The sequence below is a fragment of the Oryza brachyantha genome, chromosome 6 (assembly GCF_000231095.2).
Source record: "Oryza brachyantha chromosome 6, ObraRS2, whole genome shotgun sequence".
NCBI classification, from domain to species: Eukaryota; Viridiplantae; Streptophyta; class Magnoliopsida; order Poales; family Poaceae; genus Oryza; species Oryza brachyantha.
Genome location: NC_023168.2, coordinates 3,007,622 through 3,127,707, shown reverse-complemented (window position 1 = coordinate 3,127,707; position 120,086 = coordinate 3,007,622). Strand labels below are relative to the sequence as shown.

Genomic DNA, 120,086 nt, shown 5'->3' with positions numbered 1-120,086 from the left:
CCCCTTAGCGCCTTATTGCTGGGCGTTTTATCCCTAGGAGGGGGCCACCTGCAAATGTAGCAAGTTGGGTAGGGGGTCAAGGGACTGGTTATTTTGCAAATGGACCTTTTGCCATCCAATAGGAGGGTTTTGGGCCTGAACACGGGCCGCCTGCAAAATTACCTAGGAGAGACTTAAAAAACCATGATTATATGAACTCGGAATCGGGTGAAATTTATATCCATGAACATCTACAGAAAAAATTACACCCATTTCTCCTTGACCTTTTCTTTGTGAAATTAGAATCTTGAAATTAGAGCTCAGATTCCACTTACAAAATTTGAGCTCAACTTTGAAAACCCATTGGATAGAAACATGGTTCGTCTGTTTGAGCTCAAATTTGCTGTGGTTGGTTCTTGTGTGCTTCTAGATGAATAGAAAATATCAAAAAATTAAATTAAATTAGAAAATGTTTTCTCTACACTCTCTACTAGATACAAAGCCCTCCAACCCTCTCTTTATCTGTTCTGCAAGCAACCCTTTGGTTGGCCTTAAAATGTGTATTTGTTTTTAAATGTACAACCGTGTTGATTTTCGTGCATAAAATTTGAAGAAGTTGTATCTAAAAGCCAACTGCGTTGTGTTAAAAAGGGAGATTGTAATCGTTTTTTTTTGGAAGAGTGCAAGGTTACAAAATTGCTCCGAGACTTTCTAGAAAAGTTTTTTGAACCACTTTCCACTTCTTTTTCCAGACAAGCTCCTCACAGCTTACTTTTTAAATGGTGATCTTTAGGCATAGTTTGATGGAGAGAGACGGAAAAAGATCACACAAAACGAGGTATATCATTAATAAATGATAAATTAAATATTAGCTATTGTAAACTTTAAAAATTAATTCATATGAATTTTTAAAGTAACTTATATATACTTTTAAAAATACACTGTTTAGCAATTTATGATGTGTGTTAAGAGGAAAACAAGGTTTTTTTTTTATCCAATCCATTCCTAACCAGCTCAGCCTTAAACACCGAATATGAGTAATATAGAGAAAAGAAGTCTACAAAACCGAATATAAGTAATATAGAGAAAAGAAGTCTACAAAACCGAATCCCATCTTAGATAGATACTCGATGACACCCTCGTCGCATCCTACTTCTCTCTCATTTATTTATCTTCCAACTCTCTCGTTCAACCTCTTCGTGGATGAGGAATGACGAGCTCGGTAGGATAGATCGAGCTGGTGATGGCAGTGGATCCAACAAGCTCCTCAGCAGTGTTGTCAATGCTCCCTTTCTCGCCCTCTCCTCGAAGTAGTTGATATTGTTCCTCCTATTCTAAGTCTTGAGTGTAGCGCTTGTAGAGGTTCAACATCGACACCAGATCTAAAGATCTAGGCCCTTTCCATTGTTATATCTAGCTCGAGCTCACATGGGCAACTAGGGCAATTCTTTTAGATAATTAAAGCTTTATTGATCTCAGTCAATTACATCGAGACGATACAACCAACCTGAGAGTTCTCCTGAACTCTACATAACTAAAATACACACAACCATACAACAAGGACAATGGTAGGGAGCGGGGAAGCCAATGAATCTACTAGATCTAGAGTTTTGATTGGCAGTTGTCTTGCTCCTCGCCAACTTGACATATTGTTGCGACTAGTATCGTCACCTCCTGGCATCCCAATCACTAGCACCAGTGTTGACGCTGCCACATTTTTATGGGTGTTATCATCATACACACGGGGAGACAGCCCAAGGGAACCCTACTAGTTCACTTGTTTTTGCGAGTTTGGTCAGGCAGAAGAGAAGAAAGGAGGAGAGTGGGGTCATTAAAGTATCCCACTCTAGTAACTTGATTATGCTCTCTAGTCTCCCTCTTCAAATATTGCAGGTTCAGCTGTGGAAATCACGCGGAGCAAATGTTAACGTTGTTGATCACAATATCTCAAATCTTAGTAACAGTGTAACACATACAGAAGGAATTTGAATTTCTTGAGGAGAACCATGCTCCTTTGCTTATTTATGCCGTCTTTTCTTTCTTCTGTTGTGCAGCTTGCTATACTGAACTTTGAATAAGATGCAGAGAGCTTACCAAATCAAATCCCTAATTCGTACGGATACACATTGCTTCCAAGTATACTGTACTGATAAACCCAACGTAATCTTTAAGAACAAAACACCAGTAGTCCGGACTCCGAACAGATGATCCATTGACCAAAAAGTCACACTTCTCTTGATTTTGATTAGCTTCGTACGGTCTTTCTCAAGTATCAACGTCTGCCATGTCCAGTACCTCCTTGAATAATCATTTATTTGTGAAGTGTTTCAAAAAGAAAATGCAAATGAAGTACTCCATTCGTCCTAAAATAAGGCAACCTTTCGGTTTTCGCGTCTCCATCCGTCTTATGTGAATTTTCAAAAAATTAAAAAAATAATCACACGAAAATTGAAAAAATTCAAAAAATTGAAAAATTCACGATTTATTATCTAATAAAAATAAAAATATTAATCATAAAATTATTTTGAATAAGACGATGAGTCAAACATTATAGATAAAAAATAAAATATTAATTTATTTTGGGACAGAGTGAGTAACAAATTGTAGCATCGAATATAAACAATTAGATTCGAAAAAATAAACCAATTGGATAAGTGGGGAGCTACTTTGTTATTGGTTACATTTGGTCTAGAATAATCTGAATGCATTGACTTTTAGTTCTACAACCATATAAAATTTTTATATGGTTAAAATACCTTTGATAATAAAACATATAATTCGTATGCAAACATATAACTTATTTTTAAAATATATTTATGATAAAACAAATTACAAAAATACTTAATAACTACGTAGATTTTAAATAAAATGGATGGTCAGCCTAGATCTGAAAATCAATCGCGTTAAATTGTGTTGGGGTGGGGGATATAGTTTTTGGTGGCATCAAATAAAATTGAAGTTGATGTATTCGGCTCGATGTTTAAAGTGGTGTATGTGAAATGGATACGTAGATATTATCAGTTTTTTTAAGGTTGTAGTTTTTATACGAGTGTTCTGAAGCATTTTTTAAAATTAGTAGCAATTCAAATTGACCTGAAATATATATTTTTAGGAAGGCAATCCTGATTCACCACCGCTAAAATCTGTGGACGCGCTTTCAATCAAATTTAGGATATTTTTGAGAGGAATATGCACCAAGAGCTTGTTTGCTTCAGTGTTCCACAAAATATTTGGTGGTATCAAATAAACTTGAAATTGGCTGGCATATTTGATTCGACTAACATGGTGCATGTGATATGGATTTAATCTATTACTACCACGTCCCGTAATACTCCGTATATGAATTCACACGATATATGTTTGTAGCTTAGCAATTAAAAAAAAAAGCACCCCACACATATTTTTTTTATTCAATACACATGTTCAATATTTATTTTTTTAAAAATGAATCATCCCAACTCTCATTTATAAAATTCTTATCATGCCGATGACCCCGACTCGAAAATAAGTTTTGGAAACAGTTTTTAAAAAAACACTCCATCTCCAATCATTTGGAAGAGTTTTTTTTGAATATAAAGTATAAAAATGTGTATTTAATAAAAAATTCCACGCACCACAGCCAATCGCCGTCTCCATCTCCATCTCCGATGATGTCCCCCAAGATTCCTCCTTTACTTCCGCCGGCGACCAACGATGCGCTGCGCCGCACACCACGCAACCGCAACCACCGATCAGCTCGTCCCTGAGCCCCCACCACCACCAGTACACGAGGCCCACCAAACTACTGCTGCTGCTGCTGCTGCTACTACTACTACTCCACCCCACTAGCTCGCGGGCACGCCACTGTCTCCGTGGTTTCTGGAGATCGCAAGCCGCGATGGCGACGACGACGACGACGAGGAGGAGCGCCGTGGTGCCCCTCGTGCTCCTGCTGCTCGTGGCGGTGGGCGCTGCCGAGGGCGGCCGGGAAGGGGACGGGGAGGCGGCGGCGACGTGGCGGGCGGAGCAGGAGTGGGACCGGGTGGCGCGGGTGCCCGGCCAGGACTTCGACGTCGGGTTCGCGCAGTACGCCGGGTACGTCACCGTCAGCGAGGAGCGCGGCGCCGCGCTCTTCTACTGGTTCTTCGAGGCCGCCGAGGACCCGGCGTCCAAGCCGCTCGTGCTCTGGCTCAACGGAGGTGAGGTGACCCCTCTCCCCCGATTTGGTTTCTGCTGACTTCTACTGTTGAGTGGTTCTTCTTCTTCTTCATCTGAGACGAATTGCTGTTGCGTTCGTGGTGGGGGAAAGCTGCTACCTTTTCTGACGCCTTATCTGAAAAAGAAAAACACCAGCTTTCCTGGAGCTCTAGTCCTCGATCAGCGTGGTTCATCCATCTTGATCTACTTGCACAATTTGGGGGAGTGGGGATTATCCTAAAGAGTAGAGACTAGTGTATGGGGATTAATCGATTTGATATCTGGAGAGGTTTAGTAACTGTAGTGGTAGAAATGGAGAAGTAACTGTAGTTTGTGCCTCTGCAAATTTTCGATTCAAACTCATTTTCATTTCTTACTAAACAAGTCAATTTTTTTTTGGAGATATGAAAGGGCAATGCCTTTTGGTATGTTCTTCGGGTGCGATTTCTTCTGTTATGGTTATCTTCATGTTTTTATCACCGTTTTGTAGTTTACATGGCATTCAGGTTTATTCTAAATTTGTTAGAATTTTTCTTTTTTATTGATTTCTACTATCATATTTCACATTTGGGCACCACAAATCACTTACCACTTATTTAGAACTGTTACAGTTTAATTTTGAGTTTTTCCTTTTTGTTTTCGCAAGTAAGCCTTACTGAACTAACAGTTCTAATCCACTGTAGTTAAATGTTTCAAGCCTTCAAGGTGACCAGAACAGCTTTCCTATTCTTACGTGACTACGTGAGGCAATTTGTTCTCAGTGAATCTGCAAAGATTTTTTTCTTGTAGTATTGATAAATGATAAATAGGGATCTTAACTGGAGCATTATGCATTAATTTCTCCATGAAGTTCATTTGGTTACAATACTATGATCCCTGCGATCTGAGAGAATACTACTGACTTCACTGCATTTAACTTCCAGGGCCAGGTTGCTCATCAATTGCGTATGGCGTTGCGGAAGAAGTAGGACCTTTTCATGTTAATGCAGACGGACAGGGCGTACATCTGAATCCCTATTCTTGGAACCAAGGTAAAATTCAACAGAAACCAAATTGATTTATGCTGATCTTTACATCTAAGAAAACAGAACTGTTCTTTTTTTGTCCCCTCTTCTGTTGGGCACAACAGAAACAACCATATTAAGGCGCTCTTTGTTTGGTCTTAGGATTACTGGCTTAAGTTTTTAAGCTTACTTTTCGGCTTATATGGTTTATAAGCCGGTGGCTTTAAAATTTCAACATTAACAATGGGGTGTTACCTCTATACCAAATAAGCCAAAAAGTTACTCGAATCCAGCTTTTGGCTTAACTGTGCAAGAGTGGCTTATGACTTAAAAAAAGTCCATTGAAAAAGCTGCTTGTTTGTGTAGGCTTAAGCTTTTTGGCTTAAAAGTCGGCTTATAAGCCCAAACAAAAAGGGCCTAACTATTTTACCTATGTTGTTCAGTTTTTACAATATCTTAGGATTGTTAGAAGAGTCCTGACACTGGTAACAGGATTCCAGCATTGTGATAGATGAACTTATTTGCTGATATGTTACCTTAGGAAAGAATTTTCCTTTCTTTCAAAGGACATGGGCCCCCCATTGTTTCTTTCATTTAAAGAAGGAAGGGCAGGACATATTATATTCACCCGTAAACTTTTGTCCGAAACAAGAGCTGAAAGGTACTAGCACTAAGCTGTAGCAGCACATCCCAACAGCTTCAGATATATTCAGAACATTGGTGTATCAATTAATCAATCTCTACGCTGTTGGCACCCATCTGAGATTTTTTGAACTCATTCCTCTACACAACATATCGCAATTTTCATCTTTTTTTCTTTCTGCAAATCTGTCCAATTATTGAGCTATGTTCATAAGGAATATGTTACAGTTGTTGGATCACAAGTTATATGTGACATGATCCTTGCTTTCCATATCACCGACAACACCAGTGCCCTGCAATTGATCACAAACTGCACGGTGATACAGAGAATTTACAGTTGTTGGATCACAAGTTATATGTGGCATGATCCTTGGTTTCCATATCACCGAGCATGCCAGTGGCCTGCAATTGGTCAGTAACTGCATGGTGATACAGGAAATCTGTAGCACATGCAGCAACTTACCACAATATTTAGCCAAAGGGCAGGATAAAACAAGTGATCATTGGTTTCATTATCCCCTTAGTATTTGTAAAGGTAAAGGTGAACCATTCTCTTATATCAATTAAATGAAGTCAGCTCTCCCAACTTTCGTTTTTAAGAAAAGGGTTGCACAGTCTATCTTTGCAAAAAATATTATAAGCTAGGATGATGAGGGTAAGGAGAAGGGAACCTCCAGTGGACTGGCGGCAGGGAACCACACATCAGAGAGAAGTCATATATGCAATGCACTGGAGGGGGTGGGATTGTGGAATTGCTTAACTTCTCCATAGAGGGCGACCTCTAACAAGATCATCTTGGTGGGAAAGAAATAACTAATTGAAAGGATATCTCTAATTTAAATGAAAGCACTAACAATTGACTGTTCTGCTAATTTGCTGCGCTTCCTTTTTGTGGCAGACCTCCTGCCAGGTCTGCTGAGCTGGTACGAGCCTGGATGTGGTCTCCGTACTGTGAACAGTGCATATACTGAATGCTGCCATAACAGAAAAGTGACTGTTCAGTATGTCAGTATAGAAATATACTACTCCACTTCCTTTCCTTTTACCTATCTGGGTAAAGTGACCTTGTGAGGGTTTAGGATTTACAATAAATTACTTTCATAAGTTTGGTATATTGCCTTTATATGGTAACCCGAAGGTTAAACAAAAGTAAAGAAGAATTGCAACTTGGAATGAGATTTGAAAGTGCTCTGCTGGGTTTTCTGCATTAAATTGAGTTTGTTATCTTAAGTTAGGTTCCAATTGTTAACTAAAATGCTTTCTAAAAGAATTGACCAATATTATGGAACCTAATGTTAAACCTGTCCATGTGGAGACTGCCAGATCTGGTTATTGAAATCATGAATTTATTCTGTTTATACAAAAAACAACATTGCTGTACAGTTTAGATGGTTACCTTCACTGTGGAGTACATAAACTCAACTCCTTGCATTTGAACAATGTTTTTATACTTAATGTCTGGAATCTGGATGTCCATGGATGACATTCATAAACATATCATAATGTAGCTCTAGTTTCATTGTTTTAAAACCTTTTTGCTTTTTATTTGTAGTAACTATCTTTTGCTAAATTGTCAGTCTTATAACTTATTGGACTCCTAGATTGGTTCTTGGTATGATATACTCGTTAACAATTCCTGAAAATTTGCAGTGGCAAATATCTTGTTCCTTGATTCACCAGTTGGTGTTGGTTATTCGTACTCAAACGTCTCTGACGATATATTAAATAATGGGGATGCCAGGACTGGTATTTTCACTTTGCTTTTCATGTGGCTCAAATAAAATTTATGTTCTCCGGATGTAACGATATTTGCTCACTGATATTATTGTTGTTTCACAGCCAATGATTCATTGACGTTCTTAACAAAGTGGATTGAACGATTTCCTCAGTACAAGGGGCGTGAGTTCTACGTGACAGGAGAGAGTTATGCTGGTTAGCGACTATTTTGTGAGCTTCTATTTCTTCTATATCATCCATTATTTCTTTGAATCTAAATTAAGGCCAGTTAAATCTTAATTGGTTAGGCCACTATGTTCCTCAATTAGCACAAGCTATAAAGAGGCACCATGAAGCCACCGGAGACAAATCGATCAATCTAAAGGGCTATATGGTATGATTTTGATGGCTTTGCTTCTAGTTCTGTTATTTTGCAATACAAATTGATTGCTTAGTATGAAGTTACTAGAATGTATGTTTTGGTTAAGGCATCAATTACATAGCTACACACATTTTGGTGTTATGATGCTAGTGATTTCCTTTGTGTTTGACTTCCCTTAAGGTGTATCTTTTTTTAACAATAATTTTGAACTTATTAGCTGATAAAATGCAATGCATCTGCACATAATTTCTCATTTTGAACATGCCATTTTAACTCCCCAGGAGCAACAATATTTAATTTATTTTCTTTGTATGTAATGGCATGTTTTTGCAGGTAGGAAATGCTCTGTTTGATGATTTCCACGATCACCTTGGCGTGTTTCAATTCATGTGGACCAATGGCTTGATTTCCGATCAAACATATAGGCTACTGAATGTTTTCTGTGACTACGAGTCCTTTGTACATACATCATCACAGTGTAATAAGATTCTTGACATTGCTAGTACCGAAGCTGGGAACATCGATTCGTACAGCATCTTCACACCTACTTGCCATTCATCTTTTGCCGCCTCAAGGAACAAAGTCATGAAAAGGCTGCATGTAAGTTTTCAACATAAGTTGAGTTTTAATATCGTACATGATATTATTAAATTAAATTAAATGGACTTAAATACTCAACCATGCATACATTGATGTGGTGCTAAGCGTGTGTTTGGTTTGGGGGATGAGGTAGGATGGGTTAGGTCCATTCCTATTTTTTGGAATGGGATGGTCTCAGTTTCTGTTTGATTCGAGAAATGGGATGAATCCCTTTTTTTTTGTTTTTTCTTTTGTTGTTGTTGTTGGAGGGATAGAACGGAATGGAATGGTTCTATCAGCTGTCTGGATGGAGGGATGGAGATGGGACAGCTGGATAGATATACCTCCTCACATAGAGTTGGTGAGGTTACCAACACAGGCTCATAATTAAATCCGTGTTCACAAAATTAATATGCATGTGCCAATTCACCAAGAATTAGAGCTATTTTAAAAAGATGACCAAACCTTAGCATGCATCCATCCTTACAGATAATAGGAAGTTCAAGCTACACAATAGGAAGTCACTCTATTGGGTTCAAGAAAATCGTAATGCTATTCTCCAGAAAAAAAAAACACTCAAAAGCACTATATGTTATCTACTTAAAGACGTCCAAAAGAGTTCTGCACGTGGGAACAGAAACTAATTCTATGCAAGTGGGCGAAACTTTCTTGATCTGACCATATACGTTTATATTGCATGCAATTGGCCGCGTACTGCTCATAACGTATGTGTTTCTATCATCTGATTCACTGATGATTTCTTTTCAGTCTGTTGGAAAAATGGGAGAGCGGTATGATCCATGCACTGAAAAGCATTCAACTGTATACTTCAATCTGGCTGAGGTGCAAAAGGCACTTCATGCTAGTCCGATCATTAACAAATCTAAATGGGAAACCTGCAGGTAAATCTTATCATTTTTGGAAACACCTTTGATATTACCGTTTCTGTGGCGTACTTACCAATGATGATTAATTAGCAATATGGTAGTCTAGTTCTTCATCCTTTTGAAGAGAATTATTTATCACATCTCTGTCACTAACTTTGTTCAAGGCTCCTTTCCTTTTCATAGCTGTAATTATTTCCCCATATAATCAGGATTAAAATTTGATCCCACCTCCACAGCTCCACCCAACCCATCAATTTATGTTTTCCCAGTGGTGTGAAAAATGTGGCATTGGGATAATGCTATTTGAATTTGAGTTTGAGTATTCTAAGCGTCCTAGTCTCCTAGATTTAATATATTATTGTTCAGAACAACAAGGCACACTTCAGTATGTTATTGAGATTGGAAAGCATGTTTGTTGATTTCACTTGTTGATAAGAAGGTCGGCAAACCAGTTTTTTTTTTCCTGTCTACTCTATTAACATGTTGATACTTGCATTCTTTGCAGTGATATTGTTAACACTAACTGGAAGGACTGCGAAAGATCTGTGCTGCATATCTATCATGAACTTATACAGTATGGTCTTCGTATATGGGTGTTCAGGTGATTCCTGGCTGCGTGTACTTAATAGGTCTTTGTTCACTCAGGCACCCAAAGTTAGATCAACTTGATTTGCTCTGTACCTAGCTTGTTTGTTCAATTGGTTGTATGGTTCAAAAAACAGTTAAGAGATAAAAAGATGGGTATAAACCTGTCATGTCAAGTTACAACTGATATTCTACTTTCATTATTTTTTTCCCCTTGTCATTCTGCAACCTGTTTCGTCTTAATTCTGCATTATAGCATGTTTTGATTTAGTTCGATCTTCCTTTTATTTTGACCAGTGGAGATACAGATGCGGTGCTTCCAGTAACATCAACTAGATACAGTATCGATGCCCTCAAACTTCTGACAGTAACCCCTTGGAGTGCTTGGTATGACGAGGATGGTGAGGTAAAGGTCCTTTCTTGACTGAAAAACCTATGGATGTTCAAAGGCTTGATAGTTTCTGGTTTGTTTTGTGCATAATTCTTCTGTTCCTAGACCACTCATATTTTATCTTCGGTATTTGGTTATGTGGAACATATGTCCTCGACTTCTAATGGTCTAGTCACCAATCACTGCAAGTTGAGATTATCTGGGAGTTAAGAATTGCCGGGAGCCAGGGAATACTCATAAAACCCTTGCTCCTAAGGAGAGAAATCTCACAGATCTGTTTCAGGCTATACCATTCTTTGTGTCTAACCTTTTGCTGCGATCACTGTGCCCAACTCCATTGACCATATTACTTGTAAAACATGCACCTTACTAATGCAACATCTAGTATTATTATTACTTTGCTACTAGATCAATTGTTTTATTTTGTTTGGGGAATCCATCCTCCAGTTTTAGTTTCTGAATTCATTTGCGTTTCAACAGGTTGGTGGCTGGACTCAAGGGTACAAGGGACTAAACTTTGTGTCTGTCAGGGGCGCGGGTCATGAGGTTCCTCTTCATAGGCCCAAACAGGCTCTTATTCTCATCAAATCATTCTTGGCTGGGAGAGCAATGCCCATTGTTTCAGATTCTCACAGTGACATGTAACATATTTGACAACAATTAGATATTACTAGGATCACAAAAGGCAGCTCATACAGAGCTATTAGTATTTCAAGATCGCATGGAACTCATACTATATATGAGCATAGCTGTTGTCACTTCTCACTACTATTGCCAGCTGCCACCAAGTGTTCCCTAAATGAAACTGGAAACAAAATCGTGGAATAGTTTTCATGCCACGAATTGACACTGCCTGTTGATGTTGATATGAACCTGAGACAAAAATATTATTCGATGGTGAATGTTCACATCATTATCTTACATGATGTATATGATAGCATACAGTCTTCATTTCATTTTTCGCAAGATGTGGCTGAAATGCTGAATGCTAATGCTATGTCTTCCAGTCCAGATTAGAAAAATGAGAATTCCTCAATATAATCTGGGTTTTATCTTATCTTTAGACCTTAAGATTAAATCTTAAGCTCTTGTTACCTCTGTCTGTACTAGTCTAGAAGTTCTCTATGTGCACAGATAATTTTTCTAGTGTTCTGTTCATGTGACAAATTGTATTCATATTTACAAAGCATACAGCTGCTGCCATCTTCAAAATCTGCATCCTTGCTAATCCTGCTGCAGATGAACACCTCTTAAGGTTTTTGCAGCCTTTTCCAGAAAACTTATAAGAGTCTCGAGGTTTGCATGTCTTATCCTTGTATATGTGCTTGTACATATCATTCTTGCAGGTTTCTGTGTTACCACTTAATGAAACATGCATCATCCTCCACCAAAAAAGAAAGCCAAGCCACAATCTTTCCCTTTTATCTTTCAAGAAGCCTCTTTTTGTTCTTTTACATCTCTTTTGCTATTAATTGTGCCTTTTTTTCAACTTTTTTGAAAGATTTGAAAGGCTGTTTCAATTTGGTGATGTCTTTCCAACCAAGATTGCCACTTTGAAGAACGGAGTTATTGTAGCACCAAGCATTAGTTTTGTGCACTATGTTTCAGAGTTTCAGATATCCATCCTACTAAACTTTTTTTTCCAATAATTAATTCCATGGTGTATGATAAGCCATGAGCGCATGAAGAATATTCTTTTAACTCCAGCATTATAGTTTAGAACGGCCCTTTTCCTTTTCATGTCTGAAAGTGGTATGACAATTTGAATATGTGCAAGCTGCATTTACTGTCAACAACATAACTGAAGCATGCTTGAACCACAATTAGCTATGTCGATTGTGCATCAAGGTGATAATCTACTACACTGTAAAAAACTTATGGTTGCCCTTCTCTACTAGCTTAGATATTTCCCAATGCCTGTTGCTATCAAGTATTTGGCATGTAAGTTTTGACCTTCACATCTCCATGATCAATTCACCTTCCACTCAAATAACCTTTTCAAAGTCGTTTTCTGGCTTCTGTAAAAATATAAATATCATTTCAATTTGCCTGAGTCAATGCCCTCTCCTTAACTTTCATCCAGTGTGGATGTGTGGTCACACCTATGTTGTTCAATACTCGATACCCCTTTGACATTCGGTAAAACCTTAGCCCTTTTAAGAATTTTCACAAAGTGTGGACACACCTATGTTGCACAAGTCTCCTAGGAACTTCTATTCCGTGTGAAATTTGTCAATTAAGTCGATGCTAATCACACGAACTTTCATCAGTGTGGGTGTGTGGGAACATCTATACATCTCATACAACACTGCCATGTGTTGACATTCCATTAAATTTTAATCTTGTATGAATTTTTTTAACATGATATAAACAAAAATCCTCATATACATATGCGCACAATTCTTATAACTCGCGCACACACATTTTATCCATACGAGTATTTCCGAAAGATTGCACCAACATATCATGAATTTTTTTTATTTTCTAAACCTTTTTAATAAATAATTTTATTACTAAACCTTCGGGAAAAATATTTCACTGTATGAACCTTTTGGCTATGTCATCAACATTAGCGCGACAAAACAATTTGTCGGTGGCATAATAGCATTGTCTTACCACGCCACTGACATCCACGCCACGCCATGCCACGACGACCAGGCTGTGTGGCAGCGTTGTCTTGCCATGTCATCAACACTGCGTAGCCAAAAGGTTTAGTTTTGAAAAAATTTTGCCCGATAATTTAGTAATAAAATTACTTGCTAAAAAGGTTTATTTAATAAAATAATTTTCATATCATGAGACTAAGAAGCCATCACATACGAATCGTGATTAATAGATATACCACGTAGCATCGAAAGAACAATTAGCTAAAGACGGACACCCATATCAAGATCTAAAACTTAAACCCCGATAATAGGTTTTAGTTTCACCACAAGTAACCTCACCTTGCCCAAACATGACATGACACGGCTAGCTAGTCACCTCACCATGTGATCACGTCAAGCCACTTACTTAAGCTGCTCCCACCGTACCATCGTACATGTGTGACCTGTAAAACCTTTCGGCTTCTCTGAAGAAGATATGGTTAAGTAATGTAACCAAAGCAAGCAAAGCAATAAGCATGCAGTGCAGGTTCTCTTCCTGTGCCTGTGTGGCGTCGCCATCGACAAGCCTCCCCAACCCCACCAACCAACCAACCAACCAACGGGTCGGCACATCACACCGCAACACACACACGTAGCAATATAATAGGAGATGCACATGGATTCGCCTTGTACGAAGAGAGTATAATCTGATTGATTGCGTGCGTGCGTGTTAGGGTTTAATCACACATCAGCTGGTCAACGATCACGCGTGCTTGCAAGCTTTTACTTAGAACAGGGTGTGTGCCTTTGGTCAACAGCTGTTTTGCGAAAATACTGTACAATCTTTCCTACGTCAAAAGGTGAAAAAAAGAGAGCTTTGACTTCTTAGTCTATATTCTTTCTTCGTAATTTTCTCGGCCTTTTTCTTAGATTTTGCGTGCACGTTTCACGGATGGCTGAACAGTGTTTCTTCTTTGCAAAAAGTTTTCTATATAGAAGTTTATCATCTTAATTACTTTTCTAAAATTGATCTTAAACTTTGTACTAGTTAATTCTATCATTTATAATATTAAATAACTATCATAAAAATAAAAAGAAAAATCATCTTTATCTACTCAAAAGAATGCTCGCATAGTGTCCTAGTAAGAAAGAGAATTTGCGGTCACTTCAGGATAGTGGAGTAATAGGTTAGACGACAATATAGAACAAGGATGGCCAGTGATGGCTGTTCTAATAGATGACATTGCTAGATAAAGATGTTGTAGGGGCATACTTTACTTACTTCAATAATGTGTGTATTTGTTGATATCCCTAGATCGACTGCTAGTTTGTGAAAATAATATATGGTGTTTCACATTTCAAAGATAGGACCTCTGACTATTTAGTGCCAAGGTGAGAAAGATGCTTTACCACCATTTTCAGGTTTAGGGAGAGATCAAACAGTGGAGTCCATGGTTTGATATCATCACAGAACAAGGACGATGGACAATGGTCTATTCAATAGACGGCATTCTCGAGGCAAGGTATAGAGGTGTTAGTCTTATGGATAAGGGGGAGAAGTTTTTTAGCATATGAGTGTATATACACCCGTTGCTTGTATGTCATTTAAATAGTCATAAAAAATATGAAAAAATTGACAAGATAGTTTGATATAAGTTATATTACTCCACCAACATGCAAGTTTAAATTTAACTTCTACAAGTTAAAGCAAAAAACAAACAACTCATATTAATCTATCTTATCAAATTTTTTCATATTTTTTGATGAGAACGCACGCACGCAAACCCTACCCCTATGAGCACCTCCGAAGCCTGGTCGGTATATCCTAGAGAGATTGACGAAGTCACCACAGGCGCCTCGCTGTCGACGGGTACGTCGCTTACCACTGAAAGCACAAAGCCGTTAGAATCCTGGAAAATTCGTTTCAAACCCAGGACCTCAAGTGCTACTGAGACCTTTGTAACCACTAAGCTACAGACCCTTTCGCTAGTTTGATATGAGTTATATTACTATACCAACATATAAGTTTAGCTTATATAAGTTGTAGCAAAAATAACAAAAATAATTATGAATATGCGTATTGGTGGTGACACTAGAGGAAATGTGGTTGAATCGGCCGAGAGAAGAGAATAAGACATTAAAGCAATCACATGAATCTAAAAACAATTTGTACAAAAATCCAAATATGGATAAGAATTAGCCTAAATTCGAATTACTATCACAGAGAATATTTTATTTGAGAAACTCATTGGTACAAGGGATATGCGTACCATATACATAATAAACAATAATGCACTTGCACATTTTTTTTCTCTAACAAGAAACAAGGTGGTGGTGGTGATTGTTTGGCCTTTTGAGGAAAAAACAGAACAACATGTTTGAAAAAAATTGTAAATTAAATTAAGCTCAATACAATTTGGATCATAGTTTCAAGTTAAATAAAAGTAACCTAGGTTTGACCAACATAAAGGGAAGCTGCATATGACATGAATCACCCCAAACACTATATAAAACCCCTTATCCAGATTGCAAAGTCAAACATTTGGCGCCAAATCGAGAGCCCTTTCAACAGCAGTTAGGCAGCCACCCTTTCCCGCCCTTTTTTTTTTCTCGCTTCCTCGTCTCATCTCATCTCCAGCTACTACTCCTCTCCTCGTCTTCTTCCTTCGCCGTCTCTTCCTCTTCCTCCGCCCCCATAAAACCATGGCATTGTAGCAGACGTAGCTATCAAATGATCGCCTCGCCCACCTCGACGCCACCGCGCTTTCGGCCGCGATGGCCAACTTGCTCGTCCCAATCATCATCATCATCACCACCATTCTCGTGCCGGTGCCGATCGCTGTCGTCGCCGCATCACCACCAGTGGTGGTGGTGGCGGCCGACGACCGGTCCGCGCTGCTCGCTTTCCTGTCCAACGTCTCGGCCGATGGCTCCGGCGGCGGACCCCTCGCCGACTGGGGCCGCTCGCCGGAGTTCTGTAACTGGACGGGCGTCGCGTGTGGCCGGCCGGCTGAGGCCGGCGGCGAGCGGCGCGTCACGCAGCTGGTGCTCGCTGGCCGGGGGCTCCGCGGCGTGGTTTCGCCGGTGCTGGCGCGGCTGGAGTTCGTGACGGTTCTTGATCTTTCGAGCAATGGTTTCGCCGGCGAGATCCCCGCGGAGCTCGCCGCGCTGTCGAGGCTGACGCAGCTGAGCCTGGCGAACAACCTCCTCGAGGGCGTCATCCCCGCCGGGATCGGGCTTCTTCAGAGGCTCTACTTCCTCGACCTCAGTGGTAACCGCCTCGCCGGAGACATCCCGGAGACGCTTTTCTGCAACTGCACCGCCTTGCAGTATATGGACCTCGCGAACAACTCGCTCGCCGGCGATATCCCCTACTCCGGCAAGTGCCGCCTCCCCAGCCTCCGCTACCTCCTCCTCTGGTCGAACGACCTGTCCGGCTCGATCCCGCCGGCGCTGTCCAACTCCTCCATGCTCGAGTGGATCGACTTCGAGTCCAACTACCTCGCCGGCGAGCTGCCGTCGCAGGTGTTCGACAGGTTGCCGCGACTTCAGTACCTCTACCTCTCGTACAACAACCTGTCCAGCCATGGCGGCAACAACGACCTGAACCCCTTCTTCCGCTCCCTGAGGAACTGCACGCGCCTGCAGGAGCTCGAGCTCGCCGGAAACAACCTCGGCGGGGAGCTCCCGGCGTTCGTCGGCGAGCTCTCGCGCGGATTCCGGCAAATCCACCTCGAGGACAACGCCATCACGGGCTCCATCCCGCCGAGCATCGCCGGCCTCGTCAACCTCACCTACCTCAACCTCTCCAACAACCTGCTCAACGGCTCGATCCCGCCGGAGATTTCGCGGATGCGGCGGCTCGAGCGGCTGTACCTCTCCAACAACCTCCTCACCCGCGAGATCCCCGGGTCGATCGGCGAGATGCCGCACCTCGGGCTCGTCGACCTCTCCGGCAACCGGCTCGCCGGTACCATCCCAGACACGTTCTCCAACCTGACCCAGCTGAGGCGGCTAATGCTGCACCACAACCAACTCTCCGGCGCCATTCCGGCGAGCCTCGGTGACTGCCTGAACCTGGAGATCTTGGACCTCTCCTACAATGGCTTGCAGGGAAGGATCCCTCCGTACGTCGCCGCCATGAGCAGCCTCAAGCTGTACCTGAACCTGTCGAACAACCACCTCGAGGGGCCTCTCCCTCTCGAGCTCAGCAAGATGGACATGATCCTGGCGCTCGACCTGTCGGAGAACGCGCTCGCCGGCGCGATCCCGGCGCAGCTCGGCGGCTGTGTCGCGCTCGAGTACCTCAACCTCTCCGGCAACACGCTGAGCGGCGCGCTCCCGGCGCCCGTCGCGGCGCTACCGTTCCTGCAGGTGCTCGACGTGTCGCGCAACCAGCTCGCCGGGGATCTGCCTGCGTCCCTGCAGGTGTCCACGTCGCTCCGGGACGCGAACTTCTCGTACAACAACTTCTCCGGCGTGGTGCCTCACGCCGGCGTTCTCGCGAACCTCTCGGCGGCGGCGTTCCGAGGAAACCCCGCACTCTGCGGGTACGTTCCCGGCATTGCAGTGTGCGCGTCGGCGAGGCGTGCGCGACACCGGCGCGTGGTGCTCCCCGCCGTCGTTGGCATCGTCGCCGCGGTGTGCCTCATGCTATGCGCGGTCGGGTGCCGGTCGATGGCGGCGGAGAGAGCCAGGCGGTCGGGGCGGCAGTCGATCCGGCTCGTCGACGTCGAGGAGCAGGCGGAGAGGGAGCACCCGAGGATATCGTACCGGGAGCTCTCCGAGGCCACCGGCGGCTTCGTCCAGTCGAGCCTGATCGGCGCCGGCAGGTTCGGGCGCGTCTACGAGGGGACGCTCCGCGACGGCACGCGCGTCGCCGTGAAGGTGCTCGACCCGAAGGGCGGCGGCGAGGTCTCCGGCAGCTTCAAGCGGGAGTGCGAGGTGCTCCGGCGGACGCGCCACAAGAACCTCGTGAGGGTGATCACCACCTGCAGCACGGCCACCTTCCACGCGCTCGTGCTGCCGCTCATGCCGCACGGCAGCCTCGAGGGCCACCTCTACCCTCCTCGCGGCGGAGACGACAACCCCGCCGGCGGCGGGCTGGACCTCGGCCGGCTCATGAGCATCGTGAGCGACGTCGCGGAGGGGCTCGCCTACCTGCACCACTACGCGCCGGTCAGGGTGGTGCACTGCGACCTAAAGCCGAGCAACGTCCTCCTCGACGACGACATGCGCGCCGTGATCTCCGACTTCGGCATCGCCAAGATCATCTCCGGCGCCGGCGCCGGCGCCGCCGCCGGAGACGGCGCCAGCAGCACGAGCGACGAGTCCGCGCCCTGCAACTCCATCACCGGACTCTTGCAAGGCTCCGTTGGATACATCGCACCTGGTACGTACGTGACGTCGCATGCATTGCATCCATGCATCCATTCACACAACTTTTCGCAATTAATCGACACTAATCTCATCATCTTGTGCTAATTACGTGATTAATTTTGTGATTAGAGTATGGATTAGGAGGGCATCCATCTCCGCAGGGCGACGTGTACAGCTTCGGCGTGATGACCCTCGAGCTGATCACCGGCAAGAGGCCGACGGACGTCATTTTCCACGAGGGCCTCACGCTGCACGACTGGGTCAGGCGCCACTACCCGCACGACGTCGCCGCCGTCGTCGCGCACGCGCCGTGGCGGGCGGCGGCGGCCGACGACGACGGCGACGTGGCGGTCGTCGAGCTCATCGAGCTCGGGCTCGTGTGCACGCAGCACTCGCCGGCGCTGCGGCCGGACATGGTGGACGTCTGCCACGAGATCACATTGCTCATGGAAGATCGCAACAGGCACGCCGCCGCCGCCGCCGCCGCTGACGAAGACGACGACGGCCGGTCGTTGTCCACGACCAAGGACTCGCTGTTCTCCAATTAACTAACACCTAATTAACCCACGAGAAACTTCTCGTCGCACCGTCGTCTCGCCATTGATAATTGTTTGAGAAGGACTAGTGCATCCTTCTCGTGGCGCATTTCTGCCCTAGCTGGTAGCGATTAGTATATTGGTTAATTGGATGGTTAGGGGATCGCCTACTAACTAGTGCTGCTAATTCTTTGTGTTGTTAATTCATCAATGGAAGATGCACTCGATTAATCTTCTCGTGTTGCAAACATGTCGGACTCCATTAGCATGCAGCCTGCACAGCTGGAAGAGCTGAACAAGGAAGAGAAAATGATCTTGATCAGTTAGGTCATTATTCAGGTGCTGACGATCAATCATAAACAAATGCAAATGCTGCAAAAGTCGGCACTGTAATTCGATGCATCTGATGATATCATGCTGTCCTCCAATTCACCACCCAGCAATGTAGTTTAGTGTTGTTCTGGATTTGACAAGAACTTCCATGCTAATCCCCTCTGATTTCTTTAGGCTTTTCAATTAGCACGCCTGCTGGCTTACAGTCAGATTCAGGATTAGCAGAAAGCGACCGACACACACTATATACATGTTTAACTCATGAGAGCTAGTGAAAGATGGATTAAAAGATTGTTACCTGAAACATTTTAGGTTTTACTAGTTCTGTGGGGTTTTGACCTGAATATATAAACCCTAGTGGCGACTTTGCAACTGCTCTGCATCCATGAGCTTTTGGACTTTCTATGATCAAGTAGTCACACTTTCGAAAAGCTATGTATCAGGATATTGTAAGCTGCACAATAAAGGATAAGGCAATGCAGTTAAAGTGTGATCTTGTGTATATATGTTCAGATTTAGTCTTACTAGTGATCTTGCATCATATCAGTAGCTTAATCGAAAGAAAAGGTGAAGCTACATGGTCAATGCTAAGAATACAGGAGAAACAGTAGGAATACAAAAGATGATGTCAGGGGCAGTACATTGGATTGACGTATGGTGTTAAAGAAGCTTAAAGAACTAACAATATTATGGGCATGCACACATGACAGACTATGCATAAGATATTACTCAATCCATCGATAAATATAATTATTTCTAAGTTATTTAGCAGCGACTGAGATCGAGGAGAAAAAGACTTAAGTAACTTCACTAAATGAGGAGTTTTTTTTAATATTCTTGAAAACATAACTCAAGATATCATATTTTTAGTATAAATAAATTTGCATTAAAATTTTTTATATCTCAAAATACTTTTTAAGGATGGTAAAAAAACCCCTAAATGAGAGGTAAATAGGGATAGAAGCGTGGTTAGGAGTTAATGGAAAAAATTAGAGGTAATTGATTGAACAATAATACTTTAAAATAGTTATTTATGGACAAATTTTAAATATTTAGAACACATATATTTGTAGACACAATGAGTATAAATTAGAATTGTTGTTGCAATCTTGCAGGCGGATCAGCAATAAGCAAAGAATGATGTGATGGTAACTACTAGCTAGATAAAGGTGATCAGTGACTTCTTCATGTTGCAATTGCGTACCAAACTGCCCAGTATGACGCATTTTATATTTGTCTGATCTTCTTTCTCATTGAAAAGATGCTGCTCTTCTAACTTTCCTTTGCAAAAGAAAACTGCAGGAAAAAGGGGTTACACTTACACATCAACCATGCATATTAGAGTGCGATCCATCTAATGATCTGAATCAGATGATAATATCTTTAATTAGTGTTTCCCTTCCATGACTTATCTTGTTAACTTCCAATTGGAACTAGCTGAAGTTCTTCAAGGTTTATTACTTCTTCTTAATTATATTATTTTTCATATTCACAAGTCACAACAACGAAACCTTACTAAAAGTCTAAAGTACCAAATATTATGAGAAGCATGGGAGAGGATTAGTATCACTACAATATTAGCTATGTGTATCAACTAAAAACATACTCCCTCCGTTTCATAATGTAAGAAGTTTTAGCTATGCTTAGATTCATCTATTAACTAATATATATTGTTTATATATATGTCTAGATTCATTGATATCTATATGAATTTAGGATACGCTAGAAAATCTTACATTATAAAACGGAGAGGTAGTACCAAGCATCTACACAATGTAGGCTACGCAAGCATATTTAGAGCAGGTTTGACCTACCTCTGTAAAATGTGTATTTCTTGATTGCAACAACCTGTAATGAACTATTAAAATTGCTGCCTTTGTGGAGGAAGAATCTGTGCCACTTCACTAGACCCAAAAAAAAAAAAAAGAGCCACCTTGAACTCTGTTTCTTACTTGGAAAAACAGTGTTAAAATTAAATTAAGATTTAGACCTAGACCCCAAAAGATAACCTATAGCTCATTAATTAACATGCCTACTAATGCTGCTGGCCGGTCCACGCCATGAACACGAACACGCAACTCAACCAAAAGCCAGCTAATTAATCTTATGCCCTATTTAGAGTTTTTTTTTTCTCTCTAAATTTCGCGACTGTTATATTCCGAGAATTTTGAGATCTCCAAACAATCAAGCTCTTTCTTTCTTCAAACCGTCAACTCAATAACCATTTTCATCGGTTGCTTATCAGAATTTTGAACCTGCAAATTAATATCTTGGATAGCTAAGCAAAATATTAACATATGGATAATGGATCAAATCAAGGTCAAGATTAACCTAGACTGTTTCGCCATGCATGTACGCGTGCAAACCTCTAGCGGGACCCATTTCGCTCGCACGCACCGTAACTTTTTTGTACGCAACACATACATGAATGATCACACACGGGAGCACTTTAATCACCCTGTCTAACCCACTGTCAATCTTTAACCAATTCTTTAATAATTAACCATTTCACATCCCTAATCTAATCACTAATCCATTCCGACGACCAAATAAACCAGACACACACGTACGTATCCACACCAGTGGGCCCCGGCGTCAGTGAGACACCGGAGGCGCAGAGCCCATCCACGTCGCGCCACGTGTCCTCCCCGCCAGAAGTCAAAAACTTGGCGCCAAGGCTCGCTCGTTAGCTTAAAAGTTCAAAACGGCAGTTAGGCAGCCATGTCCCCCCTCCTTCCTTCTCTCCTTTTAAAACCCCCAACGGTGTAGCAAACGTTGCTATCTTGCATCCCCTTCCAATGCCTTGAGGCATGGCGCCCGCGCCTATCTCCGCCGCCGCCTTCTTCTTCTCCGTCGTCGTCATCGTCTTCTTCATTTTTCTCGATGTCATGATACCGGCTCATGCGTCGAGTGACCGTTCCGCGCTTATGATCTTCAAGTCCGGCGTGTCCGGTGACCCCAATGGCGCGCTCGCCGACTGGGGATCACCCGACGTGTGCAATTGGACTGGTGTCTCCTGCGACACGCCGAGGCGGCGCGTCGTTAGGTTGATGCTACGCGATCTGAGGCTCTCCGGTGAGGTCTCCGGCGCGCTCGGCAACCTCTCCCACCTTGGTATACTCAACCTCTCTGGGAACCTCTTCGCCGGAAGGGTTCCGCCGGAGCTCGGGAACCTCTTCCGGCTCACCTTGCTGGACATATCGGCGAACGCCTTCGCCGGGAGAGTCCCGGCGGAGCTCGGAAACCTCTCTAGCCTTATTTCGCTCGATCTCTCCGGGAACCACTTCACCGGCGAAGTGCCGCCGGAGCTCGGGGGCCTCTCCAAGCTGCAGCAGCTCAGCCTTGGCAACAACCTCTTGGAGGGTGCGATTCCGGTGGAGCTCACGCGGATGTCGAGCTTGAGCTACCTCAACCTCGGCGAGAACAACTTCTCCGGCCACATCCCGGCGGCCATCTTCTGCAACTTCTCCTCCTTGCAGTACATTGACCTCTCGTCCAACTCGCTCGACGGCGAGATCCCCATTGATTGCCCGCTCCCCAACCTGACGTTCCTCGTCCTGTGGTCGAACAACCTCGTCGGCGGGATCCCCCGCTCGCTGTCGAACTCGACGAAGCTCAAATGGCTGCTGCTGGAGTCCAATTACCTCTCCGGCGAGCTCCCCGCCGACGTGTTCGGCAACATGAGGAGCTTGGAGCTTCTGTACATGTCGTTCAACTACCTCAGGAGCCCAGGGAACAACACCGATCTCGAGCCGTTCTTTGCCTCTCTGGCCAACTGCACAAGCTTGAGGGAGCTCGGTGTCGCCGGCAACGAGCTCGCCGGCGTGATCCCTCCGCTGGTCGGCCGCCTCAGCTCCGGCCTCACGCAGCTTCACCTCGAGTACAACAGCATCCTCGGCGCGATCCCGGCGAACCTCTCCAACCTCACCAACCTCACGGCTCTCAACCTGTCGCACAACCTCCTCAACGGCTCCATCCCTCCGGCCATCGCCGGCATGCGACGGCTCGAGCGGCTGTACCTATCCGACAACCTGCTCTCCGGCGAGATCCCGCCGTCGCTTGGCGTGATCCCGCGGCTGGGGCTCGTCGACCTCTCGAGGAACCGGCTCACCGGCGGCATCCCGGCCACGCTCTCCAACCTCACCCAGCTCCGGCTGCTCGTCCTGCATCACAACCACCTCGCCGGAGTCATCCCTCCCAGCCTCGCGCAGTGCGTAAACCTACAGAATTTCGATCTTTCTCACAACATGCTGCGAGGCAAGATCCCTGAAGATTTGTCGGAGCTGAGCGGATTGCTTTATCTGAATCTTTCGAGCAATCTGTTGGAAGGGACGATCCCGGCGACCATCGGCAAGATGGTGATGCTGCAGGTGCTCAACTTGTCGTCGAACCGGCTCTCCGGCGACATCCCGCCGCAGCTCGGCGGCTGCGTCGCGCTCGAGTACGTCAACCTCTCCGGAAACGCGCTGGATGGCGGCCTCCCCGACACCGTCGCCGCGCTGCCGTTCTTGCAGGTTCTTGACGTGTCCTACAATGGCCTCACTGGAGCTCTGCCTCCGGCGCTGGGGACGGCGGCGTCGTTGCGGCGGGTCAATTTCTCGTACAATGGGTTCTCCGGTGAGGTGCCGACTGATGGCGCCTTCGCGAGCTTCCCTGCAGACGCGTTCCTCGGCGACGGTGGGCTGTGCGGGGTGAGGCATGGCATGGCACCGTGCGGCGGCGGCGGCGGAGAGAAGCGCCGCGTGTTTCATGACCGGCGCGTGGTGCTGCCGATTGTTATCACGGTGGTTGGCTTCGTGCTGGCTATTCTCGGCGTCGTCGCGTGCCGTGCGGCGGTGAGAGAGGAGATGAGGCGAGACGCGCGCCGGTCAATGCTGCTCGCAGGCGGCGTCGGCGACGAGCCGGGCGAGAGGGACCACCCGAGGATCTCGCACCGGGAGCTCGCCGAGGCGACGGGCGGCTTCGAGCAGTCGAGCCTCATCGGCGTCGGGCGGTTCGGGCGCGTCTACGAGGGTACGCTCCGCGACGGCACGCGCGTCGCCGTCAAGGTGCTCGACCCGAAGAGCGGCGGCGAGGTCTCCCGGAGCTTCAAGCGGGAGTGCGAGGTGCTGCGGCGGACGCGCCACCGGAACCTGGTGCGCGTGGTGACCACCTGCAGCCAGCCGGACTTCCACGCGCTCGTGCTCCCCCTCATGCGCAACGGCAGCCTCGAGAGCCGCCTCTACCCGCGCGACGGCCGCCCCGGACGCGGCCTCGACCTCGCCCAGCTCGTCGCCGTCGCCGGCGACGTCGCCGAGGGGCTCGCCTACCTCCACCACTACGCGCCCGTCCGCGTCGTGCACTGCGACCTCAAGCCGAGCAACGTCCTCCTCGACGACGACATGACGGCCGTCGTCGCCGACTTCGGCATCGCCAAGCTGCTCAAGAACGTCGACACCACCAACTCCGGCAGCATCGCCGCCGCCTCATCTGATCCTTGCAACTCCATCACCGGATTGTTACAAGGTTCAGTCGGCTACATTGCACCAGGTTAATTACTCATCACAAAATCTGCACAAATCTTACCATCTTAGTACTAATCTTGTGCTAATTACGTGATAAATTTTGTGATTAGAGTATGGATTAGGAGGGCATCCATCTCCACAGGGCGACGTGTACAGCTTCGGCGTGATGATGCTCGAGCTGATCACCGGCAAGAGGCCGACGGACGTCATCTTCCACGAGGGCCTCACGCTGCACGACTGGGTCAGGCGCCACTACCCGCACGACGTCGCCGCCGTGGTGGCGCGGTCGTGGCTGACGGACGCGGCGGCGGTGGACGGCGCCGCCGCCGCCGTGGGCTACGACGACGTCGTGGCCGAGCTGATCGACCTCGGGCTCGCGTGCACGCAGCACTCGCCGCCGGCGCGGCCGACCATGGTGGAGGTGTGCCACGAGGTCGCCCTCCTCAAGGAGGACCTCGCCAAGCACGGGCACGGCGGCGTGGTCGCCGCCGCGACGACGGTGGCGGCGGGGGTGGCGCCGTCGGTGACGATGACGGCGAGCGAGCGGTCGTGCTCCACCTCGGATTCGTCTTTCTGATTTCCTGATGCCATGGCTGAAAAGGATTCACGATGCATGCGTGCATTGCACATTTTGATCATTAAATCTAGCTCGTATTTTAGGACATTTTGACGTGCCTTTGAGTTGTAATTAACATGATGCACATATATTCAAAAAAAGTCTCTTGTTTAATCGAGTTAATGAAAGGTTGCAAAGTATTGATTCGATGTATACATAGTAAAAGCGAGTGACTAAAAAAAGAAGTATGCACTGCTTGGTTTGTGACAAGTATATATATATATATTAGTTTCTTCAAATTCTTTTGAATTCTTTGGCCTCTAATGGGGATCGATCACTTTTATTTTATAAAACCATATATGTGTAAGATCATAAGCATGATTAATATTTTCTGATGAACAATTGGCTTGCGATTTGGTTTATAAATTGAATTTGGTTTGGAAACAATTAAGTTGTTGGTGCGAGTGTGTGTAACTAATGTGAGTCAGGTTGCGATATCTGTGCTCGGAAATGGTTGGTTTGTCTCTAGTTGTGCAGGTGACTTGAGGTCAATATCGGTCAATGGCGCTGGGATCGTGACTAGGCTCAGGGAGGAGCTGAGGTCCGGACGATCGAGGATGCCAGGTGACGATATTGAATACGAGTTGGCACATGGTGGAGCAACACCGTGTGGGATGGAATCGTAACGGGCTTCACATGTTGTGTGTGTAAGCGCCGGAAAAATCGGGAAGTAAATCGGATCAAAACTGGATGAGAAAAGGAAAGGAATTTGCTACAGGTTCGGACACCGTAGCAGCGTCGGAAACTGTAGCGCACGATACTGTAGCAAACGGATTACTGTAGCGCGCGGCACTGTAGCAACCGGATCGGATTACTGTAGCGCGGCGGGTACTGTAGCAGTCGGACTACTGTAGCACGGCTGATTTTAGCATGTTGGATTTGATTAGGAAAACTAAGAGATGAGCCATATTAGTATAAGGAGTCCTACTCCTATTTGGTGATAGACTTTTCGATATAAATAGAGACCGAGGGATATGCCCCCGGTGTGCTTTTGTGAGACTTAGTTGTTGATTCTAGATCGACGATTTTGATAGGAGTGCTGTTGGTGCACTTTGTAAATACCAGTTGATGCAATAAAGTCAAGATCATTCAATCTACGTTTTCGACTTTCATCTACTGATGATTTTTTGGATTCCGACGATCCGATCGACGTCATAGGAGTGGCACGATTCGATGATCTGCTCGGCGGCACATGAGCGGCGCGATCAAGGTAGCGGCGACACAGGAGCGACGTGATCAAGGTAACAAGTCTTCGTCAATTTCTTCGACAGAGGTAATCCTTTATTCCGCGAAAGATTTTTGGGTTTTGTTTTTTCCTACCATTCACCCCCTCTCTGGTAGGTTTGTTTGATCTTGTTCGATCCTACAATATACATAAAAACAACTCACCATTGACCATTGCACCAAAGGGCTGCACTCTCTCAAGTTCAATTAGCAATACTCCACCCAAAGTGTTCAGACAATAAATCGTGACATGTTTTACTATATTTCTCCTGACAATAACACTTCTTAGAGCTTGCTCAAAGAATGACATATTGTAACATTTCAACGAAATACATCATTTAGCATCGAAAAGTGCTCGAGAAACGGTTTTTAGTGTAGGTATACCTGTGTGCTTGCATGCCATCTAAATAGTCATCAAAAAATATGAAAAAAATTAACAAGATAGATTAATATGAGTTATATCACTCCATGAACATGCAAGTTTAAATTCAACTTCTACAAGTTGTAGCAAAAAAAAAACAAATAAAACTGAGACTAACTATACATATATTCAAAATTGTTTTTGTTATTTTTGCTACAACTTGTAGAAGATGAATTTAAGCTCGCATGTTAGTAGAGTGATATAACTCATATTCAATTTTGAATATATGTATAGTTAGTCTCAGTTTTATTTGTTTTTTTGCTACAACTTGTAGAAGATGAATTTAAGCTCGCATGTTAGTGGAGTGATATAACTCATATTAAACTATCTTGTTAAATTTTTCCATATTTTTTTTATAACTATTTAGATAACATGTAAGTAACAGGTGTATATACAACCGTATGCTAATAAACTGGTTCCAAAAGTGCTCCTGTCAACTTATCAACAAGATAGTCAACTAACATATTAGTGCCATTTGAAAAGGTAAGTGACTAAGTAGAATGGAAGAGACAGATATAAGACTCCAGAAGGACGCTGTGTCAATTAGAGGCGTCTATGTTCTTAAAAAAAATTAGAGTACTCTATGGGAAGATTTTTTTTTCTTTACCACTCAATGTACACAGGGAAATCCATATTTTCTAATATTAAAATTTGATAACTCGAGTTACCAAAATTTTATAATATAGATTTGGTACCTATTGATACTTCATATATCCTAAAATGTAAGTATTTTTAGATTGTTTTTCAGGGATTAAGATTGAGAAAAAATAATTATATCATCTTTTAGTAAATAAGGGATGAATTGGGTTGAAAAGATATTTGGAGATAAAATTGAAAAAAAAATTAATATGAAATAATCAATGAGATAAGTAGTACTGTAAAATAATTATATTTTGGTACAATATTAAAATAACATAAATATTTACATTTTAGAAATAAATGGAGCGAGTAGGAGCAAGTTCAATAATATAGGCAACTCCTAAGTCCAATTGATCTATAGTCAATCTAATAGCCAATTTATACAATAGTAACCTACAAAACATTAATACATGGTCCCACATGTCATACACTCTAAACGTCTTGGAGCACATGCTGTAACTAGCTCACTACCTTCTCTCTTTTTTTCTCTTTAAAATATATTTATAGCTATTTTATAGTCTACTATTGTACCTGCTCTAGCACCATAAAATTTCTCCTATCTGACAAGGAACAATCTGAGGCGTAAAATTTCTCTCATCTGAAACATGGAACTAGCGGAGGCTATCTCTAGAGCTAGGAGCAAATGGAGACAACCCAAACCCAAGAGTCGGAGGCTACAGTTTTCAAGAAAAACTATGTGCAACAGCACACGAGCACTATTGTAAGCACTTTTAAACCATGGGCAAAAAGGAAAGAAAAACCAAATATCTAAGTGGAAGGATGAAAAACATATCTACTCCCTCCATCTTATGAGACATAACTAATTTTTTCCCCTATAATATACGTTGTGTATACACGCATGTATTAACCAACGCATATCTTTTTTTTAAGTTTGGTTTATTTTAAATTATTTATCATTAAAACGTCTAACCTATATGCATACATACATGTATCTAGGTAATATAACAAAAATATAGTTATAACTTTTTTTTATTCTTTATATTACTGGATAAATATACATTTTACGTGGAAATTAGACATTTCCATTTGGACCGAATCACCGGAGCATGCAGTGATCGTCGTCATCCTCCTCCTTCCGCCACTTCCTCCAAGCACCGTCCTTGAGGCAAGCGATCTCCTGCGCCACGTCGTCCATGGTGGGCCTCATCGCCGGCACGACCTGCAAGCACGCAACGCCGAGCTCAAGCAGCTCCACCACGACACGCCTCTCGCGACGCACCGTCGAGAGCTCGACGGCGCCGCCGCCGACGCCTCCCGCGTCGTTGTACGACTGCAGGCGGCTCTTGACCCACTCGTGCAAGCTGTGCCCCTCCTCGGCGATCACCTCCGTCGGCCGCTTCCCGGTGACCATCTCCATTAGCACCACCCCGAAGCTGTACACGTCGCCCCGCGTCGACGGGTTGCCCCCCAATCCGTACTCTGCATCGATCGTTTGGAGCGTGAGAATTTATATCGATTCTCTACGTGAATCGAACTGTTTCATGTGAAATTCTATGTAGAATTTTGCATGAATTCAGCTGTGTTCATAGAATTTTGCTTCGAAGCTAGGTGGCTTGATTACCGGGAGCGATGTAACCAACGGAGCCTTGTAGCAAGCGAGTGATGGAGCTGCTGATCGGAGGAGTGGATGACGCGTCGTCGCCAATGGTGTCTGAATCTTTGGCCTCCTGCCGCGCCACCACCTTCGAGACGCCGAAGTCGGAGACGATGGCCGTCATGTCGTCGTCGAGGAGGACGTTGCTCGGCTTGAGGTCGCAGTGCACGATCTTGAACGGGGCGTGGTGGTGCAGGTACGCCATGCCGTCGGCGACGTTGCCGGCGATGCTAAGCAGCAGCCCGAGGTCCAGCCGCCGCCTGGCGTCCGCCTTGCCGCCGGTGTCGCCGGCCGGAGGTGGGTGGATGAGGCCGTCGAGGCTGCCGTTTGGCATGAACGGGAGCACGACCGCCTTGAAGTCCGGCGTGCTGCACGCCGTGATCACGCGGATCAGGTTCCGGTGCCGGATGCTCCTCAGCGCCCGGCACTCCCTCTCGAAGCTGCCGGCGCAGCCGCCGTCGCGCGGACGCAGGTGAACGGCGACCACCACGCCGCCATGGAGAACGCCCCTGTAGACATGGCCGTACACTCCTTTGCCGACCAGGTTCGCCTCCGAGAAGCCGTCGGTCGCGTCGGCCAGCTCACGGTACGAGATCCTCGGGTGCTCGCCGTTCTTCTCGTCCATGGTGGCGTCGCTTAGATGCTGACAGCCGATCGGGGTCGTCGTCATCAGCTTCAATCGTGCCAAAGCCATGGCCGAAACACCAGCAACGACAGCGACGACGACGACGACGACTATGCCGTATAGGAAGCGCCACCGCCACCGCCACCTCCGGTCGCATCGAGCCATTCCGGCGATAGACCCTTACAGGCCAGGGTTACCGACGAACGAGTCATAGGTGAGGTTCACGAATGCTCCATCGCCGGACACCTCGCCGGAGAACTCGTTGCAGGAGAAGTCGGCGTACCGGAGCGCCGTCGACGCTTGCAAAGACGGAGGAATCGCGCCGGTGAGGCCATTGAAGGAGACATCAAGCACCTGAAGATTCGGCAGGCCTCCAATGGAGCTCGGCAACCCTCCTCGCAACGAGTTCCTCGAGAGATTGACGTACTCGAGCGCGACGCAGCCGGCGATCGCCGCCGGAATCGCGCCGGAGAGGTGGTTCACGGAGAGATCAAGAGCACCGATCATCTGCATCCTTCCAATCCCCAATGGCAATGGCCCATCCAAGAGATTGTGGGAGAGATTGAGACACATCTTGAAGCTGCTCAACGTCGCAATCTCTGAAGGAATCTGGCCTGTCAGATTGTTGTAAGAAAGATCCAGTCTCAGGCTGCATCTCAGGCCAGGTGGTATAGATCCTGACAACATGTTGTGATCAAGAACAAGATGATCCAGCTGAGTTAGGTTGGATAATGTCTCTGGTATTCTGCCATGGAGCCTATTCTGAGATAGGTTGATGGTGTTCAGATGCCGGCTTTCGCCGATGGATCGCGGTATTTCGCCGGAGATCAGATTGTTCGACAGGTCTAGCCGGCCGAGCTGCGGCGGCCGGAGTATCTCCGGCGGGATTGGGCCTTCCAGCATGTTGTCGAACAGGTTCAGCCGTGTCAGGCTGAGGAGGTTTCCGATGGTCGGGGGGGTTGCACCGGTGAGCTCGTTGTCGCTCAGGAGGAGCAGGGAGAGGTTGGCTGACGACACGTTGCCGATGATCGCCGGGATCTCTCCGCCGATGCCGTTCGACGCGACGCCGAGCTCCAGCAAGGCGGTGCAGTTCAGCAGAGAGGAGAAGAACGGCGTGAGGTTGGTGTTGCCGTCGCTGCTGGAGAAGCGGTTGTGCGAGAGGTAGAGGAAGACGAGGTCCGGGATGCTGCGGAACACCTCCGGCGGCAGCTCGCCGGAGAGGGAGTTGTTGTGCAGGTGCAGCCACTGCAGCTTCGTGCTGTTCGACAGCGCCGGCGGGATTACGCCGGTGAGCCTGTTGCCGAAGAGGTTGAGCTGCGTCAGCGCCGGGAGGCGGCATCGCGGCCGGAGAGGGATGTCGCCGGTGAGGGAGTTGAAGCTCATGCTGAGGACGGTCAAGCCGGAGCAGTTGCAGAAGACGGCCTCGGGGATGTCGCCTGTGAGGTTGTTGCCGTCGAGGACGAGGAAGGTGATGTCCACCAGACGGCCGAGCGTCTCCGGGACCGGCCCGTCCAAGAGATTGCCGAGGAGGTTCAGTTCACTCAGCTGCGACAGCGCGCCGAGCTCCGGCGGGATGCCGCCGGAGAGGTGGTTGCCGTCGAGGTCCAGCCACCTGAGCATGGAGAGGTTGCCGACCGCCGGGGAGATGACGCCGGTGAGGTTGGAGTTCGAGAGAAACAGGCCAATCACACGACCGGAGGGGTCACACCTGACGCCGCCGGGGAGCCCCAGCCGGAGAGGTTGCCGTGGACGCCGGAGCTGAAGGAGAGCAGCGCCGCGCGGTCGCCGGTGACGCCGTCGTCCGAGCCCACGGCAATGGAAGCGGCGGACGGCACATGGCCGGAGATAGCAACCACGGCGATGGCGGTGAGGATGGCGGGAAGCGCAGTAGGCATCGTCAACGAGGAAGGATGCATGCATGGATAAAATCAAGATAGGCTATTAGTGCCTAATTAACCTGCTACTAATTGCTTTAGAGTGTAGAACAATAGCTCTAGATAGATAGATATGGGGACCAGTTAAGTTAGCTTTCAGTGCTGAAGAAAGGCAATGGCTAATGTCAAATATATAGATGGTTTTTGGAGCAGTTTCATGGAGCTTGTATTCGAGTATCATAGATTTTTCATACATATTTAAAATATTATTTCAAATTTTCAAAATGTTAAGATAGTTTTTCCCACTCATCAATTTTTTTAAACATTATGTATGATCAGAAAATCAAATCGTGTTGTTATATGTTTTAATCACACTTTTACCTTTCAAAATTTCTGCTCCATTTGTTTCATACTGTACATACAGTAAGTTATTATAGTTTGTTGTAAGTCAAACTTCTCTAATTTTAACAGGTTAAAAAATACACCAGCATCTACAATAACAAATAAATACAATATCATAACATGTTTCTTGGTGAGTTTAATAAAAACTAATTTGATGTTATAGATGTTAATGCATTTTTATAAGTATTTACAATATGGAATATGAGACAGACGGAGTATCAAATTAGTCTAATTTAATCCATTATGAAACGTGTCTTGATAATGCATTTTTCTATAAAGTCCGTCAAAGTTATAAAAGATTAACTTAGCATAGAACTAAAATAGCTTACAAGGCAAACTAGTACTAGGTGTAGGAAAATAGAATCATATTCATTGATACAAAGCAATTAATGGATCATAATTATATTAGGGTACAGTAAAAACTCAAGCATTCCAAGTGACAACCTTTCTAGTCCTAATAGCTTATCTTAATACTCCATCTGGTTATTAATATTCGATGCTTAGAATAAGATTTGGTCAATTTTGACCATCAACTTTATATTAACATTAGAATATAATAAATTTACGATATTACAATCGAGAGGTAATGTAATCCACCAGTAAAAAGATAATTATATATTAATATCTATTTAAGAACCGGAAAAAATATCTTGAATGATAACGATAGAGAGAGAAAGCTTGTTGAGTCGGTCACCGGGTCCTACCAGCCGTTGAATTTAAGGGTCAATGCTTTTTTGCTGCCAGTTTTAACAAACGATTAGGCTGGATAATGGCAAATCTGTGATTGATTAATTAATGGGAGGATCATGTCAGGTGATTGGACAAACTTGCACCGCATGAGAATAGCGATGCCTTTTTGTCTTTGAGCAAGAAAGCACACCATCCCACGCATTACACATTTTTGTGGGTGTACTTGACTTCCTTACCAAGTTAACCATGTAAATTTAAATTTTAACACCAGAAAGAACCACAAGTTGTAGGAATAATCCAATTTTCTATGAATTCTGAAATGTTCCCATACTTAAAAAAACTCTCTATATAAACATATATAAGAATAAGAAGTTGTAAATAATAATGTAATGCCAGCACTGTCACATACTCCTATGTGTCACTAATGATTCCAATGTCCAACCCAAAAAACTGACTACCAACATAACATATTGCAGAAATGATGTAGTGATGATATATGCTGATTCTGATGGCACCCATAATTCAGGTAAAAACGCATTGATAGTGCAACTTCACGGAAGTATAGAACAAAAGGGAGGCTGCAAGCAGAAAACTGCAACATGGATAGTAACAGAGAGAAGAAAAGCCTACAGATTTGATACCCTAAAGGTCTCATGTTACAACTATACGCGTGCACATATAATGGTGAGTTATTTTACAGAAGAAGAAAATATCATATATAATCAAGCAAAACTCTATTATGACTTATCAGGCAGGGCATATGTACAGAAGAGCTTAGCTGAAGTGTGGCTTTTAGTACTTATGCCGCAAGGAGTTTCTGGATGTCCTTCTGCAAGAAATGCATATAAAATGATTGTGAGCAATGTGGAATGGTACAAATGCACAATCTACTAAACAAAATAATTTGTAGGGAAGTGGCAGAAGTGATTTGTAATATTATAACCACAAGAGGGTCCACGGACGTGCAACTCAACCAAATACAGAAACTTTTATATGGAAAGCACATGGAAGAATTCAAAGGTAATGAGTACATTTTGCAAAGGTATATTCATGGCACTGAAATATACAAGGAAAATGGGCCGAAAGCATAACAGTGAATCAATTCAATAATAGGAAAAATTGACTTTAAACTGACGGACTCTTGGTTTCAACTCTGTGATGGCAACACCACACAATTACATGTGAAAATGCACCTAGCACTGCAAATTTGCTACATTTTTTTATACCAAAGCAAGCCCCATGAGTCTAAAGTTCTATATTTAACGAAATGGGCTACAGTTTAGGGATGTATCCTTTGCAGTTAGTACCATCTGAAGTTCTGAGCCACGTTATACTATTGCAGCTTGTATCCCATCAACCATCATTAGCTACTGCCATCTGGGTTTCTGGGACTCCATTCAAGCAAACAGGCAATATAGCTAATGCAAAGTCCATACTCAACCTCAAGCTATCTGGGTTCTGGGGCAAAAAATGCATGTCTAAAGATTCCCTAACGCTATTCTATGTCTGGAGTTTATGCTTCAATGTTCAATTGGACATTATTGTTAGGCCTGGAAAAGGTTGATTTTTAGGTGGACAACAACACACCAAAGGACTGTATCCATTAATTTTAATTTAATGAGTCAATCACTTGTTAGTAATGTCAACTCTCACTAACAGCTCGATGAAGATTAGCATGGAACAGGAAAAAATATCTAGATTGAATTTTACAAGATGGGAAAAATTAGCAGACATATATTACAGCATATGACATGGTTCAAGCAGACTTGCAAAACCAAGTGTTTACAATAAGGGTTTTTTTACCATCCTTGAAAAGTAACTTGAGATACCAGATTTTTTTAGTTAAAAATTTTGGTACCTCAAGATACTTTTCCAAGGATGTTAAAAAAGCTCTTACAATAAAACAAGGGTGCTATGATAAGAGACAAAGTTCTCATACCTCGATCTGGAATGGTGAAGTTGTAGGTGGGTATCTCTCAACGACTTTGCCATTTTTGTCCACCAAGAACTTCTCAAAATTCCACTTCACCAGATCACCCAAAAATCCTCCAGCACTCGACTTAAGAAACTTATAAATCGGGGCTGTGTTAGGCCCATTCACATCAACCTGCCATTGCACATACAAGCATAAGAAATGCATCATTTATTCGTATCCTATTAATTGGAAATAAATATCTAGCCAATAGTTTATTACAATGAAGTTAACATACCTTGTCAAAAATAGGAAATTCAGCTTTAAACCTTGTACAAGCAAACTGCTTAATCTGTGGGTTTGACCCTGGTTCTTGTGCACCAAATTGATTGCAAGGAAATGCCAGAATCTCAAATCCTGCAATTCAGATAAAGTATTAGACTGCAGTGATATCAAGCATAAAATATCTGAAATCCATGTTCGTTCCATGCCAACAGATAAAAGAGAAGATTTTAAGTGTTGTCTGGTTTCTTATGTGATAGATGAACAATCTACAGTTCAATGCACCAAAAATTTAAACCAGCTAGTAAATTACCTTGAGCCTTGTACTTCTCGTAAAGATGAGATAGTTCTGTGTAATTTGCTGTTGTCAGCCCACTGAAATTCATATAACGTGTAAAGTGTAATGCCATATAGTACTGTATAATTTACTGTATTGGACATCAGAGGAGAAAGTTATTAAATAAATCACCACTGAGATGCAACGTTAACAATTAGCAGCGGCCTTCCCTTGAACTTGCTAAGCGAAACATCTTTTCCATCAATGTCCTGCACAATAAATAGCAATTTTGTTCAGGCGTAAAAGATGAGAACATTCAAATCTCATTTTGGCATCAGAAGAAGTGTAAGTAATGTTTTAAATAGCAACACAAACTTTAAAAAAATTGAATGCATTAATCAATAAGATTTGGCTAATGTTAACGATGTTTAACGACGCATCTTTAAATGATTAACCTATAATTAATTCCAGCTCTGTACCTATTACTCAAGAGAAATATCCCCAAATAAAAACTCAACAAAATTACCTCAAAACACGTCCCCCATCTTTTTACTTACGCTTATACTTATAAGCCAAAATTTGAATTTCAACACGTAAATTTGGAGTTGACCTTGGGGTTTTACCAATAGATTATTTTTTAATCATTAATAAGCCATTTCGCTTACATATAAAAAGCAAAAAGATAGTTCCTGAAATTCAGCACTGCATTTTCTACCAAGTACATATTAATTCCCAAAGAGTATGCTGCGATAGGCAATAGGGAATGTAACTGCATTCAGCTGATTTGGCCAATTCCAAACGTGTTCAACAGAATAAAATATTTAAAATGGTAACCTGACGATATATGCTTCGATACAGCACTTCCTACCCACCTCAACAATGCAAATCGCCACATGGAACACCTAACACCACAACAAGCAACTACTTCCTCCAATTTGATAATTCATGTCATTTTGAATACTGATACGGTCTTCAAAATCTATTTTTAACACGATTTCTGTTAATATATACAAATATATAATAAATAAATGTTTAATTTCGTTAAGGTATTTCTTAAGACTATCTATACACATTTTCCCCGTGTTTTCAAACTATTTATTTTAATAGTTATTAATAGTAGTTTTAAAAGTTTGACCACGAGTCTAAAACGACAGGAATTACTAGGAATTATGGACCTAGAGGGAGTAAGAGACAAGGCGGCACCATCCTAATTCTGAAAATCTCACGCACCCAATCCATTATTCATTCCTGTTCAAACGATTTTGGTTTTTACCCATCGAGCATTATGTCGCACGCAGCGTATCAAATCCAACAGAACTAAAAAGCGAGAAATGCTGCAAATGCAAAAATTATCACGGGAGATTAGATTAGATAAATGAGGGCTTAAAGATATGCAACCTTGACGGTAAAGTCGTAGATGTTCTTCTCGGTGGCGGCGGTGGCGTAGGCGACGCCGGGCGCCCACCTCCGCGACGGCCGCCGCGGCGCCGCGACGACGGGGACCGACACGGACACCGCCGCCCCGGCCCTGCCCCTGGGCGGAGCGCCCCAGTGCTGCGCCGGGACGCGGCCAGCGGAGCCGCCGGCGGCCCGCGCGAGGCAGGTGAACCGGGCCGCCGTGGCGGTGGTGGTCGTGGCCGACGCCATGTGGCTTGCCTCGAGGGAGGAGGAGGGGGAGGGGGAAGGGGAAGCCGGAGGGGAGAAGCGGAAGCGGCGGTGTGGTGGTGGCGAGTGAAGGCTGCGGGGTTAGCCGGTCGCGGCGCCGGATTGGCTCGCGGCGATTCTGGTTAAGGACGGACGGAATTTTGTGGATATACCCCTGACATAGTTCCGATTTTAAAATGGTACTCGTTGCTGTTTATTTTTTAAAAACTAGCATATTACCGTGCGTTGCAACGAGATCTTATTAAAAAATATCATTAGCATTTTATTAAAATATAATTAATAAAAGTGATTTAATATATATGTCTCAATTTTTTTATTTTAAAAAATAGAAGTGAGTTGGTGGTAGAGTAGGTGACAGATTCACCACCACTACTCTCTTTTATAGGCAGTAGAAAGTTGCTTCCTACTTCGACTTTTAGACTTAAAATACATATAAGAACAAAACAGATCATAAAAAATAAATATCATTTCCAAAAATAATTTAAATAAAATGAATAATCAAACAACATGTATAAAAAAACCAAATGTCATACATCTAAAATACATTTAAAGGATGATATTGTCTCATGGGAAAAATATACCATATCCGTCCTAAAATAAAGTCATTTTGGCTTGTCCATCATTTTTTATAATAATTATATTGGAGTTTGAAAAATAAAAAATAAATGCATTAGAAATAGATAAAGTAAGTGATAATTGTATTGAGATGTGATAAAGTGAACGGTATTACAGTCTTTTAGCTTTTGTATTGATATGTGTGCGATGAGTAAAAATAGAATTACTTTAGAAAAGAGTGAGTAGATATTTAGTTATGTTAGGTAGCGAGGAAAGTTATATTTGCTCTATTAGCTAGGTCAATGCATAGGTCAGTGGTTTCCAAGCCTCAAGTCTCTTATTATCATGCTTCTTTACTAATATCTCTTATTCGTGTTCAAATCTTTTATACAACAGCTCACTGATACGTGAATTCAATAATAACGCTACAAAAAATCTTATTTGCTCTTGTTCACATTTAAAAAAAATGCACAACTCATGCCGTATTGTTACAAAACACGTACACCATAATAGAGCCCTTCCAAAATTCTGGAGTACAATTACCAAAAAATAATATTCTGGAGTACCTTGGAATTCCGGAAACCCCAGGGGGTGTGCGTAGAAGGGGCGTTGTTGCTTTGCCGGTGTGGCGGCATGGTGGGGAAGCGGACACGTGAAACGCTGCCGCGCCTTGTGCCCGTCGTGCGCCGGGTGTAGGTGTTGGTCATTTTCAGTGTAATAAGAATGCAAGGTGGACAAGCCAATTGTCACCACCATCTTTATCCGCTTCGTTGCAACGCCCAGAGTCTTGCATTTATTAAGGCCATGGAGCTACTACTGTTTCTTTCTTTTCTTTTTTTTTTCCTTTTTCGGTGGCACATGGTTCGTTCGCCGACGTTCTTGGCTTTAATCCACGGGGACGTGGAAGTTTGACAGAGAACATATTTTGATTTTTAAAAGTTAATTAGATCCATGTCATTATAAATTTAACCGAGTATCGTTACAATTTTAGAACTATTCAAAATATGTCATTGTGTATCTCTTCGGTGTATTTTTAAAAAAAATTTGGATCATATTACCCTCCGTACTGATCACTGCACCCTTCAGACACAGTTGTAAGTAAAAATGGTAATTTGGTCTAAAAAATCTAAACGCACCAGAGGGTACGCAATGACATATCTCTAATAGTTTCAAAATTATAATAACATCATTCTAATTAGTTGAATAATAATGTTATATTTTAAAACATGTAAATTTATAATGGCATGGAACTAATTAACCTTTTAAAAATATGTTGTAACTCTAATTTTTTTATCAAATATATTGTTTTTAGAAAACCTTTTGTATATATATATATATATATATATATATATATATATATATATATATATATATATATATATATATATATATATATATATATAAGAAGTGCTATGTGAAAAGGAAGGTTGCTTAGAAAAGAAATACGACCATGAGAGAAATCCTATTTGAACGTAATTCCACGAAGCTCGCCATTCTGGCATATAGCCCCGCTCGCTCTCCTAAAACAACGTAGAAATACATGACGAAATATTAAAATGTGACGTGATAGGGACTTAGAAAAATTCTCATAGTAATGGAGCTAGGAATCCTAAAATTTACTAGAAAATACTCTACGCTTTGCTGAGATCTATTAAAATTATTGTATAAATAGACCTATAAAATCATAATTTTTGCTTCTCCATCTATTTTGCAAAACATCATTTCATTGAAAAATTCATAGGAATGGATATGCACAATCATGAAATCTAAACATTACATCTTGTCCAACCTTGATACTATAATCAGACCATATTGTATACTGATCTCCTATTCACTTCATATTTTCATGTGAAAAAAGTGCTTACGGTACATATGGATTAATTAAAGATGAATAGAAGGAGAAGAGGCCACTAATAAGTGGCTTCAAGAGATACCCTACATGGATTGCATTGGATCATTTATTTGATGAAATTCCATAGGCCAATTCAAATCCCGTTTGGATTTGAAAAATGTTGTCCAAATGACGGGTTCAGTATGCTGCAAACGATTTGGTAGTCATCGCAATGCATAAACCCGATCACTCGATTACATCCATCACGACCGTCCATCTCTGATCGGACGGACGATCAACCATGTAAGGTTTGAACCTGACGACCACCTCCCCCTCTCCCGCACCGCCGCGCGGCTCGATGCCTCCTCCTCCTCCCCGCCGCCGCCGCCTCCTCCCGCCCTCCGCCGCCGCGCTCTTCGACGGCGCCGGCACCGGCGCCCTCCGCCGCTCCTACCTCCGCCTGATTGCGCTCTCCTCCACCCTACGCCACCTCGACCAGATCCTCGCCGTCTCCCTCGCGTCCGGCCACTACCCGCTCGACCCCGCCCCGGCCACCTCCCTCCTCCTCCGCTACGCCTCCCTCCGCGCCCCTCCCGGCCACCTCACCCGCCTCTTCCGCGCCTTCCCGCGCCCCGACCGCTTCCTCCGCAACGCGCTGCTCCGCTCCCTCCCGTCGTTCCGCCCCGGCCTCCTCTTCCCCTGCCCCGACTCCTTCTCCTTCGCCTTCGCCGCCACCTCGCTCACCAGCTCGTGCTCCCATGGCAGCGGCGTCGCTTCGTCCGCCTCAGGTCCCGCAGCCCGCGCGCTGCACGCGCTCGCTGTGGCTGCGGGCTACGCCGCGGACACGTTCGTGGCGTCCGCGTTGGCCAAGCTGTACATCGTGCTCTCCAGAGGCGACCATGCACGCAAGGTGTTCGACATGGTGCTGTCACCGGATACCGTCCTATGGAACACGCTGCTGGCTGGGTTTTCCGGTTTTGAGGCCGTGGATTTGTTTGTGAGGATGGTGACTGCAGGGTCTGTGAGGCCCGACGCGACCACTCTGGCATCTGTCCTACCAGCGGTGGCGGAGGTGGCAGATGTAGCAATGGGAAGGTGCGTGCACGCCTTTACAGAGAAGTGCGGGTTGGCGGAGCATGAGCATGTTCTGACTGGACTGATCTCACTGTATGCCAAGTGCGGACATGTGGAATCCGCACGGTGTCTCTTTGACATGATGGAGAAGCCAGATTTGGTTGCCTACAATGCTTTGATCTCTGGCTATTCAGTGAATGGCATGGTTGGTTCATCACTTGATCTGTTTACTGAGTTGGTGACCTTGGGGTTGAGGCCAAACTCGAGCACACTGGTGGCACTGATCCCAGTGTACAGTCCATTTGGGCATGAGCTGCTTGCTCAATGTTTACATGGATTTATCCTCAAGTCCGGGTTTAATGCCAGTTCTCCAGTATCGACAGCAATTACCACTTTGTACTGTAGGTTAAATGATATGGAGTCTGCAAGGAAGGCCTTTGATGCAATGGCAGAGAAGACCATGGAATCATGGAATGCAATGCTATCAGGGTATGCTCAGAATGGCTTGACGGAGATGGCAGTTGGACTTTTTGAGCAAATGCTGGCACTTAACGTGCGGCCAAATCCAATCACCATTTCGAGCACCCTTTCAGCATGTGCACAGCTCGGAGCTTTGTCCCTGGGAAAGTGGGTGCATAGGATTATCGCTGAGGAGGACTTAGAGCCGAATGTCTATGTCATGACAGCACTCATTGACATGTATGTGAAGTGTGGAAGCATTTCTGAAGCTCGGAGCATCTTCAACAGTATGGATAACAAGAATGTGGTCTCATGGAATGCGATGATAGCTGGATATGGCCTCCATGGTCAAGGTTCTGAGGCTTTGAAGCTCTATAAGGGCATGCTTGATGCAAACCTTCTTCCAACAAGCGCTACCTTCCTGTCGGTACTTTATGCATGCAGCCACGGTGGTCTCGTTGAGGAAGGGAGGGAAGTCTTCCGATCAATGACCGATGATTATGCGATCGGTCCAGGTATAGAGCACTGCACATGCATGGTGGACCTCCTTGGGCGAGCTGGCAAGCTCAAGGAGGCTTTTGAGCTCATCTCTGAATTTCCAAAGAGTGCCGTTGGACCTGGTGTATGGGGGGCATTGCTTGGTGCTTGCATGGTCCATAAGGATAGTGATCTTGCAAAACTGGCCTCCCAGAAATTATTTGAACTTGATCCAGAAAATAGCGGCTACTATGTTCTGCTCTCTAATCTGCACACATCCAAGAAGCAATACTCCGAAGCAGCTGTGGTGAGGCAGGAGGCAAAGAGCAGGAAACTGATTAAAACACCAGGGTATACTCTAATCGAGATAGGCGAGAAGCCGCATGTCTTCATGTCTGGCGACCGTGCCCACTCACAATCTGAGGCCATCTATTCGTACTTGGAGAAGTTAACTGCAAAGATGATTGAGGCTGGGTATCGACCTGAGACAGAGGCAGCACTGTACGATGTCGAGGAGGAAGAGAAGGAGCATATGGTGAAAGTTCACAGCGAGAAGCTGGCAATTGCCTTTGGATTACTCAGCACAGAACCAGGGACCGAAATCAGGATCATCAAGAATCTTAGGGTGTGCCTAGACTGCCACAACGCCACCAAGTTCATCTCCAAGGTGACACAGAGGCTGATTGTGGTTAGGGATGCTTCCCGGTTTCATCATTTTAGAGATGGGGTTTGCTCCTGTGGAGATTACTGGTGATTCACCTGAAATGCCTCTGGTTTCTGAGTATATGATTAACTTATTCTTTTGAGAACCGTCTCTGACTCTCTGGAGAGTATCGAAGCACTAGGATTAATAACTGCAATCGTAGAGAGCCATTTTTCATGGGACCGGGAGAATTTGACAGAACTGACTGATAAACTTAGGTAGCAGATTCCGCCTTCAATGTGTCGTATTGAAACAAACACATTTGTAATACACCACAAAGTGAATACAGTTGCCAATTAGCGTTGGATGTGATTGACAAAACTATACATTATTTTTGGCTCAGGAAAGGAAAACAGTATGTCAATCTGTGTCTATTATTTTTAACAAAACTATACATTATTCTATCGCTAGTAGAATAACAAGATAAGCTATATCAGAAGTTCAGAACTATGAGCAAATACAAGTACCCAATTGAATGGTGAAACAAGTTATCAAGAATTAGTACAGGCCGAATGCAATCTTCTATATCAGTTGCTTGCTCTTTCATCGACAAATTTATTGCTTCTACATTCTTTGGGACTGTGTATGCCTAAAATGTTGAAAGGACTGCAACATCTCCGCCCCAACTGTGCTCCATTTCCTTTTAGGGTTTCTTTGTCTTCTTCATTTTAAAATTCTTCAGCAGATGAGCGATAAATGGATCTCCAGTTCTCCACATGTATGTTCAGTTGCCTTCTATCGGCTTCTACACCCATTCAAGTGCTTCAAGGTTCACATGCATCCTGATGAATAGAAAGTGGGCTAGCTGCTGTGAACTTTGAAGCTTTGCATCAATCTTGAGGCATATTTGATGGTTGTGACGGTGCATGCACGTGTGGGAAAACAGTGCAGATGGGTGTCATCTTTCCAAGTACGCATGAACGCATCCTTCCTGCCGCAACTGGATAAAGTGTCATATTAGCGTTTCTCAAGCAATATTAGTCAAATATAGTCAAGTTATATTAGTCTGCAGTAGTAACTAGCGTCCAACATTTGTCTTTGAACTAGAAGTATGAAAAAAAGCATTAAGTAGGTTAGTTGATAAAAAAAATGAAGATTAATGCATGAGAAATGTAGATACCTGTCAGGCTTCCTTCTTGACATGAGATTACTTCCAAACTACGCGAAAATTTTCTCTTTTTTTTTGAGATAAACCACTCCCTCTGTCCAACAATGCAAGACATTTGGAGTTTTTAAAGATAATTAAGGTTGAAAGAATGGAGGTTGTGATTGGTGAAGATATAAAGATAGGTAAGAAAATTAAATGATGGACGATTGTTATTGGTTAAGATGAGTATGTGGGTAGAGATGTCCTAGTATTCTTGGGCAAAATTCAAATTTCATATGTCCTTATAATTTTGGATGGAGGGACTACATGGAAAGCTAGTCTGCTTGTTCCTACCTAGTCCATCAGTGCTTCGCTGTACGCCATTCAATTTGTAAAAGTGATGTTTTTGGTGCTCAATGGGGAAAATAAAGGATCTTCACTTCTTCGTGAGCTGATACACATAACTTCAATGCAATCACAAGGAACTGGGTACTCCATTCAGAGAGTGTTACTGCCTTATTGTCGTTCTGCTTCTTTGGCTATCTTTACCGGTATGATATTTGCACATATAAAAACTTCTTGCTTTCGTGTTACCGCTGCCACATGTCCTCAGCAATGCATATAAATCTTTACCAAACACCAACAAATACAGCTCCATGGTCCTTTCTGTTTTGCAAGATCTCTGTGTCATCATCATCCATTATCATGCCCAATGGAGCTGCATCCAGGCAGTTTCACGAGCCCTTGTTCCTGCATCCATCTTCTGATGTTTTGAGATTTATCCCACCTTCCATATGAGTTATATAAGTTGGACATCAGCACACAAAAATCTGGTGTTTCAGGATGAAGTCCAGCCAACTTCTTGATGGCTTCTTCTCCAAATTCTAGCCTGGAATGTAGCTTGCACCCATGGAGGAAGGATCCCCAGACACTAATGCTTGCTTTCATTGGCATATTCTGTATAAATTCCAATGCTTCTTCCAGATTTCCGGCACGGGCCAGCACGTCAACCATACAGGCGTAGTGCTTCATGGAAGGGGTTATGTTAAAATGCCGTGCCATGCTATCAAAATATTCCTTTCCTGCAGTAACCATTCCAGTGTGGCTACAAGCGGAAAGGATGCTTGTGAATACTACTTCATTTGGGTGGACATTGTCTTTCAGCATTTCATTGAAAATACCAATAGAACCAGCTAAATCACCCTGCATGCCATAACCGCCAATCATTGCAGACCAAGTGACAGAATTACGGTCAGTCATATCATTGAAAATCCTCTGGGCAGATAGGAGATCAGCACACTTGTTGTACAGGTTCAGCAGAGCAGTGTTGACATAAATATCAGACATAAATGCATACTTTACCGTGTAAGTATGAAAAGATTTACCAACATGCAGATCTGCCAAGCAAACACAAGCTGAAATGGCATTCACCACAGAGATAGCATCAGGTGATAAACCCTGCATCCTCATCTGGTTGAATAGTACCAGTGATTCATTGGCCATCCCATTCTCAGAGTAACCTGCCATCATTGAATTCCATGCGACTACATCCTTGATCAAAATCCTTTCAAATATGCTGTTAGCATCTGGCAAGGCTTGACATTTGGCATACATATCGACAAGTGCATTCCTGACCATAGCAGACTCCATTGTACCTAACTTAACCCCTATACCATGAATAGATCTTCCGAGGGATAAGTTGCGTAACTGAGCAGAAGCAGAAATAACAGCGGGAATGGTAAATGAGCCGGGAACAATGCTCGCAAATTTCTTGTGAAGAAACAGCTGCAGGGCATCAAGAGGGCACTTGTTCTGTGTATACCTCACAATCATCGCTGTCCACAGAACAAGGTCAACAGACTCGAGCTCATCAAACACACGTCGAGCATCCTCTACTTTCTCGCACTTGGCATACATATCTAGCAGAGAGGCACTGACAAAAGAGTTGGCAGAAAAGCCGTGTTTGATCACTGATCCATGGATCCACCTCCCTTGATGCAAACCAGCGAGCATGGCACAAGCAGAAAGAACACTCGCCATCGTGTATTCACTTGGATCCACACTGTCTTTCCTCATCTCGTTGAACAGCACCAATCCTTCTTCAGCGAAACCATTCTGGATGGACCCGCTCAGCATCGACGTCCACGACACCACATTCCGGTCAGGAACTCTGTCGAACACCTTCCGGGCGGTCTCCAGGTCCCCAGCTTTGGCGTACATGTCGACCAAGCAGTTCATCACGAAGCTATCGGCGCCGCCGGCCGTGACGACGGTGCAGTGCAGCCTCCTCCCGTAGCCGAAATCCGCCGACCTGACGCAGGCCTTGAGCGCGAGGGACAGCACGACGTCGGCCTGCGCGGCCGCGGGGCACCGCCGCTGCATGTCCCCGTGGAGCGCGACGGCGTCCGCGTGGCTCCCCGCGTGGATGAGCCACCCGAGCATGACCCTGTAGGCGTACGCGTCCGGGCGGGGCGTCCCCTCGAACACCCCGCGCGCGGAGGCGAGGTCGCCGAGCGCGGCGTAGCAGCTGAGCAGCTTGGTGCGGGCGCGGAGGCCGCGGAGGAGGCCGCGCGCGAGGAGGCGGCCGTGGAGGGCGCGCAGGGAGGGGAGGGTGCCGCATGCGGGGAGGAGGCGCAGGAGGACGGCGGAGGCGTCGCCGGGAGCGGCGGCGGCGGCGCGCGCCAGGTGCTCGACGGAGTGCATTGCTGCATTGGAGCTTCGGGCTGCCCGACGGCCCAGGCCCGATGGTGTAAGGCCCAGTCATGTTGGAATTTCGAGAAATCTATTTTTGGTGGTGTTCTTTTCTTCTAATGATTTTTGATTCTGATTTCATGACAATTATTCAAGAGTGAAATAGAATTAACTACTAAAATAATAATTTTTTCTTTAGAAAAATTTGATGAGGAACTTTTATATGATTTTTTTCACGAAACATACCATTTAAGAGGTTAGAAAGCATGCAAAAAAAATCCAAAATCTTATTAAAAAATGAACAGGGACTACGCCCTTGCGAAAGATAAATAATAACTATTATTCGTTGCTTTAACACTGGACTGATGTTTATCTACATTTTTCTAATATCAAAACAGCGTGATTACATCCCTTGTGAAGTTGAGAAATTTAAACCAGAATATTTTTACATGCCGGTAAAAGTTTACCTCATCCCTCCTTGTGATCTTGTCTAGCTCCCTTGAGTTTGGAACTAGTAATGATCAATCAACCAACCCAACATATAATTTGTAGGTTGATCGAACTATACTGTTGGTAATATAATCCTTGAGGAATGATGATATAGACAAAGTGCCATTGATTTATACTTGTGTTGATTTAAGATCATGTAAAGATCAAACAAGCTATAAGCTTCAAGGTTACACACACTTTATTACTGTACTGTTTATGTCAAGATGATGTCACACCACCTTCAGGGGCCAAATTTTTAGCTAATAAGAAAGGACATTCTTCTTCATAGTCCTCGTGTTAATTTAAGATTTTGTAAAATGATATTTGCCATTTGGATTTGTAGTGAATCTCATGGAAAGAGATAGGGTGCTTAATTTGAAAATACTAGAGGTAACCATATTTCAAGAATAATTAATGTCCATTGATGCGTTCTACAATACACTTGAAAGCTACCGGTGATTCCGCTCTATTACTGTAAAATACTTAATATGCGTTAAATATCTTCTATCTCTCCGAGGCTGCCAGGGGGCGATCATTTGGCTTATTTATAAAAAGAACCAGACAACATATTTATAAATAAAAAATAAATTATAAATAAAAAATTGTATATGTGCTTTTAGCGATCTAAAAGCCAAGATCAAAAATAAACCATGATTAAAAAATCACAAAATCAACTTTAAATTTAAAATTTAAAATTTAGCTTATAAGCATAAGCCGAAGAGAAAAGATCAGGTTCCATGCCATCGAAGAAATAAGAGGCGTTTGATTAAAGAAGGGTTGTCTTAAGGTCAACCAAGACACAACCCTTCTAGTTGGTCGTTTTGTTGTTTTAAGGTATTGTTTAGTTTGCAAAATTTTTTTAAAAAACATCACATCAAAACTTTAAACACATATTTGAAGTATTAAACGTAGTCTAATTACAAAACAAATTTCAGACTCCGTCGGGAAACCACGAGACGAATCTTTTGAGTCTAATTAATCCGTCATTAGCATATGTTGATTACTGTAGCACTTATGGCTAATTACGTTCTGATTAGACTCAAAATATTTGTCTCAAGATTTTGATTCATCTATGTTTAGTGGTTCATTTAAATGTCCAAAAATTTGATGTGATATTTTTGTGAAAACTTTTTGGGAACTAAACAAGGCCTAAGTAGTTTTTATCCGTTATATTGTATACTTGTTATAGTTTTCTTGATTTAATTTGTTTTTCTCATCATAGCCATATGATTTAAAGAAATTGCCATATAAACTCTTACGTGTCCAACTCTAAGTTTATGGTCGGCCTAACAGCACACTCTCTTTATGTTTTTAGTCCTCCATCTTGACCTCCCACCTCTTGTTTTCTGAGCTTTTATTTTTTATGTTCCACCTTCTTCTCAACCCCTTCCTTTGCGCCACACCACCACCTCTTTTCACCTCCTTCCTCTTAGAATAAAAATGACACCATGCCATGATAAAAATAACCTAAAAGCATCGTTTGGTAAAAAAATCCGCTCCATTAGCTAATATATCCCTGGTAAAATAATTATTCTCGATTCCATTGGTGAAAATTACCCTCGATAGAGATGCAAAGTGTTTACCCTGTGCGAGTCAGCAATTCGGCACCACCGGTCCCCTGGTAATGAAAAGTAACTTCTACTAGTGTTAAATTAGCACCAAATGTCCGTAAAAAAATTATTCTGGTAGAACTAAAAAATATACTCTAGATAGGTTTTGTCTTGATAAAATTATAGTGGTCCTCTTCTGACTTCTTGGTTAAGTAATTCTTTTATTCATGCCTTTCTCTTCTTGTCCTAGGTTGAATGGTCGTGATTTAGGCCTCTAATCGATTGTAGTGAGTAATGACAATTAATGAGGAAGGATGAGTTCAAAAGAATTTAGTCCTTTGAGTCTTTGTGATTGATAGTTTCTGGCGTATTCAATAAGGGTATGTTTGGTTGGCTGGACATTCCTCGATGAGAGATGTACGTTTAGTTTTTTTATGTGTTTGGTTCGCGGGTGGAACTGGATAGGATAGCCTAGGAGGGGAATATTTTATGAAGATGCTGGATGGGTGTATCCGGCCAAATTGGCTGGATGAGCTCTTCCATCTTCACTAATAGTGACAATTAGTGATTGTTTAGTGATAATTAGCATATTTTGTTATTAATTAGTAATTACCAAGTTTAAATTAGTGTTAATTAGTGACGATAGATATATTTTATGATTAATTTGTACTAATTAGGAATCTAGGATAAGATCTATGTTAATTAATTAATAATACTATTTATTTGTAATTAAATATGCTCATCCCACCCATCCAACAAAAAAACATTGGATCATCCCATCTATCCAACCAAACATAAATCTGGATCACCGTATCACTAAAGATATGTATGACCATATCCCATCTCACCTTGACCACCAACCAAACACACCTTAAGTTGATAAATTGGGTGGCAAAAGAGATGGTAAATTGTATTTTTCATTTTGCTTTGAGTTGCAAGAAAAGAGAGGCTGACATGGGTGCCATACATGTACTCATACAGTGCTAGGCAGGTGGTGGACTCATTTTTTGATTAGGTAAAAGTAATACTGTTAAGAGGGATGTCACTTTGAAACCTAGACATGAAATCACGATGCTCACAATTTTATTTGAGATGAGTTCCTCAAAATTGCAATAGAGTCCAGGAATTTTTCAATTGAACCGAAATTCCATTTTGCTAATGGAAGTTCTGTTCGGAGCCATACCATTCTGTTAGGTTATGTTGGAAATTGACGAAACTTTTGTTGCGTCTTTTGGTTCTGTTATGTTTGGCTCTGTTGAAATGATGGGGTGATTCCATGTTGACTTTGCAGGTTGATCGAGTTATACTGTTGGTAATATAATCCTACATAGTATAGACAAAAGGTATCATGATTTATTCTTGTGTTGATTTAAGATCATGTAAAGACCAACAAGCTTTAGGCTATAAAGTTACAGACATTATTAATACTGTACTGTTTATGTGAAGATGATTTAAGAGATGATGTAACACCACCTTCAGGGGCCAAAGTATAAATTAACAATTGAGCTAATAAAAATGGACTCTTTTCTTCGTAGTCCTCGTGATAATTTAGGATTTTGTAAAATGATTTTTCCATTTGGATTTATAGTGAAACTCATCGAAAGAGATTCTTTACGATGCAAGAGGTAACTTTATGTCAAGAATAACGACGATTGATGTGTTCTACCCTGCATTTGAAAGCTACTAGTGCTTCTGCTCTATAACTACTACATGTTCTAGAATATTCTATAAACGTTTATATAATGTGTAGCATGGACGAAAGAGATCTCAAAAGATTCCTTTAAATCACTTCAGTAATTAACTTTTAAATTTTGAATCTATTAGATTCCCTTCTAAACATTTGATGGACTTTGAAATCATTGAAAAAATTTAAATAATAGCACTCAGGCCATGTTCGGCACCAAGATTGCTTAACCAGATTCTCCTCTTTTCCCATATACACGTTTCTCGAACTTCTAAGCGGTGTATTTTTTATGAAAATTTTCTATAGAAAAGTTATTTAAAAAATCAGATTAATCTATTTTATATTTTTTTAATAATCAATTAATCTACTTATCTATTACTACGTATGCAAGATAACCCTCGTCTGCCTCTTACCGAACGAACGCAGCCCCAGTATACACGTGCTTATATTTGGCACGAAACTTCACCGGTGTGGTATACAATACAGTTGCCTCGACTGACGTGCGTGAATATATATTTTTTTATCTCTCCGCGTAAGCTGCTGCATCATCAAGGAAATAATAGCTGTTTGACTAAACATTGACCTAACGTCAACTAAGACTCGTCTTGTTGTTTTAAGAAGTTTTCATCCATTTTATTTTATACTCACTTGTAATAGATTTCTCGATCTAATTTGCTTTTCTCGTCACTGCCATATGATTTAAGAAACTGTCATACTTACATGTCCTGTCTAAGTTTATGATAATTATTATAATTTTTAAGTCCCCGTATATCTCTTCGCTTTGAGAAATCACGGCTATAATTAATATTTTTTCCAGTACTTCCTTACTACTCCCTCCAATTATGTTTGTTTGACGTTTTGGATAAGTATTTTACTCTATTATTTTTATAATTTGCTTGTACTAAACCAATTAATCCTGTCCGGAGGGAGTAATTCTCACGCCGACACATGCGTTGTTTTTCTTACCTAATTTCAAGCGATTAACTATCCAAGTACTGCAAGCACTTCCCAGAGTAATTTATGAATTTCTACTTGGCCCAGTTAATTAAATGCTTGCACTATTTTTTAGAATTTTATTGTAGTATTTTTTTTAAAAAAATCACGGCTACACCAGTAATCAAGGCATAAAAAATAGTGACACGCTGAATAACGGTATCTTGTAGTATTTTTAATTTAACAAAAGGGGAAAAGAGAAAGAGGAGAGAGAGGAACGTCTTGTTTAATCAACATCCTAAAGCCACTCATTGTTGATAACTTAAGCTGAAATTAATGAGCCGATAAACATCACAAAAGTACAGTTTTAATTCAATAGTAGTAGATGGGCAATCCGCATAAATAAGACATTAGGCAGGTACAAAGAATATTTTTAATTTTGATGGTGCCATGGTGATAGTGCATGTAATGCCAAAGCACAAGATAAACATATATTATGTTATGTGACAATCCTTTTTATATAGGAATATCCATATCAATTTGATTTTATATGGATATCCATCAAGATTTGATTGATTTTTAATATTACAAAGTTAAGTGGGTAAATTATAAAAATACAATGAAAGTATGTGGTGGTAGGCTTTTATATTAGTAAAGACGATCGACTTCTTTTGGACGCTGCAGCATGATTTGGTGCAAGGTTCTCTAGAAGACATGGTAATTAAATGCCACAGTTTCTTTATGTCCTATAGCTATAATTAATAATGCTGCATTTTGTTACTGCTATTTGCCTCCTTGGCTCCATATACAACATGCATCAAATGCACTACAACAATTAGAGACAGAAGAGGACACATCAAGGTTGGTGTCATTGGTCCTAGATTCCATCTGCCTATTCCCATATGTGTCATTGGTCTTAGATTCCATCAAATGTACAGATCATCCGTCCTGATCACTTCACTCACATGCAAAAGGTAACCCCTATGGGACTGACAATTAATCTAATTGTGCTTAAGTCTTCCTTTATATGCAATGGGAAAGCAAACTGTTTATCAATGTATTGAGTTGTTTTAAGGTGCTTCACTTACCTCCCCCAAGAGACAATACTTTGGATTAATCCTAGACCTCCATTGCATAGGGGCAGTTTGGAAACAATGTTTTGCTCACTAGTGGCCGTGAAGGCTAAAAGGGCAAGCAAATCAACCAGCACATTAATTTTTGAATAAATTGATAGAATGCTTGTCGCAATAATAAAAATCATTTCTTACCCAAATTATGAAACTGGAGGTCAACATTGACATGGCATTACAAATTAATTACAAATGATTCTTTTCAAAAATTGTTATAGTGGTCAGGATTTTAAATCTGAACAAGCATGTTGTAAAATCAAAATTTGAATTTATCAAAACTTTATTCCCTATAGCTTTGACATGTGTTTATTGGTTTCTGTTTTTAACATATTATAAACTACTTGGATGTTTGAAATTTCATTTAAGCTTTCAAAATATTACTTGATTCTCAACAATTATAGGTTCAAAATCTGAAATATTTTATGATTTTTTTCACATTGTTTGATATTTGTATTGTACATTGCAGGATGTTAGTAAATAATCAAAGTATATACCATTAATAAGAAATAGTTTGTCAAAAGGTCAAGTATTTAAATAGAGTGCTAAATTGAAATATATTGCGTTCTATATTATTCTGTCAAAAGTTTTTAACTCACTTGAGAAATAATTGATGGCCTATTACCCCCTACAGAGTACGAGTTGTATCAACCATTGAATCACCTAGAATGGAGGGGCCTAGAATAACTTGGGAGCACCTTGAACGAGATATTTCCATCTACATCTATATAAGTCCATTTGATGAAGTGATTGCTCTATTTGTACAATTTCATTGTAATAATATAATTAATTTTCTTGAGGCGTGATCCTTTTCCTCAATGTCATTTTCTTCATTTGTTGGCTTTCCATCAATTTGTCTGTGTTCTGCACTCGTATTAAATATGTTATCTTTCTTATGGACATTCAGTTCTACTCCTCTTGCTGGACAATAGTATCTTCTATTTTGGTAACAAATCATTTCACTCTATACATTTTTGGTGACAAATCATTTCAATCTACACATTTTTAACTGTGTAGGAAAGGCATGTGAATAGATGGGACATAAATAACGAAGTTGGTTCTATGACACATTAGCCATACATAGATGGCCAAAACGGGCCTATGTAGATGATTGGCTGACCGACCAAACTCTTTCGGTCTGTGATATTAGGCCTATTCTCAAACAGGCCAAATAAACCGTTTACGAAGAGTGATTATCACAGACGGCTAATTAATTACGTGAACCGTCTATGATATCCACTCTTCGTACGCGGCCCTCGTAAGGTGCTTGTCTGTAATAATCACTCTTAGCAGATGACCCTAAGTCCCCGACCATCTGCAATAATATTCTGGTTCGACATGACGCATCATAACCTCTAAGTCTAATTCATCGACCCCGACCACCTATATCATCAGAGCGAATGTGCTCGTCTAACTTCTAAGATGTACGATGGATGAAATCTTGGCATATCGTATACCCATGCCCTATCCATGTTAGACAATATATGCATTTAGGTAATATTAGAATCTCATCATGCAGCATTATTTAGATGGTTTAGGTCGAGTAGATATGGTGTGGTTCATGTGAAAATAGTGTCATTCGTGCAAAAGAATACATTTGTTCGTGCAAAAGCAATATCGTTCAAGTGAAACAATTCGTTTGTTTGTGCAAAATGGTGTGGTTTATGGGAAACCGATAAGGTTCGTACAAAACAATATGTTTGTTCGTGTCAAACGGATCTTTATCCACGGTCTCGATCTTTTGAGCATGTTGAGATTGCCTGGTGGCCGCTTAGGCTCGTAGGCAAAACTAAAGTTGAACTCTCTTGCTTTTATAGATATTGAGAATAGAATTTCCATAGCAAATATTTGGCGTAGTTGATTTGCTGGGTATATAAACAATTTCTAGCTCTCTATGCTAGTTTCACTGAAATGTGACATACAAATATACTTGGTCTATACAGTGGATGTGGGTGACAGTATCTTCTAATGTATGTTTTAGGTTTTCCTCATTGCCGATATCAATAGGTAACATGGTACAGTAAAACGTGCTAACCATGATAAATTTGAAAAAAATATATGAAAAAAATAAAATATTTCTTAAATTTATTTGAATTTTGTGTGGTATTATTGTTACCTCCTTCTACTAATTTTACGATTTTTAATACTTATTTCTACGTCAAAAAAAAACTCTGGGACGGCAGAAGTACCACATAGTTGATGGCTGGCCATCAGTGACTCCATGCCATCTTCTGCGAATGAAAAATGGACTGGTGTGATACGTGGCAGGCATTCTTTTTCTTACGAAGTTTTGATTGCAAGACTCCAAGGCATTTACTACAGTGTGCACACCCAGCGTGTCTCAGCCATTTCACACGCTGAAGTGAAACCCAACTACCCAAGCCACCAACCCCGCGCGCGAATTGCATGGCTATGCATGCATGCCACGACCTCTATATAAACCCACCCAGAAATGGTCACGCAAACCATCAAACGAAGTGGCACACGGTCGGAGGATCATCGGAGAACTCGCCGAGAAATTAAGCGAACTTGTGCGATGGCGACGGTGGATGTGTTGACGTCGGAGGTGGTCGTCCCGGCCGAGGAGACGCCGGCGGGCGCCGTCTGGCTGTCCAACCTCGACCTCGCCGCGCGCCGCGGGTACACGCCCACGGTGTACTTCTACCGGCCGAACGGCGGCGAGGATGGGTTCTTTGCGGCGGACGCTGTGAGGGACAGCCTCGCGAGGGCGCTGGTGGCGTTCTACCCGCTCGCCGGCCGCCTTGGGCTCGACGGCGACGGGCGTGTCCAGGTCGACTGCACCGGCGAGGGCGCGGTGTTCGTGACGGCGAGGTCTGGGTACGCGCTCGACGACCTGATGAGCGAGTTCGTGCCGTGCGGCGAGATGAGGGACCTGTTCGTGCCCCCGGCGCCGGCGCCGGCGCCGAACCCGCCGTGCGTGCTGCTGATGGCGCAGGTCACGTACCTGCGCTGCGGCGGCGTCGTGCTCGGCCTGGCGCTGCACCACTTGGTGGTGGACGCGAGGAGCGCGGCGCACTTCGTGGAGACGTGGGCGAGCATTGCCGCAGGTGGCGGCGACGGGGACGCGCCGGTGCCACCCTGCTTTGAACACAGGCTGCTCGCCGCGCGGCCGGCGCCGGCGCGCACGGTGCTGTACGACCACCCGGAGTACAAGCCCGAGCCGGCGCCGGTGCATGCCGTCGCGGCGTCCACGTACGCGAGCGCCATCATCACGCTGACGAAGCAGCAGGTGGCCGCCCTGAAAGCGCAGTGCGGGGGAGCGTCCACGTTCCGCGCCGTGGTGGCGCTGGTGTGGCAGTGCGCGTGCCGCGCGCGGGCGCTTCCGCCGGAGGCGGAGACGAGGCTCTACTCCATGATCGACATGCGGCCGCGCCTGTCCCCGCCGCTGCCGCCGGGGTACTTCGGCAACGCGGTGATCCGCACGTCGACGGTGGCGACGGTCGGGGAGGTGTTGTCCAACCCCGTCGGCCACGCGGCGCGGCGGGCGCGGGCGGCGACGAGCCAGGGCGACGACTACGCGCGGTCGCTGGTGGACTACCTGGAGGGCGTCGACGCGATGAACCTGCCGAGGAGCGGCATCTCGCGGGCGCACCTCCGCGCCATCAGCTGGCTGGGCATGTCGCTCTCCGACGCCGACTTCGGGTGGGGCTCGCCGGAGTTCATGGGGCCGGCGCTCATGTACTACAGCGGCTTCGTGTACGTGATGAACGCGCCGGGGAAGGACGGCGCCGTCGCGCTGGCGCTGTCGCTGGAGCCGGAGAGCATGCCGGAGTTCAGGAAGGTGTTCGCCGACGAGGTGGCACGTCTCGATTTGTAGTTTCTGGACTCATACGTGTCCAAAATTAATGAGTGCTAACACAGCACTGCACTGTACTGTCCTTTTTTTTTATTTTGTACTTTTCGAAATGGAATATGTGCTGGACCGTTGTCTTCCTAGCAAATATAAATATTTGTCATCCATTCATGTTAGTTCGTCGCATGCTCCCTCATACTTTTTTTTACGATGTTTAATTATTTATCTTATTTAAAAAATCATGTAAATATTATTTATTTTATTTGTGACTTATTTATTATCAAAAGAACTTTAAACATGACTTGTTATTTTTTATTTGTACTAAATTTTTAAATAAGAAGAATAATCAAACATTATAACCAAAAGAGCTAAACATTTTATATTATGAAACGAAAATGGCAGTCGTTACTGAGGTTAGATCGTAAGACTGATGGATAGGTGACTTTTTAAATAGACCATACCAAACAAAGGGTTTGGCTTGCACCGTCATTTTTCACTTTTACTTATGTTTATATTTATAACCTAAATTTAAGTTTAACCTTCGTAGTTGAATTTTTACCTAGAATATATATATAAAAGAATTTGTTTTTTTACGTATACGCCGTTTCGCTTTTTCTCTGAGAAGACCGAACAACGAGTCAACGACCTCCCAAGATTCCTGCTGTTTGCAAAGGACCGCCTGGTTTATCCGGTTTCTAGTGGTCCATATGCAGAAGCCATCAGATGGGTTTTTAACTAGAACAGACCGCACGAATGGATGGCATTAGCCTTCTTATGAAACCATCGGTTTGTTTTGGTCTTAATAACTAAAAACATGTTGGGGCCAATTTGTAATTGTTTAGTTTCTTCTTAATACTTATAATTAATACTTATAAGAGTATTTTCCAACGAGTGTAGTGATGATGTACATCACTACCGGTCATGCTACGTGCTTACTTCAGTCGAACGTCAGAATATGCAAATCTGATCGGTCCAATTTTCCACCGGTCAAGTAATAATGGGTCGGTACTCGGAGCCAGTCCGGCAGTATTTGGTTTGTGTTTAGCCCTGTACGATTGACTGCATTCCTGATGAGTGCTCAATCTGGCTTTTCTTTCAAAGAAAAACAAAACATGTTACGGCCGCCGTATAGTGCTAAAATGCTCTTCTTATTACATTTATATCAGCTACAAATTCATATATATTGAAGTAAAAAACACACTAAAAATGGAATTATTTTCTATTTTTCTAAAAGAATCAAAGGTAGATTTTTGTTTCAAAATATTACAAATCTAGATTCCCAACGCCGTGGCAGTGGACGAGAAATTTAAAACGCACATTAGCTAGGCAAATCCGACGTGGTAGATGGACACAAGGTGGCACATTTTCAGGCAACCCCCTTACCATACTATAGATGCCTTTTTATCCTTTGAGAGAGGGCCACCTGTAAATGTTGTGAGACAACCGAGAGGGGGGAGTGGTTAGGGGGCCTGACTATTTTATAAGTGACCCGTTGCCGCTGGGCCGCCCGCTACCTGCACATTTTATGCCCAAGCAGGAGGGTGTGCACAAATTCACCTGAGACCTATTTGAGTGCCCTTATTTAAAACAAGAGTAAAGTACACGGCCGGTCCTTAAACTTGTGGTGCGATACCACTTAGGTCCACAAACTTAGAAAATGCATGTTTAGGTCCATGAACTTATTTTAATATCTAAAATCATGGACCTGGATGATATATTAAAACGAGTTTATGGATCTGGATGGTACATTAAAACAAGTTCATGGACCTGGATGATACATTAAAACAAGTTCATAGATCTAAACGTGTATTTTCTAAGTTTATGAACTTAAGTGGTACCGCGCCATAAGTTTAAGGACCGGCCATATACTTTACTCTTAAAACAATGATAAATTTCTTGTAAATACTTAAAACCGGACAAAATATACCCACAAACATCTAAAAAAATTACATCCATCTCTCCCCATCTTTGTTGGGTTCGGAAAAATCAGAATCGTGAAATTCCTCTTGCAACATTATGTTTCTAGGCAAGGAGCTTCGGAAACCCGTTGGTTAGAACTTTAAAAAATTGTCACATAGTTTGTCAGATTGAGCTCAGGTTTTCTATGGTAAGTTTTTGTGTGCCCATAGGTAAAAATAAAATGTTAATAAAATAAAATGAAATTAAAAAAAATACACACTCTCTCCTTTCAACTAGAGAGTGAATGCCCCTGGCGCCCCGCTCAGCCTCCCTGATTGTTTTTAGGGAGGCCCATGCTTGCGCTTAAAATGCCCTTCTACTGGGTGGCAAGGGGGCCACCTGTAAAATAGCCAAGCCCCCAACCCCCTCTCGCGTCCGTCTATGCACTTTTGTAGGCACCCCCTACCCGAGGATAAAACAGCTAGATAGAGACACCGAGGATGACTGCCTGAAAATGTTACACTTTACTATTCTAGACTCAATGTGCAATTTATTTTTAAAACTTATTTTTAAAATCTATTTTAATTTATACCATTAAAATTAACTTGACCCAGTAAAATACACGGACATTTTTCTAGTAAAAATAAAAATTCATTACAAAGAACTCGCAGGGATGGACCAAATGGTCCTAAGCCTGGGTCACAGCCTACTGTTGTGCCAAAATTTTTCTACTACATGGTAGTAAAATCTATAGGCCTTAAGAGGTTCTTAATCTTCAGTCCCTGGGTATGCTTATGAGTATGCAAGATGATCACATGGGAGGTTGTGTAAGGAGAAAAAGAAAGTTGAAGGGCCTGTTGTAAAATAAAGAGAAACAGGATGAATAATACAAGTAGGAGACACACCCTAAGAAAATATCCCCTTATTTCTCGTATGTTATTTAAATAGTTATAAAAATCCAATAACATTTATAGTTTGATTTTAACAAATAGTTATAAAAAGTAGGAGACGGGGAGTGCATTGCTGGATTGGAGCTTCGGGCTGCAGAAGTTGTTGCCCAGTTTTCAAGGGATTAGCCATCCGACGGCCCAGGCCCGATGGTGTAAGGCCCAGTCATGTTGGAATTTCGAGAAATCTATGTTTGGTGGTGTTCTTTTCTTCTTATGATTTTAGATTTTGGATTATCTGACAATTATTCAAGACTAAAAATAATTGAATTAACTACTAAAAGGTTAGTTTTTTTCAAAATAACATGATGAACTTTTATATGATTTTTTCTTACAAACAACACTATTTAGCAGCTTGGGAATTGTGCAAAAAACCAAAATCTTATTAAAGAAATGAATAAGGTTTATGTCCTCACAAAAGATAAAAGAATATTTTTTTTGTTGCTTTAACTCTCGCCGATGCTTATCAAATTTTCAAAGAGTGAAGTGCACCGGTAGTTCTTAAACTTACTGTGTCATCTAGATCCCTATACTCTCAAATTACACTTTAACGTCCATAAACTTAATTATGCGTCCATTAGTGGTCCAAATTAGCGTCAGGATGACTTTTTAGCTGATGTGGCATCGTGACGTGGATGGTGCTAGCAAGCTGCAGGGGTAATAAAAAGAACTTTTTTCCTTCATAACCCTCGTGTTAATTTAAGATTTTGTAAAATGTATTTCTCATTTGAATTTGTAGTGAAACTCATCGAAAGAGATTCTTAGGGTGCTTTGAGATGCTAGAGGTAACCTTATTTCATGAATATAACGACGATTGATGTGTTGTACACTAAGTTTGAAAGCTACTGGTGATGATTCCGGCACTATTACTAATACAATTAATACAGTTGCCTCAACTAACTTGCGTTAAATATTTTCTATCTCTCCATGTAGGCTGCCACATCATCAAGGAAATAAGGGTCGTTTGATTAAAGATTGACCTAACGTGAACTAAGATAAAAAGAACAAAACCTCAGTTGTATTAGTTTTCTCGATTTAATTTGTTCTTCTCGTCACTGCCATATGATTTAAAGAAACCGTTATATAAAATCTTACATGTTCACTCCAAGTCCTTTCTTTCCTTTCTTTCTCTGCGTGTTTTTAGTTTTCCCATTGAGCAATTTTACGGTGCTAGATACTATGAGATACCAAAATTTTACACTAAGATTTTAGTACCTCGGTACCTACTGTAAAATTACTCTTTCCCATTGCATCTCTCTCCCAGCTCGAGTTCCACCTCCCCTTCCTTCTCCATTTTCACCCTCTTTCCCCAAGGATAAAAAAGATCCCATGCCATGATAAAAAAAATTACCTAGCAGCATCGGTCTATAAAAAGTTCTGTTCTATTAGCTAATATGTACTACCTTTGTTTCATACTTTAAGATTTTCTAGCATTGTCTAAATTATCAATTGATGGATGTATATAATATATATATATAGATTTATTAGCATTCATATAAATCTAGCCAAGACTAAAAAAATCTTACATTGTGAAACGTGTCCTGAATATCCCAACGAATCGGCAACAAAACGGGGGAGTATATCCCTGATAAAAAAAAAGATTTTTCTCGATTCAGCTGGTGAAAATTACCGTCGATAGAGATGTTAAGTGTTTACCCCGTGCGAAGTTAGCATCTTCAGTCCCCTAGTTAAAAAAAATTACCTTCTACCAGTATTAAATTAGCACCACAGGTCCGTAAAAATAATATTCCGGCAGCACTAAAAATACTCTGAATAAGTTATTTCCATTTTTAAGTCCCCGTTATCTTCTATTTGAAATAGCACGCCTATAAATTTTTTCGCAATACTTCTTACTAATTCCCACGACATCACACCTATTATTAATTATATTATTAATTATGTACTTTCTCCGCCTCAAAATAAATACACTTTAAATTTAAACTGAAAAGATAAACTTATTTTATTTTAGGACAAGGTAACAGTTTCAAGCGATTAACCAAGTACCGTAAACACTTCCTAGAGCAAAAGAGGCCTTCCTACCTGGACCACTTAATTAAATGCTTGCACTATTTTTTACTCTATCCATTTATTGTTTGATGCCGTTCTGGATCTAAGTTTGACAACTCATCATATTTAAAAACTTTACATAATTACTAATTAGTTTATTATGATTTTATTTATTATGAAATACACTTCAAGCACATAACTTATAATTTTGCATATTTCTGCAAAAAATTTAAATAAGACTTACACTCAAATGTAGATAAAAATCAAAGTCATCAAATAAAAAAACTAGAAGGTGTATTATAATTTTATTATAGCATTTTTTTTAAAAAAAATCACCGCCATACCCATCATCAAGGCATAAAAAATAGTGTGACACATGAACACCTGGGTGAGGGTACCCTCTAGTGTTGACAAAGGGGAAACAGAAAGAGGAGAGTGAGGAACGTCTGGTTAATTTAATCAACATACTAAAGCCACGCACTGTTGATGCCCTAAGCTGATTTGAGCCGATAAATATAACAATAATACAGTTGTAATTCATAGTAGTAGACATTAGGCAGGTACAAAGAATATTTTTAATTTTGATGTTGCCATGATGATAGTGCATGTACCTATCTGATGGACTTCTTTGGACGCATCATGATTTGGTCCAAGAGATATTTCAACATCACTGTTTTTCTAGAAGACATGGTAAATGCCACACTTTCTTTATGCCCTATAGCTCACTGCATTTTGTTAGTACTATTTGCCTCCTTGGCTCCATGTACAACATGTCCCAAATGTACAGCACCTAGAGACAGAAGAGGACAAGTCAAGGTGGTGCTATTGGTCTTAGGGGTCTGTGTGTAGAGAGCTTTAGATTCTTAGAAGTAGCTGTTTAGTAGCTAACTTCTAAGAATCTGAAAAAACTCCTAAACCTAGCTTCTCCAGCTTCTGGATTCTTAGTTTATTTCTAGAATCTGTAACTATAGATTCTCAGACGTTGTGGACCGTTTATGACAGCTTCTGACAAAAGCAGTTTTTGAAAAAAGCTACAGCTAGAAGACGTTCAGACGTTCCCCAAACAGGCCTAATTCCATCTGCCAACTCCCATATGTGCATTGTGCAGATCATCCGTCCTGTTCACTTCACTCACATGCAAAAATACAGCCCAATGGGAGTGATAATCCAATTGTGCTTCCTTTGTATGCGTGACAATAGAATTAAAAATGGGAGAGCAATTGTTTATCAGTGCTGTATTATTTTAATTGATCCTCGTTACCTTTCGAGCATTACCAAACTTTTTTTGTATTTATTTGTATTTATCATTGTGCGTGAAGGACGGAGGGTTAGATGAGAAAATGGACAACCGTTGAAATTTGTAGCATATGAACTATTACCTCTGTTTCCTAACGTAAGACTATCTAGCACTTAGCACTGAACTAAATTATAGGGATACTAATGAATTTAGACATATATATAAATGATATGCAGTGATATATAGATAAATCTAACCCTAACCAAATGTCTTATAATATGAAACGGATGGATTATATATATATATATGTTTTGTCTTTGTGTTGATTTAAGATTCCGTTCAAATGGTTTGCCCTCTACTTTTGTTTTGTGGTGAAACACATCCAGATTAATTAAGAGTTGCTATATGGTGCTTGAAACACACCCAATTAAGCACCGTAAAACATCTACCAAAAATGAACGAGGCATTTCCATCTATATAAGTCAATTTGATCAAATGATTGCTCTATTTGTAGAATTTCGTTGTAATAATATAAGGTTGTTTGGATTCAGGGACTTTTTTAGTCTATTGTCACATCGGATGTTTGGACGTTAATTAGGAGTATTAAATATAGACTGATAACAAAACCAATTGCATAAATATAGGCTATTTCATTAGACAAATTTTTTAAGCCTAATTAAGCCACGATTAGCAAATGTTTGTTGTAGCATCACATTCATTAATCATGGACTAATTAGGCTCAATAGATTCGTCTCGCGAAATAGTCCAGAATACCGGTTGGATTTTATTACTAGTCTATTTTTAATATTTCTAATTAGTGTCTGAATCGATGTGATAGGGACTTAAAAAAAGTGAAGGGGATCCAGACACCCAAGTAATTTTCTTGAGCCGTGGGTTTTGCTTCATTAGTTGGGTTTTCATTAATTCATATGTGGTCCGCACTGCATTAAATATTCTATCTTCCTTATGGTCACTCAGGTCCTCTTTAGTTTTCAAAAAAAATTTCTAAAAACATTAAATCGAATCGAATTTTTGGACACCTTAATAGAACATTAAATATACATGTACATTAAAACTAATTACATAGTTATTGAGGAAATCGTGAGACAAATCTTTTGAGCCTAATTTGTGATTAGCCATAAGTGCTACAGTAACCTATATATGCTAATGATGGATTAATTAGGTTCAAAAGATTTGTCTTACAGTTTCTTGGTGGAATCTATAATTTATTTTATAATTAGACTACGTTTAATATTTTAAATGTGTGTCTGTATATTCTATATGATGTTTTTTTTTAAAAAAAGTTTTAGTACTATCTACTAGTAGACTCTTTCTCGACTAATAGTATCTTCAGTTATGGTGGCAAGTGATTTCAATCAACTCATTTTTGACTGTGTAGGAAGTGGCCTGTTCGAAGAAGCAAGAAAGTTGCGTTTGTACTTTGAGTACAAAATCCATATTCTATCCTAGCATTAGATGGACATGTTTATATATATAGGGAGAGCAAATGTAGAAAATTGCAACTATTTTCTCAAAATTACCAGGTTGCTACAACTTTAGCATGGTATTTCACTTTCATAAAACTACAACTACAGCTCATGGCTTTATCACAAATCTCTAATTTTAGTCGATGGACCCATATATTAGAAAATACAAGTTGGCCTACCTATCAGTCACATGTTGATCGTAAAGTTGTAGTTTTTTTTTAATAAAATTCCTTGCTACATAGAAGTTTTGTGAAATATGTGGTTAAAGTTATAGTAAAGTGATAATTTTAACAAAATAGTTGTAGTTTTTTGAAATTTACTTACATATATACATACACACACGAGAAAGCATCCTCGGTGTAGTAGTAGCTAGAGTCATTCGCGAGTAACTCTACATACTATGTACTATGGTTCAAAACATATTAACCATATTTACCTACACAGGTATATACCTCTAGTAGAACTTTTTGAATCTCACAACAAATTTATCCATAGCTAGTCTACATCTCTTGAGCATGCTGAGATATACTCCCCCGTCTCTAAATATTTGACGTCGTTGACTTTTTTATACCTGTTTGACTATTCATCTTATTAAAAAAATGTCAAATATGTTAAGCTATATACATGCATAAGAATATATTAACAATACAAAATGATATAAAAATAATTAATAGTTATGTAAATTTTTTAAATAATACAAATAGTCCAACGTGTATAAAAAGTCAACGATGGTAAATATTTAGGGAGAAAGAGGGTATATCAAGATGATAGTGGCAGAGCCGGCCACTGCCTGGTGGCCTAGGCTCATCGGATTTATAGAAATTAAGAATATAACTCTCATAGCAAATACTTGACGTATTTGATTTGCTGGGTATCTAAAAATTGCTAGCTCTCTACGACAGTATCACTGAAATATGACATACAAACATAGATGGTGTATATGGTAATGGGTGACGGTATCTCGTATGTTCCAGGTTTCTCTTATCGTCAGACCCAATGTTAGGTAAGCACGGCAACTACATAGTAGCCATGGTACCATCGTAAACTAAGAAAAGATAAAATTTATTAAAAAGTAAATTATTTTTAAAATTATTTGAATTTAGCATGGTATTATTGTTACCGTACCCCGCCGGCCGGGAAGGTAAAGCACGGTGATTTCTCGTTATAATGTGAAAAAAATATATCGACATACAATTAATTAATTAATTAGAGTAAATTATACTTATAGTACATGAACTTGTGTGATTGGTGTAAATAGGTATAACAATTTGTAAATTACTCATTTTGGTACAATAACTTGGTTAGTTGATGAGAACCAGACCAAAACAATCCACAGAAGCATAATTGCTCTAAATTAGCGCACACTAATGGTATAACAATGTACACGTATGACTATGATTTGGAGATCTTATTTTGAATTCAAATAAAAAGAGAAATTAGATGTGCAAAAGTTTATTTTTCATGTATAGGATATAGAATTTATTTTATTTCCTGGGATAAATAATCTCTATATAACTCGTCTAATGTCTATTTATATGTTATAATTTTGATCCATACCACTAACACCTAAAAAATATTTTAATTTTTATGTTCATGTTTAGACACTCCAAATCATTGAAAGTTTATTTTATGATTGGGTATTTCTAATCTATGTCTTAAAAATAATTAATTATTTTCTTCCGTTGGTTTATATCTAAAAAATACCACACAAATAATAATAATACATAGTATAAATTTTTGATGTGTAACCATAATTATATATCACTATGTATCATATTAGATCAATTGTGCTTGTGTTGATCGTTTTGGCTCAAGTTTGCACAAATTAACCAAGTTCCTATAGCAGAATAAACAATTTATAAGTTATTATATCTATTTACACCCACCATATAAGGTCGTGTACTGTGAACACAATTTATTCTAACCTACTGTACACCTACATGATTGAAATGGAGTAAGAGTCAACAATTAAAGTCAGTGGCGTTGGTGGAGCCACTCTACCAGACCCCAAACACTGGTGCTTGATACTGCAAAAGTCGTCTGCTTGTGAGCTCATATTAATTGTCTAATGCTGACCAAGTAATCAACTTAGGCCGAGTTCGGCACACTATGTAAGATAACTTAATATCTTTTTTTCCACGCGTATGTTTTTCAAACTACTAAATGATGTATTTTTTAAAAAAATTTCTATAGAAAAGTTGTTTTAAAAAACCATATTAATCTATTTTATATTTTTAATAATTAATAATTAATCATGTACTAATTTATTACTACATTTTTCGTATCGGGTAAGTTAACTTATCTACTCCTCAACCGAACGGAGCCTTAGGTGGCGTTTGTTTTTAGGGGTCATATCGGATGTTTGGACACTTATTATAAATAGTAAACATAGTCTATAAATAAAACTCATTCATAATCTTAGACTAATTCACGAGACGAATCTAATGAGCCTAATTAATCCATGATTAGCCTATGTGATGCTACAATAAATATTTTCTAATTATGGATTAATTAGGCTCAAAAAATTCGTCTCACGGATTAGCTCTCATTTATAAAATTAGTTTTTTATTAATCTATGTTTAATACTTTAAATTAGAATCCAAACATTTGATGTGACATAGGGCTAAAAAGTTTAGCCTCATCTAAACAACCCCTTAGTTTGAGGTGTTATACCCCCACATGGATCAATCTGCCCGAGTAATGTGACGTTTGGTGGTCGGTGCGATTGGGCAGCATGATTTCTTTTTTTGCCTTCTACGTACCCAGTGTGTGTGAATTGGTAAGATTATTTGATGTACAAATGTCCATATGGTCCAGGCGTGTCACCAACCGTTGTGTCCAATGAATCCAGATTCTGCAAAAGGTTTCGGTGTGTTCTGGTGACCATGACCGAAGGATGATTGGGTTGAGAAAAGGTGATGTGATTCAGCCTTGCATAGTTGCAAGCCACCTTTTTTATTCTGTGAGACATGTGCCTTCTTTTGTTGCTGAAAGATGAAAGATTATCTGATTTTAGGATAGCTATTTAGTTACATAAATGATGAAATTAATCAATGAAAAGTTGAAAATCTATACTAGAAATGTCAGATGATTAACTTTTATATAGAATCTTTTTATAAAAAAACACTGTCGAACGTGTATGTAAAAGTCGAGAAAAAAATCTAGTAGAAGGAAACAATACAACTATAAGTATCACTCTTTTTTTTCCTCGATGCAGCTTTCTTTTCCATGCTATAAGTAACCCTTTTATAATATATAATTTATGGGCTTTTACTACAGTTTCGCGATAAAGGAAAAAAAAAGAAACTGCACGGTATCCTTTGAAATAAAAGAACTTTGAAGGATCGATCGTTTGGGGGAAATATCCCTTTACTCATTTTTTACCATCCAAACAATATAACTATAACTACTCCATTATTTATGAACCTGAGGATTTAACAAACTATTATGTTTCAGTCATGAGAGTTTAAGGACAGTACTAAATTAAGTACTGATTCCGATGTAACCAATCATGATCAATGTGCAATGCATGTTGGCTAAAGGACATGTGTGTGAGGAAAAAACAAAAGATAAAAGATGTAACCAATCATGATCAATGTGCAATGCATGTTGGCTAAAGGACATGTGTGTGAGGAAAAAACAAAAGATAAAAGATTCTGAAAAAAGAAACAGCTACTTGGTCTGGGTTCTTCAAGCAACTTATGGTCAGTTTTTTTCCTTGAATTGATAAACAATGAGTTTATTTAGAAAAAAAATCTACATAAAAGTTTATCATGTCACTTTTCAAAAATAGATTTTTAGTTGATTTCATTATTTATATCATTAAATGGTTATTAAAATATCAGAAAAATTTTAATCTTTCATCAAGATCGTACAAATTGTAGAAAGCAGTACATGTGTAGCAGAAGAAAAAGGAAACCATACCAAGCATGGAGAAAACAATATAGCACACAACACTCGGTGATGTAGCACTGTTCATCCGTAATTAGTTGGCATTAGACCTGCCACTGGGAGGGTATTGGGTAATCTATATCTATATCCAAATTTACCCATACCTGTTTAAAAGAAAATTACCTATACTCAAACTAAATGGGTATTACCCAATGGGTATGGGTAACCAACAAATAACTTAAGAGACATGTGTAGGTCCCACGTACAGAAATTGATTAAAATTTACATAAAGTTGCTCTTATACATAATAAATCATTCCACTAAATTTTATTTAAATTTGATAAAAAATTATAGTGTGAACGTACATTTAAAAATTTTAGGTCCGAGTTTATACGTACTAAATATATACGAATAAAACGGATAATACCCTCCCCGTACCTAAAATCTCAATGGTTAATTATTCTCTACCCATACCCTACCCAAATGTTATGGACATGGTGTAGGGATGGGTAATGAATAACCGGTGACAGCTCATTGGCATGTCATTTCCTTACAAACCAAAGCAGGTAGATACTAGAGAAAACCCCACATACCAACTTAACTATCTCTGTTTTAAGCAAGCTGGCATTTCCAATAAAGATTAATTCTGCTTTCTAGAAAGAACTGGGTCGAATGGTTTTTTGCTCCAGCATATTGGGCCCTCTTTCCGAGCAAGATAGTTTACTTATATTTATTTTAAATCAAAATAATCTGATACAAATTGCCCTAAGAAATTTGTTCAAAATAATTTAAGGACAGTAGTGAAGTACTGATTGTCTGATCAAATGTAATATAATCGATCAGCCATGCTCATACCAATTTTGCCATGCATGCTGCAGAAGATAAAGAAATCTAACCAAGGTAAAAAAAACAAAATGGAATCTGACAACAAGAAGAGCTAGTGTTAACACAATGCAATAAACGTGTAGCGAAATGAAAAAAAAAACTCTGACCATTCATAATGGAAAAAATAGCACATAGCCACATGAACACTGGGCGATGCAATAGTTTATCTTTACTCTTTAATATTTTTTTTCTATCCTCGAGCAGGTAGCATGAGGTATCACTCTTTTTCATATAAAATTTAGTACTTTTTAGCACCTAAGGTACCAAATTTTATATAGAAAACAGTGGCACCTCTTGGTATCTTATCAAGTATGGTAAAATTGCTCTTACTCTTTAGTTAGTTGGTTTGCCATTTTCGTAATCAAAATAATTGCATTGTCCTGTTGGTAAGCTGCTTTGCCATTAAGATGGCTAATTGGGGGGGGGGGGTGAGGATTAGGGTTAGCACAATATGTGTTTAGCCAATGGTTATATTAATTAGCTATTGAGTGCAATTCCAGCCAATTTGGTCTATTGGATTAACCGATGTGGATGACCAAATTGATCGGACTATGTTCAGTTAGTTGAGGATGGAGAGCAATTCTCGATCTCATTGTAAGTTATTTCGGTTTGGTTAGTCTTCTTCTGCCCACTCCTACCTCCCAAGTGCCACAGATTAATTAGGGAGCATAGATAGATGCATGCCTGTGGGAGCAAGCGATCCCAGTCGCTGAAACAAGGTAATTGTTTTGAACCAAATTAGGTTAGATAGGTCAATTTTATAACAAAATAACCTGATAAAAATTGTGCCCTAGCCTTGCGATTTCAGAAGGAAAGAGAATATCCCAGATGTTAAAAGAATTCTCACGGATGAAAGAAAACAATTTAGTTTGTGATCACTTGTTAATTAAAGAGTTTCTTTAGGGCAGTTGCAACTGGAGTAAAATACTAGAAAATTAACCTGCCTACATGGATGACCAGCAACAAGAACGAATGTTTATATATATGAGTTTAATTCAACAAACTACTTCCGCTTATATTTATAAACCAGTCGAACCAAATTCTCCGGTACGTGTTGGATGATGTGTTACAACATTCAGATCTAGAGAAGATGAATTGATTTTATAACTTTAAAAAATCAACTAATTTCCTATAAAAATCCTTGGGAATTTATTTTCAAATGAGTCACTCACACAAACTTGAGACGCTTTCATAACCTAGGGACGAATCCACTAGATAAACCATCTGAAATCCCCTTAATCTTCTTACTAATTTAATTGGCATGCAGACGTGAATGCATTTTGCCCTTTCTTATAAACTTATGCAAATGGATCACTAAGAAATTAAGATTAGGTCACATTTTACTGTACTGTTTCCTTGAACCTTGTCGGACAGAGAATAGCACTGCTGGCTTGATTGGTTAATTTTTATTAGTAAAGATACTCATTTTGTCTTGGCACTACTAATTAACAGCTATACTCATTTTGTCTTGGCACTACTAATTAACAGCATATTATTATTCAAAAAAAAACGTAATGGTTGCAATGATGTAGTTCCAAAGATTCATATATATGTTGCCCCTTTAATATTGAAAGGCGGCTCTGTTCTATCAGAGCTTTAAAGGTAGAATGGGAGTTTCGACTTCGTCAAAGATGTTTTTTTTCCTTTTTTTTTTTTTTTTTTGCTTTGGACTAACTCTTCACAGTGGCACATCATCTCACTAGCCTTGTGGATCCTTTTTCCACTCAAGAAATGGACAACTTAGTCAAAATTATACCAACTAATAAGGCCCCTGGACCAGATGGTTTTAATGGTCTATTCTTGAAATAATGTTGGCCTATTATTGCCCAAGATTATTACAGGATGGTTGCTTATTTTCATGCTGGATGTACTGACCTGCAGAGTTTGAATCATTCCTTTACCTCTAGTAACAAAGAAAACTACACCTGAAAATGTTAATGATTTCAGATCAATCTCTTTAATGGGTGTTAGCTTGAAAATGGTGACAAAACTAATGGCAGATAGACTTCAAGGTGTTATTCTCAAGCTTGTCAATCATAATCAATATGGCTTCATCAAAGGGAGAACTATACAGGATTGCTTAGCTTGGTCTTTTCAATACATACATCAATGCCAACAATCGAGAAGGGAAATCCTTATTCTTAAGTTATACTTTAAGAAGGCTTTTGATACTATTGAGCACTCAGCTATAATAACAATAATGAAGTACATGGGCTTCCTGGATAAATGGCTGCAATGGGTTCAAATGGTTTTTTCAACGGCTACGTCGGCACTGTTGCTCAATGGGGTTCCAGGAAAGGCCTTCAGCTGCAAGCGAGGAGTACGGCAAGGGGATCCTCCGTCCCCACTCCTTTTTGTCCTTGGGGCCGAGCTTTTTCAACGGATTGCAAATTCAGCATATCGACTAGAGCTCTTGACCAAGCCTATAGGGGAAGGTGATGACTCAGGTTTTCCTATCATACAATATGCAGATGATACTTTGGTGTTACTCAGGGCTTCTCAGAGGGAAATCTTCTACTTCAAAGCGCTCTTAAACACTTTCTCCCAAGCTACTGGTCTCAAAGTGAACTATGCAAATCCAGCATGTACCCTCTCAACCTTTAACTGAAAGAGACACAGTTAATGGCTGGTTTACTGGGCTGTTCTATTGGGTCATTGCCTTTCACCTACCTAGGACTCCCAATGAGAACAACCAAGCCTCGAATGGTGGACTTTGCACCTTTAATTGACAGGGTGGAAAGAAGGTTGTTGGGAAGCTCTTTGTTCCTCTCGCAGGGAGTAGACTAACCCTAGTCAACTCAATATTGTCTGCGATTCCTACATATTACATGTGCACTCTTCTTTTGCCAGTCAGGGTAATCAAGGCCATTGACACGGCTCGGCGAAATTGCCTCTAGAGAGGGAACAACCTTGCCTCCACCAGAAAATCTTTGGCTTCATGGGAACATGTTTGCAAACCAAAAGAGAAGGGTGGTTTGGGTGTAATCAATCTCAAGGTGCAAAACACTACCCTGCTAATGAAGCATCTGGACAAACTATATCGAGGAGAGGAACTGCCTTGGTTTAAAATGGCATGGAACACATATTTCACAAATAAGGTGCCTTATCTGGTTCTTAATAAATGCTCTTTTTTGTTGAAGGATATCTTGTCTCTCTCGAACATTTTTAGAGGTATTGCTAAATGTTCGATTGTGAGTGGAAGATTAGCTCTTTTTTGGAGTGACTTATGGCAAGATCAATTAATCAGCCAAAAATTTCCAGAGTTGTTTTCGGTGGCTTTGGGCAAGGAAGATTCAGTGTGTGCTCTATGTAACCGAAGATTAGAAGATTGCTTCTTGTTGCCGCTATCTACACAAGCCTGTGGGGAATACATGCAGCTTGAAAATCTGATTAATGCGGTGCTCCTGGAAGACTCAATTGGTGATAATTGAAAGTTTATGTGGAATTCTGGAAAGTACACATCCAGCGGGTCTTATAAACTAGTTTTCACACCATTGAGGCCACCAAGACCGATTGTTTGGATATGGAAAAGAAAATGTGTTATGCGCATCAAGATTTTTGCTTGGCTGCTTTTCTTGGATAGACTAAATACAAAGGATATGCTTGATAGAAGGCATTGTGCAAAGGAAGATGATGATCTCAGCTGTTCCATATGCAGGCAGGGTACAAGTAGCTATAAATATTATGTACGTGTAAGCACGTTTTTAGTAGTAGAAATTTAACAAGCCACCGAAAAATATAGGATTTCTAAAATGTAGGAATGTGAAAAATATAGGAATAGGATAGGAATACATGTGCGAACCTATAGAATTGAGAATTATAGGAATTTTTCCTCTAGCATTGTGAAAATGATATTAGAGTGGATTTTTTTTTCCTATGTTTGTCCTCAATAGTGGAGAGATAGAAAATTTTCTTATAGTTTTCCTTATATGCATTTCTTTGAAACGAACGTTGCTAGGCTTTGAAAGCAACTCAACTTCGTTATAGCAAAACTCGTAGATTCTTCAGCGTCAAACACCCGTAACTTTTCTCTTATGTTTATGTTGATAAGCTAAAATTTAAATTTTCAATCATCAATTAGAGTTAGTTTTAAGGTTTTTTTATCGTGATTTATTTTTTTGCTTTGACTTTTAAGTCGTTAAGAACATGCATATAAAAGATTTTTTTCATAAATTATTTTTAGTTTGTAAATATGCGCCTTTTTCTCTGAAAAAAATCAAACAATCACAAAAAAAAATTCGTTTGAAAATTGTTGCTGTGATACCAGCTCCACCAACCACGATCTTGCCTCTATTTAAGCCAACGAAGCACCGGGAGAAAGCTGCACCAGTTTCATGCTACTTGGCGACCACGAGCACACAAACCTCACTGTCCTGTAGGCTGTAGCTCGTGGAGAAGCTATGGCGGCAACGGTGGATGTGTTGACGTCGGAGGTGGTCGTGCCGGCCGAGGAGACGCCGGCGGGCGCCGTCTGGCTGTCCAACCTCGACCTCGCCGCGCGCCGCGGGTACACGCCCACGGTGTACTTCTACCGGGCGAACGGCGAGCCGGGATTCTTCGCGGCCGACGCCATGAGGGACAGCCTCGCCAGGGCCCTCGTGACGTTCTACCCGATCGCCGGCCGGCTTGGGCTCGACGGCGACGGGCGCGTCCAGATCGACTGCACTGGCGAGGGCGTGGTGTTCGTCACGGCGCGATCTGGGTACGTGCTCGACGACCTGATGGAGGAGTTCGTGCCCTGCGACGAGATGAGGGACCTGTTCATGCCCCCGGCGCCGCCGGCGTCGAAGTCGAGCCCGCCGGGCGTGCTGCTGCTGGTGCAGGTCACGTACCTGCGGTGCGGCGGCGTCGTGCTCGGCATGGTGCTGCACCACTCCATCGCCGACGGCCGTAGCGCGGCGCACTTCGTGGAGACGTGGGCGAGCATTGCACGCGGCGCCTCCCCGCGGGACGCGCCGGTGCCGCCCTGCTTTGACCACAAGCTGCTCGCCGCGCGCCCGGCGCGCACGGTGCTGTATGACCACCCGGAGTACAAGAGCGAGCCGGTGCCGCCGGCGCGCGCCGTCACGGCGTCCACGTACGCGAGCGCCATCATCACGCTAACTAAACAGCAGGTGGCCGCGCTGAAAGCACGGTGCGGCGGAGCGTCCACGTTCCGCGCCGTGGTGGCGCTGGTGTGGCAGTGCGCGTGCCGCGCGCGGGCTCTGCCGCCGGAGGCGGAGACGAGGCTCTACTCCATGATCGACATGCGCCAGCGCCTGGCGCCGCCGCTCCCGCCGGGGTACTTCGGCAACGCGGTGATCCGCACGTCGACGGTGGCGACGGCGGGGGACGTGGTGTCCAGCCCCGTCGGCCACGCGGCGCGGCGGGCGCGCGCGGTGACGAGCCAGGGCGACGACTACGCGCGGTCGCTGGTGGACTACCTGGAGGGCGTCGACACGGCGAACCTGCCGAGGAGCGGCGTCTCGCGGGCGGACCTCCGCGCCATCAGCTGGCTGGGCATGTCGCTCTACGACGCCGACTTCGGGTGGGGCGCGCCGGCGTTCATGGGGCCGGCGATCATGTACTACAGCGGCTTCGTTTACGTGATGAACGCGCCGTGGAAGGACGGCGCCGTCGCGCTGGCGCTGTCGCTGGAGCCGGAGAGCATGCCGGAGTTCAGGAAGGTGTTCGCCGACGAGGTGGCACGCCTGACGGAGTAGAGCCGTACGTACCATGACTCGTAGCCCAACCATGTATCCATCACACAACACACATCAGTTGGTCGTTACGTACGTTGCCAGTCCGGCCGTACATACGTACGAGCGTGCTTGAACTGTAATAATGTTTGCATGTAGTATTATGTAGTACTACCTCCCATTTCATAATGTAAGACTTCCTAGTGTATCCTAAATTTATATAGATATCAGTAAATCTAGACATATATATATATATATATATATATATAAACAATATACATTGGTTAATAGATGAATCTAAGCATAGCTAAAACGTCTTACATTATGAAATGGAGAGAGTAGTACCGTGTGTTTGTGCAGGGATAATTAACTTTTTGTCGTTCTTATATTTGGTTATAAGAGATTTACCATTAGACCTACATGTTATAGACATATAAAGATTCACATGTCATTAATCGTGAGTGACAAATTTATTATTATCCAATTTTAAGAGTGTCAAGAAGTTAAATGCCCCGTTTGTGCATAGTTGGTTTATCCTTGCCTCCATGGCAATATATAATTGGGGTAAATTTTTTGTATAACCTTGAAAACTCATTTAATCTCTTTTGTACATTTAAAATTTATCTGATCCCTTCTTTATCCCAAAAATTTTAACTTGATCTCTTTCATGTCTCTGCTATTATATTTCTTTCATTTCATGGTTAAGTTTGCTAGCTAGTAAATGTCTTTAATGTCCTTGATGATTTAGATTATAATATAAGCTTGAAAAATGATTGAAAATTTCATTTGAGTGCAGAATATGTGCATTTTTATGTAACTAATCAGACTAAATAATTAATGCGGAAAATTTTGACATAAATTTTAAAAATTAAAAATATATAAATTAACATTTTACTTATAAAATTTAATTGGACAATAGATTCTTTTGATCATGAGCATTCTTAAAAAAAATATTATGGGCATTGGTAGTCCTTTCTGTGTATGAATGCTCCTCATTTTTGTAACTTTTTAAAAATAAAATAAATTCATATTTTTAACTTCATTATCTAAAAATATTTTTTTCATAAATATTTTATCGCACAACAAACTTATAACTATTAATAGTCTTGTGCAATAAACTTTTACATTTCAATAATATAATTTAAAATTTTCTATGTTCATCCAAATGGTAAATGATCATTTTTTTAGAAATTAGATGGTCAACTAACGGGAGGACATGGAAGAAATAAAAATCAAATTTTGGGTATACGTCAAAATTCAAGGGCATAGAATGAATTAGCTAAAATTTTTAGAGGTATACCATAGATTTTCCCTAGAGAAAACTGAGTATTGGCCAATTATTACTTGACTCGTGGAAATTGGAGTGAGATTTGCATATCCCGACTTTTGACTGAAGTAAACACGTAGCATCACCGATAGACATGTACATCATCACTACATTCCTTGGAAAATACTCTTAGCTTTGTGTTTTGGTCATAGATTCATAGAGTTTACATCTTTTTATTGTAACCCAAGCCATAACGGAATAACCATTGCCGAAAGGATATCCGGGGGTAAGCCTGCTAATAGATTGTAATCCAATCCAAATCCACTCTAATCCATTTCTTCACTAATTAGTCTACCAAACCAATCCGCACCAATTATTCTTCATTAGGATCCAATCCAAACCAATCCAACTTTGATTTTAGTCCAACCCGCACCAATCCATTTGGTTAAAATGGATCCAATCCACTCTTGTAGAATGGATGCACTCATTTTGTATAAATTCGGACCTAAAATTGTAAAACTCGCGTTCACACTATAAAAATTTATTAAATTTGACTAAAATTTGGTGAGATGATTTATTATGTATAGCAACTTTATGCAAATTTTGATCAATTTCTATATGTGGATCCCACATATGTCTATTCTCTTATCCATTATCTACCCAATAAAGAATTTATTTGTCATCCACGAGTTAAATCCATTTAGAACCTAAAACCAGCTAACTAAATCCAGTCCATATCAATCCATTTGTCTCTATAACCCAATACAATCCAAACCATTTGAAAGTAGCAGTCTATTTGCACCCAACCAAAAAAATCCAAATTAAAACCAACTCATTTAATCCATTTCCATCCAACCCATTAGCAGGCCTAGCTGGGGAAGTCAGCTACTAGTAACGAGATGAATTTAGAATGTGGAGGACAATATATTAGAAATGAAAATAGATTCATTGCTTAATCTTAAATGACGATACATGTGCCCTATTATATAGAGGTAAGGAAGGACCTCATCTAAACTGATGTATCGTAAGCTTGTTCAAGTCAGGTCTAGCCCGACGTAGCTAGCTTAAAAAAGTTTAAGCTAGCCCAACCATGCACAGGACCAGGCCTAGATATTAAAGCCTGAAACCCTACAAATTAAATGCCAAAAATTATGAAAAAGCACAAAAAAAAACCCTAAGAAAGCCAGGCCTGGCCTGAGAAAACTTGGGGATTGAGCCAGCCATGAATGAAGCATGCCTGCTGTACCGTCACCATTAATCAACATGCATGCAGTAACCAACTAACTAACAGGAAAGAGAAATCTAAACCTAACCTAACTCTCTAAGTGAAAAGGGTATCATTCATCCACTTGTACTTGATTGCACTTAGGCCTAGACCCACCGGTCCAATATCCATGACACTTTTAGTGACAATTTATTATATTCCTAAAAGACAATATCTACATTGTTTAAGTAGGGATTAAGATTAAAAAGAAAATATTACAACATCTCTTATTAAATGAGAAATGGATGATGGTGAAAGGGCACATGGAGATAAGATAAGAAAAGTGTTGAATTAGAAGTAATTAATAAGACAAATAGTATTATAAAAAGCGTTAGAGTTGCTTATATTTTGGTACAAGGTTTAAAAAGCAGAAACAATTACATTTTGGAACAGATAGAGTAAGTTTTAAAAAATAACCAAAATATAAAAAAAATTCATATATTTTTAGAAATCAAATACTTATGACTAGTGGCAGCATACGTGTTTTAAGAGATCTTGAGCAATTACAAATTCACCGAACATAGTTATCAGTTGTTAAGACCGAACAGAAGCGATGATTCGATAAAGACCCCCATTTGATGGCAGCGAGGCGACAGCCACGCCGAGGCGGCCGCGCGGGCAGAGGGAGGTGCGGCCGACGCAGCTCGGCACTGGGGCGCAACGAGCGACTGGTGCAGGTCAAGGCGAGCACGACGCGACGGCGCGGCGCATGCGGAAGCGCACGCTAGGGGAGCGCGAGGTGGCGACGGGGTTGCGTGGCTCGGAGCAGCGGCGAGCGACCGGATCTAACGACCGTTAAATCTCGCTAAACAGGGATCTCACGACTTTAACGTAAAATCAATCCACGTGTACGAAATTGAAGTCCACATTGTAGATCAATTTCACGCTGGCTAAATAAATTAGAAAATCTAAGCAATTAAACGGTAGGTCAAAGTAGATTGATTCGCAAGAGTAAAACGTATGCGAACCTAAAATTTGGTGAAGAGATTAGGGATGGATTCCTACGGTTCCTCGTTGTTCGGCTAGGCAACCTAAACAATTAAACGGTAGATTAGTTTAGATTGATTCGCACGAGGAAAAGATATGCAAACCTGAGATTCGGTGGCGAAAAACCGATCGGGGCTGCTGCGGAGAGGGATGCACCAGGGGAGCAGGAGGCGGCTGGAGGTGCATAGGAGAGGGAAACAGGAAAAAGAGACAAGGTTCTAGGAGTATTTATGGGAGAGAAGCTAGAGATTAATCTAGAAATTTATCTCCTGTTAAAAAGGAATAGATAGAGTTTCATAAGGGATAAGATTTGGAGTCCTGGTGGAGTAGAGATTTGTTTTACCGTGAGAGGGAGAGGGGATCGTGCACAGCTTGGAGGGGTAGGGAGAGAAGAGTACGACAGGGGAGGTAGGGTGGAGATCGTTCACATGGGGAGAGGGGGAGGGGGAGGGAGTTCGGCCATGAGGGAAAAAAAGGAAAAGAAAAAAGAAAAAGGGAAAAAAAAGAAAGAAAGAAGGAAAAAAGAAAAGAAAAATGAGGGAGGGAAAAAAAGAAATTGTCTTTAATTTTGCCGATTTTTATTTTATTTATTTGAGCAAATTTTATTCTCTGAAATTTAAATTTAAATAATGTTAATAATTTAAAGCACTTTTGGGACATTTTAGAACATTTTTGAAAAGCTTCCAATTAAATTAATTAATTTACACTAAGTTTTCTCTTGAACTTTAATTAACCAAATTATTTTTAATTTATTATTTAATTGAGTTTTAGCTAAGGTAAAACTCAGGACGTGACAGTCATCCCTTGTGCCGTCCTCACGCCGTCATTACCGTTGCCTCCCCATCGCCGATGAGCACGTCCTTCTCCTTCTCCTCCTCTTTTTCCCCTTCAGCCGCTGCCGCCCGAACCCGACGTCGCTGCCATGCGCTTCCGCCGTCTCGCCGACGCCGCCGGCCGTCCCAGCGCCATCTACGTCGCAACGCTGCTGCCATCCCATCCTCGCCGACACCCGCGCCGCCCCGTCGCCGTTGCACTCCCATTGTCGCCTCCTCGAGTCTTGGTGTCGCCGCACCCCTCCTCCGCCTTGCGTTGCCGCCCCCGGCCGTCATCGGCGACGTCGTCATCCTCGCCGTCGCCCGTCGGCCACGCTGCCCCGTTGTCGCGACCACCGGCCGCCGTCACCACCGTGTGCCATGCCTCCCGGTCGTGCGCCGCCACCTCTCACACCCCCTCTCTATGTTTCCCTTTCCTTGGCATGCCAGGCCCACCAGCCAGCGGAGTCCATCCCTCTCTCGGCTAGGCCTACCTATCGGCGTCAAACCCCCCCCCCATCTCTAGCTAACGTCAACAAGCCTCATTACTACGCAATAATCGATTTAAGGTTTTTCCTGTTTAGTTTAAAAAACACAGGAAACTTCTAAAATTCATAACTAATTAATCTAGTCTCTGTTTTAGTCCTTTCAAATTTCATTAAAACCAGAAAAATGCCAAGAATATATTAAAAATAGTTTTTTTTGTTTCAGTAGAGTTTGTGCTTGTTTTATTTATTTCTGTGCTTTGTCAATTAAAATCGGAGCCCGTCAAAGCGCCGGTCTACTTCGAGATTATCGCAGAGTTACCTTCAGGGGCTGAGCAAGGCAAGTGACACTCATCTTGATAATATTGCTCCTTTTTAGTATAAAGTTCCCGCTTTATTTATTCAAACATGCATTGCTTTACACTAAAGTACTTATTGTATTTATTTTCTGGGTTGACCTATTATGTATATCGTTGTGTATCCTTTCTCGTTTATGTTATACCCAGGATAACTGAAGTAGAGTTGAGCCTAGGCCATACTTAGCTCTGCTTAGAACAAGTAGCACATGAGAACTCTTAATCACTTAAATTTTAACTTTTAGTTTGTTTATATCGTAAAATAGTTATATAATATTTTCTTCTCAATAAAGGAACACTGCCTAGTCGCATCGCGGGGGATTTTCAAGATCCGATTTGTGTGTGGCTATGTGGTAGCCCCGTATACCGTATAGCAACCGTACAAAATTTTTGGCACCACTGTCCGGCAGCTGTGTGATTTGTATGCGTGCTGTTACATGCAAAGGTGATACCTAGCACCAACCACCGCCTGAGAGTCAACTCTATATTAGGATCTATCTTTTTAAGTATGCTCGTGTCAAAATATAAATTTTCACCCTTATATTTAAAGTTAATTTTGATGTTTTCTTTACTAAAATTTATTTTTTATCTTTGATTTTTAGATAGTTAAAAATACGTATAAAATTTATATTCATAATTTATTTTTTTATTTACAGATATGTTGTTTGGCTTTCTCTATGAAAAAGCCTAACAATTAGCTCCCTAGATTTTTACTGTGCTCGATGTATGACTAGGGGTAAAACCGGGTCGGGTACGGTCGGATAGCATCCTTCCGTATCATAACCCATATTTTCTTTTCGGGATCAGGTCGAATACGGATATTGTCGAATACGAATACGAAGACGGATAATATCGGGCACAAAAACGGAACGGATACGTGCTAAGACGGATACGAATGATCTCGATTACGAATACTTATTCGGATATCAAATCAAAACAATAACTATATATATCACATATATAATAGTTATTCAACTATTCCATAAATCTTAAATACAACTATAACATGGAAGTAACAACTAGCATTAGCAAAGCTTGTAAGAAAATATAATTGATTCATTAAATTATATCATTAGTATGTTAGTATATATGAATAAGAAGTATAAATAAAGTTAATGTACATGTATATGGAACACTTAGAATAATGTTTTCTTGTTACTGGGCTTTAATTGTATGGGCTTTTGATGGGCTATAACTATCCGGGTCATATCTGGATATTTAACCAGGTAATACCCGTTTTTTTTACCACGTAACATGTATCCGTCGAATACCACGTTCCCGAACCCGTATTTGTATCCGAGAAAAAATACCTGAACCCGACCCGGAATCCGTATTATCTTCCGGATACCCGATTTTGTGACCTGAATTTGTCCTGAATTAATTCGGGCGGGTGGTCGGACGGGTAATATCCGTCCCGTTTTCACCCCTATGTATGACCCATGTAATTATCTGTTAATTGTAGAGACATAAATAAGTAATTGTGTTCTCATATGGTGTTAGTTTGTTAATACTTTTTTATTAATAGTTAACAGTATAAATGAATAAGTGGTTGTGCTGTCATAAGTGTTAATTTGTTAATACTCCTTTTATTAAGGGGTAAATATAAAAATCTTTTTATAAATAAACGGATGTTCTACCACGAACCAAAAAAGGTAAACAATTGAGTAGGACAAAGGCTTCGTCAGACTATCCGGTCGAAGGTGATTGCATCGATTATTATCTGAAATGACAAAGGCATAGGCATCAGAAACGGCGCGGAGATGCACTCACGTGTGATTTTCATGCGCGAAATAGGGTTTTTTTTTCCAAAACAAAATAACCTTTTTTATGCAAACGCAAGACACGAATACACGATGGCTTGCATAAGGCCAATTTGACAGGCCCATTTGAAGTCCAAACACCTGATTAGTGTCCAAGCAAAAAATCATGGCGGCTTGACAACAAACCACTCTTCAGCCTCCTAAGACGTAAATGGGCCGTACGTGAAGGCGTGAACTGTGGCAGCACATCCTGCAAAGGTGCAAACATATATATATATATATATATATATATAATTATTTATGTTTGATCGTTTATTTTATTTAATTATGTTGAAATATTATAATTATAAGTCAGTCTTGAACTATCATTTATCATTAGTTATGAGTCAAATCATAACAAATAATTAATAATTATATATTTTTTAATAAGATGAATAATTAAACCTGCATTCAAAAATAAACGATTTAAAATGTAAAAAAAAACAAATAGAGTACTACGAGTCAACCTGCGGGCGGCCGGCCGGCTCGACGTCGTGGTGGCCATGGAGCCCGAGAGCCTAGCCACCCAATTAAGTTCGAGGTGTTGTATGACGAGCTCAGCTAGCTGTTCGTCCATCGTAGTGTGTCCTTTAGCTGCGACACGATGCCATCACCGTGCGTGTGCCGTTGTGTAAAGTACATGTGAGTACTACTGCTAGGAGCACTCTAGTTCAAAAGCCAATTCTGAATCATCGGTACATTTTAGTAATTTTATTATATTGTTTATGTATAATAATTTAGTTTACATGTCTAGATCAAATAAATAACATAGTTATGTTAATTTACATGTTTAGTGTCACGATGAAATAAACAAAAATGTACATATGCCTATATTTTCGACGAACGATCCATGGCCGCGGTTGGAGGCGAAGCAAAGTATATGCTCGGCTACAAAAGTAACCCGGACACACGACAATTGACCAGGCAGTGATATATCTACACCAGGGTTTGCAAAGCCACCGTCTTTACCACAGCAAAAACCGCAGCCATGAAAACCGTTAGAAACCATGGAAAAATCACGATAATCACGTCATCTAGCATGACGGTTTTGGATGGAACGTAAACCTTGATGCTTAGCTACAGAAGATAAGCGAGGATGGAAACGCCAAGAGACCAATAGATGGCTATATGGGCCGCCCGGCACGACCCGGCCCGAGACCGAAAAGGCACAGTCCATATCTTGTCGGGTCGGCACGGCCCGTGAAACAGTTTATGCCGTGCCGTGCCTGCCCACGAGCACGGCCCATAATGAACAATCAACCAGTATGCTTTGCTAATTTTCATTACTTTTAGCTTATTCAATGAGGATGGGGAATGCAATTGATGAGAAGATAATGGTTTGGAAATGAGATTGGAAAAAGAAAGAGTCGTTAACTAAAACAATTTGCTTAGATGTAGCCGCCGTTGACACGAATGACTTGGCCGTTGATCCACCCGGCAGCGTCGCTGCAGAGGAAGCCCACCACCGGCGCCACGTCCATCGGCTCGCCGATGCGCCCCATGGGGCACTCGCCGGCGACGGCGACGACGCGCTCCTCCGACTTTCCGGCGTAGAACATCGGCGTGGCGACCGGCCCCGGCGCCACGCTGTTGGCCGTGATCCCCGTCCCGGCGAGCTCCTTGGCCAGCACCTTCGTCATCGCCTCCACGGCCGCCTTCGTCGCCACGTACGCGCCGTACCCGGGACGGAGAGACCCCACGTTGGACGACGAGAAGGTGACGACCCGCCCCGCGCCGCCGCGCACCAGCCGCCGCGCCGCCTCGCGGCAGCACAGGAACGTGCCGCGCGCGTTCACGCTGAAGGCGCGGTCCCACTGCTCCGGCGTCGTGTCCGCGATGCGCGGGTACGCGTCGTCCTGCACGCCGGCGGCGGCCACCAGGACGTGCAGGTCGGGCCCGAACGCCTCCGCCGCCGCGTCGAACAGGCGTGACACCTGCACGGGGTCCGAGACGTCCGCGGCCACCGCGATGGCACACGGCCCGCCGCCGGACCCGCCCGCGCCGGAGTTGAGTTCCGCGACGAGCTGGTTCCCAGGGGCAGGGTCGCCGATGTAGCCGACCACGACGTTGGCTCCGAGGGACACGAGGTGCGCGCTGACCGCTGCACCGATGCCGCCGGAGCCGCCCGTGACGATAGCAACCCGGCGATGAAGCGGCCGGTGGCCGGGAGCAACGGGCGAGGTGCCATCAATGCCGGTGAGGGGTGGCGCAGCACCTGCCACCGATGGGTTTCTCATTAGAGAGCTTCTATCAACACTGGCAATGGCTTGTGTGCTTGCCTAGTTGACGTCTTGATGAATGGCTCCTGCTATATACTATCTCCGTCTAAAAAAGAGTTTATTTTTAACTATTTTTTCACACGAAGATATTAATTTTTAGTAATTATTATATTAAAGTTTGATAAAGTAATTAAGGAACAAACGTATCGAGATTTAGAAATGTAGAGGATAAATGTCTTGGAGTTTGAAAATATAAATGACATTACAAATAAAGCCTTTCTGAAACGGAGGTGTTATATATGTGTGTGAGAGAGAGAGGGAGATCATATAAGAATGAGGATATTAAAGTTCTCATTAAAAATATCCTAATATGCAACTTTTTTAATTAAAATAACTTGTTTTTTATAAATATTATTGATCAAAGTAGTATCTCAAAAATTGTCAAGATCCAAAAATAATTATATTTTATGACGGAGGGAGTAAATAGTTATGATATGATCTCAACGTAGTTAGTTAGATTTGAAATTTTATATCTTAATCTTTTGTCGAAAGTTGTGTAGGTACACCTAAATTATATATTACCTTATTTTACTCCCACAATTTACACGTGGTTGCTTTGGTGGTATGGTATTCAGTACTCAGTACGCGTTTACTAAGTAGTATCATATTTTGTCGGACAGTATCGTAGCATGGCATCGTATCATATTTTTAGACACTACATATTTTTTTTCTATAGGATTAGTTAGATCTTACAAATGTATCAATTCATAAAATAACACTACTTTACAATTTTCCAAAATTTCCAACCATGACAGTGCTAAGTTTTCTCGCAAACTTTGTATGATTACATGCTTTGGCACCATCTCCCAGATCCCTTGTTCTTATGTGGTATTGTTTATCTGGAAGGAAGCTGAAGCAGGGTTTATGTTACCGCTCCGTGCTCCGAAACCACTGTCCCGCGGATCACAATTTCCGTCATTTTTTCATAATTTTAGATGGTTTCTCATCAAGATAATCAAATTTATTATGATAACCACGGTAACCGTGACGGAGAAACCACTGCTGCTAGCGCTGCAGTTTAACAAGGTCGTGACGCAGAGAAATGTCGGCAAGCTCAAACTCCCTCGTGCCAAAGCAGCAATAAGCAATTCCTGTGTTCCGCTCTGCTGGAGCTCCGACGCCAAGGCGACCACTGTCGGCAGCAATGGCATGCTGCTCAATTTCGTATGGCATTGACAGTAAAATCAGGATACGAGAATTAGGATACTCATAGGATCATACATGCGACACTACGATAAGGATAATAGGGTAATTCGGTTTCAAAAATGATAAGGATAGTAGGGCTGCGTTTGTTAGCCAGACTTTCCTATGCTTTTGTGCACATATTTTTCAAACAGTTAAATGGTTATATATATATATATATATATATATATATATATATATATATATATATATATATATATATATATATATATATATATATGTGTGTGTATTTATCATCTTATACTTGTAGAGATCTATAATTTTATATTAGTTAATTTTATTATTTATACTATTAAATAGTTATACATAACCAGATAGTTTTATATTAGTTTTATATCTGGTTTGGACCTTCGGTGGACTAGCTAAGGCCTTACCTGGTTTAGTTTCAAAAAATATCATATCGAATCTTTCGACATATAAATGAAACATTAAATATACATGAACATTAAAACTAATTACGCAGTTATGGAGAAAATCATGGGACGAATATTTTAAAACTAATTAGGACGTGATTAGCCATAATTGCTACAGTAACCAACATATGATAATGATGGATTAATTAGACTCAAAAGATTCGTCTCACAGTTTTCAGTCAGAATCTAAAATTTGTTTTGTAATTAGACTACGTTTAATACTTTAAATATGTGTCTAAAATTTTGATGTAATGTTTTTGCAAAAAAAAATTTGCAAACTAATCAAGGCCTAAGCAGGTTGAACCGTTGAAGGCTGAGCTACACGTTATCTTTTCTCCATAACTTTGTCATCATTTTTTCCTTTAAGATAATGGAATTCATTACGTCCGTTCATTCCAGGGAGCTACAGTCAATTAGAGCCTGCAAATTAAATAACTGTGAACTGCTTATCATAGTTTGACTAAAACAAGAAAATTACTTATATAACTACATTAAAGACAAAGATAATTATATCTATGATCAGTGAGAATGTACTTAACCATTGTTTCTTCCAATGTCTTAACATATTGTCTTTCTCGGAAAAAAAATCTTGCCTTTTACGCGCATGCGTATATTTACTAAACTACTAAAAACTATATTTTTACAAAAAGAAAGTTATATATATATATATATAAAAGTTCATCCTCTCACATTTGTAAAGTAGTTTTTTTAACTTAATAGTAATTAATTTCATCATCTATACTATTAAATAATTATCATAAAAATATCTTTTATCTTTGATCACGAAACAACCCAACTAGAACCCTACTACTTATTATTCTCTCTTGTCCAAAATAAAAAAAATATGGCCACTAAATAAATGTGTGGGAGGGTAGGTGAGATTAAATTCATAACAAATTCAAATGGATAATGACTGATGAAAACTTAGTAGAGTGAATAGGGTTAAAAATGTTTATGTTTTGACAAAGAAAAAGAAATTATGATGTCCTTAAAAAAGTACACAATAAAAAAATTTCACTGAAAAATTGTTGTGTGTCCTGTTACATACTCCATTTGTCCAATAATGTAAGAGATTTTGCCTTTTTTACAAATATTATGGAAATATCAAATAGTATAAGTCATATAAAAAGATAGTTGGCCGGAAAATAAAACAATATAGAATTTGATAGATGCAAAATAAAATGGTATAAAAGTTAGTACGTAAAGAGTAAAGTAGTATAAAGGTTGATTCATGAGAAAGAAAGTACTATCTCGGAATCCCAAAATCTCATTTATTACAAGGAAAATTTTGAATAAAGAATACCACGAAGGGAGTAAAAGCTTTGAGGTAAAAAATTTACAATATACTCCTTGTATCTTTTTAAGAATAATAGAATTACCATATGAAAAAGGATTTAAATTCATTAATTATACTTTAGAGCAAAGTACACGTGATGATGAACCGGAACGTCATGGGCCCTTCTGTCTACGTTTGATATTACGTAGATTAATAGCACTCGTAGTCACATTAATTGCAGGGTTGGTACTAGTAACTTGGTAGTAGGTGTGGACTTGTAGTACTAGCCCTGTAGGATAGCGAACGTGCAAAATTTTCAGCACTTCTGGCTGGCAGTGCCTTTTAAAATACAAATATTTCTAGATTTAAATATTATTTCAATGTATAAATATTTATAGCACTGTTTATGTTACTATTTTTTATTATTTTCTTTTTCATTTTATTCTCACCTCTCAACCCATCCATTCTGCTTTCGTTGAAAGATATTACAATGTCTTTTTAATCTTAGTTCCTATTAAGCACAGAACTAATTATATCTTGAAACCGATATGTTTAATAATTTATTACAATATTGATTGAGGAAGTAGTTAATTTACTATGCATCAACGAATCAATCAATACTTCGCCACGTGACGGGTCCAGACTCCAGACAACCAATTAGGTTTTGATTCTGACCCCTCGAGATGGGTGATTAATTTGAACCTAACCGATGTATGGTCCCAGGAGACATGTTTGCAGGCGTGTGGAGATTTCAATAGCTACAGCTTCTCACGCAAACTCTCAAAAACATCTCTTAAATACAGTGATTACGATGCAATCCTTTTCGTCAACTTGGTCGCCCAATAATTACAAGCTGTCCGTGCAAAGATATTAACATCCAGGAACTCCTTGCTTACTGCTTGGCACAACGAAGCGCTTCCCATTTAATTACCTTGGACTGCCGCTACACTTTAGAAAGCTCAGGAAAACACTTATGGAGCAACGTGTTCAGCATTCAGCAAAATGAGCCTTACTCAGAGATTGTTTAGTTTGCAAAATTTTTTTGCAAAAACATCACGTTAAAACTTTAAACATACATTTAAAGTATTAAATTTAGTCTAATTACAAAACAAATTTCAGATTCCGCTGGAAACCGCGAGACGAATCTTTTGAGTCTAATTAATCCGTCATTAGCACATGTTGGTTACTATAGTACTTATGGCTAATCATATCCTAATTAGACTCAAAAGATTCATCTCACTATTTCCTCCATAATTGTGTAATTAGTTTTAATATTTATATATATTTAATGCTTCATTTAGATGTCCAAAAATTCGATGCGGTTTTTTTGAACTAAACGAAGCCTACCAACGAGACATCGTAAGAGACCAAGGAGAATTTTTGATGGAATCTTCGTGTACAGGGCTTGGTGCATCTAGATAAGCTGAAATGACCGAATCTTAAAATGGGACACACAGGCAACCCAACGGATGAGTTAAGGGGCATTTAACTTTGTGCACACTTTTATAAATGGCATATAACATATTTGTTATCCGATGTCTATGATACGTGGATCCTTATATGTCTATGATATTTAGGTCCAGTAGCAAATATGTTAGCGATTTCTAAGAGTGACAAAAAAGTTAATTATTCCGTTATAGCACTAGCAACAGAAAGACTATTTGCTCTCGGTGGTACTCCCTCCAATTCTGTCTGAAAACTAATAAATTTAGATATATACTCCCTCCGGTTATAGAATTCTACTCGTCCTGGCCAAACTGTGAATTTCAAAATTCAACACGTTCTTGTATTTTTAGTTCACTTTGGACTTGTATAGCCTTGCATGTGCACGGTGGACGCATTGGCTTCCGGCTTAAGCGCTTGCTCCCGAAGCATGCATGCATGCATGCAGCTGGACGCATGCAACTTCTAGGCGCTCCGTTCCGATGCATGCATGCAGCTCCTGTGGCGCTGCGCTTCCCGTCTCCTACGCTGCTCTTTAAATTGCGTCGCGGCCGTGCTGCCATCCTATCTCTCCCTCGCTGCTCCGCCATTGTTGCTTGTTGTGCGCCGTTGCAAGCTGCATGAACATGGCTATCGTACCTGACTCGGAGGAAGAAGACGCGCCGGACAAGTGCAATGGTGACGCACTGGAGGACGGGGCGCCTGAGATGGAGGAGGAGGACAGGGCGCCCGAGATGGAGGAAGACGACGGCGCGCCTGCGTGCAAGCGCTGCGGAAGTGTACACGTCGTCGACGACTGGAAAGCCTGCTGCAACTCTCACCGCCTTGCTCGCTGAAAGCCATGTTCACGATGTGGTTTGTTTCACGACGTCTATGCGCTCTCGGCGCAGATTATCTATGGCCTTGATGACTTCGACTGCGAGCTTCTGATTCCTGATGTTAGTGTGCTTCGCATGGATGGCGAGACCATTCTACTACCTGAGCACGTTCTCAAAGTGCTCGATGATATGTATGCAAAGAAACAAGCTGCAAAGGAAGGCGTCAAAAAAACATCTAGAGCATCAGTAAGTAAAAAATTGGTTCTAGTTTCAGCAGTTCATACATTTGCTAGTTCTAATCATGATACAATTAGAATTGCCTAGTTCTAATCTTCATCTAATTGTTTGCTACAGCAAGAATTCCCTTTGCCTCGTTAACTATTGATCTCTCATAAGCAATTTGCAGTGGAAGCTGACCTAGTGTCTCTAGTCTTTTTTTGTTCATGTGAGGAATATTGTACTCGTTCGATCCAGCAACCTTCATGCATTCCTTCATGACTAGATGCATAGTGAGCCAAATTCTATTAGCCTTCTCTGGACAGTACTCATTGAAAGCCTGTTTCAGTTATGAAAAAAATGTTAGAATGAGTATGCAACATAATTAACTTACATGAATGTACGAGAAAGTTTACCTCTTGCACAATTGGAACAAGATCCTGAACCGTTCTCGCTGATTTCCTGTATTGAATGGCTTGAATTGCTCGAAAGAATCCCAAATCCAATATATTGAAATCTGGAGAATTTGGAGGTTGACAAACTAGACTAATATCGAATCCTCCTTGTTTACCAGCTTGGCAAAACAAAGGGTCATTAACGTCCAAATGTGATGGTGCATTGTCTTGAACAATGTAGATAGGATTGTGAATATCCTCTCGTGGCCATTTTTCTCTAATAACCGGCAACACCCTTTTAACCATGAACACCCTAATCACATCTCTTGTGATGTGAGTAATTGGCTTAACTTCCCATGTTCCGGCTTGCCTGTTCACGCTACTCCTCTTAGCACATTCATAAGTCACAAGAGGGAAGCATCCAATTTTTCCATCAAAAATACAAACTCCATTATGAAACCTTGGCCGAGCTGAGGCAACCAAAAACATTAGACGTGAAATGTAGTTCTTACTTTTACTACAACGATGTGGATCATCTTACTCGGGCAACAAGTAATATTTTGTAGAATTTTGTGTAAGAAAAAACCACTTCTCATCGATGAATACATGATCAAATAAAGCTTTGAACCTTTGATCATTAGGTGTGCTATCTGGATCGAGCATATCAACACACCACCGCAACCTAGTGTTCTTGTTTGCATCGGTTAGGTAAGGTTTGATGTTGTTTGAATGACGTCTAAGTAGCCCTTTGTGCATGTACCGAATCAACTTTGCCTTGCTAACATGGAGGCGCCTGCTCACAGCTTCTAATGTCATTCTTTCATTGAGAGGAATATTGCATAAAGGTTCTAAATCAATAGGAATTTCCTTACGGCCCGAACGACCTCTCTTTCTACTTGTTACATTAACCACAACACCTTGGGCTAGTGACTCTTTTCCTCTCTTCCAAATATCATGAACAGTACGAATATGCAAACTAAATTGAGATGCAACCTCATGTGTTTCCTTAGTAAACCCCATCACATCACTGTCATCATCACCTAAGCGCAGAAAAAGACATGCCAATCAAACACAAAGTAAAAAAATACAAATCAAAAGCAGAATGGGCAAGTTCAAAATAGAAACCTTGATCCGCTGCCTCAATTTCTAATTCATCAGTCAAGTCCATAGCATCATGTTCAAAGTAAAGGTTAAATCCACCTGCAAGACTGAATATTAGCCGGTTTTACTACCAAAAGTATGATAAAAAAATTTTAAATAACAAACTGACCATATTGAGGTGCTTCAAAATTGATGGCACCATCATCTAGTGGCAAGTTCAAATCGATGAAATCATCATCTTGTGCCTCCATGTTTAAATCAAATCCTATTAAAGAAAACTAAGAACTGATAACATGCTGAAATGATGGTTGCACCGGAACTAAAGAAAGAAGAAAAGAAGTAACACGGCAGCGCCATGCAAAATATGCAAAGCAGGATTCGAACCTACAACCTCAAGAAACCAAACTCACTAGGCTAGCCAATCCGGTGGAGGGCAGTTGTTGAATGAAAACAACCCGAGATATATTTAATAAGGGCAAACATGGTAGACTAGACCTAAATTAATCATATCTTGGTATACTAAACTATGTCCTAAACGAGTACATATATATTATATTGATTTATTAATTGATAAATTTATATAAAACTAAAAAATTCTATAATATTAAATGAAGGTAGTATTTTTTTTTCCCGTCAAGGGCATCCCACAGTGCTTGTAACCTGGCAGGCCTTTGGATATTTCAAACCTCATAGGATAGAATAGGCATAGCTCTGTTGTCGGTGGCACGACTGACAGGGAGTCCAGTCTCTAGGACGTACTCCTAGACCTCTGTTAATCGCTCTGTTAATTTCAAACCTCCTACTCCTAGGACATGTTGGTTGCTGTGTTGCGTTAATTGCTGTGTTGTTGGCCGTTGGACCCGTGCACAGTGGAGTAGGTATGCATAGAGCATAGTAGTTGTTTTTTAAGTTCTCAACTAAGATCTTATTTAGTTGTCAAAAATTTGTAACAAAAGGGTCATGTCAAACGTTTTATCGGACGTTAAATAAGATTTTTGGATAGGAATGAAAAAACGAATTTCACAGCTCATCTGGAAACGCGAGACAATTCTTTTGAGCATAATTAATTTGTCATTAGCACATGTTGTTTATTATGTCACTTATGGCTAATCATGCACTAATTAGGCTCAAAAGATTCGTTTCATGATTTCTTCCATATCTGTGCAATCAGTTTTTATTTCCGTCTATGTTTAATGCTCCATTTAAATATCCAAAGATAGAACTAAACTAAGCCTAAAACATAAGTCTTTTTTATCCTATCCTCATCCTCATTGTTTGGAGGGGCTAAAACGGAGTAAAACCTCATTAAATGACCTATTCAATAGTGCACAACACACACATAGCTGTAGGCCTAGAGTAGTGGAGTATGTGTGCTATAGGCCTTTTGTCTCTTTTAGCACCTTCCCCAGAGTCTTATGGACCTAGATAGTTTTAGGCTCTATCAGTCTCTCCTGTTTGGTATTTTAGCGGCTAAAATGGACTAAAGTGGAGGAACTTATGGTTTGCCCCTTCAAACAAACAACCCCTAAATTTTACCACATGTGACCGATAGTGTATTAATTTCAGTGTGTGATATGTCTGCAGCTACCGGTACAAGTAGCAGCCCCTCCCCCACCCACATCCACCACCATGACAGTGGACTCTTATTACTACTTATATCAGACAATTGCATATCTGGCCCTACTTTGAAGGCTAAATATGGATATGACCCTTCTTTTTCAACTTTGCAAATTTGGCTCTCATTTTTAAAATCGAACCATCCGTCTGACCCTGGTTGATGCATGCTGTTAGAGTTTAGAGCAAATGAATTTAAAAAATAAATTTAAAATATGAATGGACTATTCTGCCTCTTAGTATTATTTTCCATCTCTCTCATCTCATTGTCTGTCTCAGATCTAAGAGGGGAAGACTGAGAGGCGGCGCCGAGCGGGGCTGAGGGAGGAGCGACACCAAGCGAGGCCAAGGGAGGAGGCGCCAAGCCAGCCGCTGCCGTCGTCAGGCAGTGGGCCACTGGGCGCCGGCGAGCGCGGTGTGGGGGAGCCGACCCGTCGTCGGGCAAGCCGGAGGCGTCCTTACCAGGACGAGGAGGAGGGGTCGAGCGGGATTGGGGGAAGGGGAGGAGGAGGCCGCTCCATACTGTGCCCTAGGGGCCCTCTCGCCGGCGGACTGCCACTAAAAGCTCAGGAAAACACTTATGGAGCAGCGTGTTCTCCATTCAGCAAAATGAGCCTTAGGGACAGTTTGGATTCGGAGACTTTTTTTTGTCACTTGTCATATCAGATGTTTGGACGTTAATTAGGAGTATTAAATATAAACTAATAACAAAATTAATTGCATAATAAAAGCTATTTCATTAGATAAATTTTTTAAGCCTAATTAATCAACGCTTAGCAAATGTTTACTGTAGCATCATATTCATTAATCATGGACTAATTAGACTCAATAGATTCGTCTCGCAAAATAGTCCAGAGTATGAGATGAGTTTTATTAATAGTCTATATTTAATACTTTTAATTTATGTCTAAACAATCGATGTAACCAGAACTACAAGAAAGTAGGTTGGAACCAAACATGCACTTACTCAACCGGCATCCGAAGGCTACGTGGAAGGACTACCGACGAGACATTATAAGAGACCAAAGGTGAATTTCTGATGGAATCTTCGGGCTCGTTCACAGGAGAGAGGGCTAAGCAGTCTAATCAGGGAACGCAAACCAAGAAAAGCCATTAGTATATGATTAATTAAGTATTAGCTATTAAAACTTGAAAAAGGATAATACTACATCCGTCCCATAATAATCTCATTTTTCATTTTTTTCGTACCCAATGTTTGACCATTCGTCTTATTTGAAAAATTTGTAAAAAACTTAAAAAATTAGTCGCGTATAAAGTATTTTTCATATTTTATCATCTTGTAAAAATAAAAAAATTAATCAAAAATTTTTTTAAATAAGACGAAGAGTCAAAACATTGTATAAAAAACTGAAAAATAATCTTATTTCAGGACAGAGGTAGTATGATTTTTTAAAACAATTTTTGTATAAACTTTTTTAGCAAAACATACACCGTTTAGCAGTTCGGGAAGAGTGCGCACGAAGAAGAGAGAAAAATTATACTCAACAGTGTCTCGCGAACGAGCCCTTCGTGTACACGGCTTGGTGCATGTAGATAAGCTGAAATGACCGAATCTTAAAATAGGATACACCGGCAACCCAACGGATGAGTTATAGCAGTCATACATTAGCACAAGGAGGAGGAGGAGGGAGTATATGTTTTATTTTGTTGTTTTATATGCGATAGATGCTAGGGACAAACTATATTGGTAAGAGCGTACACATAGTTTTATCCCGATGAAACATATTTCATCTATTTTATTAATTTATTGTCAGATTATTACAAAAACTGGCATAACATCACATTCAATGTGAATGGAACTTTAAATTAGATTACTTTAGCTAAAAATTTCATCCTAAAATAAGACTGAAAAGAAAAGAAAAAAATAAATAGGACTATATATCACCGATTATTACACCGGCTGGAGAGCACCGTCGACCCATCTTTCCATCGCTAAAAAAATAAAGTAAATATGAACATAGTAGATGTTATTATACTTGATTACTATTTTTTGTTTAATAAAAGTAGTCACTTATTTTGGAGGGTGAGGAACACGTGACAACCTATGTAATCGGCTCTTCCATTCTTCAATCTCGATCTCCTAGGCCGCACCGCAGCGGTGATCTTCACAGAGAAATGGCGGCAGTGGAGATCGTCGACTCCTCCATGGTGACACCCGGCGAGGCCACACCGGGGCACGCGATATGGCTCTCCAACCTCGACTTGCTGGTGGCGAGGAGCCACACCCCCACCGTCTACGTCTACCGGCCAACTGCCTCCGACGACCCGGCCTCCTTCTTCTCGCCGGACGTCCTCAAGGCCGCCCTGTCCAAGGCGCTCGTCCTCTTCTACCCCCTCGCTGGCCGGCTCGCTCAGGACAGTGCCGGTAGGCCGGAGATCAGCTGCACCGGCGAGGGTGTGCTGTTCGTCACAGCTCGGAGTGGCGCGGCCGTCGACGACCTCGGCGACTTCGCCCCATCGGACGAGCTCCGGCGGATGCTTGTCCCCATGGCTGATGACGCGAGCGGCGGCGGCCTCGCCGGCGTCTTGGCCATGATCCAGGTGACGTTCTTTAGGTGTGGCGGGGTGTCCCTGGGCGTCGCGGTCCACCACACGGCGGCGGATGGCCTCGCGTCGCTCGACTTCGTCAACACGTGGGCCGCCATAGCAAGGGGCGCCGCCGCCGCCGGCGAGGCTATGGCGCGGCCGCGGCTGTGCCTCGACCGCACGCTCCTCCGCGCGCGCTCCCCTCCCGCCGTGCTCTTCGACCACGCCGAGTACTCCCGTCGCGGCGGCGGGTCGAAACTCCCGTTTCTCTCGGCCATCCTCCCTCTGTCCAAGAACCAACTCAACGCGCTCAAGGGCGTCGGCGCCGGCGGTGTCCAAGGCAAGAAGCTGTCCACTTTTACGGCGGTGGTCGCCCACATATGGCGGTGCGCGTGCAAGGCGCGAGGGCTCGCGCGAACGGAGGAGACGCGGCTGTACATGACCGCCGACGCTCGCACCCGCGTGCAGCCGCCGCTCCCGCGCCGCTACCTCGGGAACGCCATCTTCCGCGCGTCGACAGTGGCCAAAGTGGACGACATCATCGCCACCGGCGGTCCGCTCGACACCGTCGCAGAGAAGGTCTCCGGCGCCACGGCGCGGCTTGACGACGACTACGTCCGCTCATTGCTGGACTACCTGGAGCAGCCGGCGAGCGGCGGCGGCGCGGCGGGGCTGCGCAAGGGGGAGTGGGTGATGCCGGCTACCGACCTGTGGGTGATCAGCTGGCAGGGGCTGCCGCTGTACGACGCCGACTTCGGCTGGGGCCGGCCGGCGTTCATGGGCCGTGCGTGCCTCCAGTTCAGCGGCCTCGTCTACCTCGTGCCAGGCCCCGACGGCGACGGCCGGCTCGACGTCGTGGTGGCCATGGAGCCCGAGAGCCTAGCCAAGTTCAAGAAGGTGTTCTACGACGAGCTCAGCTCAAGTGTTGGCACTCTTCGAGCTTAGTCGTTTCGAGTGAGCATCCCATCACACGCTGCTTCTGTGAAGCAAGGCCGAAATAAATTTTACTATTAAAAAGAAAATGGGTCCGATGAAATGTTTAAAAATTTTAATTCTATCAATAAATTTCAGTTATTATTATGGGATGATACTGAAAATATGACACACAAGTCAAAAAGCCCATACACGTCCTCCCCATATATTACCCACGTGTTTGATACCAGAAAAAAATTAAACGTTTAATCAATAGCAAAAGTAAATTATAGAAGGAGCAATTTTTTTTTGCCACAGAGTTCGCTGTATACCTAGCTGTCACGGTTGCAAAATGCAAGATGCAAGGAGGGAGAGACTGAAAGATGTATTTATAGGCGCTCTTTGTCCGTTCTTTGCCGAGCTATTTCCCAGAACTGTTACGATGTGTTTTTTAAAAATCTTAAGATCCTCGTCTCATATTTTTAAAATAATCTTTTAAATTTATGATAGGTAATCCATCGTTTATAGCTATTCAAAAATCAAAAAATATTTCATTAAAAAAACGCATCATTAGTGGTTGCAAACAACTCTAGAATCTTCAGTTCCTCTCCACTCAAAGTTTACATTTTTACAGATATTCACACGATAAACTAGCAGCCGAAAGGTAAGTAACCCATGGCCCTATTCTTTTTAGATTGTTCAACGATTATTTGCTACTCCCTCCCTTTTTTATTATGTTGGCTAATCAATTTGAACTAATCATCGTCAAACATTTTTACATGTAGGGAGTATAAGCTTAAAAAATATGTTTGCTAAAAAGTTTCATATATTGCATTGCTTAACCACTCGTCTTGAGTTATTTGATAAGCTTACTCATCAAAATATTTAATACTCTATAATCTAGTTAGAACCAACTAGAAAATGTACCTCTATAAATTAACATGTAATTATGCCATGTAATCACCCCCTAGCTACTAATAATTATTAAGCCCATGCAAGCAAACAACATTATTTATAATTTACTATATTACGTAAAGTTCAACATATATTAAGCATTTCAAATCATCATCGAACATTATTTTTTCATATTTCAACATATATCCACCGTTTATTTTTAAAACATTTAGTATATATTCATCCAACAAAACATCGTCTGGTTAAGTGAATAATTCATGTCGATAATTGAGTCAGTAATCCTAAATCAAACCAAACTGGGCCACAAAGAGGCTGCAGAACATGTGGAGTGGCCCAGCAAAGTATTGGGCCGAGCCCAGTAGCAGCTCAGCTCCAAGTCCACAAGCGCCTCGGCCGGAGCAGCCGAACCCGACCCGACCCGACCGCCATGGCGCTCCTCCTCGCCGCCGCCGCCGGACGGCGCCTCTCTCGCCGCCTTCGCCAACTGAGTAGCCCACACCACCTCCGCTCCTGCTCCTCGTCAGGAGGGGAAGGGGACCGGGCTGATGGCGCTGCTTTGGAGCCGGAGTCCCCCGTCCGCGCCCCGCCGGACGAGCAGTTCGCGGCGTGGGTCGCGCGGCTCCGGCCGGGCTTCACCGCGGGGGACCTGGCCGAGGCGATCTCCTCCGAGCGGGACCCCGACCTCGCCCTCGCGCTCTTCCGGTGGGCCGCGCTCCGCCCGGGGTTTCGCCACGCCCCGGCATCCTACCTCGCGGCGCTGGCCGCGGCCTCCTCCGGCCGCCGCCCCGCCGCCGCGGAGAACCTCGTCTACGACGTGCTCTCGGGGGCGTGCGGCCCCGACCTCCAGCTCTTCAACGCCTGCCTCCGCTTCTGCTGCTCCCGCCGCCGCCTCTTCCCGCTCGCCTTCGACATGTTCAACAAGATGCGGTCCCTCCCGGCCTCCTCCGCCTGCCGCCCGGACGTCGAGACCTACACGCTCCTCCTCACCTCCGTCGTGCGCCGCGTCCGCCGCCCGCCCGCTTCCATGGTCTACCTCCACGCCGTCCGGTCGCTCTCCCGCCAGATGAAGGCCTCCGGCGTGGTCCCGGACACTTTCCTGCTCAACCTAATCATCAAGGCGTATGCCCGCTGCCTTGAGATAGACGATGCCCTCAAGGTGTTCCGTGAAATGCCGCTATACGGCTGTGAGCCCAATGAGTTCACCTATGGCTACATTGTCAAGGCCATGTTCCAGAAGGGCAGGACTGACAAGGGAATGGTGTATTTTCGGGAGGCAAGGGAGAAGGGATTTGTGCCGACCGGTGGTGTGTACATGACGGCCGTGTCGGCGCTAGCATTGGAGTGGAGATTTGAGGAATCAAAAAAGGTTTTGATAGATATGTTGGATTGCAAGAGGAGGCCAGATATGATTACCTACAGGACACTGATGGAGGAGATGTGCAGGGCTGGACACACAGAGGAGGCGTTCAAGCTGCTGGAGGAGCTGAAAGAGAGGAAGCGAGTGCCATTAGATCAGAGGATGTACTCAGAATTGCTTGATGGGCTACACTGGATTTCTCAGCCACATCAGGACAGGCTTCCACCCTGTGACAGGCGTTCCGATGACTGAAATGCTTTTGATTAATGGATCGACTTGCATTGTATGGTGGTGATCATGGGCATTAGAAATCAAATGCATGGCTTCTTGAGAAGAATGTGCACCTCTTTCCGATGACTGAAATGATCATGGGCATTAGAAATCAAATGCATGGCTTCTTGAGAAGAATGTGCACCTCTGTTTGAAAATTCAAGATGAATTGATGCACAGGAGCTATCTTCTGTGGGATTATCTAGTTGACTCCTAATTTGCCCAACCATTCTGCCAGCATGATTGATGTGATGGGGATGCAAAGCCCAAAGGGTTGAAGATACCTGCAAATGACCTTCTTGGAGATGGGATCGAAATTCCCTGTAAACATGTGGCAACTATTGTTGACTGGTGATAGCTGATAAACTCACCTGCAAAGGCAAATCATAGAGTAAATCTTGCAGGGCCGCTCAGGAAAGTTGTTTCAGGTATTATATATGATATGAACAGATATCAAACAAAACTTTGATGTGTCACACTTTTAATTGTTTTTCGCTCGTAATGTGCAATAGCAGAGAATATATATGCCAAGTGCAGTTGCTCTTTATACAGAGATAAATATATGCACAACAATCATGTGCCATTTTTTTTGTTTCAGAATGCTCCCATACAGACTATTACAATTTGTTCGCATAGTAAGGATACAGCTAAGAATTCAATTCTCTGGAATTTGAGTGTCCAACCCTAACATCGACTCTGCAACTTTAAGTAGGAAACAACTCCTGGATATGCAATGGCGGGCTGGAGCAACTCTAATCTTTGGTTTGAACACTAGCGCAATGGTTTTTTCTCTACTATGTCAAGACCAAGGGTTTTGTATTTGTCCAGTAATGGAAGCAGCAAACCGATCTGTTTATGAAGCCAATTTATATCCTCTCTTGTGTATGAATTAATACATAGAACATATTATGTCAGAGCTTCGGAGCTGTAGTCCCAGTTGTGACTTGAGAGTAGATGTGCCAAACTGCCAATAGCAGCAGAAAGCGTAACTTTCATCTGAAAGTATCAGTTGGTGCCCTTGGTCTTATGATATTTCAAGCGTCAAGTGTTGTTAATCAGTTGTGCCATCACTATTCCTTTGTTCTTGAAGTGAATAAAAGTGAATCAGCATATATTTTTTAAGCTTGTGCCATGTTGTTGAGTTATTGTGTCTTTTTGCAACTTTCTATGTTGATGAATCTAAACCGTGGTTCATTGACACCTAAAGAATCATGTGTGCATCTGAAACAACGAAAAAAAGAATGTAATCTGTTTCTCCCAAATTCAAATTAGCAGTCTACAAAGAAGCTAAAATTTGCAACTTATTTGTACAATCACCCCCTTCTACCTGCAGTTACTACCTTCCAGTTTGTCCTTGTCCTCCAATTCTGGCTTCTTCGACTCAGGCCCTGTTTAGTTGCCCAAATTTTTTGGGTTCTTGCAAAAATTTTAGAACATGGCAGGTTTTTGGGTTTTTGGGACTAAACAGCCAAAACATTTTGCAAAGTTCCATGTGAACACAAAAGAATGAAGCCAAAAATGCCCATCGCAAGCCCAATGTGAATAACATTTAAATGACAATGTGGTGGTACATAAATGTAGCACCGAGGGGTAGAGGCTGTCCAGCAAATATGAACCCTCCTGCACAGTACGTGTGAAAGCAAAATTTTTTGCCTGTTCAGGGGTGTTTAGATAGGAAAAATTTTTTTTGGGTAGAAATGTCACATCGGATGTTTGACCGGATGTCGGAAGAGGTTTTCGGTCACAAATGAAAAAACGAATTTTGCAGCTCGTCTGGAAAACCGCAAGACGAATCTTTTGAGCCTAATTATGCCGTCATTAGCACATATTGGTTACTGTAGCACTTATGGCTAATTATGGACTAATTAATCTCAAAAAATTTGTCTCACGATCTCTCACATAACTGTGCAATTAGTTTTTAGGTTCATCTATGTTTAATATTTTATTTAGATGTCTAAAAATTCGATGTGATGTTTTTGGAAAAAAAATTTAGGAACTAAACAAGGCCTCAGTTCCCAAAGTCGCCTTGTTTAGTTACTAAATTTTTTTTCCAAAAACATCACATCGAATTTTTGGACACCTAAATAAAACATTAAACATAGATGAACCAAAAGAACTAATTACACAGTTATGGAAGAAATCTTGAAACGAATATTTTGAGCCTAATTAGTCCATGATTAGCCATGAGTGCTACAGTAACCAACATATGCTAACGACGGATTAATTGGACTCAAAAGATTGGTCTCGCGGTTTCTAGATTAGCCATGAAATTTGTTTTTTTATTCGTATCCAAAACTACTTTCAACGTCTGATCAAACATTTGACGTGACACTTCTCCCAAAAAATTTCTCAATCCAAACACCCGCTCAGCTGTTATTCAATTCTCGCAGGTTGGCAGGTTGCAGCTTTTTTTTCTTTTTCTGATCAAAGCTGGAGGAAGCAAGAAACCTTCGACGCTAAGCAGACGTCGTGGCGTGGCATCAAGACGTTTAACACCAATTTATATTTTATTTCCACGCGTGTGATTGAAACCACGCATAAAGCAGACATCGTGGCTCTGGTAAAATTATTTTGTTTTAAGTAACGACGTTCTAAAATATATTTATTACTATGATTTAAAACTTACTACCTCCGTTCTAAAATAAAATCATTTTTTAATTTTTTAATATAATGTTTTGACTTTTCGTCTTATTTAAATTTTTTTACGATTAATATTTTTATTCGAACTAAATGATAAAACATGAATAGTGCTTTATACGTGATTAATTTTTTAAAATTTTTTATAATTTTTTTAAATAAGACGAATGGTAAAAATTAGACACGAAAAAACGAAAAATAAAATTAAGAGAGATAGTATACCATTATCTCTATCACTATTTGCGTAATACCACTTATCTCAGCATAGATAGGAGATAGCAACCCAAAAATAATTACATATTTTTTTAAGTTGAATTTTGCGCGAAATGCACGGCTGCGTCGCTTGAGCCGTGAAGCGTGATCACCTCCCTCCCACCTTCGCCGAATTGCAGATTTGCAGTCGCGGTCCGCGTGGCGGAGAGGAGAGAGCCCAGCAACAGCAAGAGAACACGCGTCCCGGCTCCCGCTTCCCTTCCGGCTCCGGCGAGATCGAGGGCGGCGGCGGCGGCGGCGGCCGGGGGTGGAGGCGATGGGGCTGTGCTCGTGCTGCTGCCGGTGCCTGGAGATCCTGTGCGCCATCCTCCTCCCTCCGCTCGGCGTCTGCCTCCGCCATGGCTGCTGCACCGTCCGTCTCTCCTCCTCTGCCCTTCCCTTGGATGATCCCTTTCCTCGTGTTTGCTTCCCTCTCATCTCTCGCTTGCGCTCGCCGCAGATGGAGTTCTGGATCAGCGTGCTGCTCACCCTCCTCGGCTACCTCCCCGGCGTCCTCTACGCCGTCTACGTCATCGTCTCCGTCGACCCCGACCGCGACCGCGACCGCCGCCGCCGCGTTGACCCCGACGACTACATCTACGTCGCCTGACGGCGAGGCACCACCTCCCCATCCTTCAGACAAGCAGTACTATATATATACTAGGTAATTTAATTAGCTCCTGGATGCGTCCCTGTTCCTGCCTGCTGCCCCTTCATCTGTAAAATTTTACTTCATCTGCAACCTCGACGAGTTAAATTGGGTCGAAATTTGTCGCCGGAGCTCATCTGTGTTACTGATTCAGTGTGATTTCCGCATCAATTGACCTCAATTTGTGTTGGTTCTTCCGTTGCTAAATTTGGGGATTTGCCATGCTATCTGATGCCCTAAAAGTTTAGATAAGAACATAACGGTGAATTCCCCTTAAAAATGACATTTAGTTCTTTTTGCAAGCTTTCAGATGGAACACTAGCCCAAATTGATTTCACAGGAAAAGAGCTTCAATTCTTGGATGACAAATTTATGAGCTAGATGATCAGAGTTTACATTACCTATCAGCTATATGGGTGTAAAGTAGTTATAGCTGATCTAACGCGCTCACTGGAGAATTAAGTACATGTGCTCAAAATGAGCGTTACAACTAACATGTAGTAGAGCTAGGGGTAGTATTAACCTAGAATCACATGTTAGATGCCTTTGCAAATCGTGAGAATCTTGAGAATTTGTCATTCAGAAGAACCTCTGGGTTTCCTTCTTCAACCTAAAATTTTGGAGAAAAAATGAGTTAGATAACATGTTATACTAGAAGAGCATCTTAGCAAATGCAAAACCATGCTGCAGATGACCTGATATTTGCCGTGATGTAACCACATGTTTTCTTTAACCTCCCTAATTTACATTATCTGGTACTTGGTGAAGAGTTATTATAATTTATAACATCTATGCTAATGCTATGACTTCTGTGTTAAGCTAATTCGGTAATTCCTAAGAAAGTAAATTTTCCTTGCTTTCCCGTCTTGTAGAAAAGAAGCATAAGCACAATTGCACCACTTACCAGTGTGCCTTGATCGAGAACTAGAATATTGTCCATCTTCATCACTGTTGAAATTCGATGTGCTATCGTCAGAACTGTCATGCCTTGGCATTCAGCACAAATAGTATTTTGCAACAAGGAGGCTGTCTGATTGTCAACATTAGCTGTGCATTCATCAAGACAAAGTATCTGCATGATTATTAAAAAAACTTCTTTAACTTCTTTGATCAATTATGACACATTCTGCATGTAAAACATAAAATCTGATACAAGCTTTTGAAGCTTTTGCTGCTCATAAAAACTGACAAAGTACTGTTCAAATCGTAATGTAGTATACCTTGGATGATTTAAGGATAGCACGGGCAAGACATAGGAGTTGTCTCTGCCCTACTGAAAAGGATGCACCACTTTCTTTCACATGGATGTCAAGTCCGCCAATCAATTCAATCTCTGCCTTCATATGGCATTTATCAAGAGCTTCCCATATCCTGGTATCTGTTGTTCTATTAAAAGGATCTAGATTTTCCCTATCATGAACATTTTTCATTAGAAATATTAGAGTTCTGAATATATGATGTTTATCTGTGTTTCGCCCAATCTTTCTGGGCATGAAAATTGATTGACATGAGAAGACAGAAGGGAGACTAGTAGTTACCTCAAAGACCCGTTGAACAAAAAGGGGCTCTGTGGGACTACTGCAAAATGCCCACGAAGATCTCGGACAGCAAGTTTGGCCACGTCAAAGCCATCTACTAAGATGTGGCCATTACAAATTGGAACTAAACGGAAAAGTGCATTCAGTATACTGGATTTGCCTGCGCCAGTCCTTCCAATTATTCCAACCTAATTCGTAAACCAGAGAAAAGTCAGAAAAGGGTAAAGTATATTCAATATAGTGTAATTCCTATGCAATTCCCCAGTAAGTCCAAGCTAATAAGCCAGGGACAGATCTATTGATGACTCCATAAATGATTCAACGAGAATGCACTGGTAGCATCATACCTGCATGCCTGATGAAATAACGAATGACACATCATTCAAAGCCGGTGGTAAATCTTCCTTGTACCTTAGAGTAACATGCTTGAACTCAATTTTCCCTTCTGTTGGCCAGCTATTGTGGGGAGATTCCGATCCATGAAGTTCTTCTTGAGGTATGCCAACATACTGCCAGAATTGTGAAATTATTAGAATGATAGACAATGAAAGTTGAAGTTCAATTTTATGGATCCTGTTTTTACCTCAACAACCCTCTCAACAGAAATCATTTCCTTTTCTGTCTCTGTAAAGGTGGTTAAGAAGCCATTCAACAATGATACAACAGGTGCTGCATATGACAGCGCCAGGCCCACCTGCAGTGTATATTTATGCTTATTTTTTAGGTACTTGGAACATATCGAGATAATCATAAAATAAGTGGATGTATATAAACTTACCAATCCAGGAGTACCGAAATTAATAACAGATTTGCTATTGAAGCCAACAACGGCCATCATGGCGATGAACAGAATGATAAATCCTGCCAATAACTAAAGTAGTTTGCTGGTCACTGCTGTGTTTATGCTATGTACTTTACTGATGGAGAAAATATCTTGATTCCATTGTAGATGGTGAATTAGTGATGCCATCATCATCGACAAAGAATCATACCTGGAGTCTCAGTGAGAGCCACAGGCCAGCAATCAGTTCACAGTAGGATGTTTTCTGGTATAGTGTCACATGTTGCATGAATTTCTCTAAGAAGAAACCCTGTATGTTATACTACCACAGTTAGTATCCCAAACAAACCGTGCCAGTGATAGCAACTAGCGAGCAATGTTATAACAGCCAATCTTGTATGTAAATGCTCCGGCATACTTAATTCATTTTGAACAAAATCTAAGTTCGGCTGACATACTTCCTTTTGAAATGCTCTTATTGTTGATGAACCATCAAGTGTCTCTGTGAAAGATGAATAGATTGGTGAACGAGCAACACTGTCAAGTCGTCTTACTTCACGTGACGTAGACCTATAATAGAACTGCACAGATTGTTAGTTTGTCTCTAGAAATAGAACATAAAACACATATAGGGAAATAAATGATATCAACTATAGTACAATTAAGAATCACACACTACACTGTAAATGGATTTAGGTTCAGAAGATTGAGATACCACACTTGTGCACTACGGCACGTTAGCTTCCTGCAATCTAGAAACACATTCGTTAATGTTATGCCGCAGAACTTGTTATCAACTTCTCGTCAGAGCCGAATCAATTATTATAACTAAATGAAACGCGTCTAGAATATTGGGAGAATGTGCAAGGACCACACCCTTATAACAGGTTACAGAAAAACAAGGATAAACCTTTTGATCAAAAAGAAAAAGAAAAGGGTAACACCGATAAAACCATTTGCATTAAAAATAGTACTAATTACCAGGGCAAAGAAATTAATGCTACAGTATGGTATCATGGATATAAGTAGGCTCTGTTTCTTTCAGCTTAAAATTTATTATAATCTAGATTATTGAGTCAGATTACTATAAACTAGATTGTTATAATCTGTAGTAGAATAAGCTGTGAGTTGTTTTTTTCCTAGATTATTAGAGCCTAGATTATTGGATTTGCAAGTCTAAAGAGGAAGTGAGGTGGCATGGTGGGTATTTTTTCACTCAATAATCTAGAAAAATCTCACCTAAATAAGCTTATTAGATTATAATAAGCTGGACTTTAGATTATAATAAGCTAATTTAATAAGTTGTCTGTTTCTTTTAACTTACTCCTAATAATCTGAATTATAATAATCCTAAGCTAAAAAAAACATGGGCGTACTCTACAGACTGACAGGCTCAACACATAATCCCTTAAGCAAACTGCCTTGTTAAGAAAGGAGAGAACATGTACCTGAACTTTGCTGTAGATAAGCCAGAGAGGAACTAAGATCAGTAAGAACGAAACCTGTGTAGGAACGTTACAAGAATGAAATGTTAAGTAAATTAGTTTCTTTGATTACATGATTAGCCCCTATACAGCAAACATGTTTCCATATTTACCTGCGAATAAGACAAAACAACCAGAGTACCCAGCAAGCTGAAGAAGTTTGCCACGAATATATTGAGGATAAACGGAAGAGAATCATCAACAGCATATAGGTCTGACGATAATCTGGAATTTGGTAAATCAGGGGTCATTTCTAAACCGTTGGATCTTACTGATGATAACAGAGTACTAACCTGTTTAGTATCCTGCCACTAGGATTTTGGTCAAAAAATGAAACTGGTGCACCGATTAGATTATCGATAATATCAGCATGGATTTGAATTGCTGCAGAGAGACCACCATATGCAAAAGAGAATGCCCTTCCCAATGTGAAGAAAGAGTTGAATATGCCAAAAGTACCAAGGATAATCTGCATCGATCAAAACCTGACTCAGAATAAATGGACATTGGATTGTGATATCTATTGATCTGCACTTAAATGGAGATCAAGCTTACCAGATAAAATACTGTGTGTGAGGTACCTGTGCTCGTATCGACCCAGTAAGTTAACCAAAGATCATTGCCATTACGAGATGCTTGCATTAAGAATGCACTTAGACATATCACAAATGCAATTAACCATCCCATGAATGCTGCATACTTTCTGCAAAGCAGAAAAAACATTTTGGTTTCACATAGTAACGAGACTACGGAACTTCTATTATTCAACCTAGGTTATAGAAACTTCTTTTATTCAATGCAATAAATCACTAGTTGCAGTGTTGCACAAAATAACTTACTTGTACACACTAAGCTCTACCATGCCTTCTTTCCTGGCCTCTAAAGAATTCTGATCTCTTTGTTCCTCGTGATCAACTACTGAATCATCATCGATCAAAGCATTACTCTGAAATTCATAGGTGATGCTCACTCCTTTGTTTTTCTCAGAAAATGTTGATGAGACAGCCTTTGAACTCTCTGGCTTAGCGATTGTTGAGTATGGAGTTGCTAAGAAAGATTCCAACGTCCCAGACCACTTAACAAGCCCGTTAGCCATGACCACTATCATATCTGCTGCACGAATGGCCTGAAGAACAAGGAAGGCTCAGTTCTTTAGTGGTCCACTGGTCGTAACTATGTCTGGGCGAGATTTAATAAACATTACCTGAAGATTGTGGGTACTTAATAGCCGTGTTTTTTGCTTCATTTGGGGCCCCATAATGGCTTTCTCCAAGATATATGAAGCAACTTGTGAGTCAACTGAACTAAGTACATCATCAAACAAGTATACATCAGAGTCATGATACAAAGCCCTGCAAGGGTAACGACGTAGTGTCAGCAAAAATACTTTTGGACATTCCCACGTAACTGCTGCACAACATTGCTGAGTATGTTCTATCTTTTCCAAAAAGAATATATATATTTGACCTTGCTAATGCTAAACGAGCTCTTTGTCCACCAGATAAGTTAAGGCCTTTCTCTCCAATATGTGACATATCTCCCCTGACCATTGCTGAGATATCAATATCAAGAGTGCAAGCATGTATAACTTCTTCATACCTGTATGAACATTGAAACACATGATGCTGATTAAAAATGCAAATTAATAGATACAGGTGATTTCAGGTTTTGGAAAAGCACAACCTTAACAAAACAAAGTGATTTAAACAAGAAAAGTTACCTCCTCGGATCAAATTCTTTTCCAAGCAAAATATTATCTTGTAATGAACCAGACAGTATCCAAGGTACCTACAAAACATCAGCAACATGCTTTACAAAGTTGAACTACAAAGCTCAAGGAATTCCCAAATCAAGAACAACCTGTGGTACATATGCAATTGAACCATAGGAGGTAACGGAACCACTGGTGACACTAATTTCTCCAATGATAGAGTTCAGCAAAGATGATTTGCCAGAACCAACCTGCAAGTGGACATGATATATTTCCTCAATTAACTGAAGAAAACTACAATGGCTGTCAACAAGTATTTATAAAAGAAAGAGTATTTATATCCCTCATGCAAAACTAAGGTGCCTCAAAGTCAGCCTTTTAAATGTTCCGCAGCATTGACAAAGTCAAATTCATGGAATGGCATTAGAAGAGGGAAACTACGGAATGGCATACCATTTCAGAATGGGATAGGCCTGATACCCAGTACCAGGTCTGATACACATGTGTATCAGGTTTGATACCTAGGTATCGATATCATTTTGTAGCATTTCTGTTAGAAGAATACCAAAGAGACAGTAAAAGTTGAGAGCGAGAGATAAATAGGAACCTTGGACACTTAAGAAAAAGTTTCACTGGTTAACAGCAAAATGAGATACCCAATTTCACCAATTGAATGAGAAAACAGTGTATTATCTCAATAAAAAATGCACTCTAGTAGGAAAATAAAATGTTGTGTATTAAAAAAAACATACCTCTCCTATGATTGCAACGAAAATTCCTTTCTGTAGCTCCAGACATATGTCTCTCAGAATCATGCTCGACTCAACAGTCGAACTAGACCAAGAGCAACAAACATCACAAAGGATGACAGCCATAGCATCGACATTTGTATCAGTATTTTGATGCTTTAAAAGATCAGCTGGGGCAGTAATCACGGAAGAATACTTCTCTGGACTGGATAAGTACTTGCTCAGCCTTCTGCTAGAGATAACAGCCTACATTAATACCAGAGAATACAGATATGGTAAGCAGTGTTACAGTTACTGCTAGCATAATAATAACAGAAAGTGACTGTCGGACTTACATCAATCATTCCATTAATAACCCATGGAAATGAGTTTAAGGGTGATATTAATGTGTTGAACAGTGCAACACAAGTGAAGACCTGTAAGAAGGAATACATGTATCAGAAGGAATTTCTGTTGCCCTCCGTGTATGTGTCCAAATATATGATTCAAGATATTGAATTACCGTGGCAGCATCCAGTGAGTGGCCCATTATAGCAAATATGGAAAAAGTGGAAAGGGAGAACAATGTTGGCGTGGTTGCCCAGAAATACACACACCATGCGTCCAGATATTTTCGAGTCTTCTCAGGAAAGAGGAGACACTTGTGAGTTCCAAATCTAAAGGAATAGCTTATTAAAGGAAAATTGATAATGATAAGTTGCACACCGCAAGATGCTTCACTTCTAATTCTCTTCTTTCCACCAAACGTTGAGTGAATAACTTCTCCCAGCTGTACATCTTCACTGTTCTGATATGTGCTAACAGTTCTCCTGCACAACTTATCCTGTTCGTGGAAAAATATCAATTGTGTCTAATTAGTCAATTTTGCATAAATCCATCAAATTTCGTGATTCCTTTCTTATTATTAAATTTTTACAGTAATTTATGCCAATTAAATTGAAGTATATATATATCTCATGGTGATATGCCAACAGAAAGAAGAGAACTGTACAACATAATAGCCTCACCTCTCATCTTTATGTTTCATCATCTTTTCTGTCGCATGAGCAATTCTTGTAGAAATCCATTTGTTCACTGTGCATGTACAGCATTTGTTACAAGAAAATGATAAAATTAATATTTTTGGGGGAGTATTTTCTTGTATAATTAATACTTCAAGGTTATACTCCTAATATATCAAAACAATATGAGTATAATCTTGGAGTATTGACTATATCAAAACATTTTTTGGGATAGTGTACTATATATTTTGTCGTAAAGTAACCAGATTAGCTCTAATATGCACACATACATTATTTGATTTAGCATTGGATCATGTATCCTTAATATATTCCAAACAAAAGAGATATGAATGAAGAGACCAACGCATGGCATGCACATAAAGGTATAATGCATGACCTGGCAAACCTCTCCAAATGCACAGAACCAAAGAAATTAAGCATTACCTGGTATTAGTATGATTGTTATTGCCAATCCAGATAAAAATGCATAGTTGACTTGAGTATACAATAGATAGAGAGCAACTCCTATCTGCAATGGCAAACTAAGCAGACACCAAACCATGTAAATCATCAAATGATGTTCTAATTCCTTAATATACAAACATTAGATAAATAAAAAGGATACCTCCAAGCATCGTGAAGGCTGTTACACAAATTTATTGTGCGGTCAGAATCAACAGACATGAAGGTCTGAATCTCTCCTTCAGAAAACCTAGAACGCTCAGATAGACTGAGACATAGGCACTGTTTTTAAGGTCCATCCAAATTTTAAAAAGAACAAATATAAGTAACACAAAAATTAAGCTTGAAGTTTAGAATCAAAAGTGTTACAAAATTCGAGTCTTCAGCGTTGAACTGGAACAAGAGGGCACAGCAGTCATAGAATATATATGTTGCTGCAGTTACTATTAAATATTGTCTAGTGTATTAATGTGGCATAACATCTTAAGATAATAATTCGTATGACTCTTAATGGAATAACCAGTGCATAACTCCATATGCAATATTGCTAGGGGTGCAATTAGATGCTACATTGTGGTATTACCAAAGAACAAGAATAGCAATGCTTAAGAAAAAGCCAACTAGTTTATGTTCATGACCATTATCTCCTTATAGTTCCATTTGTTTATGCAAGATGCTGCCTGTTTGATCCCTCTTCTAATACAAAAGGTGTAAAACTTTTGTACATTGTCAAAAAGGGTAATTACAACGGAAATAGAAAGGACAAGTTTGAATTACTTGACGTTTTGTTTTCAGAAAAAAGTACAGGATAACATTGACAGGTAAAGAATAGGAACGGCCGTACCTTCCGATAAATTATTCCCATGATGCTTGATCGTAACATCAACTTTAGCTTAGCTAGACGAAAGGAGTACTGGCTATCTAAAAATGATCTAATGGATGTGAAAAAGAATGTAAAACACAAATGATTTATGAAGCGATACATAACTGAAAAACATACCTTTTAATTAAAAAAATTGTTCATTAAAAAGCCAAAAGCAATTCATTTTGTGCCAATGTTTAGCATGCTCAACTCCAATGGGTTAATGAGGATTCAAGCATACCTTGTAAAAGCCACCTTTATTACTACTGTGAATGCATTATCTTTTCAGGTGATTATGAACAGGAAACCAATTTAGGTAGTAACACTAACAAGTAACACATGTGCAGATGACATGATACAGTTATACAACATCCTTAAGAAATGGGCGGAAGCGGGGTTTTTTGGATGCCACGAGTAGTCCGTTACCCCTTCTCGTATAGAGTTTAACCTGGTCTAACCGGGCTCAGCAACCTCTGTTGAGATCTTGTAAACTCGTTGTAATGCCTTCCCTCTTAATGAAATTGGTTTAACCCGGTCTGGGTTTTCCAGGCAAAAAAAAAATCCTTAAGAAGATACTAACACAACGGAACCAGTTTACACCTATCAATTAACCTGTCTGTGGCTAGAGTTATGGGATTTGCAAAATTTTTAGTCAAAGTTTAATTTCATTCAAAAATAATAACTTAAGTTCAGATTTACCGGAAACAAAATTTCAATTCATAAAGCTGACCAGAACTAGAGTTGAAGCACCAAAATAAATCATAATGCAATATTCTTGCAGTTTCACTTAAACATCATAACTCAACGCTGTATACTCAACGCTGTATATTACATTATTATCAAAGACTTCAAGTTCAGATATTATGTCTAGACATTAAATACTAAAGGACTCAAAAAAAAGGATGTTTCAGCAGTATCTAAGTTTGAGGGAAATGGCAAGAATATATCCATGTGCTCCATGGTTATCCAGAAGCAAAACTTATTTCTTGTGACAAGACTTACTTAATAATGGAAGTCAACCCTAGGAAAATGGCAAGAATATATCCATCTGCGCTACTAGAACCTGAAAAATGTAGAAAGAAAGATGCAGATTGGTGAATTAAAGTTGCTGAAAATTAAGCAGCACAAATAAACGAGCAAAGTAGATGCTACTTCGATAAGAAGCTTTAATCAAATATCCTGTTTCTTTACAAGAAGTCCTCTATCTCTATGTACATATTATGGATTCGATAGTTCAAATATACAAACTGTTTATACAACAACTATCAGCAGAGTTCTAAAACTTGAAATTGGTCTTTGGTTTGCCTGACACAGACCATGTGAAGCAAACTAAAGGAAAACTACAATAAACCATACATACTGCTATTTTTTAGTGCCAAAGTTGAATATAGTGGCTTTTTAAAATATATATATAAATATAGTAGTTATTGCCTGCAAACAATAAGACCTGTAGCCTTCTACAAACATGATACCTTGTTGAAGAAATTTTATAAACTTGTTGAGTAAAAGTGGGCTAACAAAACCCATGCTATCATTTATCATCTGCAATGAATAGGAAAATATGTGTTAGAGAATAAATATAGTCTGCACCTGTGTGGACTTGCCCATATGATCATGTGTTTGCAAACAAGGTTTTATGCCAAGTGACAAACTGACAATAACACCTTTATTAACATTCATTACACAAAAATGGAATGTCTGAAGTTCGAACAAAGTTTACTAACTGCCTTTTCCTGACCTGCTAGCAACATATTATGTCTGCTAAAGCATGTAGGGAAAAAGTCCATCTAACCGATTAATGCATGATTTTTTTAGTTAATCTGGTCAGAGAGGCAACATTGTTCAAAGGTGATATAAAAGAGATCATATACTATTTTATCATGAATTCCTAGCCCTATTTGTGAAAGTAGAATCCCACACTTCAATTCATTTTTATATATAGGCAACTTCAGTTTATATCTAATAACATGCATTTACTATACCCAACCTCCTCAGTATTAAGGACAAAAGGTACCTTTAACAGTCCCAAACGCAAGTAAGTCCATCCATAAGCATAATACATGGCTCTAAGTAGAGATGAATCAGCATGATGATGTTGATGTTCAACATTCCATGAAGACAGAAGTTTCTCATAACAGGAAGAAGCTCTAAGCTCAACAGGCAATTCAAGTAGATCAGTGAAATCAAGTTGCCTTGTGATACCAATGTCCATCATTGGATTAACGAACTTGAAGGTCATCAACTCCCAGATACTTTGGCTATTTTCCTGAGAGGATAAAGTGTATAAAAATTCCAAATTTAAATAGTTTAATTTGGTCCATAGAAAGGAAATGAATACTATAACAGAAGAGCACAAATGTTCAAATTTAAAACAATCAAATTAGAACAACATGTTTACAGTTTTGAATTAAAGTCAGCAGGAACACAGGACCATTTATTTGATTCCACTATTTCCTCCATGCTGAAACAAAAATGTACAACCTACCAAAAAATTGTATGCTGTGGGCTTTGCGATCGTAATTTCCAGAAATTGGTGATCTAGCATTTGCACTTAAACATGGCTGCCATTTGTATCACACAAATAACATTCAACAGACGTATTAAAAATCATGCACTTCCCATGGCAAGAAACTCAGGTTTACTTCACAAAATTAGACAAGATTGCTGTAGGAACAGCATAAACGTATGATCTGGGCAGAAGGGTGAGACTGCACTTGCATAGAAAAAACAAAAAATAGGTCATTAAAAAAAATAACATACCAAGTTTTTCGCTTCAGCCTCAGCTTTTTCATCATCTGGAACAAGGGGTGCTTCAATAGAGTTCACTTCCCTGAAATACCATGGAGTTAGAAGCATCTTTAGAGAAATTGTGAGGAACATGATGATTAACAATGAGATATATAACAAAGGAAACAAAAGATAGCTAGGATGTTATTCCTGGAACAACTAAGTCTGATGTGCACAGATTAAAGGTAAAAACATGAACAGATGCAACAGGATTCATGGTTCCAAAGAAACAGCTTCGTCTATAGTTGACTTTGCCTTGTTGCAGCGACTCCATATGCATGATACAAAGTGGCACATGAGTTCACTAATAAAACCTATGAATCAAAAGTTGCATAGCCGACATATATGTCTAGCTCCCCAGTATAACTTCTAAACCCAGTCTATGTCCAATTAACGTTTAACCTGCTACCTCTCCATAAACAGCAGAAATTTTTAATCTGTTACACCATGATTACCCAAAGTTCAAATTGACAATTGATGTCTGAAGGGGGTACTACTTTTGCAGTTGCTAAAAAATGTGCAGAGGAATAATTTAAAAGGATTACTTAATTGTCAATGAATTTATGAGAAATCCACTGTTGACTCACTGACATGGTGGGCCAGGGACCCACAGCCTACATGTCACTGACAAAAATAAGTGGCATATAAAGAATAAAATCAAATACCTTTTATTGTGTGTTCGATCCACTACAGTAGACACAATTACAAAGAGTCCAAATACAATTGCCATAGAGAATGACATGATCTCTTTAATATATACCACTGCCTGTAAGGAATTCCAAAATAAAACTGTGTATTAGATGTTTCTATTGAACATTTGTTCCATGCCAATTCTTGTGTAATTTGCAGTAGTCAAGTTAAACACTAGGATGAGCACAAAGTATATCATAAAACAGCACAAATTGTATATTTGTGTCATAATTCATATTGATGCAAAGCATTGCATAAAGTAAAGGAATCCATATCATAGAATAACAAAATACCTTTAATCCTGTAAGCTTGTATTGCAAATGAGGTATCTGAAGAAGAATCTTCAAAATCCAGCAGAAACACATGATTGGGTTGTAGAATACAAACCAAGGTCCATAGGCTGAGACAAGACCTACAACCATCTATTCAAAGACACAAACTATAATGGTTTTTGTTCAATAATTGGTATGACTGGAAAGAGAGAGCACAACCTTCACAATAATGGAATTCTTACCCATGCGAGAAACTGGGAGCACCTGAAGAATGATTCGTAGTTTGCAACATCTTTCCCATCGATTTTGTTCTTTATAAGCCCGGTTATTTCGAGAAATGAAAGGCAGATTGCAAAACCAGGCACACCAAAAACAAACAACTTCTCGAGAAAACCTTTCCTGACATTCTATGGCAATAGGAAAATTATTATATCAGAAGGACTCAGTAAAAGAAGTGGACAGCATAAATTAAATCAGGATTCTACTTATCAAGATTCAGTAACATGGTAATATTTGGACCTTCTTGGTGCCACTGTTATTTTCAAGAAAAAAGAATAATTAATTGATGTTTCCAACAGAGACCAAGAAAACAAACTAGTTTGCTGAAACTAAAGCAAACCCAATTGCTGGAGTATTCAATAAAAGGATCTCTACCGCTATTTAATTTAGTAGACGTGTACCCCTGTGTCTACCACTTCTATGTGTGGAAAACAATTACATTATGCTTAAGTCATGCTATCCTAGCAAATCATACCATTAGTTGCGAGTATGAATAGCTCCAGCTCCAAATATCCCGGTTATGATCTCAACCATATCTAATGTTGAACCTGTTGCTTAATGCCGTCATTCCAAAAACCAAAACCATCAGCAATGCAACCATGAAAGCTCCATCTAAATGAAATACCAATATCAATTCACATCCAGCATGTGAGACATATGCTCATATACTGCAACCTTATCTACGAAACAAACATTTGTTTGACTAGTTCACACTTCAGATACCTAACAAAAGAAATTGCACCAAACACGCGAACAATTTGTTGGAATGCCAATGCCTCACTAATGCTAGTGATCACTTGATATTATCCAACATCCCTACACAATTGTACTCTTGAACTTAGCTTTCCATAAACACTGTGAGTTCAAAAACCAATGATGCATTTCCTTCCCACGCCTGCCTTTGTACTCGTGAACTTCGCTTTCAATAAACAGAGCAACAGCTAGTACCTCAGTTCTCCGCGCGTTCCTCCCGGTGATGAAGAGCACAACGGCAGCACCCGCAGCAACCACATTTCCACCGAATCCCAACACCGTAAAATGTTAAGGAATAAACCACAAAAGCAAAAACGCGACGAAGCGCGATCACCGGCCACGGCAGGGACGACGACCACGAACTCTACCAAATTTCACGAGGGAGACAAGGATATAAATCGGAGAAACACGGGGCGAAGCGCCTCCCGTCCCACGCCTGCACCAAAAAATCGCTTCCAATGAGAACAGAAAAACAAAAGCTCCTCTCTCATTGGACGCAGCTCCAGCGTTCGACGCCGATGACGAGGAAGCGGGGGTTAGGAGGGTTTTAGAACCTCACCGCGGGATCGCCGGGGCAGACGACATCCATCTGCGCGGCGGAGCCCACCCGACGCCGCCGCCGCCGAGCGCCGCGGCTCCTCGCTCGCTCCACCTGACTGACCCGAGCGCGTCGTCGCCGTCGCCCTCACCTCGCCGACGCCGTCTCCGCTCTGCCACTCGCGGCGCTTCTCCCTCCTTTTCCACGCCTCCACCTCGCCGCCCTCGCATGATGAGCCCGGCATTGACCTGCGGGGCCCACATACCAACGTCCACGTGGAGGGCGGGTACGGCCGAGCCGACGTGGGAAAACGATCGAACGCGAAAGGGGCGCTTTCCTTTCCGGCCCGGGCGAAAAGCGCGCGCGTGGAGGATCGCCCACTGACAGGCTGGGCCCGCGTGCGCTGGGCCCACGAGTCAGCGTCCGAAGGCGGAATCTCAGAATGGATCGCACCGAGAGATGGGCGTGCGCCGCGCGCAGTGGAGTTGCTTTTTTTATTTTTTTTGCAGTTGCTTTTTGGGCTTTTTGGACTGTTAACTAACGTGGCGCGCACGTAGTTCAATAAAGATTCCCCCGCATGGCCCAGATCGAATTGTTTTCCATGCGAGCGATGGGCTGGATTGACACCGCGTTTGGGCCGAGAGATTTATGGGCTTACAAGGCCCATCAAAGGCGGCTCTGTGAACTGTTCTTTGTTGGGCTGGCCCACATGTGCCTTCTGCTTGCTACACATACTTAAGAAAAATTCTTAAACTTTTGCAAACGAATCTCTCAGTCGTTTGAATATTTAAAAATATTGTGGTTATAAGAAATCTAGATTTACTCTGACCATGCTACATCAGTGTCTGTGAGAGTTTTGTAAGAAAATTTTAGTATGTATAGATTTTTCCTTTCGGAGTTTTGATGCCCATAATGCCAATTGACGGTTTCCTCTTGGAAAAGCTAAGTTCAGAATAAATCTTACGGAGTACTCCCTCCGTTCCATATTATAAGACTTTCTAGGGCCCCGTTCGTTTCCCCACGTAAGAACTTACCCCTCGTTTTCCGTGCGCACGCTTCCCGAACTGCTAAACAGTGTATTTTTTGCAAAAATTTTCTATAGAAAAGTTGTTTTAAAAAATCATATTAATCTATTATATATTTTTTTAATAATTAATAATTAATAATTAATTAATCATGTACTAATATATTACTACGTTTTCCGTGTCAGGGACAAGTTACCTTATCCTCACCAGTCGAACACGACCTAGGTTTGGTTAGATTCATCCATTTATCCATGTATATAGTTTGTATATGTGTCTAGATTTATTAGCACCCGTATAAATCTAGATAAAGCTACGAAGTCTTATAATGTAGAAACGGAGGTAATATTAAATTTCTGTATTTCAAGGATTTCTTAGTGGAAAAATACCAATACATAAATTTTATAACATTTTCTTTAGAATTAGATTGGTTATCTAAAATTCTCGTAAAATTCATCGGTTTAAAATAGGCATATCTTTCTCATTACCTCTGAGTTTCAAAGTTTACGCTTAAAATATATCCAAACGTACGTAGTATCTAAATACCAAATTTAGTATTAGAAAAATATAGTACATCTCGATACATTCTTGAGAACGATAAAATTGCTCTTCTATATTTACATTACATTGTTACATGCTTGCTTCATAAGGACTAGGCTGATTTTGGATGGTGAAAATTATCAGTCGTTACTCTCTAGATTAATCCTGGTTTTGGTGAGATGATCAATTCAATCACCTTGGTCTCTTGGAGACGACGAGGCCAGCTTGTCTTTTTGGCTGTGAGTTCATCACGTTTGGAAAATTGCAGGGACAGGATATCTAACTCGGACCGTTGGCTGTGTTCTTAGCCACGGTAGCTAGCCTTCCCCCGGAGCTGACAAGGCGAGCTCCTCCTCTGGATACACCCTATATCAAAGGCTATGGAATGTTTTACGCTAAGCGCAAATGGAAACTGACGAAGTTAGAGTGACGTGATCGCTGACATCTGAACTCATACACGGTGGGTCCGATATGTCGGTACCCATGTCAAAAGAAAGTAACATTAGGATGTCAATCTGCTTTAGGTAGATCTTGTAAATATTTCATTTTATGATTTTTTTTACCTTGTAAATGATAATGTGGTCAAATTTCTTGTTAGAGATGTATAAGCATGGGAAGCACCTCTAATGTAATGGTTGATTTTTTTTTTAGAACTGTATTGGTTGAATTACGAGTGGACGTCTATAGCCATTACGATTCTTTGGTTTTAAAAAAATTCGATGAACTTATATTCAGAGAGCAACTTATATTTGATCCATAAACATTATCAGTGTACAGTCACGTTATTTTCTTATAAGTTTTTTTTTTACTTTTTGTATTATCTAGTTTTGTAATAGATATTTGTGAATATAAACAGCCGAATAATCATTACAAATTTGAAGAATTACCTCAGAAATAAGATGTTTAAAAGGTGTGTCTCTACAATACACCATAATCAATAATGAGAAAAGGACCAACATATTCTTATGTGTGGCGCATGTGGATACGCCCTCACATAAAGTGAAAAATGCAGCGGGATAAAATGATCTCGACATCTTCAAATAACGGCATCATCACCATGTCGCTACACTGCAGGTAAAAGTTTTCTTTCTTTTTGCAGGAGGTGGCAAGAATGCAAGATCATGCTGCATTGATGCTCCAATCCATGACTCCTTTCTCTTCTTTTTTTTTCACTGATGCAGATCATGCAGTCATTCTGGCAAGACGGATAAGTTCCAAGATTTCGAGTGCATTCAAATCACTGAACTTTCAGCTCTATTTACACCATCATCGTCTACTCATATTTCCATCGATTCCACAATGACACATCATCACAGATTCACAGGTTTTTAAAAAACAATGATATATAAGTATATAACCATGCACCGTTTCCCCTTAAAAAAAATCGTGAAAATTCAAATACAAACACAAAAGCAAATATACCACATATACCTCTCTTTATGAAAGCTGCCACACAAACATCTCTAACACATTTCTTTTCCTTTGAATGACATCTATGAATCTTTTGTATTTAGCTTAAACAAATGACCATCTTTATCATCGTTTGACAGCGAACAAACAAAACAAAGAATAGTACATCCGAAGCCAATAAGGTTGAATCCACGAAGAGATTTTTGGATATCGTCGCACCCACATCTTTTTTTTTTCTTTTGCTTATATGCTTATAAGTTAAAATTTAAATTTTCAACCTAAAATTTAGAGTTGATTATAAAGTTTTTTATCATAGTTTATTTTTTTTAGTCTTTGCTTTTAGAACGCTAAGAATACATATATAAAAAATTTATTTATAAATCATTTCTCGTTCATAAATATATTGTTTGATTATTTTCACGCAAAAGCCAAAAGAGGAGCCTTCTTGGCTTGGAAAGACGAGTTAGGGCATGCACTATGCGGTTACATAGCGAGTACCCTTATCCATCCACATGCAGAATTCCCGTTTAGCTCGGACTGGGTCGCGCCCCCACGAAGCTCTCCGTGCCCTGCAGATGGAACACTTGCCTCGTCAGGCTTTTTACAAAAGCAACCAACTTTTTTGTTAGAGAGTCAGCGAAGGGAGAAGAGAGCAACCAGCGCACGCCGAGCTCGGCAGCCTCCGATGCGCTACCGCCGAAGACCTCTGCCGGCGCCGAGCTCTCCCGCCCCCTGCACCCTCCCCTTCCCCCACCCCCGGCCGCCGCCTAGTCGCGCCTCACAAGCTTCATTTTCCCATCACTCGGACTAGAGTTGTCGATCCGGGCCGCCCCAACCGCCGACGGCCACCATGCTGTAGATCTGGGTCGCCTCGACCGCCACAGGATGTGCCGGCCACCGAGGCCAACCCGTCGCCGCCGTTGAGGTTGCTCGTCGCCCGCTGCCTCCAACGCCGCCGTCGCCACCGCCGAAGCAGACCGAGAGAGAGCGGAGAGAGAAAGGAGAGATCGAGAGAGAGGGGAGAGATGGAGAGGACATTGAAAAGTGAATGCATAAAAAAAGAAAGTTTTGATGGGACCCACGTGAAAAATAATGCGCTGTGAAGCATGTATCCTATATGTGGCTTTGTTCTATGTGGCATTTCTTTTTTCCGAGGGAATGGCTTGCATAGCGCATGCCTTTAGGATGAACAGAAGCGCGCACAGCATTTTAGAGGAATATTGTATTTTCCAGAGAGAAAAGAAACACCACCCACAAAAAACCAAAAGAAAAGGAAGAAAGTAGAATGGAATTGACCAACAACACACCCACAAGTTCACAAGAGCACCCAAGAAACGAAAAGCAGAAGCACACAAAAGGGTTTCAGGAAAAAGCAAGCAGAAGCAGGTTTTGGTGAAAATCGCAGCTAGCGACAGAAGGTGGCGCATGCTGCAGCGTCAGCAGCAGGAGGGAAGGGAAGGCCTGCTGCTTTGGAGAAGCCAACTTGGGGGCTGGGTGGCCAAGGTAGAGTAGAGCATTCTTTTTGTCTCTTGCTAGAGTGGCAGCCCCTGCACTTATGCACCCCAAAGGGGGAGAAGCAAAGACAGGTCTAGCAATGCTGAAAAATTAGGTAAATGTATAGTAGTTGTTTATACTTTTAGATCTTTTAATGGAATAAACCGGTTTCTAATTATTTGTTTGCGGAGTAATTTTTTTTGGCCATATCACCCGCCAAAATCATTTATGGGGATGGAAGTTTCGGTTTTCTTGAGCCTAGATAAAAACACTCTACTTGATTTTTTTTTAATTTAGCCCTTTTAGAAAACTCTCAAAGCGCTCGTAAACATTATTTCTCCTCTCACACCTCTTCCCTTCAAATCCACCCATGTGTGATACTTTTTTCTTCAGGCTTTAGGTTTTATGAGGAAATCAGGCATCAAGGTATCCCCTCCATTCGCCTATTCTTTTTCAGCTTTATTAGTTTATTTTGGAGATCAAAGTGTAATCCTAAAATGGAGTCCGTGTCAAATATGTATTATTAAATCTTGCTTTACTTGATTTGAGAAATATAGAAGTACGTGTGTATGATGTGATTGTAGGTTTGTATGGAAATTTTTTTAGGTGAGACTTGTAGGATTATGGGTGCGTATGAAAAAAAATAGTTTATTTAGGTATGTTTTGTTTGATGTTAATGTTGGTAGTTTAGAAAATATAATTTCAATGAAGAAATTTGGCCTGACTGTAGTTAGTTTTTCTTGGCTACTATTAACTTTCAATTTTGCCACCGATATAGATGGATAGAGTTGTTTGTGTTTGTTATGATGGTAGAGTGGTAGAATCATATGCTAGTGCACATGTTGAGTTTGAGCATATTAGTTTGAAGTTGCAATGTTTTAAGACACATCTCAAATTTAATGAGTTGAAATCATAGGTGAGAGATGTTCTTGGATGGACCGAAGACCATGAACAGATTACTTTGTATGGTAGATATGATGTTGGACAAGGATATAAATATATCATTAGTTTGCTTGGTCAA

The 120,086-nt window shown here is 41.3% G+C and overlaps 15 protein-coding genes and 1 long non-coding RNA gene across 17 annotated transcripts; 10 read left to right on the top strand and 6 right to left on the bottom strand.

The window, feature by feature from the left end:
* The first annotated feature begins 3,624 nt into the window (after nt 1-3,624).
* On the top strand, nt 3,625-11,264 carry LOC102701177 (serine carboxypeptidase II-2). Of its 2 annotated transcripts, XM_006655798.2 has the most exons (10): nt 3,625-4,157; nt 5,079-5,186; nt 7,452-7,547; nt 7,641-7,733; nt 7,826-7,911; nt 8,233-8,499; nt 9,247-9,380; nt 9,871-9,966; nt 10,248-10,356; nt 10,822-11,264. In XM_006655798.2, the coding sequence occupies exons 1-10, from the start codon at nt 3,857-3,859 to the stop codon at nt 10,984-10,986; spliced, it is 1,455 nt and encodes a 484-aa protein (XP_006655861.1). In that variant the 5' UTR covers nt 3,625-3,856; the 3' UTR covers nt 10,987-11,264. The 2 variants fall into 2 exon arrangements, with proteins under 2 accessions (XP_006655861.1, XP_015694253.1); XM_015838767.2 differs by lacking the exons at nt 3,625-4,157; nt 5,079-5,186 and adding an exon at nt 6,199-6,855 and having other exon boundaries at nt 10,822-11,021.
* Nucleotides 11,265-15,701: 4,437 nt separating this feature from the next.
* LOC102700154 (putative leucine-rich repeat receptor-like serine/threonine-protein kinase At2g24130) lies at nt 15,702-18,870 on the top strand. Its single transcript, XM_040524748.1, has 2 exons — nt 15,702-18,318; nt 18,435-18,870. Exons 1-2 carry the CDS (start codon nt 15,702-15,704, stop codon nt 18,851-18,853), a joined length of 3,036 nt encoding a protein of 1,011 aa, XP_040380682.1. The 3' UTR covers nt 18,854-18,870.
* A 3,114-nt stretch (nt 18,871-21,984) lies between these two features.
* On the top strand, nt 21,985-25,359 carry LOC102699873 (putative leucine-rich repeat receptor-like serine/threonine-protein kinase At2g24130). Its single transcript, XM_040524874.1, has 4 exons — nt 21,985-22,293; nt 22,438-24,703; nt 24,789-25,159; nt 25,339-25,359. Exons 1-4 carry the CDS (start codon nt 21,985-21,987, stop codon nt 25,357-25,359), a joined length of 2,967 nt encoding a protein of 988 aa, XP_040380808.1.
* A 3,232-nt stretch (nt 25,360-28,591) lies between these two features.
* LOC102699597 (putative leucine-rich repeat receptor-like serine/threonine-protein kinase At2g24130) lies at nt 28,592-29,973 on the bottom strand. Its single transcript, XM_040525510.1, has 2 exons — nt 29,161-29,973; nt 28,592-29,018 (listed from the first exon to the last, which is right to left on the bottom strand). The coding sequence occupies exons 1-2, from the start codon at nt 29,885-29,887 to the stop codon at nt 28,636-28,638; spliced, it is 1,110 nt and encodes a 369-aa protein (XP_040381444.1). The 5' UTR covers nt 29,888-29,973; the 3' UTR covers nt 28,592-28,635.
* A 25-nt stretch (nt 29,974-29,998) lies between these two features.
* Nucleotides 29,999-31,438, bottom strand: LOC121054676 (putative leucine-rich repeat receptor-like serine/threonine-protein kinase At2g24130). The gene has a single exon (XM_040524873.1). The coding sequence runs from the start codon at nt 31,436-31,438 to the stop codon at nt 29,999-30,001; it is 1,440 nt and encodes a 479-aa protein (XP_040380807.1).
* A 1,906-nt stretch (nt 31,439-33,344) lies between these two features.
* Nucleotides 33,345-36,986, bottom strand: LOC102699318 (putative glutathione peroxidase 7, chloroplastic). The gene is made up of 6 exons (XM_006656656.2): nt 36,654-36,986; nt 35,448-35,524; nt 35,292-35,353; nt 34,995-35,113; nt 34,724-34,891; nt 33,345-33,613 (listed from the first exon to the last, which is right to left on the bottom strand). Exons 1-6 carry the CDS (start codon nt 36,900-36,902, stop codon nt 33,584-33,586), a joined length of 705 nt encoding a protein of 234 aa, XP_006656719.2. The 5' UTR covers nt 36,903-36,986; the 3' UTR covers nt 33,345-33,583.
* Nucleotides 36,987-39,664: 2,678 nt separating this feature from the next.
* On the top strand, nt 39,665-42,339 carry LOC102722869 (pentatricopeptide repeat-containing protein At4g30700). Its single transcript, XM_015837989.2, has one exon. The coding sequence runs from the start codon at nt 39,665-39,667 to the stop codon at nt 42,068-42,070; it is 2,406 nt and encodes an 801-aa protein (XP_015693475.2). The 3' UTR covers nt 42,071-42,339.
* Nucleotides 42,340-42,871: 532 nt separating this feature from the next.
* LOC102722588 (pentatricopeptide repeat-containing protein At2g03380, mitochondrial) lies at nt 42,872-45,809 on the bottom strand. The gene is made up of 3 exons (XM_006656654.3): nt 43,461-45,809; nt 43,140-43,221; nt 42,872-42,959 (listed from the first exon to the last, which is right to left on the bottom strand). The coding sequence occupies exon 1, from the start codon at nt 45,807-45,809 to the stop codon at nt 43,800-43,802; it is 2,010 nt and encodes a 669-aa protein (XP_006656717.2). The 3' UTR covers nt 42,872-42,959; nt 43,140-43,221; nt 43,461-43,799.
* An 8,307-nt stretch (nt 45,810-54,116) lies between these two features.
* On the top strand, nt 54,117-55,531 carry LOC102722306 (putrescine hydroxycinnamoyltransferase 2-like). The gene is made up of 2 exons (XM_040525336.1): nt 54,117-54,560; nt 55,050-55,531. Exons 1-2 carry the CDS (start codon nt 54,117-54,119, stop codon nt 55,416-55,418), a joined length of 813 nt encoding a protein of 270 aa, XP_040381270.1. The 3' UTR covers nt 55,419-55,531.
* Nucleotides 55,532-72,088: 16,557 nt separating this feature from the next.
* On the top strand, nt 72,089-73,656 carry LOC102722024 (hydroxycinnamoyltransferase 4). The gene has a single exon (XM_040525335.1). It carries the CDS (start codon nt 72,148-72,150, stop codon nt 73,447-73,449), a length of 1,302 nt encoding a protein of 433 aa, XP_040381269.1. The 5' UTR covers nt 72,089-72,147; the 3' UTR covers nt 73,450-73,656.
* An 8,005-nt stretch (nt 73,657-81,661) lies between these two features.
* LOC102721743 (NADPH-dependent aldehyde reductase-like protein, chloroplastic) lies at nt 81,662-83,477 on the bottom strand. Its single transcript, XM_040524869.1, has 2 exons — nt 83,463-83,477; nt 81,662-82,674 (listed from the first exon to the last, which is right to left on the bottom strand). Exons 1-2 carry the CDS (start codon nt 83,475-83,477, stop codon nt 81,784-81,786), a joined length of 906 nt encoding a protein of 301 aa, XP_040380803.1. The 3' UTR covers nt 81,662-81,783.
* A 9,412-nt stretch (nt 83,478-92,889) lies between these two features.
* On the top strand, nt 92,890-95,038 carry LOC102721456 (putrescine hydroxycinnamoyltransferase 1-like). The gene has a single exon (XM_040525248.1). The coding sequence runs from the start codon at nt 93,290-93,292 to the stop codon at nt 94,643-94,645; it is 1,356 nt and encodes a 451-aa protein (XP_040381182.1). The 5' UTR covers nt 92,890-93,289; the 3' UTR covers nt 94,646-95,038.
* Nucleotides 95,039-95,831: 793 nt separating this feature from the next.
* On the top strand, nt 95,832-98,280 carry LOC102721172 (pentatricopeptide repeat-containing protein At3g25210, mitochondrial). The gene has a single exon (XM_040524804.1). The coding sequence runs from the start codon at nt 95,955-95,957 to the stop codon at nt 97,134-97,136; it is 1,182 nt and encodes a 393-aa protein (XP_040380738.1). The 5' UTR covers nt 95,832-95,954; the 3' UTR covers nt 97,137-98,280.
* Nucleotides 98,281-100,111: 1,831 nt separating this feature from the next.
* On the top strand, nt 100,112-100,962 carry LOC107304483 (hydrophobic protein OSR8-like). The gene is made up of 2 exons (XM_015838636.2): nt 100,112-100,416; nt 100,504-100,962. Exons 1-2 carry the CDS (start codon nt 100,321-100,323, stop codon nt 100,651-100,653), a joined length of 246 nt encoding a protein of 81 aa, XP_015694122.1. The 5' UTR covers nt 100,112-100,320; the 3' UTR covers nt 100,654-100,962.
* An 11-nt stretch (nt 100,963-100,973) lies between these two features.
* On the bottom strand, nt 100,974-114,806 carry LOC102700530 (ABC transporter C family member 13). The gene is made up of 36 exons (XM_015838637.2): nt 114,621-114,806; nt 114,457-114,497; nt 114,257-114,341; nt 113,272-113,436; nt 113,051-113,179; nt 112,733-112,833; nt 112,041-112,110; nt 111,295-111,546; nt 110,753-110,822; nt 110,283-110,343; nt 109,263-109,350; nt 108,582-108,700; nt 108,401-108,498; nt 107,963-108,029; nt 107,661-107,778; nt 107,458-107,574; nt 107,291-107,371; nt 106,959-107,201; nt 106,356-106,457; nt 106,216-106,283; nt 105,963-106,094; nt 105,700-105,847; nt 105,335-105,621; nt 105,051-105,198; nt 104,789-104,964; nt 104,609-104,720; nt 104,460-104,513; nt 103,470-103,592; nt 103,223-103,321; nt 103,009-103,101; nt 102,814-102,924; nt 102,578-102,739; nt 102,231-102,418; nt 101,913-102,102; nt 101,597-101,764; nt 100,974-101,302 (listed from the first exon to the last, which is right to left on the bottom strand). Exons 1-36 carry the CDS (start codon nt 114,648-114,650, stop codon nt 101,222-101,224), a joined length of 4,377 nt encoding a protein of 1,458 aa, XP_015694123.1. The 5' UTR covers nt 114,651-114,806; the 3' UTR covers nt 100,974-101,221.
* Nucleotides 102,865-103,448, top strand: LOC107304484. The gene is made up of 2 exons (XR_001550558.2): nt 102,865-102,954; nt 103,180-103,448. It is a non-coding gene; the product is annotated as an uncharacterized LOC107304484 (long non-coding RNA).
* Nucleotides 114,807-120,086: the final 5,280 nt, after the last annotated feature.

Bases quoted from the DNA above. Each gene is read 5' to 3' on its own strand.
- LOC102701177 (XM_006655798.2), top strand. From the start codon at position 3,857: ATGGCGACGACGACGACGACGAGGAGGAGCGCCGTGGTGCCCCTCGTG. The intron at 7,734-7,825 runs GTTAGCGACTAT...TTAATTGGTTAG, and splicing joins GACAGGAGAGAGTTATGCTG to GCCACTATGTTCCTCAATTA. The intron at 10,357-10,821 runs GTAAAGGTCCTT...GCGTTTCAACAG, and splicing joins GGTATGACGAGGATGGTGAG to GTTGGTGGCTGGACTCAAGG.
- LOC102700154 (XM_040524748.1), top strand. From the start codon at position 15,702: ATGGCCAACTTGCTCGTCCCAATCATCATCATCATCACCACCATTCTC. The intron at 18,319-18,434 runs GTACGTACGTGA...TTTTGTGATTAG, and splicing joins CGTTGGATACATCGCACCTG to AGTATGGATTAGGAGGGCAT.
- LOC102699873 (XM_040524874.1), top strand. From the start codon at position 21,985: ATGGCGCCCGCGCCTATCTCCGCCGCCGCCTTCTTCTTCTCCGTCGTC. The intron at 22,294-22,437 runs CTCAACCTCTCT...AGCCTTATTTCG, and splicing joins ACCTCTCCCACCTTGGTATA to CTCGATCTCTCCGGGAACCA. The intron at 24,704-24,788 runs GTTAATTACTCA...TTTTGTGATTAG, and splicing joins AGTCGGCTACATTGCACCAG to AGTATGGATTAGGAGGGCAT.
- LOC102699597 (XM_040525510.1), bottom strand. From the start codon at position 29,887: ATGGCTTTGGCACGATTGAAGCTGATGACGACGACCCCGATCGGCTGT. The intron at 29,019-29,160 runs GTAATCAAGCCA...CGATCGATGCAG, and splicing joins CGTTGGTTACATCGCTCCCG to AGTACGGATTGGGGGGCAAC.
- LOC121054676 (XM_040524873.1), bottom strand. From the start codon at position 31,438: ATGCTCAGGTGGCTGGACCTCGACGGCAACCACCTCTCCGGCGGCATC.
- LOC102699318 (XM_006656656.2), bottom strand. From the start codon at position 36,902: ATGGCGTCGGCCACGACCACCACCGCCACGGCGGCCCGGTTCACCTGC. The intron at 35,114-35,291 runs GTAATTTACTAG...TCTGAATTGCAG, and splicing joins CGAGAAGTACAAGGCTCAAG to GATTTGAGATTCTGGCATTT. The intron at 33,614-34,723 runs GTATGAGAACTT...CATTTCTTGCAG, and splicing joins CTTCACCATTCCAGATCGAG to AAGGACATCCAGAAACTCCT.
- LOC102722869 (XM_015837989.2), top strand. From the start codon at position 39,665: ATGCCTCCTCCTCCTCCCCGCCGCCGCCGCCTCCTCCCGCCCTCCGCC.
- LOC102722588 (XM_006656654.3), bottom strand. From the start codon at position 45,809: ATGCACTCCGTCGAGCACCTGGCGCGCGCCGCCGCCGCCGCTCCCGGC.
- LOC102722306 (XM_040525336.1), top strand. From the start codon at position 54,117: ATGGCGACGGTGGATGTGTTGACGTCGGAGGTGGTCGTCCCGGCCGAG. The intron at 54,561-55,049 runs GTCGTGCTCGGC...ACGGTCGGGGAG, and splicing joins CGTACCTGCGCTGCGGCGGC to GTGTTGTCCAACCCCGTCGG.
- LOC102722024 (XM_040525335.1), top strand. From the start codon at position 72,148: ATGGCGGCAACGGTGGATGTGTTGACGTCGGAGGTGGTCGTGCCGGCC.
- LOC102721456 (XM_040525248.1), top strand. From the start codon at position 93,290: ATGGCGGCAGTGGAGATCGTCGACTCCTCCATGGTGACACCCGGCGAG.
- LOC102721172 (XM_040524804.1), top strand. From the start codon at position 95,955: ATGGCGCTCCTCCTCGCCGCCGCCGCCGGACGGCGCCTCTCTCGCCGC.
- LOC107304483 (XM_015838636.2), top strand. From the start codon at position 100,321: ATGGGGCTGTGCTCGTGCTGCTGCCGGTGCCTGGAGATCCTGTGCGCC. The intron at 100,417-100,503 runs GTCCGTCTCTCC...CGCTCGCCGCAG, and splicing joins TCCGCCATGGCTGCTGCACC to ATGGAGTTCTGGATCAGCGT.
- LOC102700530 (XM_015838637.2), bottom strand. From the start codon at position 114,650: ATGGATGTCGTCTGCCCCGGCGATCCCGCG. The intron at 107,779-107,962 runs GTGAGGCTATTA...TTCCACGAACAG, and splicing joins ATGAAACATAAAGATGAGAG to GATAAGTTGTGCAGGAGAAC. The intron at 103,593-104,459 runs GTACATGTTCTC...CAATCTGTGCAG, and splicing joins TTATCTACAGCAAAGTTCAG to TTCTATTATAGGTCTACGTC.